Consider the following 121,896-nt stretch of genomic DNA (forward strand, 5'->3'; position numbering starts at 1 on the left):
TGGTCACACCATCATCGCCCGCTTATCGTGTGGGACCTTTCATAAATAGAAGGGCAATTTGTTGGATTCGCCATTTTCAGGTATTTGGGTCCATAACCAAACCAGGGGTACAGACTCTACAAGTATCACGCAAATGAAGGTTCTGGTTCTAGCGTCCTCCACTGAAATTGGTTCCATGAATTAATTGGTCCTGAAGCTGAAGGTGCCCTCCCTCCCTTAGACAATAGACAATTGATGACGACAAAGCACAAGCACGCCCCGCCCCAAAACAGACCGCCAATTACGGAAAGGGGCACACCAGTGACCAGTCTACACTCCACTACCGAAAAAGAGAACCAAGCTTAAGCTATGAACACTGGATATTACCTCCTCACCCGCAAGGTACACAAGTGGTTCGACTATCAAAACAAAAGCTAGTCTATAAGTAGTTGTTCATTGAGATCCAACGGTTGCAACACTAACGCCTAGTTTCTGTCGAGTCATTTTCTCCAGATCAAATCATGAGTAGCAATGGCCTTATGGAGCATGGCCTTCCAACGCCAAATACGGCAAAAACTTTTTGGTTCACCATCCCTAGTGTACAGAAGGAGAGGAGAGGAGGCTGTGTTTGGTTTGAAGGAAAAGGTAGGGAGGGAACTAAGGAACCTTCTAGATGAAGGAAAGGTACCATCGCGTTAATTTCAAGTAATTAATAACTGTTTCTTTTCATTTTAAAATTACTTGAAAAAATAAAGCAGGAAAAGAAATGAAAGAGGAGAGAAACAACATTTTTTCGGTTAACAATTTGCTGCTATAGGCAAGACAGTGATCTATCTTTAATCTACAAACACATATTATAAATTTATAATAGAGATAATACATAATTGTTCGACTAAGTTAATCCATACCAAGAATTAAGATATATCGGAGAAATCCATTTAGAACACTTATATAACTGCAGTATCAAAACCCGAATGCCTCAGATTAGAGAGAGAAATTCATACACATTTTATATTATAAGAGTTTCTCTAACTACATAAAACGCTAAACATTCAGAAAATCGCCCATCTGAAGCAGATTCAAAGGATTTACTCCAGAATGCTTTCATCACAAATCTCCGATCCGCAGCAGAAAAACGATCCGAACAATGCAGCAAGGAAAAGGCGACATACGTACACCACAAACCACAGGAAACGGAGAAATCTAAAAGACGCAACTGTATACGATAGGAAACCTCTGAAAGTCAGAGATTGAGAGAGAAAGATAGATCTCCGTACTTGTATCTTCAACGGAACAGGGATCCAAAGCAAAAGGCCACGAAGGAGACGAGAAAAGCAGCGGCGAAGGAGGGAGAGACAGCACCGGCCACTGAGGTGGGGCTGGGAGCCGGAGCATCAGTAGCATGAACATATCCGACGGTAGAAAAGATGGCAAGGAGGAGTGCCATTACAGCAACGAAAGAGGCTCTGCAACCGAAGCCCTCCATATCTCTTTGCTTAGGGTAATGGCTTCGTGAATCCTTTCCGGGAAGGCGGAAGGCGAGAGCTAGAGAGGCTTCTGTGCTTTCACGCCGGAGAGATTCTGATCACCTTGCGAGGGATAAACAGAGGGTGAACAGGAATATTTATAGAGTGAGAATGGGAGAATAATTTGGAGAAAGGAAACTGATTGGACGGGCAGTCGGGCAGGCTGCCCCCTCCAGACAGCCTGGTTTCTAGGTAGACTGACAACTGGCTACAATGGGCCCATCGGTTGCGTCAAAGGGTCTCCTTCGCTTCGCTTGCGTTCACTCGCTTCCCACCACGCGCTCAGGTCAGGACTCACTCGATTTTTCTTCTTCGTTCGTTGTGAGAATCGCTGCGATTGTTCGGTTTTTCTTTTCTTTTTCCTCTCGAAAGGCCGAAACATGAATGTGGTCTCTGGAATCTTCTTCTTCTTCTTCTCGCTTTGTTCGACTTTTCTTTTTTTATTTTACGCAAATGAGTCATTATTGATTAATTTTTTATTAATTAATAGCAAATAACGACGTGGATGACTGGATGCGTTGCCTTATGAAGTTGAATCAAACGTGCGAACACTCGAATAGTCGAATAGATAGGAAGAAAACAAGAAATTCTGTGGAGGATAGAATGGGAATATAATTATATGTCTTCATTTGATGATCAAGTTCACGACTCACGAGGTCGCGTTTTGAGCTTTGACGTGGGGATGGGGCATGGAGGGGAGAGAGAGAGAGTATTTTCCGTTTGATAAGTAGGGGTGCAATTCGGCGGGCAGGTTGGATCGGGTTGAAGGTCACGTCAATCTCAACCTTCAAGCCGATCGCCCAATCCAAGCCCCTCTCTGAGAGTCTGAGTCTCTCTCCATTCCCACGTCAAAGCTCAAAACGCGAGTTCAAGAACGTGATAATCAACAAATATCCAAGGCCAATCTTAGTTTAGGCCAAAAAGGCTGGTCCAACCTTGAAATCGGGTTAGGTCCACCCAAGTTGTTTTGTTTTTTTTCTTAATTTTTTTATACAAGGTATATTCGTTATTTTAAGAAAGAAAAAGAGAAAAAAAAAAGTTGGGACTTGAACGTAAAGTGAGGGGTGGGAAAGGAGGTTGGCATATTTCTTTAAGGTATTGACCAAACGAGTAGTCTTCTTCGCAAAACAACTTTAATATGTGAGTGTTTCGGCTTCTTAGAAATTGTCATATCTTACTTGTTCTACTGTTTGGAAATTGGAAATTAAATAAAGCTTCTAACCGAAGACATGATGATGCCCACCAAGAATGTTTACCATCATGGTTCATTGATCGTTGTTCGTTTTATAATTTTTTTGGTTTATTTTCAGAATACAACTGAGTATTGGGTAAGAATCTACAATCAACAATGTTGAAGAGTTTCTGAATAAACCTTTTATGAGATTGTAGTAGATCGAATTGAGAGAAACATGAGTGATTTCGAAAAACTTATATTCATTTGTTTGATTCACACTCCTTAAATAATTTTTGAAGAGTCATTGGGTAGATGAAGGTATTGGTTCAGAAAAGACATCTTGAACAATCACAATTTCAAACCTTATGATTATTAAAAAGACAGTTAATGACTGTTAATTTTAAATAGTGTCCATTGATCACACCCAATCAAATCATAATCATTGATGTTTCAACGATAAGCAAAGTGCACCTCTAAAACATCTCATTGCATCATACACACATGCGCGTTGATGTTTTAACAGCGAGCAAAGTGGGCTTCTAAAGCATCCCATTGCATCGTACACACGTGTACATTGATGTTTCAACGGCAAACAAAGTGCGTCTCTAAAGCGCCGCACACACATGCACGCGCGTTTCGTGGTAGCAAGCCTCTATACTCTTCTCTTATATTTCTAATGAATATAAATAAGCTCTAATTTAAAAACTCAAAACAATTTTAGTAATTTTCCAATGTGGGGCAAGTTCAAAATTAGTTTTACTAAGAGAAAAAACCATTTTCCAAAATATGTGTGCAAGTGTATTTTTCATGTAATTGATCAATCAAACCCCATTAGATTTAATCTCTAATGAGATTAAGATTAGAGATTAAGATCCAACAATTCCCCATTTTGATTGATCAATTACATAGGTCTCTCTCAATCTAAACTACTATGACATAGTTATGCATACAAAAGATGTTTTATAACTTAAATATTCTATTAGTACAAATATCTTAGAGCCTTGTCAAAATTATTAGTAGAAAGACCTTAAACCAATTACTCAAGCTTTCATGAGAAGCAACACTACTTCTATATTCACATAAGTGAAGTTCCACTATATGTTCCATTACTTTACACATTTCAGAATTTTATTAAGAGTTTAACTCAATCTCTCATCATAACGGACAACACTGTTTATGTTGCGATAAGAAATTTTTCAATGCTAGTGCTAACAGTAACATTGCAGTAATTTATTGTTACTCATTAAACCCAATAATGATGTTTTTAGTTTAGGTCAGGTTATCATTACCGATGACTAAGTAAAATATTTTAATTTCATTTCTTTAATTGTTCTTATCAATTCTTTGGGCAAATCTTTGGTAAGAGGATCAATCAAGTTTTTACTTGACTTTACATAAGTTATAGTGATGATTCCATCTTGAATCAGTTACTTAACAAAATCATGTCTCATACTTGTATGTCTAGACTTACCATGATAGATACTACTATAGGCTCTCGACAAAATTGTTTCACTATTATTGTATATGAAAATTGAAGGCATAGGATTAGGCCAAAGTTTTATATCCAATAATAAATTCTTAATACATTCAGTCTCTTTTCCAACAGTCGTCAAAGCTATGAATTCATATTCCATGGTCGAGTGAGATATATAAGTTTGTCTCTTAAATGCCCAAGAGATCGCAACCCCACCAAAGACGAAAATCCATTCAGAAATGAACTTGTTATCTTCATTACCGATAAACCAATTAGCATCAATGTACCATTTTAGTACAGTTGGATAATTACAATAAAATAAGCTAAGTTTTAAGGTCCTTTTGAAGTACTCAAGAACTCTCCCAACAGCCTTTCAATGCTCTGCATCAGAATTATTTGTAAACCGACTAAATTTACTTACTGCATATGCAATATCAAGTCTAGTACAAAGCATAACATACATTAGACATCCTATTGCACTAGCATACTCAAATTGTGCAATTGCTCTACCAAAATTTCCTATTAGCTTTATACTAGAATCATATTGTACGTTATATTTTTTAAATCTTAAATGCTTAAATTCTTTTAGTATTCTCTCAATAATATGTGATTAGATTAATGTATAACCCTTATTATGCTTTTTAACTTTTATTCCCAAGAACATATCTGTTTCTCCTAAATCTTTCATTTTGAAAGCAAATGATAAGTAGTTTTTAGTTTCATTTATATCAACCATATTAATACCCACAATAAGCATCTCATCAACATAAAGACATACAATCATACTATAATTTTCAATAAACTTTGAGTAAATGTATCTATTAGCACTGTTGTGTTTAAAACTAAAAGTTAGAATGCAAGAATCAAATTTTTCATGTTATTGTTTGGGTGCTTGTTTTAAATCATAGTGATATAACTAGTTTACAAACTTTCTTCTCATTTTCAGGAAGAACAAATCCCTCTAATTGTTCATATATAAACTTTTTCATTTAGATCATTATTTAAGAAAGTAGTTTTAACATCCATTTGATGAATAGATAAGTGATATAAGGGTGCTAGTGAATACATTATAAGTATTCTAATAGAAGTTGTTCTGACCACTGGTACATAGGTGTCAAAGTAGTTAATCCCTTCCTTTTAACTGAATCATTTGGCTACAATCTAGCTTTAAAAGTTTGTACAGTTCTATCAGTGTTGTATTTTCTTCTAAACGCCAATTTACATTTGATTGGTTTTGATCCTAAAGTCAAGTCTACTAGTACCCATGTGCTATTTGACATTATTGAATCTATTTCATCATTTATAGTTTTCTTCCAAAAGGTAGCATCTCTAGAGGTCAAGTCCTCATTGTAGGTTTTTGGGCCATTTTCAATGTTCAATACAATGGGTATTTTATTTAAAACTTTTTATCTATTAGACTCCACTAAGAAAACAAATGATTGGGTAAAGAAAAAATCAGAACCTAAGTGTTTTTTTGTTTTGTCTTTGACTTATTCTAGGTTCTACTGTAGGTATTACAATTGTGTTATTTCTTCTTTCAGTCTCATTGTTACTAATAGGTATTCAGATTTGAATTTCTCTTCTTGATTTTTTTTATGGATTCAAAATATAGTTTATTTTCAAAAAATTCAACATCTTTAGATTCAATTCTTATAGTGGATTCCAAATCTAAAAGCTTATAGGCCTTTTTATATTCTACATATCCAACAAGCATGCTTCTTTTTGCTATAAGTCCTAACTTTGTTATCTAGAACTCTCTAATATATTAAATACTCCCACACTTTTAGGTATGCTAAGTTAGGTTTTCTTCTTGTCCATAATTCATATGGACACTTATTATTAACTTTAGAAACAATCCTAATATGTAAATGGAAGATTGTTAGGAGTGCTTCCCCCTACAAGTTTAAGGGTGCATTAGCTTTCATTAGCATACAGTTTATCATTTCTATAAGTGTTCTGTTTTTCCTTTTGGTCAAACCATTCTATTAAAGGGTATAGGGAGCAAAGCATTGATATACTATTCCAAATTCTTCACAGAAGGAATTAAACTCATTCTTAAAGTACCTAGTACCCATATCACTCCTAAGTATTTTAATTTTTTTTCCAATTGATTTTCAACTTCATTTTTGTATTGTTTAAACATGTCAAATGCTTCATCCTTAGTTCTCATAAGGTAGACATAAGTGCATATTGAAAAATCAATAAAAGTTATGAAATATCTCTTACCTCCTCTAATTAATACATCATTTAATTCACATATGTCAGAATGAATTATTTCTAGAAGTTGAGAATTTCTCTCAATACTTGGTAAATGTTTCTTAGCCATTTTAGATTTTACATATGTCTCACATTTGTCATTTAATTCGTTACTATAAATAATTAAACCAAGTTTACTCATGTTCTTTATGGATATAAATTCAAGTGTGCTAATCTATCATGCCATAAAGAGAAAAAATCAACAATATAAGAACATTTTCCTTCATTAATATTCAATTTGAACATATTATTACAACCATATTCATTTCCAACAAACATCTCATTCTTGCACAGGATTAGTTTGTCGGATTTAAAGGCCCCTCTTGCAAACAATGTTTACTGAAACCAAGTTCTTCCTAATGTCAAGAACATGGAGAACATTTAGGAGAGTTAGTATATTTCCGGAGGTGAAGTTCAATTCCATGCTGCCTCTTCTAATAACTCTGGCACATATTTGGTTTCTCATCTGTACTTCTTGACCATCGGCCACTTCTTCATATGTTTTGAACAAAGACTTGTCGTTGCAGACATTAACTGTGGCGCCTAAATCAAACCATCATCTAGAAGATGATTCTGCCATATTCACTTCAATGATCATGGCCATTAGATTGTCTTCCACCATATTTGCGGACTTGGTTTCACCTTTCCGATGTCGGTAGACTCGAGCATAGTGCCTATTTTTTCCACAAATATAGCAGGATCCTTTCTTATAGTTGCTCTTTTTGAAGTTCACATCATTCTTCTTGTAATGCACGATTAGTCTTCTTCGATCCGTTTTCCACAAAGCTTACCTTAGAATTCAGCATACTTGCTAGGGTCTTATCCCTACTATCTCTAATCCGAGACTCTTCTTTAATACGAATGTATTGAATTTGCTCCAAGGTAAGTTCTTCTGCCTTGTGCAGAAGTTTCTTCTTGTAATACTTTCAAGAGGGTGGAAGTTTGGAAATTATTGCTCCCACTTGGAAAGATTCAGGAAGGATGAAACTCAAAATAATTTTAGTAATTTTCCAATGTGGGACAAATTGAAAATTGGTTTTAATAAGAGAAAAAACTATTTTCTAAAATATGTGTGCAGGTATATTTTTTATGTAATCGATCAATCAAACCCCATTGAATTTAATCTCTAATGAGATTAAAATCCAACAGTAGATTGCAGGGTTATGTTAAACCAAATACCCCATAGTTTAGTGCAGTACATTAAAAGATCTAAGAACCTTGTGGTGCACTTACTAGCCAAAAAAGCACTATCTCTCGCATCAATATTTACCTGGTCCGATGTTCCAGGCTTTTTGCTTCAAGCTTTCCTAAATGATTATACACTGAACAACTCAAGTTTATTCTCATGCCATTCGACGTCCTGTTCACGGGTTGGTTTGATTTAGTTGCATTTAGTTTTATCAACCAAACCAAAATAATCGGATTGGATTTCAGATCAACCGAAACCAACTAACAAACAGTGTAACCAACCCCATTTTTCATTTTGTTTTACATTGGTTTAATCGGTTTAAATTAAACCGAACCGAAATAATGCTTTTATAACATAAAATGTCAATCTGCCCATCTACCTATACTCCTACAATTGCAATCCGCCTGCTGTTGTAGTGTCAAACTTCATTAATTATGTTATCTCCTCATCTCAAAAAGTTTGTCGGTTACTTTTTTAAAGACAAAAGCACGTAATAGTATGAATGTCATGTTTGTGTATAGCGGTTCGGGTCGGTTTAAACTGAAACCGACCGAATCATTTTAGAAACCAACCATATCGTGTCAAATCGGTTTGGTTTGGTCAATTTGACCGGTTTACAATAGTTTGTAAACAGCCCTAGATATAGGTTCTTAGTTTTTAAGAACAGCTAAACTGATGGAACTGAAGGGGCTGAACTAAATGAATGGTTGGGATGATTACTGCAGCCCTTAATAGTTTGTTAAAGTAAGGCATTCAGTTCACTGTTCACCGCATGTCATATAGACACTACTAAATGTTGATGCCCCTCTCTCTCTCTGTTCACGAGTCATGAGTCATAAGTCATGGCCATGACCGTGATCTAACATGTTCTAAGATATTCTGATTCAAAGTGTTCAACCGGTCATAAATTCATAATTAATTAATATGCGCATGACATGGGTAATTAAGTAGCCGTCCATGCATTAAATGACCATCCATCTAAGCTGGGCCCATGTCACAAGCCCTCCAAATTGGAACAAAAGCGAAGTTACATCCAACACACACCTCACAAGTCACAACTCTTACTATGACCTAAGATTTGTTTAAATTCAAAGTTAATTAAGCTTAATAAAATAAGGTTCTTTTAAATTGCTTTTCGTTTAAGATATTCCCCTACCCCACCCCATTATAATCCTTATTCTCTGCTTTATTTCACCTTTAAATGAGAAGCTTTCCTCCACTATTTCAAGTAGGGAAAATTGTCTTCTTTTCTCTATTACGGACGAAAGAGTTGGCTTAACGGCTGGAAAGCGGAAAAAACTATCCAATATCCAGCACCTACTCGAAAGATTGTTTAAGACAGTGTGGGCCTAATGTCCTACACTTTTCCCACTGGGACCAGAAGAGAATAACGCAACTCATCCACGCTTCTCTACCACACAAATATATGGATCGTGGTTGCTTACAACAGCAATATCCAGTTCAAATTATGAAGAAATGCAGGCTCTCTGCAAGCCTCGGACACGGCAACATGAATCACAGCAAATCACATCATAGGAATTAGGAAATAGGATGGTCTCTGGCTTCAAGGAAAAAAAGCCCAATTGTGCAAGTGCAATTGCGAAGAATGATGCCTTATTTGGATGCCGCACGAAGCGAACTGATTGCGCTGTGGTTTTCCATTACATTTCGGACGTCAGAACAATAATTCACAATTTAAGATGGACCAACCCCCTTCCAGGTCTTTTAAACATTTCCAGGTGGCAACCTGAAACTAATGCATTTCAACTTTCAAGTGACGGTAGCTCAATTGAAATACTGTTAAAATAAAACCAAGAACAAAATGCTATAGAACTGAAGATTGTAAGAAAAGGAACAAGAAAACCACCGGAGGGAGATCTGCACTCGTCAAGTTATCATAACATACGCAGCTAAAAAAAAAAACATGAAAAGATTGAAACTCCAAAAAAAAATGAATACTATTAACTCGGTTAACAGATGTAGGGTGTGAAACCCAAGTCTGTCTCCTGTCTTTCTGTACATCCAAAAAATGCTTCTATGAACCATGTATAAAGAGTGCAACCACATATATCCATTAGAGAGGATATTTTCAGACCTAATCTCAACGTTTACACCAACGTCATATCACCTAAAGCATTTTATAAAGGATCCCAGATAGTGTTAAGTCATAAAAAGGATCCAACCTCCAGATTCTGTGCAAACCCAAGCTCCCACTGCCAGACAGGCACCACTTCAGTGCAGCAGCAAGAAACATTCTAAAGTGGTTTTGTTCAATATCCAAAATACTTTGGTGCCAAAAAGAACAAAGGCTCTAATGCACTTGGAGCAAATTTCCTCGCAAAGAGATAACATACAGAAGAAGGCTGGTTATTGTAAAGACAGCTATGACCTTCGAGAATCCTCTTCACGAAATCCTCTGTAATATCAGCTCTCCCAAATGTAGCTGGGTGAGCACCACCCCTTGACCAGTCCACCCAAGTTATGCTCCTATTTGCCAAGAGCTGTGCTGCCTGAATAGTCAGCATCGTTGGGAAATAATGCTCATCCACATAACAATTTGGTTTACAGAACTCTTCAAACTTTGGGTAGAATATGACATCCCCTACTATATTGATTGCAAGCTTCCTATTAATCTCAAACCACTGAGATCCTTTACGCCATTGAGTGATGTTGACCTCAGGTGCCATGTTCTCATTATAACGTCCTCTACCATATGGCCCCGGATCATCAAATGCACCAATAAAACTATACCTGGATCTTGCTATGTAGTTGTAGATAATGCTGAAATTGTAGAGAGGAATGCATGATTCAGACACAAGAACAAACCATTCATTGGAAATATCAAGTAATGCATTTGCTAGGAGTCTTCTTTCAGCATCACACATGCTCATCTTCCCCCATTCAGACACCTGCACACAGTGAAGCCACAGAATTTAGAAACTCATGGCTAGAGAGCACAAAAAGACCCGTTCTATTCAAACATGCACAAAAAATTTTTCCAGGTATCAATAAACAGCCATGGGTTCTGAAACAGATTAGACAGTCTACTATACTGAAATTTAGCATATTTGTCTCTGGAGTCACTAATATCCCTAAACTGAGTGCAGGCAACACCATACACGCACACACTTCAACGCAAACACAACTCAAAAAGAATGTCCTATTGCCAGCCCTCAAAAGTAGAAAAAGCATACTAAGAATAAGTAACCAAAAAATCCAGTAATAATGCAGAAAAAACAAACCCAGCATTAGATGCTTAAACAACATAAACCAACAATTATAATGAACTCTTGGTTCAATTACAAACAATGTGTTGCTATGTTACAAACAGATTTCCATGAAACAGCTTATTTTGTTTATGCTCAATTTTTAATGTCTACAAGATGGCCTTTCTCACTGCCAGTGGTTGTTATCAACAGAATTGAGCAACTTCTCTGTCAGTTCACATGGATTGGCAAAGACATCAATAAGAATTGCCGTTGGGTTATCAAAGAGCATGTATACATTTAAAAAAGTGAAGTGGTCCAGGGAGCTTTTACCTAGCCTTCTATAAACCATTTCCCCTACTTCTGCTCCTAACCTCAAGATCTGTACTTTCGTACTTCACACAGAGAAGAAACAAGCATATAATCTTACAGCTTAACAATCTACTAAAGATGGCAGAAAACTAATATAATTAAGAAAGTGAACCTGCATTACACATACAAATACAAAGCAGGATTCTTTATCCTTACCAATTCTAAACAAAACAAAATGCTGCAACAGTCAGTTTGCCATTTACTCCACATGACTAACCAAAATACCAAACCACTTCCAGGGACATGCTGACCAGGCAAAATCAATGTTTTAAAATGCAGAGGCGTGATGTGAGGCATTCCACTACCAAGAAGCATGAGGCATAGTTCAGAACGGAAGAGGCATAAACCTCCCGAACACAAGGAGGCATAAGCCTGCCGAAGAGAAGCTCTTTTTCCTTTGTTTTCTTTCTTCCTTTCTGCATGAGGCGTAGACCTCAGTGCCATCCACGCCTCCAGCATACGCCTCATGGTGTTTTGAGTACGCCTCAAACACCTTTAAAAACATAGGGTTAAATATCAGCCCTTCTTTTGTACTTGGGTTGAAACATTTTAAACCAAAAATCCAATGTCAGAACACTTTATCACTAATAGCAGTCCAAACTCCAATCATCACTACCAATGCTATACATGTAGCAGCATCCAGGTTATTGGTACCTAGTTCACCATAGTAGCCAACTGCCAACCACCTCCTCAGTATGAATAATCAAAGCTCTGTGAGGGACAATTTGATAAGACCAATCATGTGGAGTTGTATCAGCATCCAACTCCATGTTTTGGATGATCTATAATACACAAAACATACTCTTTTATCATATTGCAGAGCATGCATTGCCAAGTGAAACATTTCACTAATAATCAAGATTCAATGTATCGATACAATATGTCCAATACCTTGAAATGGCTGGTGGGCATGGTGGTTTTAATGTTTTGTAATTTTGTGTAAGGCTGAATTCTGGTTAGAGTTTTCCTATTTGTTGGGTGATTTCTCATCACCAATTTGATGTAATCTTTGATGTGCCTTTTTTTCATTTAATAAAATTTTCTTTTTTAGTTACTACCAAAAAATACGATATGTCCACCCATACACTAAAATAGAGGCATTAGGTGATTTCACTGTCTATTCTCTTCCATCATTCTGTACTTTTCAGTACCATATCCATTGTTAAAATTGTGGGCCTTTAAATCATTTCCCACTACTTCAACCCATGTCCTTTTAGGCCTGCCCCTATCTCTTCTAGACCCTTCAACTCACTAACTCCATATGTGCTCACTCCTGCCACCTGTACCATTACCCATTTTTGCTTTCACATAGTAATTGCCAATCCATACAAAAAGCTATTACAACTCATATTCGAATTGCTTTTGCTCTACCTATCAACTTTTGATGTAGTTAAAAAAATAAAATAGGGTCAAATGTATCTTCCATCAGAAAGAATTCATTAACCAATATGAACACAAATTTGAAAAAGATAACAAGTGGCATAAGAATTCCAGAAAAGAGACACCTACTCACATGGTAAAATCAGCATCCCTTTAGATAACAGATGTATCAAACAAGATAGATGTGCTCTAAGAAAGCAAAGAACTTCATCCTTGTCTCTGCACCTGTACCACACAAGTGCTTCTCTCACAAGTACACCAAAATTAGGACCATCCATCATCTTTGGTATTTCACACCAACATTAGGGCTGTACATCAATACAATCTAGTCATACAGCTATTACTGTCATTAGTAGTCAGGGATGCTGACTGAAGAGGCCATTATGGTAACAAACACAGACTTTACATGAGGGATTCACCAAGTAATACACTCCTTTTTCCAGAAGGAAAACAGACCTTGATGTTGGAAGCTGACCAATCAACCCTGCTCAGCCTAATGACGCATTAAGTAGCTATTAGCAGTTGGTGATGAGATGTTCAGAGCAAGGTTCAAAATTTCAAAGGTGTATTGTATCATATCTTTCCAATACTGGTACACCCATCTAAAGGTTTTTTAAGTAATTATTGTTTTTAATAATTAAAACATATAATAATATGCCCAAAACTCAAATTTTGAAAAAAAAAAAGAAAACAAAGGTCAAAGTATCAATACACCCCTTCTGCCGCATCAGAGTGTATTTGAATCTTGTTTCAGGGAATGGGGGAGAAAGACCATTGACACTGTCAAAGATGTCCAATTAAAGAGAAGGTACATGCTTTACAATGACTGCCTTCATTTTGAGCTTCCTGACTTGTCTTCAAGTGAAAATAAAGAATTTCCTGGAACTATGTCAATATGACATTTCCTGGGCAATTTGTATACATTGTTGAATCAGGTTACATCATGTATGTACATAATTTAGTTGCTTTTGATGACTCACCAAAAGAACAAAACTAGAGTCAGCTAATGCTCTCCAAGAAAACTGTAAAACTAACATGATGGAACAGATGCATGTGCTAGTGTACTAGCAAGAAGCAGCTTTAAGCCAGATTACTTGCTTAGCTCAGAATCATGTATGGGAACTCTAGCACACTCCAGCTACATACAAATTTCTAGGGAGGCCTATGCCTAGAGTATATCTGGGGCACTGGGGAATGCAAGTAGGGGTGTCAATCGGACTGGATTTGGTCCAGTCCAATCCGATCCAACATTGGTCCATTTACAAATGGACTGGACCAAATCCAATCCAAATCTATACAAACTGGATTGGATCCAGTCCATTTGAAATGCAAATGGATTGAATTGGGTCAACCCGGTCCAAACTAAATGAAAATTCAAAAAATACTTGAAAACCCAGAAAATGTGAAAAGGTCACAGAAATGGTTTCTTGAAACAAATAGTTGGCCTTTGGACACATCTTGTGTGCGCAAGCCAAGCATTCTACTTAGTTCTAGTAGTGATTGAGGTGAAAATCTCAATCTCAAAGCATAGGAGTATAGAAGCAAACGAGCAATAAGTCCCCATTCTATTTGAAATTTTTAATAGCTGGAGGGTCCCACCACCTGTTCCAAAATTCCAATCTAAAGGCTATCAAATGCATTGCCTTGGCTGTGCTTTGGGACAGCAGATCATCCCACTGAGACATAAGAGTCTAACTAAGGCACCGATCATCCTGATCATAAAGGTACATCAGTGTTGCCACCAAAGCATTTTGTTCTTTCAAACTGTAGAGAACAGTGATGTGGGCCCCACAGCTGTGGTCCCACTCTGTCCGTAGGGTAGAATGTATCTAGTCACAGCTGTGGTTATTTTGCTGTTCTGTTATTTCTAGTTTCAGTTTTATATTGTTTGTTATTTGTTAGCAGTTATGATGTAAACACCAAGGGCAGATATGTCCTTTCATGTAACTAGCATAACCTATATATATTAACTTAAAGTGGCAGCGGCAGAATATTGACATTCTGTTCTTCTCCTCAAAATCTGTGTTCTATTGCTCTTCCATCACTCTTTCTTCTACATCTTCACTTTCTCTTCTCATCGAACCTGAAATCTCTTAGTGATCAAGACTGAATAGCAGTCTTGAAAACCTACATGGTATCAGAGCCAAGTTAGGGCTTTTCATGTGAGTCTAATACCAGCCGACCACATGAGAATCTCCTAGGACTGAAAGCTGAAAAGGAGGAGTTCGCAGACTGATTCTTGGAGATCGCCAGAGGTACTAGCAGCTGTTGGAAACTTGCTAGGGTTGCAGAGTGTTGGTGGTCAGGAAGGATCAGAGAAGACTAGGGTTCAGGTAACCCTAGAAGGCAGCGAACTATTTTTTCCTTGTAAGTTGTTACTTTTTTAATAGAAGTTCTTTCAGAGAAGATAGGTTGGACCTATCTGGAGGGGAAGGCCGAACCATTCTAGCTCTTTCTCTCTTCGATTTCCTAGGGTTTTACAGCAAACCCTGGACCGAACTGTGTTTCTCTCTACTCTAGGGTTTGAAAGTGATTTGCGGCAAGCCCTAGTGGTTGACTGAACCCTGTGATCTACCTAGAGCTACTCTTAAGTTGATTGGTAGGTCCGATCAGATTCTAGGGTTTCTTATCAACCCTACTGCAAGCTCATCTATACAGTTTGGACTGTGCGACTGAATTGCTTCCTTTCAAGACTGATTAAAACCCTAACTTTCCCTAGCATATCAATTTTGTTTTAAAGCTGTTCTCAGAGTTCTAAGGGGGTTAGAGATCTACGGACAGCTACTGTTGTGTTGGCTAGTTGGTTTCAGATCAGAATTACTTCGGTTTTGTGCACATACACTGAGAATACAGATCAGGCCTATACTGTTTTGATTGTGATTGGTGATTCAAGTACTGTTTTGAGACTTGACAGAAATGGAAATTCAGGCAGAAGGCAGTCTTGGGAACATCAGTTATGGTGGTATTTCTGAGATGGGTGGTCAAATTACGACCGTAAAGTTTGATGGATCAAACTATTTGGAATGGGCCCAATTAGCCACGATGGCTATTGGTGGAAGAGGTAAATTAGGGTACCTCTTGGGAGATATGAAAGAACCTTCCAAGGGAGACCCGACATATACCAAGTGGATGCAAGAAAACTACTTGGTTATGACATGGCTGTGTAATTCTATGCAGCCTCATATTAGCCGGAATTATTTGTGGGCAAAGACAGCTAAGGAGATATGGGATGTTATGAAAGAAACTTACTCCCAACCCCTTAATGTTGCCAGAGCATATGAATTGAAAGGTGAAGTGAACACCCTTAAACAAGGAGAGAAACCAGTATCAGTCTACTTCTCTACCTTGAAGTCCCTGTGGCATGAGATTGATCACTTAGAGACTCTTGAGTGGGAGAGTCCCAAAGATGCTCAGACCCATAGAAAGCACATCGAGACAGAGTGTTTGAGTTCCTGGCGGGACTGAACCCAGAATATGATATTGTGAGGCAGCAAATTTTGACTAGAGACAGTGTGACTCTCTCTCAGGCTTACTCATTTGTACACAGTGAAGAAACTAGACGGAAGGTTATGATGCAACCCATATCAGCCTTTGTAGCGGCTACACCCAAATCAGGGGGTGATTCAGAGAAGGACAGGAGGAAGGAAGACAAGAAGGATGTAGTATGTGAACATTGTAAGAAACCCAAACATACAAAAGAGACATGTTGGAAACTGCATCCCCACTTGGTTCCTGCGAAGTTAAGAAACAAGAAGGGCACTGCTCATGTAGCCATGAACACTGATTCAGCCTCCTCATCTGGCACAAAAGGAACATCTTTGGAGACCTTAGCTGCAGTTCGGGCTGCCCTAATACAGCTAGAAAAGGAGGTTGGAAATTCAGCTCAGCCACCGCAGCCTCCATCAGCCCCTGTCACATCTGCCTTTGCCCATTCAGGTACTCGAGCTTCAGCCTATCATGCCTCAGCTCCAGGTACTACTGAACCTTGTTGGGTAATAGACTCGGGTGCATCTGATCACATGACTAGCTTGCCTTCACTATTTACTACCTACCATTTGTCTTCTGGTAGAGATAAGGTATCTATTGCTGATGGCTCCCTGGTTCCTATTTCTGGGAAGGGTGACATCAAGCTTTCAGATACTATGTCCCTATCATCTGTTTTGCATGTGCCTAAGCTTGATACTAACCTTCTTTCAGTTAGTAGTATTACCAAGCATATGAACTGCTCAGTAACCTTCTTCCCTGACCGATGTGTTTTTCAGGACTTGGAGACGCAGAAGGTGATTGGGACTGGCCGTGAGACGAATGGGATCTATCTGCTCGGGGAGCGGTTCCGTCAAGGAGAGTCAGTAGAGAAGTTGTCTTTTGTTTCTCAGAGTGTGAGTCAGGTTATGCTTTGGCATAACCGATTAGGTCATTTGTCTTTTCGATCTTTACAGAGTCTGTTTCCTACTTTATTTGAGTCTATTGAGTTGTCTCAGCTACAGTGTGAAAGTTGTGAGTTTGCTAAGCATTGTAGAAAGCCTTATTTATTGAGTAATAAAAAGAGTGATAATTCTTTTGATATTGTGCATACTGACGTTTGGGGGCCTTATCATATCCCTTCCATGGGTGGGTACAGATATTTTTTGTTATTTGTTGATGACCATACCCGCTTTTCTTGGGTTTATCTCATGCGTTCACGAGATGAGGTACCTTCCCTGACCCAAAATTTTCACCAAATGATCATAACCCAGTTTGATGCCAAGATCAAAGTTCTCCGATCTGATAACGCAAAGGAATACTTTGCTAAATCATTGACATCTTATCTTCTTCATCATGGGGTTATCCACCAGAGCTCTTGCCCTCATACACCTCAGCAGAATGAAATTGCCGAGAAGAAGAATAGGCACATTTTGGAAGTGGCTAGAAGCCTCATGTTTACTTCCAATGTCCCTATTCGCTTATGGGGGGATGCTATCCTCACGGAGGTATACCTTATTAATCGGGTCCCTTCCAGGGTCCTTGATATGCGATCTCCTTTTTCGCTTCTACACCCACGTGACGACTTGTTTTCTATTCCCCTTAAGACATTCGGTTGCACTTGCTTTGTTCAGCTTCTCGGACCCCATCCCTCCAAGTTCGAACCCAAAGCCTCCAAATGCATTTTCCTTGGTTATGCACAAACTCAAAAGGGTTATTGCTGTTATGATCTTGTCTCCGAGAGGAAGTTTGTCTCCATGGATGTCACTTTCTTTGAGGGGACACCCTATTATCCTCGGGTTGCCCCTCAGGGGGAGAGTAGTGAGAGTGGGGGTTTGAATTCTTGTCTTCAGGGGGAGAGTAGTGAGAGTGGGGCAGTTCCTTTACCTATTCCATTGGGTGATGAGAACTGCAAAGGTGAGGGTGGTCAGAGGGATCAAGAGTTGAGGGAAAGCTACAATGGTGAGGGTGGTCAGAGGGATCAGGAGTTGAGGGTTTATCACAGGTGGTGCAGGCAGGTTGATCCTGATCATCAGCAGTCCAGATCAGCTCCAATCTCATATGCAGCTCCAGGTCCAGATACTTCAGTCCCAGAGCCCATAGAGACTTCCCCTACAGATGATTTTGACCTTCCAATTGCAGTCCGTAAAGGGAAACGACATTGTACCACATCCACAACCCACTGTATTTCCCATTTTTTATCCTATGATCGCCTATCTCCTACCTACAGGTCCTACCTTAGCTCCATTTCCAATGTCCCTATTCCAAGAACAGTGCAAGAAGCTCTATCCGTCCCTGAATGGAAAGATGCAATGCAAGTTGAGATGGATGCTCTGTTGAAGAACAACACCTGGGAGGTAGTTGATTTGCCAAAAGGAAAGAAACCAGTTTGATGCAGATGGGTATTTACGGTGAAGCATAATGCAGATGGATCTATTGAGAGGTATAAAGCTCGGTTAGTTGCAAGAGGGTTTACACAGACTTATGGCATAGATTACTTGGAGACATTTGCACCGGTAGCCAAGATGACTACTATTTGAGTTCTCTTGTCCCTTGCAGCAAATCACACCTGGCCTTTATACCAAATGGACGTGAAAAATGCCTTTCTGAATGAAGATCTGCAGGAAGAAGTTTACATGCGTTTGCCTCCTGGATTCTATGATGCAGAAGTAGGTAAGAAGGTCTGCTGGCTCAACAAGGCTTTGTATGGTTTGAAAAAGTCACCTAGGGCTTGGTTCGATAGATTCAGACTAGCACTTGTGAAGTTTGGATATGTACAGGCCCAGTCAGATCATACCCTATTCATCAAGAGGGTGGAGTCCTCTTTGACACTGTTGGCAGTATATGTTGATGATATTGTGGTCACAGGGAATGATAGCCATGAGATTGAGTCTCTTAAACAGCTTCTTCACCAAGAATTTGAGGTGAAGGACCTTGGTGTACTCCGGTATTTTTTGGGTATTGAGGTTGCTAGATCCAAACAGAGATCTTTATATCTCAGAGGAAATATGTCCTAGACCTGTTGGCAGAAACTGGAAAGTTAGGTGTCAAGCCTACAGATACACCAATTGAACAGAATCACAAGATTAGTGCCGAGAGTGGGGAGCTTCTTGAAGACAAAGTTATGTTCCAACAACTGGTAGGAAAACTCCTATATCTCTGCCTCACTCGGCCAGATATTACTTATGCTGTTAGTGTTGTCAGCCAGTACATGCATTCTCCTAGAACCACACATCTTCTTGCGGCAGAAAGAATCTTAGCTTACTTGAAGAGATGCCCAGGTAGGGGTTTACTTTTCAAGAACAACAATCACATGAAGGTGGAGGTTTATACTGATGCAGATTGGGCTGGGAGTGTTGATGACAGAAGGTCTACCTCGGGATATTGTGCCCTTGTGGGAGGAAACCTTGTCTCCTGGAGAAGTAAGAAACAAAGTGTTGTCTCCCGGTCAAGTGCTGAAGCAGAATACAAGTCCATGGCCAATGGAGTGGCTGAAATCCTATGGCTAAGATCTCTACTTGAGGAGTTGGGTATTGAGTATGAGAAGCCCCTGATGTCGTACTGTGATAATCAAGCCGCCATTAATATAGCACATAATCCAGTACAGCATGACAGAACCAAACACATTGAAGTTGACCGCCATTTTGTGCGAGAGAGGGTCTCATCTCAAGAAGTATGCCTCCCTTACATCACATCCAGTATGCAACTAGCAGACATTCTTACTAAAGCCGTATCAAGAAAGAAGCAAGAGGCGGATCTATCCAAGTTGGGAATGATGAACATATACTCCCAACTTGAGGGGGAGTGTAGAGAACAGTGATGTGGGCCCCACAGCTGTGATCCCACTCTGTCCGTAGGGTAGAATGTATCTAGTCACAGCTGTGGTTATTTTGCTGTTCTGTTATTTCTAGTTTCAGTTTTATATTGTTTGTTATTTGTTAGCAGTTATGATGTAAACACCAAGGGCAGATATGTCCTTTCATGTAACTAGCATAACCTATATATATTAACTTAAAGTGGCGGCGGCAGAATATTGACATTCTGTTCTTCTCCTCAAAATCTGTGTTCTATTGCTCTTCCATCACCCTTTCTTCTACATCTTCTTCACTTTCTCTTCTCATCGAACCTGAAATCTCTTAGTGATCAAGACTAAATAGCAGTCTTGAAAACCTACACAAACCTCTAAAACATACTCTGAAAACCTTGTTTGCTTAAAAAGTATTGCAGCTAAAAGCCTGATTCCTGTAAGGCGATCATCAAGTAAATTCTATGTAAGGGATATCAGTACAACACCTCAATAATGGAGGCATGAATGTTATCATGGTTCAGTTTCTCTGTAACAAAATTTCGCAGAGCTAAATTCCAAAATTTCACCGCAACACCTTCCCTCTTCCACCCTGATTTGTGATTTGTGAAACAAATTCTGCTGTAAAATTGAAGCCCTCGAACATTCAAATTCTTATGTATGAGCCTGTGCATTGGTTGTAGATGCTGCTCATTCAAATAATTCTCTAATCTCCCAAATTCATCAATGGAGGAGAAGGCCGCTGCATATTATGATGAGCTCACGCGGAAAGGCGAAGGTGCTGCTAGATTCAAACAAGGCCTTGGATTCTCCTCACAGTCTTCAAATACCACTAACGATGCCGTTAGAGGTTCTGCTCTCCCATCTTCGTATTCCTTTCTCAGCAATTTCGTTAGGGTTTCCAGTCCCGGTAAAGCTGTACAGCTCCAAAGACGAGCGCAGCTCGAAAGTATCTTCAAATACCATTAATGGTTTCGATTTTGGCTTTGAGTCAAACTGTAGGGTTTGGCGAGATGGTGATTCAACTATTGGGTTTTGGTTTTAGACCGACTCAAACCAATAATAATACGGACGGTTTTATTTTGGGTTAGCTCAACCCAATAAGTATAATGGATTGTCCAAAACCGATTTGATAAGATTTGAATCAGTTTGGATCCAACCCAAAACCGTCCAATTGACAGCCCTAAATGCAAGGAAGCAGGGAAAGAGCCCATAAAAATGGAAAACAGTTCTCACAGGATTTCTCATTGAGTGACAATTTTGTAACTTTTTAGGTGTATCAGATTTTTTTTTCATATTTTTAAATTATTTTATGGTTTTTCAGAGTAAGAAGAATAAGGTTAGTCCTTTTTTTTAATAAATTTAGTTTATAGAGTCATATTAGAGGGGTTTTGGAACTTTTAAAAGTTGAAGATGCAATCACATCATTTTTCTTTCATTCTACTTTTCAAGGGTCAAAACTTTTCTGTTTTACAAATTTTGGTGTCATTAGTTAGGTATTTCAGTTATATATTGAATGAGACCAAGATCTTGTAAATCTAATGTGTCCTGCAGAAGTTATGATCAGTCTAGTGATAGGGGTCAATCAGTAATGGAAATTAGTTTTTTTTATTTGTTTGGGTATCTCTTGGTCTTTCTGCTTGCCTAGTTTTAGTAGGATTAATAATGGATATTTGGAGTTATTTAGGAATTGGAGTTTTAAAAAGTGTCTCTATGGGTTATCTATTGGGTTGCCTTAGTTTCTGTAGTGATACAGTGCACCAGACCTAACATTTTCTTGTGGTCCCATTCATCATGTTATTCAGTTATTTATTCCATTATCTCTATCTTTATTTGCTGATTATTGTACTGTTATAGGTTGCAAGGTACTTCCGTCTTTCTACATTATGCTATGTTGGCACATGTAAATAATATTGTTTGGGGAAGCAGGAGCATAACATTCTGCCCCCTTTCTTTTCTATTTTTCTATTCTCCTTTCTTCTTCTCTTCTATTTTTTCTCCTCTCTTTCTTTCTTTCTTTTGTGGACTAATTACATCCTAAACCTAGTTCTCTTAACAGCTGTAAATTCAAGTGCTTTAGAAGTTGCTTTTGGTCAGCTTTTTGACTTTAAATTGGAACCTGTAAAGAGAGATTTAAGCCCTTATGTTATAGTTTTGCATAATCATTGTAATTGTGTTTTTTTTTTTTTTTTGAGAAAAGGTGGTGTTGTAAAACAGTATATACAACCTCTACATATCAGCAGAACAAAGAGCTGTGCACCTCAAAAGACCTGCACACCAATTTGCTCTTTGCTAATTACAAAAATAGAATAATATTTTGGCAAAACAGGGAACTCAGAGAAAATCTTTTTGGGGCTGTACTGTAAACTTTGGGTCAACACTCATGCTGTGAGTGATTGGCATTGTACTACTCCTTTACTAAATTCAATAAAAGTTACTGTTTCCAATCAAAAAAATTACAAAAATAGAGTATCATAAGCACAAAAATAACTATAGTGAATGTTCCCAAAACATTTGTGCACTGCAACCCAGGAGTAGACTCTAACCTCAAAGAGCCTTTACAATATCTTCTTCCAACTTTCCTCCTTAAAACATTCAGGCATTTCTTTCCAGACACAGTCCACACTAGGGCTAAAGGAATGACTCTACAAATCACCCTTCCTTTCCTACTTGGCCCAGGTAAGTGTTGTCAACCTTTCGGAGTATCCACCAGAATCTCTGGAAAGCACCACTGAACCCCAAAAATGCCAAACAGCTTTGCCCATGATACCAAAACTACAATGCAAAAAGATATGATTCACCATTTCCAAATTCCTGATACAAAAAGTGCAGTTAAAATTGTCTACATAGCAACCCCTCTTCATGATGATGATGATGATTCATCCCAACTGTATGGGGTCGGCTACATGAATCTTGGTTGAGAGGATGAAGGTTTTCAATGCAAGCCTGGTTGATAGGTTTGTTGGAACCAATTTGGAGGAGAATGTGGAAGCCTGGGCGACCTTCAAATGGAGAAAGGAGAGAGTCTTGGGAGTGCGAAAGTTGAATGGTGGCTCGTTATTCTTCATGTTCCACAAAATAGAAGATCCTATGATCTTAGATTATGCCAGTGGTTTCCAGCACCAAGTCTGATTCAATAAGGTTGGAGAATAAGAGCAATTTGGATTGAGGTTTTGGAGATTCACCTGCATGCATGGTGCATATGCTCTTTTAAACTCTTTTAAAATGATTGGGGAGTACTGTGTTAAGTTTCTGAGCTCTAATGACGAGAACAGAAGGTGCAAGAAAATTGATGTTGCAAGAATCTTAGTGGAGGTAGAGAAGATTTCTGCTATTCAACTTCATTAGTCATTCTATTTGTAGAAGAATATGAGCTAAGGATCTATGTAGAGGGAGAGGACCACACGTTTTTTAGGGCAGTGCACAGTAGCAAGAGAGGAGATGATGGTAGGGGAGAGAAGAGAGTTGACAGAGGGTGAAGTCTTAGGTTCTCAAACCTGGAAAGTTGGGGGAAGTGAATCATCGCTTGAAGGTTGAGGATGATGGAAAGGAAAGGTCAGGGGGTAAAGAGGTAATTTTGAGAGGGATTGAGGTGTTAAGTATGAGACATCTGGATGAAGATGGTGAGGAAGGTTCAGTTGACTGTGTTTTGGAAGATGGGAGATTAAAAGAGGCTTTTGATGGTTGCAGTCGATATTAGGTGAAAAAGGCATCCGGAGTGGGGTCCACTTACGTTTTTGAAAAAAAGGGTTTTAAAGAATGACACCATAGTTTTTAAGGTGCCAAGGCAAGGCTAGGCGACAGGGGGGTGCCTTGTCGCCTAGGCGATGGATTTTTTTTCAAGTAAAACCATATATCCTAGGGTAGTTCCCTAGGTTCCATAACCATCTTTCCTTAATAATTATCCATAATTTTCATAAGAGAAGTATAAATTTCATGTTTTAAGTTTAGAAAATCAACATTTTATGAGAAGAAAAGGAACAATGGAAAGAAAATTCAAAAAATATAGGGACTGAACCCCTACTTTTGTTATAGGAAAAGAAGAAAAGGTGGAAGAAGAAGAAGATCTGTAAGAAGAAAACATGTTGATTAGACAAAATTTTAAGTTCTTCCCTTGCTTATTGGTTCAGGTTCTGAAATCTTTGAGGATTCGATCAATGATCAAAACTTCGATATGATATGCCCCGTATCGGGTGTATTGTATTGTATCTTTGGCGCCCCAACACACATGTTTACATGTGTTTTCGGGAACCCACTTTTTAAAATAATATATATATATATATAAATGAAATTGAAAACCAAAGGAATAAAAAAATAAGGGAGTATCGTTATAACTATCGATACACAGAGGTGTATCGATACTTTGAACCATGGGTTCAATACAGCAGTTAGCAATGCTTGTGTTGATTAAACCCTAACAAATAAGAAAATAATAAAAAGAAATTAGTACATAAACATATAAAATGAGTATTCTAGTTTAATAATGCCCATTTTATAATTATAATGTCAAGAAATTAAAAATTTAAAAGTATTTTATAACATAGTGCACAAAACTACTTGGCGACTGGGCGAGGCGAGCCTCCAAGGGCGCCTTGACAACTATGAATGACACTTGTCTTAAAAAATTAAAGATCATTAAAGGGAGAGGCTTCAAGTCTAAGCCTTTAGTCCCAAGGAGAAGAAGACAAGGCGGTTTGAAAATTCGAGAAGGGGAGGTTGAAAACTGGGTTTGGGTGGTGGTGAGATATGAAAGTAGTGGAAAGAAGAGCATGGTTTCGAAGATAATAGCAAATCGAGATGGCCCTGAGAAGCTTCAAAGATCCAATTGTCATGAATATGACTCAGGTAAACAGTGAGAGGAGAATTGTGAGAAGGAAAGGGCAGAATCCGATTGGAAGGAAGATAAAGTTATTTATTTTAAGTCCTTCTTGGTTGAGATTCAAAAGGAAGTAGTACAGGAGGGGTACTCGACTTTGAAAGGCCAGGTTTTTGTAAGGTTAAAGGGGAGGGAGGAGGAGACAGAACTGGGACATTAAGAAGGGAAGGGGAGGAGGGGAGTTCATTGAATGGGGTAAAGACAAAATCTCGGAAGTCATTGTCTGTTCAAACGATATGAGCATGGAGGATGAGAATGGCTCATCAAAAGGTTGTGTTGAGTTCCTAAAAGCCAAAGTTTCAACTAGTAGACTCAGAGTGGATGTGAGTAGGAAGAGAAAAGTTGCAATTAAGGAGACAATGGTGGCTTGGAGGCATTAAAAAAGGCCCGAGGCACAAGTAAGTCTCATGTAATCCATGTTACTAAAATTCTTTCAAGGTTGGGAGAAGGCTTGGTTAAGGATGATCTATATAAGAGAATTTATAAAATGGTTAAAAGATCAAGGTTTCGAAGAGGGAGAGGTTGAAGGGAAAGGGCTTGAATCTCAAGCTTCAATTTGGGATAAAGATTCAGCTATCGACTTCACTTGAAGAGAGAACGAAAAAGACCATGGTTGGGGAAGGAGAGGTTTGGTACGAGGATAGAGACGGATGGGAAGAGATTTTCAAGGGAGATTATTAACAATGCTATCAAGAAGGGGGTTGTGGTTGTTTTTCTTGTCCTGTGCTTTGTCTTTATTGATTTCTGTCGTTTTGTGTTTGCTGATTGAGTGCTATCTTGACACCCTGGAGATGATTGTAATCATCTTGTTCCATCTTTTTTTTTTAATAAATTTCTTTTATACTTACAATAGAAAAGCACTTTTCTCCATATAGAATAGCTGGCCTTACAACTATTTTATAGAATTTTCCTTTTAATATAAGTGGTATTCACCTATCACATAAAAGTCCAGATGCACCCCTCCATTTTGCCCATCCTATTCTAATTCTTTGATTGGCATCCTCCATATAGAATAGTTGTATATCCTTATTTGTACTCGTATTATCACTAAAAGTGCATGCCATTTCTATAGCATTTGTTAATAAGCTTAACTTTGCATTTAAGCCTTCATTAGTTTCATCAATTAAAATGATGACATCCACAAACAACATGCACCATGGAACTTCCTCTTGAATATGTTTAGTCAATTCATCTATGATCAATGCAAATAGATAAGGGCTAAGTGCTAAACCTTGGTGAAGACTCATCATAAATGTAAAATCTGAAGTTCCTGTTACGATGTTCTAACATTGGTTGTTGCCATTGCCATTTCAAATATATCCTTAATTAGATCTATATACCTATTTTGAATCCCTTTCTTTTCCAAGACTCACCATATTATCTCTTTAGATACTCTATCATATGCCTTTTCTAGATCAATGAACATCATATGAAGATATTTGTTCTTCTCTCTGAACTTTTATATCAATCGTCTCAAAAGAATTATAGCTTCTAATGGATGATCTCCTTGGCATAAAGTGAAAATTGTTCTTTGATCCACTTGTTTCAAGTTGTAATCTTTGTTTAGTTATTCTCTCCCTAAGTTTCATAGGTAGCTCATGAGTTTAATCTCCCAATAGTTATTACAACTTTATACATCACCTTTGTTCTTAAATATAGGCACCATACCATTGTTTCTCCAATCATCAGGCATCTTCATTTCTTTTTTATGAACAAACAGAAACTTTTATTAAACTTTAAGATAAGACTTTACAAGCATCCCTTAGAGAGGCATGATATGCTACCTAACTGAGCCCAAAACAAATTATCCCTATTCACCCCTTGCTTAACCAATGCACCTGCCATCCCGCTTGTTGATCTCCTCACCCATTGTATCCTGAGATTCATGTTTCTAGTAAGCCACTTAAACTTCTTCTTTTCATTCTTGTAGCACCACATTATAGAGTTTGGGTCATTTAGCCACCCCACCACCACTTTTGAATCCCCTTCTAGTACCACATTTGCTAGTTGTAGCTCATTTGCAATATGCACTCCTTGTACTACTACAAGAAATTCTGCTTTGAGAGAGTCACCCAAACCCACGGGGCCTAAGAATAGAGCCACAGTTTGACCTTCTGAATCTCCCAATACCTGAGGGGCTTGGATTACCTTGACTGCTCCCATCAAAGTTCAGTTTCACAAAACCTTCAATTGGAGGTATCCAATGCATCTCCACACTTTCCTTTCTAGAGGAGCTTTTGGTAATTGCTTCTCAATTCCTCCAGACACCATCAAAGGAGAATTGGGAGAACAATTCTAGAGTCTTGATCCAATGAATCACCCTTACCATTACACAATCCCTCGCAGCTTCTTTACTCCTCTCTTTTTCTAAAAAAATAAAATAAAATAAAAAAATAATTCTAGTGTTCCTCTCTTCCCAGATAGTCCACACCAAGGCTGCTCTAACACATCTCCACATTGTCCTTCCCCTTTTTTTGGTAGCGTAAACATGGAAGGATAGAAGAGCATGTTGACCTCCGATGGTGAAGTCCACCTACACCCAAACAAAAAGAAAAACCAAAACCAAATCTCTGCAACAAAGGGACAAGAGATCAGTAAGTGGTAGCAACTTTCAGCATTGGGTTTACATTATTACATAAGATACACCAGTTAGGAGAGAGACAAGAATTAGGCCTTCTCTTTTGTAACATATCCAATGTGTTGATCTTCCCAAGCACTACTTCCCAACACAAAGCTCTTCCTTTGGGTGGAATGGGTCTACACCAGAACTCTTTAAAGGGAAAAGAAGGACGACCCGACGGAATGCAAAGAGTCTTGAACAAAGAGGCATAGGAGAATAGACCCTTAGGGTGGGGAGCCCAAATACGCTTATCAAACTTCTCAGGGTCCAAACTAACATTTTGAAGGATTTGTAACAGATCTGAGTAAGTTGAGATTTCACTATCTCTTAGACCTCTGCGGAAACCAAAATCCCAATTGAGAGGCCCACAAGGTGTACTGGAGTGGAGGAACAATAAAATTTGACAAACACTTATTTTTATACAAGGAAACCGAATATAAAGCAGGAAAAAGATCTTTCAACAGACAAGAGCTGATCCATGTATCCTCCCAAAATTTAACAGAGATCCCAGAGCAAACATCAAACCTGATAGACAGAAGTAATAGAGGCAAAGTGCAGTGGATAGCTTTCCACAGAGAGGTCAGTGTAGCCCTGTTAGATACTCCTGCATCCCAACTGTTTCCCAACCTCCCATGTATGCTAGCAATGACTTCGTGCCAAAGACTATCCCTTTCCTCCAACATCTTCATTTCTTTCACTATCTTATTAAATAGCTTAGTTAGCCATAACAAACCTACCTCTCCCAAAGTTGTCAAGGCATTGCCTAGGCGGCCTAGGCGACGAAAAGCCCCTTGGGATTTCGAAATAATTGATCCCATAACTCTCTTCATCATTGTAGCCAACACCTAGGCAATGATTTTATATGCACTACCAATTAGACCGATTGGCTTGAAGTCTTTCAGCTGTACAGCACCCTTTTACTGGGAATCGAAGTGATAAAAGTGGATTCAAGACCTCTCTCGTCTCTCCAGAGCCCCATTACAATGAAATTCTGAAAATCTTCATTAAATCCACCTTTAGAAAACCCCAACATCTATTGTAGATAATCATTGTAAAACCACCTGGTCCAGACACCTTGTCCCCCTCCAATTCCCCAAGAACTTGAATGGCCTCCTCCATGAATGGTTTTTCTAAGTCTCTAGCATCTTCTAAGGAAAACCAGTAAACTCCAAGCCATCCAACTTGGGTCTATGAGGCCAACCTTCCATGAACAGACTAGCATAGAACTCGATGATAACCTCCCTAATTCTTCCTTCTTCCTCAATGACTTTCCCACGCACCTTCAGTTTTCTAATGTAACTATCTCACAGCGAGATATCCTTCTCCACTTTACATCATCTTAGTATGCCATCCTGTCAAATTCCATTTCAGCCTTCAACCTTTTGTCCCTATCCGTCCCAGAAATTGGTCCCTCCCTACTCCTCAAACCTATCAACTTCATCAATAATTTCCAAACACTTCTTCCTCTTTACCTCAAGCCCTTTACAAACCTCCTTCCTCCAAAATTTCAGTTTATCTGATAAAGGCCTCAGTAAAGCGTCTTGACTCAAATTAGGGAACCTATCCTCCCACTATGGGAAACAATAAACCTATCTAGTTTGACCAAAATTGGATCCCCTTGAATGAATAAAATTTCTAGTGTATGACAGTAGCATTCAAGACCTAAGGTTACATGACTTTCAATTCCAGTTGAGGTATACATCATAAGTAAGGACAAAGCCTCCATCCCTTCCTGCTCCCTAGAGAGGAGTTAGACTGTTATGAATTCAAGAACTCCAAGATACCTTGGCACCATCCCTCCCCTACCTAGAAGCACTGGAAAAAAAAAAAGAAAGAAAGAAAAACACTTATAGTGTAAATGGATTGGTAACCTTAATCAGAAACAACATAGTTTGCATTTATTTATCAATTGATGTAAAAATGTCATTGAACCCACAGGCAAATATCAAACATTGAAGGGCACAAATGTCATGATATGGGACCAAGATCTAAGAACAGGGAAGTCAAACCCATATTTTTTCTCCTGATCTATTTGGGCCTTCATCTATCTATCACAATGATAAAGCAATTAAATTTTCACAAATCCATGTGAACAAAACCTAATTCCATGGGCCAAAAATGTTGCAGCACTAAACCTAAGTAGCCCTTTCTATTTACTTAACTAAATAGAAAACTCTATTTCAGATCATCTTTACCCACTTGTTACCTCTGCATCCCTTTGTTTTCTTGATTTTTCCAACTTTTTTATATTCTGTCCACTGTCCATCCAATTTTGTTGAGAACACCTAGTTAAGCGTCAACAAAAACAAGATTAAGGCCTTGTAGTCTGTTTCCAGCTTGATTTAGATCCTTCGGGCCACTATTATTGCATATTGTTTGGGTGATTCAGCATCATGTTGCCTTGGAAATCGACATGGTTGTTTAACCAACCAAACTTAGGGAATATGCTGCTTAGAATGAATTTGCCCAAGGGCACCTAGGCAACTAGGTCAGCACTACAAAGAATTAGAGTTTCATACAAGAGAAATATCATTGGAATGCCACCTTGATTAGCTTCCCACCTTCCCCATCAAAGCTTTTCAAACAAAAATAACTTAAGCCTTTGCTGGCTTATCCTCCAGACAGGCTATTTAATGGTATCTTCTTTTCATGGAAAAACCAAGAAGCATTCTATTTAAAAGCATCAGGAAACTTGTAAGCATGAATTTTTGCAAAGACAAAGGTCATTTCATGTCTTCATCTGAAGCTAGGAGTTTATTTTATAAAAAGCTAAGATTAAGCACTTAGCTGGGATTGGGGGCACCAGACACAGGCATGGACTTGTAAAATTGGAATGTATTTGTTGTACTTTTATTTTTTGAATATCAGTTTTTGGCTGTTTGTACTGATCCCCTTCAATTTTAATTTGGAAAAGGTAATTTACTGTGAGTTCAGTTTTACTGCCTCAGTTCAGAAGATAATTGCAACTGGAAACAAAGTTAGAACACTAAAATTGATTCTTAATTCTTACACAGACCACATGTGCATAAAAAAATTAAAAAAAAAACTTATAAATCAAAAAAATGTCCTTTTTAGAGTCATAAAAGGGAAAAAAACATTTTTTTTCCAAAAATATAGACTATGCTAGACAAGAAGTAGCATTCTACTTCCTGGGATCTAAACATAAGGAGTATATAAACCAGCAAAGGATATTCTGGTTTGGATAATGTCAGTTACAAAACTTCGGAAATTCCAAAACCAAAGGGGAAAAAATAACTCCGAAGAACATTGGCATACAAAGCACATATAGGAGAGAACAGAATCTATATTGTTTCTTCACTAAAAGAGAAAGGAAGAAGGAAAAAACAAAAAGAAACAACTATACCACCATATCCCTAACAAAATTGGAAAAAAAAAAAAGAAAAAAAATAATAGGGGAAATACATCCTAAAAGACAAGAAAATTTGAAACTTGGAAAATTTTCACTCACAAGAAGGATAATCAGCATTATGCGTAATTCCATGATAAAACGCATAAAAAATAAATAACAAAAAGAAAGAAGAAACATAGGGGTGGTTCATACCTGGCTCGGAATCTGTCTCCGGTAGAAGACTGATGTAGGTGGAAATTTGGCATCGTAAGATGGCAATGAATGAATGTAGATGGAATAAAGTCCTGCATGACCCTTGAGGAACCTCTCCCAAAGAGGAGCAAGCGGCAAAGGACCCCTCGTCAGGAACAGGAAAGCAATCTTAGGAACTCGCCTAAATGGATACTTCTTTACTCGAGGAACGAAAGAAGCACGCCAGAAGAGCTCCTGGTCACTCATCTTGTGTATCAGACTGGAGGGAGGCCTGATCCAACGCTCTAGACTATTCGGCTCTTCGAGGCACGGCTGGAAACTGGACCGTGCCGTGGTGACAACATTCTGAACTGAGAAATACCGGATCATGTACATGCTAAGGACAGAAAACCCAATACCCAAAACCAGAAATAGCACAAAGAATTGCAATATTCTCAGTGGTAAAACCCTAGACTGGGTAGTTCTGGTTGTGGCGGGCAAGTCCTTCCCTTCCTCTACATTTAGAGCCCTTGGTTGCATCTTAAAATGGAAGGTTCCTAATGAAATAACCTTCTGGGTAATGTGTTTGCAGGGATAGCGAATTCAACAACACACCTTTGGCATTGGATCTGAGAGTATCCTACTACAGTCGACTCCAGTAGCTCTGATGGCAAAAGCAGTATCCTAGAAAGCATCTTAGAACAAAGTTTGCGGAAAAGGTTGGATGTTTACCATATGCGTAGAAGGGTAGAGAAGGTTCTTGTCAACAACCGACACTGTCGTATTGGCATCATCAGGAACTCAACTAGATCTGAAGAATCCCAAGTGGAATCGGATTGCTTTGTAGAACTTAGAACCAAAAACGGATGATAAGCAAACGCGGAAGACGAAAAAAAAATTATCACCAGGATGTAAGCATCGGGAAGTCAACAAAACTCGAGGAGAACAAAGCAGAGAAATAAAGATGGCATGTAATAAAAGAAAAATTACGATAGTCGAATCTTTACCAGATGGCAATCGAGAATTATGAGTTATTGAGAAATCAATGAAGAATAAAAGACGTAATTGCACAGAATCGATTCGTTCATCAGTTCATGCTTTTGTTCGCTACCTAAATTACGCCAGCTTTGCGTGTATACAATGAGGAGGGTTTTAAGATTCCGCCCAGGATTTGAATGGAAAACCGGAGATGAACAGAAGTCGTGGGTCAAGGAGAAAAAAGGTTAGGTGAGTAAAGAATGATCAGTTGCTTAGATAGAGAGAGAAAGAGAAAGAGGTCCGAGAGATTGGGAAGTAATTACTCAAGGAATCATCGACATCAGGATTGGAGAGAGAGAGAGCAGAGAGTGTGTGGGGTTTCGTGGACTATAAAACTGGGAGAAAAATCTATGAGGGCATGTTAGTGGATTCTCTCTGTGTTGTGCTGAGAATGTGTTGCTCTTAGTACCAATGTCCCGGCCGGCCCGACTGCGTTTGTCCGGTTGGTGAAACGGTTACCGGTTCACCATATTATCTCTTTAGATACTCTATCATATGCCTTTTCTAGATCAATGAACATCATATGAAGATATTTGTTCTTCTCTCTGAACTTTTATATCAATCGTCTCAAAAGAATTATAGCTTCTAATGGATGATCTCCTTGGCATAAAGTGAAAATTGTTCTTTGATCCACTTGTTTCAAGTTGTAATCTTTGTTTAGTTATTCTCTCCCTAAGTTTCATAGGTAGCTCATGAGTTTAATCTCCCAATAGTTATTACAACTTTATACATCACCTTTGTTCTTAAATATAGGCACCATACCATTGTTTCTCCAATCATCAGGCATCTTCATTTCTTTTTTATGAACAAACAGAAACTTTTATTAAACTTTAAGATAAGACTTTACAAGCATCCCTTAGAGAGGCATGATATGCTACCTAACTGAGCCCAAAACAAATTATCCCTATTCACCCCTTGCTTAACCAATGCACCTGCCATCCCGCTTGTTGATCTCCTCACCCATTGTATCCTGAGATTCATGTTTCTAGTAAGCCACTTAAACTTCTTCTTTTCATTCTTGTAGCACCACATTATAGAGTTTGGGTCATTTAGCCACCCCACCACCACTTTTGAATCCCCTTCTAGTACCACATTTGCTAGTTGTAGCTCATTTGCAATATGCACTCCTTGTACTACTACAAGAAATTCTGCTTTGAGAGAGTCACCCAAACCCACGGGGCCTAAGAATAGAGCCACAGTTTGACCTTCTGAATCTCCCAATACCTGAGGGGCTTGGATTACCTTGACTGCTCCCATCAAAGTTCAGTTTCACAAAACCTTCAATTGGAGGTATCCAATGCATCTCCACACTTTCCTTTCTAGAGGAGCTTTTGGTAATTGCTTCTCAATTCCTCCAGACACCATCAAAGGAGAATTGGGAGAACAATTCTAGAGTCTTGATCCAATGAATCACCCTTACCATTACACAATCCCTCGCAGCTTCTTTACTCCTCTCTTTTTCTAAAAAAATAAAATAAAATAAAAAAATAATTCTAGTGTTCCTCTCTTCCCAGATAGTCCACACCAAGGCTGCTCTAACACATCTCCACATTGTCCTTCCCCTTTTTTTGGTAGCGTAAACATGGAAGGATAGAAGAGCATGTTGACCTCCGATGGTGAAGTCCACCTACACCCAAACAAAAAGAAAAACCAAAACCAAATCTCTGCAACAAAGGGACAAGAGATCAGTAAGTGGTAGCAACTTTCAGCATTGGGTTTACATTATTACATAAGATACACCAGTTAGGAGAGAGACAAGAATTAGGCCTTCTCTTTTGTAACATATCCAATGTGTTGATCTTCCCAAGCACTACTTCCCAACACAAAGCTCTTCCTTTGGGTGGAATGGGTCTACACCAGAACTCTTTAAAGGGAAAAGAAGGACGACCCGACGGAATGCAAAGAGTCTTGAACAAAGAGGCATAGGAGAATAGACCCTTAGGGTGGGGAGCCCAAATACGCTTATCAAACTTCTCAGGGTCCAAACTAACATTTTGAAGGATTTGTAACAGATCTGAGTAAGTTGAGATTTCACTATCTCTTAGACCTCTGCGGAAACCAAAATCCCAATTGAGAGGCCCACAAGGTGTACTGGAGTGGAGGAACAATAAAATTTGACAAACACTTATTTTTATACAAGGAAACCGAATATAAAGCAGGAAAAAGATCTTTCAACAGACAAGAGCTGATCCATGTATCCTCCCAAAATTTAACAGAGATCCCAGAGCAAACATCAAACCTGATAGACAGAAGTAATAGAGGCAAAGTGCAGTGGATAGCTTTCCACAGAGAGGTCAGTGTAGCCCTGTTAGATACTCCTGCATCCCAACTGTTTCCCAACCTCCCATGTATGCTAGCAATGACTTCGTGCCAAAGACTATCCCTTTCCTCCAACATCTTCATTTCTTTCACTATCTTATTAAATAGCTTAGTTAGCCATAACAAACCTACCTCTCCCAAAGTTGTCAAGGCATTGCCTAGGCGGCCTAGGCGACGAAAAGCCCCTTGGGATTTCGAAATAATTGATCCCATAACTCTCTTCATCATTGTAGCCAACACCTAGGCAATGATTTTATATGCACTACCAATTAGACCGATTGGCTTGAAGTCTTTCAGCTGTACAGCACCCTTTTACTGGGAATCGAAGTGATAAAAGTGGATTCAAGACCTCTCTCGTCTCTCCAGAGCCCCATTACAATGAAATTCTGAAAATCTTCATTAAATCCACCTTTAGAAAACCCCAACATCTATTGTAGATAATCATTGTAAAACCACCTGGTCCAGACACCTTGTCCCCCTCCAATTCCCCAAGAACTTGAATGGCCTCCTCCATGAATGGTTTTTCTAAGTCTCTAGCATCTTCTAAGGAAAACCAGTAAACTCCAAGCCATCCAACTTGGGTCTATGAGGCCAACCTTCCATGAACAGACTAGCATAGAACTCGATGATAACCTCCCTAATTCTTCCTTCTTCCTCAATGACTTTCCCACGCACCTTCAGTTTTCTAATGTAACTATCTCACAGCGAGATATCCTTCTCCACTTTACATCATCTTAGTATGCCATCCTGTCAAATTCCATTTCAGCCTTCAACCTTTTGTCCCTATCCGTCCCAGAAATTGGTCCCTCCCTACTCCTCAAACCTATCAACTTCATCAATAATTTCCAAACACTTCTTCCTCTTTACCTCAAGCCCTTTACAAACCTCCTTCCTCCAAAATTTCAGTTTATCTGATAAAGGCCTCAGTAAAGCGTCTTGACTCAAATTAGGGAACCTATCCTCCCACTATGGGAAACAATAAACCTATCTAGTTTGACCAAAATTGGATCCCCTTGAATGAATAAAATTTCTAGTGTATGACAGTAGCATTCAAGACCTAAGGTTACATGACTTTCAATTCCAGTTGAGGTATACATCATAAGTAAGGACAAAGCCTCCATCCCTTCCTGCTCCCTAGAGAGGAGTTAGACTGTTATGAATTCAAGAACTCCAAGATACCTTGGCACCATCCCTCCCCTACCTAGAAGCACTGGAAAAAAAAAAAGAAAGAAAGAAAAACACTTATAGTGTAAATGGATTGGTAACCTTAATCAGAAACAACATAGTTTGCATTTATTTATCAATTGATGTAAAAATGTCATTGAACCCACAGGCAAATATCAAACATTGAAGGGCACAAATGTCATGATATGGGACCAAGATCTAAGAACAGGGAAGTCAAACCCATATTTTTTCTCCTGATCTATTTGGGCCTTCATCTATCTATCACAATGATAAAGCAATTAAATTTTCACAAATCCATGTGAACAAAACCTAATTCCATGGGCCAAAAATGTTGCAGCACTAAACCTAAGTAGCCCTTTCTATTTACTTAACTAAATAGAAAACTCTATTTCAGATCATCTTTACCCACTTGTTACCTCTGCATCCCTTTGTTTTCTTGATTTTTCCAACTTTTTTATATTCTGTCCACTGTCCATCCAATTTTGTTGAGAACACCTAGTTAAGCGTCAACAAAAACAAGATTAAGGCCTTGTAGTCTGTTTCCAGCTTGATTTAGATCCTTCGGGCCACTATTATTGCATATTGTTTGGGTGATTCAGCATCATGTTGCCTTGGAAATCGACATGGTTGTTTAACCAACCAAACTTAGGGAATATGCTGCTTAGAATGAATTTGCCCAAGGGCACCTAGGCAACTAGGTCAGCACTACAAAGAATTAGAGTTTCATACAAGAGAAATATCATTGGAATGCCACCTTGATTAGCTTCCCACCTTCCCCATCAAAGCTTTTCAAACAAAAATAACTTAAGCCTTTGCTGGCTTATCCTCCAGACAGGCTATTTAATGGTATCTTCTTTTCATGGAAAAACCAAGAAGCATTCTATTTAAAAGCATCAGGAAACTTGTAAGCATGAATTTTTGCAAAGACAAAGGTCATTTCATGTCTTCATCTGAAGCTAGGAGTTTATTTTATAAAAAGCTAAGATTAAGCACTTAGCTGGGATTGGGGGCACCAGACACAGGCATGGACTTGTAAAATTGGAATGTATTTGTTGTACTTTTATTTTTTGAATATCAGTTTTTGGCTGTTTGTACTGATCCCCTTCAATTTTAATTTGGAAAAGGTAATTTACTGTGAGTTCAGTTTTACTGCCTCAGTTCAGAAGATAATTGCAACTGGAAACAAAGTTAGAACACTAAAATTGATTCTTAATTCTTACACAGACCACATGTGCATAAAAAAATTAAAAAAAAAACTTATAAATCAAAAAAATGTCCTTTTTAGAGTCATAAAAGGGAAAAAAACATTTTTTTTCCAAAAATATAGACTATGCTAGACAAGAAGTAGCATTCTACTTCCTGGGATCTAAACATAAGGAGTATATAAACCAGCAAAGGATATTCTGGTTTGGATAATGTCAGTTACAAAACTTCGGAAATTCCAAAACCAAAGGGGAAAAAATAACTCCGAAGAACATTGGCATACAAAGCACATATAGGAGAGAACAGAATCTATATTGTTTCTTCACTAAAAGAGAAAGGAAGAAGGAAAAAACAAAAAGAAACAACTATACCACCATATCCCTAACAAAATTGGAAAAAAAAAAAAGAAAAAAAATAATAGGGGAAATACATCCTAAAAGACAAGAAAATTTGAAACTTGGAAAATTTTCACTCACAAGAAGGATAATCAGCATTATGCGTAATTCCATGATAAAACGCATAAAAAATAAATAACAAAAAGAAAGAAGAAACATAGGGGTGGTTCATACCTGGCTCGGAATCTGTCTCCGGTAGAAGACTGATGTAGGTGGAAATTTGGCATCGTAAGATGGCAATGAATGAATGTAGATGGAATAAAGTCCTGCATGACCCTTGAGGAACCTCTCCCAAAGAGGAGCAAGCGGCAAAGGACCCCTCGTCAGGAACAGGAAAGCAATCTTAGGAACTCGCCTAAATGGATACTTCTTTACTCGAGGAACGAAAGAAGCACGCCAGAAGAGCTCCTGGTCACTCATCTTGTGTATCAGACTGGAGGGAGGCCTGATCCAACGCTCTAGACTATTCGGCTCTTCGAGGCACGGCTGGAAACTGGACCGTGCCGTGGTGACAACATTCTGAACTGAGAAATACCGGATCATGTACATGCTAAGGACAGAAAACCCAATACCCAAAACCAGAAATAGCACAAAGAATTGCAATATTCTCAGTGGTAAAACCCTAGACTGGGTAGTTCTGGTTGTGGCGGGCAAGTCCTTCCCTTCCTCTACATTTAGAGCCCTTGGTTGCATCTTAAAATGGAAGGTTCCTAATGAAATAACCTTCTGGGTAATGTGTTTGCAGGGATAGCGAATTCAACAACACACCTTTGGCATTGGATCTGAGAGTATCCTACTACAGTCGACTCCAGTAGCTCTGATGGCAAAAGCAGTATCCTAGAAAGCATCTTAGAACAAAGTTTGCGGAAAAGGTTGGATGTTTACCATATGCGTAGAAGGGTAGAGAAGGTTCTTGTCAACAACCGACACTGTCGTATTGGCATCATCAGGAACTCAACTAGATCTGAAGAATCCCAAGTGGAATCGGATTGCTTTGTAGAACTTAGAACCAAAAACGGATGATAAGCAAACGCGGAAGACGAAAAAAAAATTATCACCAGGATGTAAGCATCGGGAAGTCAACAAAACTCGAGGAGAACAAAGCAGAGAAATAAAGATGGCATGTAATAAAAGAAAAATTACGATAGTCGAATCTTTACCAGATGGCAATCGAGAATTATGAGTTATTGAGAAATCAATGAAGAATAAAAGACGTAATTGCACAGAATCGATTCGTTCATCAGTTCATGCTTTTGTTCGCTACCTAAATTACGCCAGCTTTGCGTGTATACAATGAGGAGGGTTTTAAGATTCCGCCCAGGATTTGAATGGAAAACCGGAGATGAACAGAAGTCGTGGGTCAAGGAGAAAAAAGGTTAGGTGAGTAAAGAATGATCAGTTGCTTAGATAGAGAGAGAAAGAGAAAGAGGTCCGAGAGATTGGGAAGTAATTACTCAAGGAATCATCGACATCAGGATTGGAGAGAGAGAGAGCAGAGAGTGTGTGGGGTTTCGTGGACTATAAAACTGGGAGAAAAATCTATGAGGGCATGTTAGTGGATTCTCTCTGTGTTGTGCTGAGAATGTGTTGCTCTTAGTACCAATGTCCCGGCCGGCCCGACTGCGTTTGTCCGGTTGGTGAAACGGTTACCGGTTCACACCAAACCAAGAGATTGCACCACGTCCACGTGGTCTTGCAAAAACCAAAAAGTGGGTCTACCTAACGAAGTACATGATTATTCATTCTTGACCGTCTGATCGTTTTTTTATTTTCTTTTGAATCTTCCTTTGTTTATATATTTGAGGTATGAGTAATGAACGACAATGGCATACGAGTTGTGATCCCGACCTTTGACCTTTCCCCTGAATCAATGTCCCAGACTTGTGTACTGACTCCTTTCATTTTTTGTTTATTTATTTATTTTTCTCGGTTGCCTATTTTCCAGAGCGATCAGAAGATTGCTTGAAGGTTGAAAAGGTTAAAGTTGAAGAGTTTAAACTTCCATCAGTTCCATTCCATGTTAATGGGTTAATAGTATTCTGGTGTCAACTTAAAACTGAGCTTTAGTTATTGAGTTGTTGACTTTTTGGGCAGTAATTGATTGGCTGCCATTATTCCCTGTGGTCCGTATTGCAGCGTTGCAGTTTAATCGAACAGGTACTTCGTCCATGCAGATTAATCGAATTTTGTGTCGCATTTAGAAGCTGCTGCAACTGTAATGAAATCGTTTCATTCTAGCTCGAGTTTATTATCTAAAATAGTTGAAGGAACAATAGAAATTCTGACAAACGCAGCGATGAGGCCCTTGTTCTAATTTTTAAGCATTGAAATTCATATCTTTCTTTTTCATATTTGGATTAGTTGACGACTCCTTTGAGTGTTCAAATGCCAAGATCTTATTTTTGTTTTTTCTTCAATTTCACTTTGTCTCAGAGGTTTGTTGCAGGCTGATGTTGTTTTTCCGGTTTCACTATGAAAGCAGGAAAGTTCGACAAATTTGCTTTTCCGGCAATTCTGTTACAAATTCATGACGATGGACGTTAAGTCGCGTTGTTGTACGAAGTAATGTTGAAATTGAATTCATAGCTTTCTATATTTTCAATTTCTTCTTCTGGATATTTACTATTTTGAAAAGGATTCGACTATGACTTGGGAAAGATATGATATCTAAAATTTTTTTACCAATTAGTATCATAAACGTGATTTCTCTTTTGAAAATTTAAAAAGTAATTAGGAATAAAAGAGTTTTTTTTTTTTTTTTTGCTAATTTAACCGTAAAACTTATCAAATATAAAATCTACGGTATTGGAAAGAAATGGTACCGGAAAAGTAATTAAAGTATTCCCATGAATATTGATTTTTTTAATAACACCTGATTCGTCACCTATTTTATTATATCAGTTGATTCCTTATAAACTTTTCCAATTTCATATATATCAGGTATCATAGTCCAATCCCTTGATATCTCTGTGTACTTTAAATAATTTTCTCTTTTTATATAATCTATAATACTTTAAACAGCATGAATAGCTTTAACAATATTTTTAGAATTTTTTAGGACAAAATTTATTCTTTTATATTTAAATTTATTGATAAAAAATGAGCACAAAAGGATAATCAATTATTAATATTAAATGAGTTAAAAAAAGACAATTATAAGATATTCAATGCATACAATTTCTTCTCATTAAATCCAACACTTTAAGGCATTAATTTGTATTCACCTTCATTGAACCATATATTTAAGGTGTTTTTATTTCTTCTCATTAAATTCATACATAATAAATTAATAATTCTAATAATATAAAAATATACTTTTAAAATCTACCTGAAAAAAAAAAATTAGTGTTTTCATCTAGGTAGTGGTAGGATATTAAACCATTTCAGGTCAAACGGGCCAATCCATGTTGTCACAATTAAATAATAAAATGCAAAAAATATAGAAATTAAAAAAAAATTGGGAACATTCTTAACATCATATATTCGACACATGAAACAATAATAAGTATGATAAATAATAAATGTTTTTATTAATGATGGAAATAGAATGTAAAATTTAAAAACAATTAGAAATAAAACTATTTCTCCTAATCTCTCTCATTAAATCTCATATTAACGTATATTCTCTTATTAAATCCACAAAATTAATTTTAACATTATAAAATTAAATATTTTGAAAATAATTTAAAAACAAAACTATTTTCTTCTCTTCCAATGGTGGCTAAACAATTCAACCATTTTGGATCAAATGGGTTAATAAATAGTTATAATTAAATAATAAAAAATTAAAATGTATAAAATATATAACACAAAAAATAAATGAACATATCTCTAATATTGCATATTCATTATGCTAAATAAAAGTACATATAAAATGTAAGAAGTAATTTTTATTAATGATGAAAATGGAAAGCCAAAGTTAAAATCAACCTATAAATGAAATGATGTCATAGTCAAATAATACATTTTTCTAAAAATAGAAAATATAAATAATAATAAAATTAAAATAGAAATATAAAATATTTGGGCACATATCTAATGTTATATATTCATAAAAATAAATATTGGGTATATTTCTAATATTATACATTCATTATCAATGACGAAAATATAATATAAAATTTAATGTCAACCTATAAATCAAATTATTTTCCTTTTTGAGTTGTAGATTAGTGGTTTAGGTCAAATAGATTAACCAATTATATGATAGTTAAATAATAAATTTTTAAAAAATAAAAAAATACAAATAATCAAAAGAATATATAAAAAAATTATATATTAATTATGCCAAACGAAAATTAAATATGATAAGTAAAAATTATATAATGTAGATGATATATAATTTAAAACAAATCTGAAAGTAAAGTTATTTTCTTATTTAGATGGTAGATCAATGATCCAACTTTTCAAAAAAACTCATGATGTCATAATTGAATAATAAATATTTTAAAAAAATAGAACACAAATAATTAAAAAGTACAAAATTCTATCGCATTTGGGAACATTTATAATGTTATATATTCATCATAATAAATAAAAATAATTTTTTTTATTTATGGAAAAAATGGAATACAAAATTTAATAATAATGATAATAATAATAATAATAATAATAATAATTGTTATTGTAATATAAAATTTCCACATGCAATACACGTGCACATTTACTACAATCATTTGAATTTGTTTTTAATCATATTGTTACTTTTGTTAATTTTCAATTTTTATATTAATTATGATATATCTAAAGTTCAAGTAATTAATATGAAAAAAAAATTCTCACGTGCAATGCATGTGCTTAATTACTAGTTAATAAAAAAGACTTAACAACCCAAATTGGACATTTTCATGCATCAAAAAACCGAACTCATTGAAGGCAAAACATCATATTTCATTTAACAAAGAAACGTGTATGAATACAAAGTAGTGGTCACATTACCAACTGGAACGGTAACCACCTGGAATTGTAATCTCCATATTTGTTATCATTGGAATTGGAACTATAAGTGATGGTGAAGTAAAATAAGAAAACAATCACCAGCGATGAAATTCAAGGTAGCGATTAAGGCCACCGCCCAACATTCCGCCTCCTGTACTAAAATCCCTGCAAAACAAAAAAAAACAAAATAAAAAATAAGAAAAAAAAAGGAGAAAAAACGAAAGAGAGTGGATGATTGGACCAAGTTAATCAAGAAGAAGAGAGAGGAGTAAGGGAAAGGGAGAAGGGAAGAAGAAAATGGAGAAGAAAGGGAGAGAGTAGGAAGAAAATGAACAACTGAAATGGAAAGAAGAGAAGAACCTGAGATGAAAACTCTCTCAAAGAAAAGAGATAGGGAACCTCTAAAAACCCTAAAAAAAAGATACTCTCTTGAAATCACTTAGTTTTTGGTTAACTTAAAAAAAAAAAAATAGTGGTTAATCGAATCAACCACTTTATATATAGGTATTAAGTATATAAATGAATATATATAATCATCTATTTGTAATATATAATATATTATATATACTTATAACATATATTATAAATATAACAAAATCAAAAGATTAAAGAACTTACTCGATCAAAAATCAAAATCAATCAACCGGTTAACTAGTAATGCCAATTCAACTTTGATTCAAGAAATTGCAAAAAATAATAGAATTAATTCGATTTTAACAAAGAAACTACAGTTCGATTAACCAAATCATGAATACCCCTACCATCAACCCAACATGAACTCCATCTACGATTTCTCATCTCGGATTCCGATCCGAGTAGATGGGAACTTGAGACCAGCAAACCGAGCCTGAATCAGAGAAAGGGGAATGGACAGCATGAAACCAAGGACCTTGAAATGGGTGGGTGCTTGACCCGAAATCCGCTCATCTTGCTTGATAGAAAATGGATATGGACTAGCAATTAGCAAGGTGGGCCTGTCAAAGAGAAGGTCCATTCATTTTGGCGTAACTTTTTTTTTTGGTACTTACATTTTGGCGTAACTTATGTTCCCATGCCTTGTATTGCATTTTATAGGACTGGAATCCAAATGTGGTATATGCTAGAAGGTCCTCCCCACCCCCGCGAAAGAGAGAGCATAACTAATCGCGGAATGCGTAAGAACTAAGAAGATGGGTGAGTCGCTGATTCCTGATTCCTTGACTGTTTCATTTGTACGTTTAGTTTGCTTTGGATGCACTATATTATTATTAGGATGCTTTGGTTGCAGTGGTATAAATGGATGGGAGTGTGTTGAATCCCGCTGTTACCTACAACTTACGTTGAAAAGTTAAATGTGTTGTGTTTAAGAAATATTTTAAAAAACGATCGAGAATTAGAATCGTTCTGGCCATGGCTTTTGGGTCAATGGTTCAATCATTCAGTTTGAACGGATGGCTCGTAATGATAATAAATAAAAATTAAAAAAACAATAATTAAAATAGAAAATAGTCAATAAATGTTGAGCGGGTCGAATGCCTGGGTCAATGGGCTATTGACCAATTCAATGGTTTTGACTAAAGACCAGGTTTAGGGTAAAATGGAACTAGTTGCCTGGATGGTTCTCGGGCTGAATGATCCGACTGTGTGGATTAATGGCAGTTCAAAAACATTAGTGTTAAGTACCAAAAATGCATGAGAGTGTAAAAAGAGTGAGTGTAATTTTTTATTTTGGGCTATATTTGATTTGAAGGAAAAGATAGGGAAAGGAAGGGAAAGATAGGGAAACCTATACAAGGTTTGTAAAGGTTTCCCTACTTTTTCTTTCAAACCAACTACAACTCTAGTGATTTACTCTTTGCTTTTGATTTGACTTTGTCTTATTTACTTGTGAAAAATAAACTAGAATATAAAATGAAGTGTGTTATCTTCCCTTTAAACGAGAGAGAATGGAGGTATGAGAGTTAGAAAAGTGGTGTAAAATTTGTACTAGTTTTTAGATGCAAAATTTGCACTGCCAATAAATATAAGGCTGAGTTTGGAAGGAGTACAAATACAAATATGTAGAGTGCAAAACCTTGTATTTTACATTATTTTGTATGTATTTATACTATACATATTTGCATTTGTATTCTTTCCAAACTCAGCCTAAAAAACAATATATATATATATATATATATATATAAATTATAATTACAAATAAACAAAACAAAACTGAACCAAATATAAATTTTGCACCCAGTCAAGATTTACAGGGCAACCAAACACAGTCTTACATAAAATTAGACCATCCTCATTCTTCAATATCTACTAAACACCTATCAACTGTTGCTCACTATAGACTGCATTGAGATAAAGCCTAGCAGGTAGCAGCCAGTTCAATGGGTCGTTTAAATCTCTATTGAACCTAAGGCTCAGTTTGGAAAGAATGTAAATACAAATATATACAATACAAGATAATACAAAATACAAGATTTTACACTCTACATATTTGCATTTGTACTTTTTTCAAACTGAGACTAAGGCCTTGGGTAGCAAAACTTTGGTCTATTGTTATATATCACTATACTCATTATTTTTTATTTTAAGCATTAAAATATGTCAATCATCATCCCAAAGTTTTAAAACTTGTAGAATTTATTTGTATTAATGTATCCATGCGTACTTGATGCTATAAACACGGGCTATCATTCTCATCTGTCATCCACCCTCCAATTTTTGTTATTAGTCGGGGGCATTAAATTTGTGTTAGAGAAGTTTATAATTGTCCTTGGTATTTTGCTATTAGTCAGGGGCATTCAGTTTGTGTTAGGGAAGCATAAATGTAGGTAGTCTGCATAGAAGGAAAGAAGAAAAAAGTAGTCTCCATAGAAATGACACCCTTTTACTTTTAGCCATTATATTGGATCGTAATGACACTTAGATGTAAGGGTATGGACTGGAGTAGATTTAATCCACTCCGATCTGGTCCAATATGAGTCCATTAAAGATGGATCAAATCTAATCCAATATCATTTTGGATCAGTCCAATTCAATGTCAATGTTTGGACTGCTCAATCTGTTCAAGTTGATTTTTAATTTAGATTAATTCTAATCTAAACCTAGTCCATTTACACCCATATTCTTATCAATGAATTAGATATTGGTTCATTGCAACCCAATTCAATATAAATTCATTATAGATGTACCAGGTCCAATCCAATAAATACTTTGTGATGAGAAGTAATTTGGCCCACCAATCATGAAGCCTCATGTGGCAATTCTAAACTGTTTGATTACACCTCAATGCCACATGGGGGGCAGGACGAGTAGAGCTAGAACGACCTAGGCCGACCTACCTGGCTTACATCCCAACTTAAGAGAGGCACATATCACCTTGGGAAGACAAGCCAATGACCTCGCAGGCCAGCATGACCTCCTCGATCCAGGCAGACAAAGACTTGAATAGCTAACATACTTTTGGGGGTACCAACCCTCCTACCTACATAACAGGATGTCCTTATCCAGAGTGGTGTGTCTATCAATTCCAAGTTAGCGGCAGCATGTTGCCTACCTAGCTGGAGAGTCTGGATGAGGATCATCACCAACGTGGGATGAACATGCCCCAAAGATAGTAGACCAATAAGGCTCATCATTCCCAGATATCTCGGGAACAAAACATGGACCCCAACACTTATAAAAGGACCTCGTTATTCCTTCAAAAGATATGTGCAATCTGTGCAATCAATTCACTCTCTTTTCTCTCAAGTTCTCTACTCTCAACACTCTCATCGCTAACTTAAACATCAGAGTGCCCAGCCCGGTTTCATCACCCGGGTACTCTGATATTCTGTCTTCTTACAGTTTGGTGGACTGACCTCATCAGACTAATCGTCCGAGTTGTCCTCTACAAGGAGTTTGGCAAATCTGTGCAACATCACTTTGAACCATTAAGTCTGGATTGATCCAATTCAATATGTCTTGTTGGTCCATCCAATCCATCCAAATTGATTTTGATTTGAACATATCCAATCCAAAACCAGTCCATTGACACCCTTACCTACATGCCTATAAATGATGGATTGAGTAAGCAGAAGATTCCATATTGATGACAAAAAAAAAAAAAAACAATTAAGCTGTGTAGGTCCCAATAGCATTCATGTCAACAAGTAAATAAATGTTTTTATATAACATTATTGAGTGCAACCTAAATACTATCATCATTGTCATCATCATCTAAGTCTTATCCCGACCATATGGGATTGGTTATATAAAAGTTTTTTTCACCATTTTATTCTGTTTAGTGCCATATTCATTGTCAAAATTATAAGCACTTAGATAAATGAAAAGACAAATCAAGATCTATGGTTACAAGAGATTGACAAAAAATTAAGTGATAAGCTGATATATAATTGCTAACTTGTGACACAACCATGCTTCTTTATCCAAGGTTGGGAGCGGCAGTGCAAGATAAATTCAGCTTAAATGTTTCATCAACCCATTCATAAGTCCACCTTGAAAACCTGGTCAATGAGAGAGACATGGAATTTGGAGCATACAAATAGGTTAATCATGCATTATAACTAATTCATTCAAATGTGAATATGGCTTTTTAGCTCAACATTTTGACAATTATTAAACAAATTTAACTTTTATAACCTGTACTAAAATCAAGATAAGTATTCATTTTATAATAGAATTAATAATTTGAAAAATTTTATAATGTATCCGTCATCATGCAGTAAAAGTCGTGGACCCATGATATCCTTGGTTGGTGGTTAAATGTCGAAGTACATCATGTTAAATGTGAAAATCGGCTATTGTGAAAGGTAAATCAACGGAAAAATAAAACCTATTTAACTTGATTGATTGAAATCTAGATTTAAATATTCAATATTAATAAGAGCCCGTATGATATACGGAAAAGGCTGTTATACAGAGCCAGAGGGGGTTAAAATTGAAGCAAAAAGAGCAATCTAATTATCGCTTTTGTAGAATAACCTTGTGAGTTGTGACATTTCCAATTGGGTTATTCTGGTCCAAGTTAATGAATGCAATAATTTTGGAAGTGACCTAAAAATAGCCCTACAAACTTATTTAGAATAACAGTTGTATCTTCCAAAATTGTATTCGATCCCATCTCACATCTCATAGTTGTGTATGATTTCAATGGTAAGAACCGAGCCATGAGATCCGGTTAAAATTGTAACTTCTGCCACAGATCTGCTTTAAGCCTATAATTAGAGCCACTGCATCAGCGTCCTTATCTTTTTAACCACCTCCCATCCTAACTTAACGTATCCTCTTCCCTATAAATACAGGCCTCATACCCACGCTTCAAAACCACGAGTTCTCTCTTCCTCTTTTATATTTCTCTCTCTCTCTCACCCTCTCCCTCTCCGGCCGACATCGGTTTTTGTAGACAAAATAAGAGAGATGGAAGGTTTCAATTGCAGAGTTTCATCTATCGCTCTATTTGTTGTCATCCTTTCCGCCTTCTGCTTCATCGAAGGTGTTTGGGCCACTGATGCTCCAGCTCCAAGCCCCAGTGCCGGTGGTGCTCATTCTGCTGGAGAGATGGTCGCACCAGCACCCATCATGGCTTGTCTCGTTTCATTCCTGGTTTTTCTGTTCTTTTCACACTTGCATTAAAGATGGGATGCTTTCTCGGTAACTTTTCGACCACAGCTGGAGTCGTGCAACTTCTAAGAGGTGGTGATAATGAATTTTCTTCAGCATTATTGTCTAATACCGTCTTCCTGACATCAATTGTAATTTGATATGTTTCTTAATTTGACAATAAATCCTCCACTGTATTTCTTTTTTTTTATTAAGAAATCCTTCATTATATATAATTTGTAACTTATAAAGTGCATTGGATCAATATATGATTTAATTATATCTAAGATACAATAGTTAAGCAAGACGGTGTGGACTTCGATCTTCAAATTGTACGCAAATGCTTTGTTTTTTCTTGATTGCTGCCATTGAATAATTCTGAGGATATAAATTAACACAAAAGATGCTCTTCTGATAATTGCTCTTGTATCCTGACCATTTAATGGTATAACTTAAGTACTTAACCAAAACAGTCAAGGTTCCTTCCGGAAATTTTGGCTGTCTAACCAAAATTGGTTTGATATATAGAACCATAGAAACTAAGGCCATGTTTGGGAGTGTTTTATGTTAAAAATAAGTGTTTATCCAAATAAGTACTTATTTGTATTTGGCATTCAGCTTTTTCAAATGCTTATTTTAAAAAATAAGCAATTTTTTCATCTTGGACGTTTGGTGGTCTTTTTCTCCAATAAGCAGTTAAATACTTTGATAGAAGTATTTCATAAAAGTGCTTTTATAAACATAAAAGTGTTTTTATAAAAGTACTTTCATAAAAGTACTTTTATAAAACTACATTCATGTAAAAATGCTTTCATAAAAGTACTTTTCATAAAATTACTTTTATAAAAGTGCCTTTGTAAAATTGCTTTTGTAAAAGGATATAATTGGTATTCTAAAAATTTATCATGGATCATTTTGGGAGTAAAATTTTGAATAAGTGCTTATTGTATGATAACTTAATAAAAAAGCTAGAAATTTGGGCTTAAAAAATAAGCACTTATTTCCCAAACACCAATAAGTGCTTAATGGTGTGGTCCCTACCCAAATAAACACTTATTTTTAAGCACTCCCAAACATGGCCTAAGAGAGAATCATAAAGTTGAGGGAAAATAGAATGACTAAAAACTTGGGTTGTTCTTTTCATGGTTGTGAATGGTCTCAAAACATGGGGTGACCTTGATTAACTAGGCTTATTGTGGATTGGGATTTTGTTTAAGTTACTGAATTTCATTCATGCCAACATCTTACATGGTTTTTATCATTAGGGATGCAACAGATCGGATTGGATCCAATCTGACATTGTTCATGTTGGATCCGATCCGATCCGAAAATCCAATCAAATCTAATAGGACTCAAATTGAATTCGAATCCTATCAGTAAGTCAGATTTTCAAATCTGATTTGATTCGACTTGTTTTCTTTAAAAATTAATAAATTATTAAAAGAAAAATAAAATATACTAATTTAAATAAAGTAAAAACAAAAAATACAAGTATTTTTTAATTATTTTCATCATATATATACATGTTTTTATAAAAAAAAATAATATAACAAATTTATAAAAATATATTTATAAATAAATAACATATATATGTATTATATATTTATATTTATATCAGATCGGATCTTCTCGGATTAGATAGGGGTGATCTGAATTCGACCAAATAGGATAAGATCGGATCATGATCCAATCCATTTGCACCCCTATGTAACATGCAAGCATACACGGCTAGCTAATTTTTAAAATGGTTGTTATGTCGGCATTTCAGCGTAAGGTTGTATTTGAATATGGTGTAAATATTGAACCAGAGGAGTTCTGCACCATGGAGCTCTGCACTCATTGGTTTAAAAAATGTGGCGATTATCAATGTAAAGACTTACATTGTTTTTATGAAAGATAAATCTCCTTCGATTATCAATGTAAAACTAAACCTGCGAGGAGTTTTACATCAATTTTCAATTATCATTTATGTTTCATCTAAATGGCTACAAAACTGGACTGAAATATAAAACTCCTCCAATCAACTCCAACATGGCTACTTTTTAATATGGCTCAAATGCAAATAAACACCATGATGCCAAATACTATCTTAGACATTGACCAACTTAACCATTAATACAAGGGCTAGATACTTAGCTGGGTTTTCTGAAGTTGATTAATTGTATTTCATATGGCCAAAACTGACCACTAGTTAGAAACCACCAAGTGGCAACATGATGGGGGCCAAAGTTGTCAATTGACGAGATGACCTAGTCCTAATGAGATACGAGCTGACCTGGTCCTGACGAGCTACAAGATGATCTGGTCCTAACAAATTGATCTGACACCAACTCATAACATGCATAAGCAACACGTGGCTGAATTGATTAGAACATCAATGCCAGCGCACTTCATGTAGGTCCACTGCCTACTACATGCACACAACGTGTCAACTGAAGACGCAACAAGTGGACTGAGCTCCAACCACGTATGAGAGACATGTCAGTTCTTGGATGAAGCCCTCTCCTATAAATAGGTGAGTACCCCATTCATTTGGGCACAATTGAACATGGTAGTACGCTATTATGAACAAAGCCCGTCGAACACCTTGGCACATGGAGCTCTCCAGCTCATCCATACGAGCTTTCCAGCTCATCACATGGAGTTCACCAACTCCCCCTATGAGCTCTTCAGCTCTCCTTACGAGCTCACTAGCTCTCCTCACGAGATCTCACCTCATTTCACTAAGCTCTCCAGCTCACCTTATTTTCCCTTGGCATTACTAACTTAACCGTTGGAGTCTGCACCTCTGGGATCACCGGGGCCTCTGACATCTCTTATGGTTGTAGGCCTCTCTTAATGATCAAGGTGCTGAGCCGAGGTGACACTCCGAGACCAGGTGACACCCTAGTCCAACAACTTTCCATCCTTGCCCTTGTGGTCAATTTTGATCTTCATCAATATCCATAATGTTTGAAAAATGAATTTTAGTACCTCAAGTTCTCTCACAATAGATTAAATACCTCCCATCCACTAATTTTTCATTACATTCCCTTCACATGTAACTATTATAATATTTTGAAAACCCAACTTTACAAAATCAACTTCAGTGCTCACAAGACCGTGTTCACAACTTTTTACAGCCTTGCATTGGAAATATCTCTCCATGAAAAAAAAGTATATAAGTACAAAAGTATTCTCAATGCAAAGGCTGTGCGAACACAAACAGTGTGAGCACAATCTTGTGAGCACTGAAGTCGATCTCCAACCTTACCCTCAATATCTTCTTCACCATCATCAACCACCAAAATTCTTCTCTATTATCACCAACATTCGTTTATTCTCCAGCAATGAATAATAAGAACATAATTTTTTTTTTCATATGGAAAAACCTATTTGATATTGTTGTTCCACCGTGTCTGGTTAGTGTTTTTGCTTCTGTTTTCTCTGTAGTCCAGTTGTCTTGGTCTTAGTTTTGTTATAATAATACTAAAAAAAACTATTTGATATAGGGTAAAACCTAATAACATTTCCGAAGACCATTAAGTGTTAACAAATAACATTTTATTATTTGCATTTTGTTTAAAGATTTTCAAAGATGAGATAGGATCATAGGATCAATTGCATCGAGGGCAGCAATTAAACACCACCACCGTCCGTTGACACCGTTCCAATTCCAAGTTGTTTAGTTCTTCTTCTTCTTCTTCTTCTTCTCTCTCTCCATAACCTTTTATTCTCCTCCCTCCTTTCCCTTCTTCCATTTCACCTTTCATGGTCTCGGTTCCACCTTCTCATCACCGCCCCCTGTTTTTGGCTAACATTGCAGCAAATGTAGAGTCGTTTCAGTTTGTCATCATCAAACCCGAATCCCTTGTGTTGGGTGTCTCAAGGGCACCATTGACCCCTGTAGCTGAGATCGGATTCAGTGCACACAAGACCGTGCCTACACCATTCTTAATGCCTTTACAGGCTTGCACTGGAAATATCTCTGCACTCGTATGTTTTTTCATGGAGAGATATTCCCAATGCAAGGCTGCTTTTCCCAATGGCCGTACTCACAAGTTTGATTGAGAATGTCATTGGCTACAGCCCTATTTGAACTAGGGAGGAATAATGGTTCACCCAGGGTCAGAATTTTTAGGCCCGAAGTAATTGGGGTAAGTGCCAGCTCGGAATCAATGCCAATTCATGGGCTGTGTATATAGTGGGGGGGTTTGACATTTTGAATATTTATAGATCTGCAAGGTATATATAGTGGGGGGTTTTGACATTTTGAATATTTGAACCCACTCTATCAAAGAATCAAACCTAACCTGTCATAATTCCCTCCCTCACTTCTGGTAATTGTCTGTATCTATAAGGAGAATGTTGTGATGCCTCCATGAGTTAGACTGGTTGGACGTCCTTTTGTCCTGGTAATAGCTTTACTTATAATATCATATTTGGGATTCAAGGCAACATAAAAAGGGGAGTTTCCTCCATGTTTTTCCAGGGTTAGCTAGTGCTACCACGTCAGAGGTGACCATGGGTTGATGTTTTGATCAATGTTTGGTTTTTTCAGATGAATGCCATATGGGGTTATTTACTAATCTGATTCAACTCGCTTGGTATACAGCAAAACAGATGATGTTCATGCTGTGCGTAATCATGGTTGTTCCTTTTGCTCTAGGCAGCATTCAAAAGCATGAACATTTAACACTCCTTTATCTTCAACTCAAACCCAAGCCATGGGCATTCAAACGCATTTAATAAAAAAATCATTCATCTCTCTCCGGCAGCTAGTTCTTCCTGGGACGATACACCGGGGGTGAGGAGGTAGCCAACCCCCCAAACCACACATTGTGGAGGACGGATTGAATTCCAAGTCTCCGCTACAACCAATTCTAGACCTTATCAATAGACATCTCAATCATTCCTTGATAGTTCCTATTTTAAGACTTGGGGTCCTTAAGTCATCTTTCAAACATTAGAGGTTCAATTAGTTAAAAGTTATAACCCCAGGGTAAAGTATTTAACCCTTAATAAAAACAATCCAATGTCAAGTGTGGTAGGAAACTGGGCTGCAAAATTATCTGCTTTCTGTGAAGAGAGATAAAAGGAAATTTTGAAAGCCTTCTCCAGCTCTGCTTCATCTAAACAGAAACCAAAATGCAAAATTATCTGCTTTCTGTGAAGAGAGATGATCACCAATACTAGAAGTGTCCCTGCAATGCATAAACCAGCCCAACAGCCCTTGGCTTCCAGATGCCCAGGATATTAGATTGAGTCTGGAAAGTTTGGCATTGGTGAATAAAATTGTGGCTCAATACAACAATGGAACAATGCCATGCCTTACCAGCAAGGCACTAGAACACTAGCCCAATACAAGAAGCCCAAGATAGGAATTATAAACTTCACTCATGTTCTGAAATGCCACTGAATTGAACTGAACCTGTATCGTAATGCTCTATAGATGAATTTCAAGCTGAAAATTTCACTTATAGCAAGAGGTTAAACATAGACAACTTCTCAAAAAAAATCCCTACATAGCACAGTAAGCATAAATCTAAGAAGATCCCACATCAAAATGCCAGCAACTGTAGTGGCTTCCAGTATCCAAAAACAAAATAAAATGGCTGAAAAAAATCACAACTAGAACAATCATCCTACTCCTAACAAACTCCCCACGCTTCAAGTTTACTTCTCTGATGAGTTTGGCCCCCTCTTCTTTCCAAAACCGACAACTGCAAACAAGAAAAAACAAGCATGGATTCAGATCTTCGAGATAGAATTATAACTTTAATCCCAAATTCCAAAAATAAATGCATTGAATTCCCAGATGGGGTAGGTCTCTGCCTGCGTTCCTTAACAAATTACTTCTAGAACTGTCAACCGTTCATGTCTCTTGAATTAAGATACAATTCTGATGAAGTACATTACTGATTTTTTCTAATAGCATGTGCATCAAGTGTCTACCTTGTCCACTGGGAAAGATTATACCAATGTAATGATGTATTAACAAAATAAACTAACATGAAGGCACATATGAATGCTAGCGTGCTAGCACAGCATCCTCTCAACTAAAGATAATCGCTTCGAAGAACTAGTGGCATAAATCACGGAACATCTACTAATTGCAAATTGTTCCATATGTGCGCTATATATCTAACGAAAAAAGTCTAATCGATCATGAGGCGGGGGAGGGAAAAGGGGAGAACTTACCGGCGGTAACGAATCGCCGGTTGTACTGCATGCGCTTGTAAGACCTGCCTCTGGGCTTTTTCTTCTTGTCTTGCTTTGCCACCTTGGGCGTTTGGCCTCTCACTTTACCAGCACGAGCCAGAGATCCGTGAACCTTACCTGCAAAATACCCTCAAAACTCTTAGCCAGTTTATCGGATTCAATAAAAGACGGGGGAGTAAACGCAGAAATAGAATCACAAAGGGGGATTCTTCAATGGTTTGGAATGATAATCAGAATGAGATCTGGAGAAGAGACATAGCGCTCACCCATGTTGGATTGTTAGGATTTCTGGTTGCTTCTCTCCCTCCTCCAAGCTGGATCGGCGAAATAGTTGAAGAGACCACTGAGGGAATGGAGTTTTTAGGGTTAGGGTTTTGTAGAGTTTATATTGACGTGATTTCCATGGCTCCCTCGTGTTTTATATACGAAAATAACGGTTCGCTATCGTCTATGATTGCAGAGGTAGACCCATCACTGGGCCGGGTCTATCCGGTAGAACCGAACCATACCAATTATACCGGTCTTAGATGCTTTTTATATACCAATCATAATTGGATCTGTCCTGGTTTTCATTTCCGTCTCAATTGCAATTATACTTTGATCGGCACCAATCACTTGGTGTGATATGGGTGATTGGGTGTTGCCCGGAAATTTCCGGGCTTCGGTCTCTCTCACACACACACACACACATATATATATATATATATATATATATATATATAAAATTCAGTCCAAGCAGGCCCATGGTCACTATCATGATAGGATATTTGACTCATTGTAGCAAAGACCTAGGATCAAATCCATGGTTTTCAAAATTGGACCGAACTGGATGGTTGGACTGGAAAAACTAGGAACCGGTCATTTGATCGGTTCCATTTTTCCCCTAAATCGCTTTTTTCCCCAAAATCATTGATTTTGGTCAGTAAATCGCTGAACCGACCGATTAATCGTTCAAACGGTTTTGACCGTTTTTCAATTTTTCAATTTTTTAATTTTTTAATTTTTTTTTATTTTTATCAAAATGAGCCAAATCAACCCATTTGACCCGATAATTGGACCCCTGACTGATTCGATCACCTGGTCGGTTTTAAAAACCATGATCAAATCAAATGCACTTGGGAGGTGTTAAGGGGATGGGCTACCATAAACCAACTTGATTAAGATCTGAACGCATTATGTACCCAACGAGATGAAAGTGGAAGGGTATATAGGAAATCAAGGTCATTGGAGAAAAAACACTGAAGCCTTTTATGGAGTCTAAATGTAGATCCCATAATAAAATATTTCGTATGGAAGTTGATGGAGCACGAACTGGATGCTCCCTTCTAGAGGATGACCTGGAGCTTCATTGTGTGACGAGCTGGTTGTCTTGCAAAACAGTGAACTCAGAGAACCCGGGATGGCTAAACCGGCGAGGTCGTTTCGATGCTTAAGTTAGTATTCTTGTGGTATATTGCAAGCTAAAAATGAGCTAGATTGCTAGTGTGCATATGATATTATGCGTACCTCCCCGTGTCATTTGGGTTGGTGCCTTTATATAAGCTTTGTTTGGCGTGGGCTTCACGCACCGTATCCAAGATTTCCGGGAGGTCACCTAACCGGTCTAAGATCCCCGGAGGTAACCGCAATGCACGTTGACCATCCTCTGGAACACTCAGTACATGGGCCAACTTTTGAGAAACTTGGGAGTGTCGGGATATGCATACCGAATTTGTCGTCACCTCTTGGACCTCAGTCAGGTCGGCAAGCCCTCGAGGGAGATCGCTCCTCGTGTTAAAAGTCACATCGACCAGTGACGAGGTGCTACAGGTCAGCCCTAGATGAGGTGCTCCTAGCCGACCTAAGTTGTGGTTGAAGTCGCTAGGTCGGAGCCAAGATGAACTGCGATCTAGGACTCCAAATCATCGCTTAGGTGGTGTCCATGTGTCATAGTTCCAAGATGCCATGTGTCACGATGTGACTGGAGGGCCAAATCCGCCCTCATCAATTTCCCCCCACTCCTAAGCTGAGGGCAGCTCGGCGAAGGGAGTAGATCGTTCCTTTTCGCCCGAAATGACTATTTAATGAGGTCGTAGTCTTAAGCGTCGGTCCAATTTGCTTATCGGGTCGAAAGAGTTCAAGTGTTTGCGGCCTTACGCAAGACCTCGCGTCTTGATTTTCGGGGCACGAGAGCAGACTCATCCGCTCGAGGAGAGGTGAAGCAAGTACCCCGAGGACATCTACTTTATTAGGGATGCAACCATTAAGGGGTTTTGCAATCCGACCTATTACCTCAAGAGCGGATCTCCTCATGTCGTCCTCAAGAAGGGGTTCTAACCGCATGATTGCTTTATTAGGTCATTCCACCTAGGTAGATTTCGACGCAGTGTCACTCGAACTGGTTCTCAAAAGAGTAGCTAGGGAGTTCAACGCAGAGCCTGAAACCGAAGTGAAGAGATCAGCCTAGTTTGCATCCGCCATGGTGCTGAGAGTGAACTAGTATTTCCTTTGTTCTCTTTCTCGTGCTTAATGCGAACTGCTTTTTATTTCGCCCATGCAAAAGAGATGACTGGGTCTTATGTGGTGCCGAGGTCTTTTATCAATTCGGAACCTTAGCCCTTAGGCTCTGGGAGCGACTCACGATCCACTCTCCTTATCCTTGATCTTGCCCATGCCAAATAGGCGACTGGGTCTCATGTGGTGCCGAGGTCTTTTATAAGCTCGGCACTTTAGCCCTTAGGCTCTGGGAGCGACTTGTAGTCCACTCTCTTTATCCTTGATCTTGCCCATGCCGAAGAGGCAACTGGGTCTCATGTGGTGTTGAGGTCTTTTATCAGCTCGACACCTTAGCCCTTAGGCTCTGGGAGCGACTTGCAATCCACTCTCCTTAACATTATTTAGCCGACGTGCGGCCTAACCTTTCTGCCTAAACAGGTGGTCATTCTATAGTAACTTCTCATATGACTACTTCTACGTCATCCCATGGGATTATCTTTCTGGGCAAGTGCTTGCGAAACTGTTTTATACGTGTTCTGCCCCCCCCCCCCTGCGAGGGTTGTTGATACATAATGTTGTTGTCGATGTGAGTTGACAGTTCAGGGCCACGACTGCACTACATCAGCCTCGTTGTGACACCGGTCATCCATTCCTACAAGAGGCCACTGGGAGCTCAACCTACGGGGGCAGCACTATTGACTCTAGGTCACCAACTCGCACGGGAGCCTTAGAGGGCTCGACCTACAAGGGCGTCCATGCAATCCGCTTGCCGCCGACTACCGCAAGAGCTACGAAGGGCTTGACCTATAGAAGCGACCTCGTGAAACTAAGCTGTTGAGGCTTCATCCGGGCTTACTGTTGTTGAGTATAAACATAGAATGAGTTGAGGTCAGTGGGGATTCTTTACAGTCTATTGGCTGTCAAACCTGCGGGAACCATGGAGGGCTCGACCTGTGGAGGCGGCCTCACTTCGAGGTGCTTGTCGCTAGACTGTTGGTTGTCGAAGTTGTTATATTGCTATTTACATCGGGCTTCTCCCATGCTCAGATTTGGAAATTCATGCTTCATCTCATAGAACTGCCACGCTTCAATCTCGACGGGAACCGCTAATGGCTCTACCGCAGGGAGAGGGGCGTTCACATGCCGTAGCGGTGTGTTTACCTAAGATACTGGGAGTGCTGAGTTCGGCGTGGTTGCTATTGATTGTAATAGGGGGTTCTCAAGGTTCATCATGGATGCCCTTGCCCCCCAGTAATTGATTATTGGTTCATGATGTTGGTACTGCTTAAAAATGCCTTTGACTTCATAAAAAATGGAAATTAGATAGAGAACTTAAATTTTTAAAAGGTGAGATCTTAACTTTCTAGAAGATGAGGACTTAGCTTTCTAGAAGGTGGGAACTTAGCTTTTTGTAGCGTATTCCCACAAACGGCGCCAATTGATGGTGCACGAATTGGATGCTCCCTTCTGCAAGATGACTTGGAGATTCGCTGTGTGACGAGTTGGTTGCCCTACAAAACAGTGAGCTCAGAGAATCCGGGGTGGCTAACCCATCGAGGTCACTCTGATGCTTAAGTTAGTATTCTTGCAGTCGATTGCGAACTTAAATGAGCTAGAGTGCTAGTGTGCAGATGATATTATGTGTACCTGCCCGTGTCATTTGGGTTGGTGCCTTTATATAGGCTTTGTTTGGCGTGGGATTCACGCACTACATCGGAGATTTTTGGGAGGTCGCCTAACTGGTTCGAGATCCCCGGAGGTAATCGCCATGCACATTGACCATCCTTCGGAACACTTAGTACGTGGGCCAACTTCCGAGAAACTTGGGAGTGTCGGGATATGCATATCGAATTTGTTGGCAAGCACAACTCACAGGTCGCCTCCTGGACCTCAGTCAAGTCGGAAAGCCCTCGAGGGAGGTCACTCCTCGCGTCAAGGTCACATCAGCCAGTAACGAGGTGCTACAGGTCGGCCCTAGACGAGGTGCTCCTAGCCGACCTAAGTTGTGGTCGAAGTCGCTAGGTCGGAGCCAAGACAAACTGCGATCTAGGACTCCAAATCATCGCTTAGGTGGTGCCCATGTGTCATCCATCTGTTCCAAGATGCCATGTATCACGATGTGACTGGAGGGCCAAACCCGCCCTCATTAGAAGTGTTGTTGGGAAGCATTAGCAATCAAAGAAAATTTATTAAAAAGGAAAGTAACAGATTATGGGGTATGTCCAATATGTCAGGTTGATTTAGAATCAACCATCCATGCTCTCTTCTTCCTATGTCACCATGTGAAGGCCACATGGTTTGCAAGTCCGCTAAGTTTAAATTGTTCATCTTTCAGCTTTTTTCAGAGACTTCAAATCTTGGTTTCTTTACTGGGTTGATGAGTGTAACAAATGGGGGGATAGGAAGATCGAAAATCTGATTCTGTTTTTCTACTTAATGTTTGGCAAATTTGGAGAAATAGAAATATAATGGTTTCATTTTTAATAATGAACCTCCTAATCCTTGTAGATTTGTTGATGTGGCTTGCAGGATAGTGAGGCAGAAGAGCCAAATTTTCCAACAAGACTAGCAGCTTTCTTCCCAAACAATTGATTGAAGAAGTCTCAAAGTTTTTTTTGTCTCCCCCAAAGATTGGTGTGCTTAAAGTGAACACATATTGGAGTTTTTTAAATCAAGGCATGGCAGGTTATGGAGTGGTGATCAAAGATCATTTTGGGAAGATAATAGCAGTGAAATTTGGAAAATCCTCAGTCTCATCTCCAATTCAGGCTGAAGCGGTCGCAGTTAAAAAAAGTTTGGAGGTGTTGCATTAGCTTCATAATCAAAAAGCAATTATCGAAAGTGAATGCACAAACTTAGTCAGGGCCATTGTCCAGAATGAATGTGATGTGGCCAGAGATATTGTCTTTTTGTGCAAGGATATTTTAGCTTCTGTTAAGGTCTTTGATGTGTCTTTTCTTAGTGTGAATTGATCTAGTAATTCTCTAGCTCATGAGTTAGCAAAAAAAAGGTTGTTTGAGTCAAGTTTTTTTTTGAACAATTGCCTGATTTGGATTTAGGACCTGGCCGCCCAAGATGTGTTGCCTTCAAGGGCTGCTTTGTAATTGTTTGCTTTTTCTTTGTTTATGAAATTTGTTTCTTTAGGCTCCGTTTGTTTGCGATACAAACGCCAAACTGGGGTACTTATGTACCCCGATTCATGTTTGCGAGCATTTGTTTGATATGTAGAAAAGTAATGATTACCATATCAAAAATGTATTTTCTGACACTTTTGTACTCTAAAAGAGAGCATTATTATACTTATTTTTTGGATACAATTTTGTATTCTTTTGATAATTAACTTTTTGACCAAAGTTAAGGCATTTGAGCATAAGATAGTTGGAGCATTTAATGATGGGCCCACATTTTGCACCAATTTCAAACAAACAAGATGAGTGCAAAAATAGTTTAAAATGTGAACCATGTTTGCATTCATGAACTGAAAAAAGGATAAACAAGCAATGTACATATTTGCGTTAGCATTGCTACCAAACTTAGCCTAAACACATTGTGTACCTACTAATATGAGTATGATACCACAAAAGCATGATATCTACAAAAATCAACTATCAAAACCAACAGATATCATAAAAATGGTAACCAATCATCTAGTATTCATCAAATTTCATGGGATTAGGTTATGCTTGATCAAAATCCTTCAACTATGATACCCTTACTACATCATTTTTTCATAATACTAGTAGAATGGCCCATGCGATGCACGAGATATTTGAACCATAGATAGATAAATGGATAGTCTATCATTCAAGGGATTTCTAACAAGGGGCTGACAAGGCATATTCAAAAGGAACCACCACTTGTTTAAAATGAGGGAAGAGGTTCATCTCCAGAACATTGGATAATCCATTTTTTTCAACATTTGACAAGTGATAGAATTCAATCCTCCACATGCATTGCAAAAAGACTACATAATTTCAGTGCATCAGTCCTAAAACACAAAACATAAAAAAGGGCCATTACCTAATGTTGATCCCATTTATCTGAGGTCTTAGAAGGGTGGATTGGATATGGAACTAACATTTGGCAATTTTTCCCACAAAAAGTGGCCACTCTCAGACTCAAACAACATTTTCATGCTTGTTAGATTGGTTTTTAAAGAAAAAAATTCCATCCAATAGCTTACCAAATGTTGGTTCCATCTAAGGTCTTGGGAGGGTGGATAAAAAAGACACCTATATTGGATTACAAACTGATCCAGAAAGCCTATCCACCAATTTTCAAATAAGAGATTTCATTCCCCCGCTTAGGGGCCATTCAACAACAGTTGAAGTGGTTAAACTGAAAAACTTATAGCTATGCCTTTTAGTGAATAAGATTTTCAGGAGATCAACAACTTCAACTGTTATCAAACAGCTCCTTAGACACCATAGACACCATAGATATAGTTTATCTAAATTTCATCAAGCATGTTAATCATCCATTACCAATTTTTGCACTACACATAATAAAGCTCGAGTTCAAAACCTTTAAAATGATTTTACAATTGTGTTTCTCATCATTATAAGGTACAGAAGCAGTATATGGAGACCTTTCATTGGTTACATTGTTAGAAAAGGTCTTCAAGGACCTTGAGCATATATTCTTTTCATTAGGAAAGAAAAATATACATATAATGAGGCAATGGCAAGTAATTGACCTTGAAGTAGCAACATGCAACATCTTTGTCGTGTGAGCTAGTGAGTGGCAATTTCCCTAATAAGATCCAAGAAAAAATATTCTCATGGAAACCTCTTAAAAAATAATTAATTAACCAGAATCCAGAAATTCTATTTACTACAAGAAGAGAAAAATTCTATAATGAAATATTATAACAAAATAGGCATACAATAATATATCAAGCATACAAGAATCTAATAAGTGAAAGAGTAAGTTTGAAAACAATCTCATAATTATACATGCAAAACATATTCTTTTTTCCCTTTAGCTCAACACAATAGGAAGTAAAGCAATTAAATTTGGTAACACAAGAGGTTGAACACTTCAACTCATCTCTAATTAGAAAAGACTATTGTTGTATGGAACAAGTTTCGATTGTTTTGGTATGTTCCACTTAAAACAATTTGCATTATATTTTCACTATCATATAAAATAAAGAGAAAACAACTAGCAGTAAATTAAAATAATAAAAGAAAACAAAAATGACAAAAAAATTTAAAGTAACTATTGCCATTTCTTTTGGTCCCAATGAAATATTTTCAAACACCACTAAAGGGTCAATAGATTCTTCTAAGCTGACCAAACTTCATATTTGTAGGTTTTAAGACCCCAAAATAAAACCAAAAGAATCCCATCAAATCATTCCACCAATAGAAAGTAATCATGCAAAACTGAATAAAAAGAAAAGAGAAAATTTTTCAAGTGAGCACCTCAAGAACGTGGAAACGATCCCACACTATCTCTATAAAGAAAATTGTATAAAATTAGTAATTGAGTCCCCACATAACCTACTCAATCCAGTAATAATGGTCAATTTTAACCTGAATTAAGTGTCCATGACATAATAACTTAAAATTAAGAAATCTAACCATGAATTTTCCAACAAAACAATATATTTAAAAATAGACACAACTGCGGATTATCACGGAACAATAAGCCAATAGGACTCCCATCATTTCCAACTTTGAGAAAACAACAATTAAATTTTTATCTAAACAAAATAGCGAAATTACTCAAATAGCATTCAAAATAACATGTGAAAACCTTCTTTGGTCGTGTTCTCGATAGAAATTCCTCCAATGAGAGCTGAAATCCACGAAGACTCCCTGTACAATATGGTCTCAAAATTGGATTTAGAACGAACAACTGTGAATTGGGGTGATTCAATTCCATTACGTTGAAGACGAGAAAACACAAGAAGCTAGCAAAGAAGAGCACCAGGGGAAGCTTCTCCATCTTCCTTATCACAAAAGGCCCCATAGTCGTCTTCTTTATATAGACAAGTGTCGAACTAAGATTTAACAATCTCAATGGTCTTTGATTTGTCTTATGGGATGTATTCTCCAACAACGAGAACATGAGGACGTGAGAGAGAATAGGGTTTTTTTTTATAGAAAACCAAATTCGTTTGATTACTCTGAGCATTTCCCATCCTCTCATTGTCATTGAACTCAAACCAGATGAACACTTTGCACTTCATCTCTACCAAGTGTCAAAAAATACAAAGATTTTTCTACTAGATCAGTCTACAAAACCCCTTTCCACTCCGGATCCAGTACATTTGGACTCGAAGGGATTTTCTCTTTGAGTTCAATCATATTTCGACACGTCATTAGGTTCTGAGTTGGAGTAAACCTGCAATCAGCTGAATGAATACCCATTTTCTATGAAAAAATATACATTCAAAAGAAGAAAAAACAAATAGAACAAGGGCAACCAGAGCAACCTCAAAATTACTACTTTGGAGCAATCTCAATGGTCTTTGATTTGTCTTATGGGATGTATTCTCCAACAACGAGAACATGAGGACGTGAGAGAGAATAGGGTTTTTTTTTATAGAAAACCAAATTCGTTTGATTACTCTGAGCATTTCCCATCCTCTCATTGTCATTGAACTCAAACCAGATGAACACTTTGCACTTCATCTCTACCAAGTGTCAAAAAATACAAAGATTTTTCTACTAGATCAGTCTACAAAACCCCTTTCCACTCCGGATCCAGTACATTTGGACTTGAAGGGATTTTCTCTTTGAGTTCAATCATATTTCGACACGTCATTAGGTTCTGAGTTGGAGTAAACCTGCAATCAGCTGAATGAATACCCATTTTCTATGAAAAAATATACATTCAAAAGAAGAAAAAACAAATAGAACAAGGGCAACCAGAGCAACCTCAAAATTGCTACTTTGGAGCAACAATGTTGCACACCATCCTCATCCTGGATTCCAGAGTGATTATAATGAGGGAAACTGGAGTTGGATTCTTCCTCCTTCCCGATGGCTTAAGGCCAACTACAATTTGTGCTATAGTAATACATTAGAGCTCTTGCCATGGCTTGAGTTGTTCGTGAGTTGTGTTCATAACAGGAAGTTGGTCAATATGGTAAGTAACCATAACAGGAACTTGGGTGAAATCTGATGCCAAACTTTCCATTGGAACCATTTTCCAAATGGAGTAGACATTGTTCATCCTTTTCTTTGTTATCGGCATGAAGTGTTTGATCAGAACCAGCCATTTCAAAGACTTGACTTTCCTTCATTCCCAAGAAGGTTCAACAACACAGCTCATGAGGTGACATGCAAAACGAAAGCGGACATTTTCCTTTTAAACGAGTCTAGCTCATAGCTTCCCCCTTAATATCTCTGACTATGTAATGGACAATCCCCTTGAAGTGATTAATGCATTTCAACTTGATCTTTAACAAAAAATAAAAATTAAAAAAAAGGAGAAAACAGAACATGAAAATAAAAGTTAAATTACCCTCAAACTTTGTATAACTTCGTCGACACCTGCATAGGAATGACAAACTTAACCAAGAAGAACCAGCATATGAGCTTTATTATTGCAGAATCTAATGATATTTGTAAAGAGCATTGAGTGTTCTTCATCGTTAGCACTTCAATTTTTAAACGCCATTTTCAAGGGGGTTTTTACTGTATTTTCCTCAGAAAACCACGGCCACTGGGGCATTTGTCCATCCTAACAAATTCTTAGTGACTATTTCTACAAAGAGAGATCAGATTTGAGGAAAGGGTTGAGACGGAAGCCAAAATGTTTTCGAACTCCAGGTTAAAAGCTTTACCTTTATGGTTATTTTTTTAAGAATAAAAAATTAGAGAATTTTCATTTTAGCAGGTTGTAGGTTTACTCCAACTCAGCACCCGGTAACATGTCGAAATATGATTGGACTCAAACCTGAAATATAAGTGTACACACTTCCTAATACAAAGGGCAGTTGACAAGGCATGTGAGGGGCGTTTTCAAAAAGGGCAAACCTAGAAATATAAAATCAAGATGTCTTGACAATTTTAGCCATTTTAAGAGGGTAATCTTGGAAATACAAAATCAGGGTGTGTTGACGATTCATCCGTTTCTTCATTTTTATAAATGGGTAAGAAATTGATTTCATTCAATAGCACAACCAACAACACGATGAACAATAGAGAATAAAAAATAGGAAATAGACACACCAAAACTACAACATATATAAATTACAAAGTAGTCAAAAAAGATAACTTGACTGGAATAGATCCTTCCAACAAAAGAACAAAGTGAACACCTGTTTTAGCTAATTCATGGGTAGTTGTATTTGCACTTTCGGGGGCACCATAAAAATTTGACTTCCAACTCATCACATGGAGAAACCAAATCTTCATTGACGAAAACTAGTTCCTTAGGATAGTAAGGAGAGGGATTATTTAGATGAGTAACTATGGATTGATAGTTCAATTCAAAAACCACCTGAACCAAGCCTTTTTTTTTTGCTGCTTTCATTGCTTCCTCAAGAGCCAAAGCTTCTGCTAGTGGAGGGGAATCAATTGAGAGAGGACCACAATAAGCCCAACATCAACAACCAACAAAATCTCTCACCACAAAACCAAAGGAAGCCTTATTTCGAGCTTGAAAACCTCCATCAACATTCAATTTCACAAAAACCATCCGAGGGATGACACCAACAAAAAGAAGAAGGGCCAATACGACCCTCAGCTGAAGAGTTTTCTGATTTCTATTGTAAAAGCATAAATGTCTATGCTATCAACCTGTTCATGGCATTAATGACTGACAAATGATTTGTAAAAGAATTTTCAAAATAAAAATTGTTCCTATCTTTCTAATTTTACCATAAACCAACAACTAAGCAGATAATTGAGTCCACATGGTTATGAGAAAAAAAAACTTGAGAATTGATGAAGGGTGAATTGGCCCGACCTAGCGAAAAGGGGACACGTGGATACGACCTGACCAAGAGATGACAACTCAGCCTGGCAAGTTTAGTTCGCAACAATTGAGCTCGGGTATTCAGCCACCTCGGCATAAGGCTCACCTCGGCTTCAAGGCACCTTGGTATTCAATCCAATTCGGAACTAAAAGACCGAAGTACCAGCTCGGGGCCAACAACTCGAACCGCCACGTAACTGACTCCCGCATAACCAACTCCAAAGGTCTCTCCAACGGATCCCGAATCTCTTGAGATCACGATGAGCTAACAGATCCCGACTTTTCTGAGATTACGATGAGGATTCATCCTGACTCCGCTGGAGTCGGAAGTGGAACGATAAGCCTTACCTGTATACTGCTCCTTCGGAAGTGGAACGAACTCTATCTCCACACCCTGGATATCCCGGAGCTCTTTCGTGAGCTCCATGACTACTTCAGTATATAAAGGCACCAACCTCAATGGTGCAAGGTACGCGTGATTTTTCTACTCTCTAGCTCTCTAGCTCTCAAAGCTTTTCAGCTCGCATCAGTTTACTGACTTAAGCATCAGAGCGACCTCATCGGGTTAGCCACCCCCGATTCTCTGATCCTTTCTTGCAGATTCACCTAGCTCGCCACCCGACTGGAAGTCAGATCATCCTCCAACAGGGAGTAGTCAGGTCGCACTACATCAAGAACTTTAGCAAACCACACAACAAAATGGATTAGATGGCTTACTCTAAAACCCAGGCCTGATCTAAACCACATACACTTACTTCTTTTTCACACAACAGGAGAGCATGCATTATGGATTCTTTTTTTTTTCACACCTAAGACACATGGGGGATTGCAAAATCTTCCTTTTATGAAGGTTTTCATTCACTACGAGGTTGTTACTACAACATCTCCAAAGAAAATGTTTTAATTTTGGTTACACTGGGAGGTGCCAAAATAACCTTCAGAATGACTTCTCCTCAACAAAGTTACATCCAAAAGAGCTTAACTCACTCAGCTATTGGGAGGCAATATAATTGGCATATATGATTGAGAACTGGTCCAACTCAGTTCCTATCCAGATAGTTTATCTTCCCATGAGATCATGGGTAATCTGATTTAAATGATTTTCTTACAACATCATCAAGAAAAAAGTGCTTAATTGCTTGGGGGTTCCAAGATCTATTATTACAGTTAATTAGAGAAGAAACACATTGATTTTGAGTTGTTCTTAGAGCATGTCCCATTGGCTTGAGACCATCAATTCCTAGAACCCAATGATCATCCCATATGTTTATGAGATTTCCAGAACCAACTTTCCACAGGATACCTCTTTCAATCACTTTTCTTCATTCTCAAAATACATGTCCATCCCCAAGATTGCCCACACCTAGAACTAGCTTCAAGGAAGTGAGAGTTTTGGAAAATATTACACTTTCATCACCCTTTCCCATAAACTTTGGGAATCATGGCATAATCTTTGAGCATGCTTTGTTAGGAGTGCCATATTGAGAGTATGAGGATATCTAAAACCCAATTAACCTTTTTTTTTTCCATTACACTTTCCCTTCATAATTTCCTTTGAATTTTGGAGATGTCCTTACAAACCTTCATTGGAAACATAAAGTTGGACATGCGGTAAGAAGGAGTAGCTATTAGGACTGATTTTATCATAACCTCCTTTCTTGATTGAGAAAGGATTAAGTCTTTATAGCCAGTAGGTTTGAGGCTACTCTCTCAGTGATATAGTTAAAGAGTTGACATTTCCTCTTACCTATCAATGGAAAAGTCCCCATATAAATAGAAGGATTGCTCACTCTTTTGAAGTCAAGAGCTTTTCGAGATTAGCTTCTTAAACTTTTCATGTGCATTGGAACTAAAGAAAATCTCTAATTTTTCATAATTCACCTTTTGGCCAGAGGCTGCTTCATAGTCTAAAAGTGCTTCCAAAAGCTTCCCTCCTTCTCCGAGGTTTGCTGTTGTAAAATGAAACTATCATTTGTAAAGACAAGATGAGAGATCACTGGGGCTTGTCTATACACTTTGACACCTGAAATTGAATAATCCAGAACTAGCTCATTCAATAAAGAGGAAAACACATCAGAACAAATCTATACTATATATAAAAGTGGGAATGCAATGAGAAACTTTTTTGGATTAAAATTACCCTTTATTTCTTTGTTTGAGAAAGGGAATAAATGTCATTTTGTTACAGTTTTAATGCCAGTTTTTATGGCTACTAAAATGCCCATAATTGTGGGTTGAAAATGTAACTTCAATTATTACTTCCCACCTTATTTAATCATCTCTCATTAAATCTTATACTTAAATTATTAACTCTCATTTTCTCTTATTAAATCTTATATTTAAGTTATTTTTTACTAATAAATGCTACTAATTAGATTTATGTCAATATTTTTAACAACATAAACATGTATATTTTAAAACCGACTAAAAAAACCATTCTTTGTACAAGTGGTGGCTAAGAAATTCAACCATCCAAATCAAGTTGATCAACCTATGAAGTCATATTTAGGTAATAAAATTTTTAAAATAGGAATAAATATCAAAAATTACAAAAAATGTAGAAAAAATTAGACACAATTATGATATTTTTATTAATCAAATTAAAACAGTAAGGATTAATCAAATATAAAAATACAAAAATGAAAAAAATACATAAATTTTGCAAAAAGAAAAAACATGCAGACACATGTATAATATCATATAATTATCATATTAAAAAAAGTGAGTGTGACATATCAAAATTATTTTTACACACAGAAATACAAAAAAAAAAACACATCTATGATTCTATATTTGCACTACTATTAAAAATATGAATAAGACTATGGAATTTTCTTTTGACTAAAATGCTCATTTTTGGATTTAGTCCCTATTTAATTGTGACGTTTAAATTGTAAATTAAACAATTACTATTCATATAATTCCCTTCTATTTAAATCTTACATTTTTTTTGATAAATGAAGAAAAAAATATACACCAAAAAGATAAAGCATTACAAACTTCACAAACCAAGGGTAAGCACATTTACCTAGGTAAATGACTTCTCGAAAAATGAGCATGGCCTAAATTGTAAATATGTAAAGTTGGATCATGGACTAATAATGGACATGTGATATTATTTAGGTTGCTTATGGATCATGTTCTGTTTTCTTTGAGATTGAATGACTATATGAATTGAAAATACGGAATGTTTATCTTTTGAAAAACATATCTTATGGATAGACATTGGAACCACTAAGTAGGGGTGAGCATAATTCAGTTAAAACTGAAAAATTCAGTTTTGTTTTGTTTTGGTTAATTCGGTTCGATTAATTCGATTTTTGAATATTTGATTTCGACTTCGGTTTTTAGAATTAGAAATTTGATTAACTGAATAAATCAAATTAACCGAACTTTGGTATATAATATGTAATATATAATATAATATGTAACACATAATGCATAATATATTATATTATTTATATATTAAAATATAATATAATGGAATTTTCTTTCATAATACATATTATATATATATTATGTTATAATATATATAACATAGTATATATTATTAAAATTTAGTTTTAACTGAAATAATAAAAAACCAAATAAAAATTTTGGTTTCGATTATTTTGGCTTTTCTATAATTCAGTTTTAGTTCAATTTTTATTTTTTAAATTTGATTTAAAACATTTCAATTTATTCGGTTCATTTTTTAACTGAATAAATCAAATGCTCACTCCTATGCTAAAGCTAAAATTGACCTTACAACTAATCTTGATAGGCCAGGCTGAGGTTCCAACTTCCAAATAAGCTAGTTTGAGAAACAAAGCTGTGTTTAGTTGCAATGTAAATAGATTTGCACTGATGCAAAACTATGGCAGTGCAATTGATTTAAGTGTAAATTTTGACCTATTTTTGTTTCAAATTTTAGTTTATTTGGTTTGATTGAAGTACAAATGAAATAATTAAGATATAAAACAGAATAAAATAAAACCTAAAAGAAAATTAAATGAGAATTTGCATTCCCATGCATTTATAGTAGTGCAAATAAAATTGCACTTCAACCAAACACAGCCAAACAGATTTTTAACTTTTTTTTTCCACTTTTCTTGATGAGTAGAAGCAAACGGACTAATGCCTGAGTGTGAATGTTTCTTTGCGTTGTTATGCTTTTTACGGGGAAGGAAATGGAGGCATGAGAGGGATTTTTCATTTTTCTTTAACGTAACAGAAAAAAAAAAAAAAAAAAAATATATATATATATATATTTTCCGGCGGTAGAAGCGATCAAATGACCAAACTACCCTCTATCCCCAATCAAAAACAGAAATTTCTCCTCCAGGCTCCAAGCCTCCAACTTTGTACCACCTCCCCTTGGATACAGAGTATGGCAACAATTCACTACTGCGGCTTTCGTCGCCTGAACACGCGGCCATGGCTTCTGACAGTCTCTTCTTCTTCTTCTTCTTCTTCTTCCCCGTCACTCGCTCCTTTTGCTTCTCATTATCTACATTCCTCTTCGCTTGACGAGTCAGAAGGTCAGCAATCTCCTCCTCTTCCTACCACGACCACTACTTCTACTACTACAAGAAAACCGCCACATCAGTCTCAACCGTTCTTTCCAAAGCGAGGTCAGACGCTGGAGCTGGTCTGCGAATCTCTAGCCTTCAAAGGCAGGGGCGTATGCAAAGTCGCTGACACAGGCTTCGTCCTAATGTGCGATCGAGCTCTCCCCGGCGAACGCTTTATCGGCCGCGTTACCCGCAAAAAGGATAACTACGCTGAGGTGCGTACATTGCTTCCGGTAAACTCTTCCTGTAATATGGGCCTTAACAATTCAGGATTGTTGTCATGTATGTACCAGGTACAAAAGATAGAGACGATTTCTCCACATTGGGACTTTGTTACTGCTCCATGCGAGTACGCTTCAGATTGTGGAGGTTGTAAAACACAGAACCTATTGTATGAAGCTCAGGTTAGAGCGAAAGAACAACAAGTTCACGAGTTGATGATACATGTGGGCAAGTTTTCCGATAAGGACCCAGAATTTGCTGCCTTCATGAAGCCTATTGTTCCGTGCGATATTCAATTTCATTACCGAAATAAGGTGTGTGCTACTCTTCGTCTTCGACCTTGTTGGACATTATCACTTCATAACTTGAAACCAAAACCATGGAGTATTTAACATTTGAAAATTTTGTTTTATTCTGAAGCATGTATCTTTGTTGAGAATTATAATATAAAGATGCTAATCAATCCTGGCTTATTGAATCTATTGTTTAGTTACCAACTTTCTAAATCCCAAGGGTGAAAAACTGACTAACGAAATGTAATATGTAGTATTAGTCTTTTAAAAAAGGTGAAAGGTAACTGTTGCATCCTAAAGAGTCTATGTGTACCATGTAAAAATACACCATATGCTTTATACGAATATAAACTGGAAAAAAAAGGTGGAACAAACTTGGAAAAAGAAGTCCTTTGCTAGTACTGACCATCCATTGTAGTTGGGCATCACTAATTCAATCTTATATTCGTGACTTATAATTGAAATGAGATAATTCAGCTTTGCTTTTTGAGAGACTCAATTGTTGGGATTAAGGTCGAGTTGAGTTGAGTTCTAGATAAAATAACATTTTAGAATTGAAAATAGAACTTTCTTTTATTTGTTTAGCATTGATAAGGGTAGAGGAAATTTGTTCATATTTAGTATCATTTTTTCCATACGCTTCAGAAATCAGGATAGGTTTGATACCCACATTCCAGGAACCCATGTTATTCTTCCCCAAACCCTAACTTACATAGGTCTGGATTTCTCTAAAATTCTTCAACCTATTAACTTCCTAGTTAAAGTGGCATTTGCATGTCTGAGACAACCTAAGCATGGCTACTGAAGTTGATTGCTGTCCAATAATAACAAGTTCATTTAGAACAGGTAAGCTCAGCCTTGTTACTAATGACATTCTTAATTATTACAGTTCAGAAAATATGCTTTACCTGAATGCATAATATTCTTATGTCAGACATTCCTTCCTTTTCACCTAATGATGCATATTCTAAACTACTTAACTAGAGATGCAGATGGAGTTTTCATTTAGTAGTCAAAAGTGGCTACCTAGAGAGGCACTTCATGGGGAACGGGATGGTTCAAATGGTTATGCATTGGGGCTGCATGCTCCAGGATTTTTTGACAAGGTCCTCAATGTTGAGAAGTGCTTATTACAAAGTGAGTCTGCAAATAAGGTATGTTGCTTCATCATTCCAAAAACTGGATATATGCAGCGGGTATTGCAAATTTATAGCTCCCTCATCTAGTAAAATAAGAAGTGCCGTTTTTTTCCACTGTTTTAAGGTAGACCTTAACCTTACTGTTCTCAGTGTTCCTCACAACCTAAAATCCCATTTCTCAATGGATATAAGCTACAAATGCAGAAGAATAGAAGGAATAATATATCCGTGGTCCAATTACCCAGTTCTTTTATGAGCATTTTATTTACATGATATGTTTTGCCTTTTTTGCTAATGATGTGAGTTATGTTTATAAATTACAATTATAGGTTCTCCAAGTGGTTCAAGATGGTTGGAGAGATCCACAGCTAGGGCTTTCTCCATATGATACTCATACTCATGCTGGATTTCTGAAGCATCTAATGCTAAGAACCGGAAGGTAGAATCTCATTCATCCTGTTTATGTTTCCTTTAGTTATCACATAACAAAAATTGTGATATCAACAGGAACACTCTTATGTCATGACTCATGACACACCCGCCCACTCAAACAATATCCTTTATTTTCATCTGGCTAATTGATGCTAAAACCTGAATAAGTTGTGACATCTGGGAAATGTGGGGGAGAACAAAGACAATGGACAAGGACAAGAAAAAATGTCTGATAATGGAAAGAAATAATTTTTAGAAGATAAGCAATGAAGTGGTTGATTGATTCACCTACATATATGCAGCAAGATTTCAATTTCTATTCATTAATATGGATTCCAGTCTATACCATGATTTTGTTGGGTGACCACCTTCTGTGATTCTGTCCTCTTTATTTAAGTTAAACAGCAAAGTGAAAGAACAGAACTTGAGTTTTTTTTTTTTGGCGTTGCATATATTTACTGTGAAAATTGAGCACATTCTATGTAATATTTTTATGCTCACACAGAGACAATATCGGGCATTTAGAAAAAAATGAAATTGGTATCTGATAACTTTATTTTATAGTAATGTAGTAATGTGCCCTGCTTACTGTTTCTTTTCAAATATCTATAATTATCTTTTAGCCATAATAATCCTGTCAGTTCATGGGCATGAGGCTCTGTTGCTTTATTTCCTATCTTTTAAATACTGTTTTCATTGTGGTGGAAGATTCAATATTTATCCCGATTGGGTTGTAAGTCCACTAGACATTCATAGACAATATTTTTTTTTTTATCCTAGATGCCTCTACGTTATGCATGAAGCACATATTACTGCATTTTAGATCTCATATATTTCTTCTTTCTATATGGTGTTCAGCATTTGTTCCTTTTTTATTGGTTTTTAAGTCATTGAAAGTTTCATTTTAAATGCTTGAGTTCCTCTTTTTTGAGGGTTTTTTATGGCATCATTAAATCTTAATAATAAACCACTAAAATGGATTTCATTTTTGTCTCAGAGATGTAACAACTGGTCTACCAGAGCTGATGGTTAATTTTGTGACTTCATCTTACAAGCCAGAGTTGCTGAAGGTTCTTGTTGAGAAGATCTCAGCTATTCCTGAAGTGGTTTGTATTCTATGCCCTTCATTTTCACTTAGGCTATGTTTGGTTTGAAGGAAAAGGTAGGGAAAAGAAGGGAAAGGTAGAGAAACCTATACAAGGTTTGTAAAGGTTTTCCTAACTTTCCCTTCCTTTCCCTACTTTTTCCTTCAAACCAAACACAGCCTTAAGGTTTCATAAAGAACTAATGGTTTCCTCTTTTTTTTTTTTGAAAGTTGCAAATTTCTGCAAAGAATATTGTCGGCATTGCTTCCATTAGATTTTTGCAGGATAATTTCATGGTTACCTTGAAGGTTCAAGTCAACCTATAGAATGTGTAGTAAGATTATGGATAAATTATTCATTGCTGTTTCTCCAGATCTACTGGTCTTAGGAATGCTGTTGTGGTGAACTTGGTCCTCTTTTTTTCTCAAAGAGGCTGACTGCTATCTTCTTTTAAATAGTGATCCACTGAAATATAATCTCTTTCTTTTGTCCTTCTAAAGTATGTGGCATTAGATGCAATTGTGTCCCATGTATACCTCCAATTTTAACCAAAATTGTTATTGTACTTAAAAGAACAACTGTAGCAATTTTAACAATGTGCAAACAGAATTAAGTTTTTTCCTGGTCAGCAGTAGAATTGTGTATTTGATTTTGTGAACCTTTTTGTTATCGGAATTATAAAATGTGTTACCTAATTAGGTTATTTCTACTGTTCTCTAGCATAATAGAATCTCCTTAACATGATATTTTAGCTACCAGGGTGTGTTTGGGTCGGAGTGGATTTGTATTTGGCAGTGGAATTGGAATTGTGAAAGCTGTGAATCTCTGAATCCCACTGCTTGGATTCACTTCTAGGCATCATGTAATTCACTAGAACCATTTTTTTTTTTGAGAAAAGGAAACTTTCATTAAAGAAGGGAAGGATAGGAAGATCAAACAAAAAGAAACAAAAAGCCTTCCCTAAACATTAAACAGGAAGCTTTATATTGCTGTACAACATCCCTGCCCACCCCAGATTTCGCAAGAGCATCTGCTACTGAATTCAGATTCCTTGGAATCCACCTGAAGACACAATGAATCTGAGATTGAATATCCCTGATTTCATTGATCTGGTGGGAAAATCTCCAAGGACCCTCCTGTTTATTTAGCATCCAGCTCATGACCACCTTTGAATCACTTTCCACCACAACTAAAGGGATGTTCAAGGATTTGACACATCTCAGCCCCGTTAGCAAGGCCTGAATCTCAGCTTCGACTGCTTTTGCCTCTCCAATGGGACCACTGAAGGCCCAAACTTGAGTTCCTAGAGCCGAGAATATTCTGCCACCTATACCTGCCTGACCTCTGTGATTTAAACTTCTGTAGCAACTGCCATCAAACTGGAGGATGAATTCTGTAGGATGTCTGGGGTTCACAGGAGAGGTGAGACCTCTTCCAGAACTTGAATAGCTTGAAGAGCTCAGGACCGGCCCCGAATTCCTTTCTAGGTCTCCCATTGAGATGCTTCTGAACAATCTACTAACCTTCATCCAAGAACTAATTTGAAAGAGCACCCTTCCTTTTAACTCATCGAGGGAAGAGTATTTATCTTCAAATATTCTTTTGTTGTGTTCCTTCCAAATGCACCAGCAAATTGCATGGATGATCGCCTTTCCAAAGAGGGCACCTCTTTTGCCAGAGGTACATCCAGGCCATTGTAAGATAAAGTCAGACACAGTATTTGGAGGGGTCCAATGAAAACTACCTCTATAAAAGGTGTCCAAAAAGAATTGCCATAGACTTCTGGCTACTTCACAGTTAATAAGGAGATGACTACATGACTCCCCATCTTTCTTGCACATAACACAGGCATGAGGGGCAATGTAAAGGTTTCCTTTCCTCTTTCTTAGCATCATATCACAAGTATCGATACTGCCACAATAAGCCTCCCATACAAAGAAGCACACTTTTAGAGGGACAGCAGAAAGCCAAATCTTTCTATGCAAGGAGGGAAAGTTAGTTGTCCCAGAAGTCAGCACACTAAAGAAGGATTTTGTGGAAGACAAGCCATCCGAAGAGGGCCCCCAGATTCTTTTGTCCTGAATCAAGTGGGAGGGGAAGACAACTGAAAGAGAGGACAGAAGGGAAGAGATATCTTGAGTTTCAGGATCTGTTAAGGCTCTCCAGAAGTTAAAATTGAAAGAGAGACCAGTGTCTCCTCTGAGGATAACTGAAGAGACAGAAGCCTGTTTGTCATGGGTGAGACTAAAAAGGAGAGGGTGGGAAAAACAGAGAGGTTGTTGACTTAACCAAAGATCAGTCCAGAACTTGATACTAGAGCCATTGCCCAGTCTAAATCTCAAAAAAGGAGAGAACAGATCAAGAAGGGAAGAGATGCCTTTCCAGGGGCTGCGATGGGAGTATCGAGAAGAGACCAGATTGGAGTCCCGACAATTCCTACTCCTTTCGTACTTGCTTCTAATAACAGTATCCCAGAGAGAAGACTGTTCCAAGGGGAATCTCCACAGCCACTTCCCCAAGAGAGCATAATTTCTTTCCAGAATATGACCTAGCCCCAATCCCCCTTCCTTTTTTTTAACCTTCACATTCCGCATTTTAACATTATCTAAGTGATGCGAAGGGAGTGGTCATTTCATTTTGGCAGAATTAGGCAGGAAAGTAATTCACTTCTAGGCATCATGTAATTCACTAGAACCAGGGTTTTTAGCCTTCACATTCTGCATTTTGACATTATCTAAGTGATGCGAAGGGAGTGGTCATTTCATTTTGGCAGAATTGAGGCAGGAAAGTAATTCAAGTCCAATTGTGCTTCTGGAATCCAAATGCAGCTTTGTACAATAGTCTGAACATAGGGATTCTGGATTATTTCTACATCAACTGTTTTGATTTGGTCTGATTAGCAATACTGCTTACCTAGCTTTGGCTCACATTGCTGGTCATGGAAGGAATTAAATACTATTAGATGTGAGGCCAACTGTGTCTTCAACACAGTTACCTACTAAAAGGGTCAAAAAAGGGCAACTGGTTGCACATTGCTGTTTGTGCTATTTTTTGTTTTGTAAGCCTGTGATCAGTTGTGTCTCCAACACACAACTGGTCACACTTGCCTACCAAAAAGGACAAAAATAGCAAAGAGGGAAACTGAATGACTGGGTACATGACTCAACCCCACCCATATTATAATTTTAGGACCTCATCTATAACCAGACACTTGGATGAACTGTTCCTGTTGGCAACAAGAATATTACTGAACACATGCACTCAAAATTTATGTATCATGTATGCCATACTAGAATAAGTATCTACCATGTTAAGATATTAATAATTTCTTAAGCCTCTTAATGGCCAATCATATATTCATAGCATGTCATGTCTTGTTAGATATTTCATGTTGTTGGGTAATGTTTGAACCATCATTTTCTACACAGTTGGCTGTTATTTGTTGATGACCAATAGGTAAGCATCATAAATAATGTGAATAGATCTATCGGCAACACATCTGCTGGGGAGGAAGAATATGTTTTATATGGTAAATCTACCATCACAGAGACCTTAAGGGGACTTACTTTTCAGATCTCAGCGAACTCTTTCTTCCAGACAAACACACACCAGGTATGCTGTATAGGGAATTGAAGTGCATTACTTTTCATAATCTTGATTTAGCATTTGTCAGATCAGATCCTTTAGACTGTGTTTGGTTTGATAATAAGAGAAATAGAAGGTTGAGTTTAAGTTCTTAAGAAATTTCACAAAATTTGTTAAGAACTTCCCCTCAACTTTCTTTTTTTTCCCTTATTTTCTATCAAACAAAACATAGCCTTAACGTCATGTTATATTGTCTGTGCGTTTATTTATGTGCATGATTTCCAAATTTATTAAATATCGTAGATCCATCTTGTCCAGGCAGAGGTTCTATATAAGATTATAGAAGATTGTGCTGCTATAAGAGGAGATGGCTCCGAAATTGTACTTGACCTCTTTTGTGGAACTGGAACCATTGGTCTGACACTTGCCAGAAGGTAGACTCTCTTCTTTTGGTTCAATTTTTGAATTTTTAGTCTTTGAAAATATGGGATCATGACCTTTACCTTGATTTCTTCCTATCAGGGTCAAACATGTTTATGGCTATGAAGTAGTCAGTCAAGCCATTGCTGATGCTCGTCGAAATGCTGAGCAGAATGGTATACATAATGCTACATTTGTCCAAGGGGATCTCAATAAAATTGGTGACACTTTTGGTGATGGGTTTCCTAAGCCTGACATTGTCATTTCAGGTTATCTTCCTTTTGAATATGCTCTCTCCTATGCCCAGCTTCCTCCTTGATATAATAACTTCCCTAATTTTAGTGCTGCTATTTGGAGAAGGGGGTTTTGTACGGTCTATATTTTTAACTATTTTGGCAAACAAAAAGAGCAGGAAAAAGATATAAATAGAACTTTGAAGGAGGAAAGGAAATTCAAATGAAAAGGAGCTATAACCTGCGTAGGACTGATGAGAAGTTTTACACCTAAGGGCTTTTCTCATTGTGATTCTGATGGGACTTTTATTTAAATTTTATTTTTTTTGTATAGCCAACCCTAAATAGTTGGTATTTGAGATTAGGGCTGTGTTGACTTCAGTCAGTTACTATTATTCAATTAATTTTGATTATTTGAATATCCCCTATAAAGAACCAAAATGCTCTTCTGATAGACCTGTATCTTTAAAACTGTGATTGATCATGAATTAGCAGTATTTTCACTACAAATCAAGACTCTTAGCCTCTTAGACTAAAATTTGTATTTTTTTATGGCTCCAATATTTTTTTTTGATGAAGTTTTTATTGCTCTAATAGAAAAAATGAAAAATGTAGCGATATCTGGTTTAATCATCACTTTATATGACTACACAGAATTTGATGAATTGCATAATTTTTACTCATTGCTCATAAAACTGCTGCAGATCCTAACCGTCCTGGCATGCATATGAAGTTGATTAAATTTCTATTGAAGCTACGAGCACCACGCATTATTTATGTTTCCTGCAATCCTGCTACATGTGCGCGTGACCTTGATTACCTCTGCCATGGTGTGGTATGTGGTGGAATCATAAATATCAGTTTTCTGTTTTTGTGTTTATGGAAATTGACTATTGAAAAGTGCATGCAGGTGGAGCAGAATATAAAAGGTTGTTACAAGCTAAGAAGACTGCAGCCAGTAGACATGTTCCCTCATACACCTCATATTGAATGTGTTTGCTTGCTAGAGCTTGTTTAACTCCTTGTTTTGATCTTTCACTGCCCAGATTGGCAACTTCCTTGTCTCTTATTTCTGAAGCTTTTTTCTCTTTTTGCTATCTTTGATTGTTGTACAACAATCAGTTTATTATCCTCCTTTACTTGTTATGACTCTTAGCAGGAGAATGTGGGTTTAGAAAATGGTGAAGAAAGAAAAAAATAAAAAAAACAAGGAAAAGTTAGGGGGGGAGGGGGTTCTGAGAGGACATGGAGAGTGTTCTTTCTTTTGAGGATTTCCATACGATTACATCTACAAACGTAATGATTTGTACAGGGAACATTTCCGAGTAGAATTGTACAAGGAGTTATTACCAACTTATGTAGTTATGCCTGCAAAATGTAATCTGTAAACAGCGTTGATTAAGAAAGAATGTCTCTGTACTAAGTAAAGAAATCACATTCTCTTATTTATAAATTGTTATGTGCCTTGGGAAAACTCACCCCTAAAAGCTAGGTGTTAGAGGGAGTGAACTCAAAACACATATATATTCCACAACAGCATCCTATACCATCGATGTGGGATACCTCACTCACATTAGTATCCCATATTACCAACATGGGACAAATGGATTGTAATATAAACAGTTTCCATTCTCTCATTGTTTTGTTCTTTTATTTTCTTTATTTCTCTCTCTTTATATATATATATATATATATATATATATATATATATTTGTCTATCGTTGTGTTTTTCAAAGCTGGGAAGACAGTTTTCTTCTACCCTTTTCCTTTTGTAGAGCATTTTAATTATACACTTGTAAGACATTTTGCGGTTATCATGGGTAAGGATTTAATTCGGGCTGGTAGGTTGGGCTGAGGATTAACTCAAGCGAAGATACAAACCTTACCAACCCAAACCCAATCTGGCCCGTTGAGGGGGGAGTAGAAACATGATGACTTCAGCATTCTGCCAGACAGCTTATATGCTAATTTTGATGAAAATTCGGAGAGCCCAAAATATTAAGACCTTTTAAGTAAAGATAAAAAAGAAAAACGTGTAGTCATTCTTGCCTTTTTTGTACAAAATATTAAAGTACCTTCATCTTTCAAATTACTAAAATATATAGTCAGTGGAGAAAAAGAGAATCAGCGATCACATTTTGGACTGCAACATGTATACAAACTATGGTACCAAACAAAAGAAAAGGTTCAAACCATGGTCTATGGGTGATCGAACCGAATTATGTAAATAGGAGATGTGGAACATTAGAAGGGGTAGTGGCTTTAAAGTATGTGTTTGGTTCTGTTTACGTTTTTTTATATTTGTTTGCAAAACCAAAAAAGATAATAATTACAATCGTTTATAAAAAGTAGGTGCCACATCAGCATAACAGTAAAAAAATGCCTGTTTGTGAAAATTGTAAAAAATAACTTCCCCAAACAGCAAATATGCACAAAAACTGAAATCCACTTTTGCCATTTTAGTTGTGTATAAAAGAGTAAGAGAGAAAAACTGCTGAAATGGCACTAAGTGGCCGCGTTTATTGAATAAACACCCACGAAATCAAACACCCGAAAGAATCAACATTCAAAAGAATCGACCTGTCACAATGGGAGGAGAGGCAAAGAGAAAACGGTAGAAGGGCAGACAGAGCACCTACTTTTGCTAATAAAACTGATATAACGTTGATCTCTTATTTACATTTCCTAGTAACAATTCTGATCTCATATGCTCGGTGCTACACTTTCTGTAATTCGTCAAGATGCAGTGAAATTCGTCCTTTTTCGTTTTTATTTCCTATGAAAATTTGTTTCCTCAACATTCAACAAACACGTCCCTAGTGTAAAATGTAAACAGAAGTCAAAGCATCATCCCCTTTATATTCCAGTGAAAATACACTAAAAGGTATTGGTAAGTAAAACCACCGATCATATCATATGCAAGACAGTAGTGATTTCTACTTCACCACAACAAACTCGGCATGGAGGTTGGATATGACAACTGGACACTCTCCCTTCTCATCATAGTCTGCAAACTCTCCCTCTGACAGGTTGATGCCCGTGAATTCAGTTCCCTCTATCTATACAAACGAAAAATATATGCAAGTTAGTTGAATTTGGACATTCATTAGTTCATTACCAAAGAGACTGTCATAACACAAAATATGCTACGAATGATATATCATAGCAAGCAGAATATCACTTTCACTCAAAACATATTTTGCAACCACAAGACTTGAAACAAAATATACTTTATATCAGTTTGATCCACAATGTTTAGCATAGAAACAGTTACTTCACAATTTCAGAACCAAATAACTTAAGAAAATTATAAACAAAGGAACAATATTACCTGATCAAAGATATGAAAAAACAGAGTTCGTAAGACTAGTCATCTAAAGAAGAAACTTAACAAATGTTATGTCTCGAATTAACGATTCTTCAGAGTTTACTAGGGAATGTTTCCAAATTGGAAAGCATTTCCTTACAACCAGCAAGGTCCATGAGAGAGCTTAACCCAACACGTGAGCTTCAACAATCATTTCTCTCTCTCCAAGTAAGATGACCGACCATGAAAGACATGGACAGGGCTGTATTTTTGCAAATACCAATGAGATCATAAATAAGAACTTTTTTAGCCTTTAAAGAACTGTTTTTTATAAAGGGCAATTTTGCATCAATCAAATTTAACCTTCATTTTGTTCATTTTTTTAGTAGTAACTCATCAAAACATTTTCTAAAGAAATTGATGTGAGATTTAGCTATGATACCAAGCTAATGCAGGAAGGGCATGCACAATCAGGGATGGAAAGAGAACACCCCAGGAAGGGCATGCACAATTAGTAGTAACTCATCAAAACATCTTGAAGAATTGGCACAATTAAGAAAATAAGAACTAATCATCATCGTCATCATCCTAGCTTTATCCCAACTATATGGGCTTGGCTACATGATGGATTATTTCACCATTCCATTCTATTTAGTGGCAGAGCATGAGCACAAAAAGACAATTCAAGAAAATAAGAACTAGTCTGCTTAGGAAATCTACTTATGATAAATAATCATAAAAATGTAACTTCTAAAAATCTATGACTATCCCTAACTTCCAAGACATAGAAATTTAGAAAATTCCAGATATGCCTTATTGGTTTCTATATCAGAAAAAAGGCCTGAGTTCTCCAATCTATTTGGAACCCTCTCCCTCTATTTAACTCAACTTAACAGTACTTCAACTAATCTTTTTCCCTTTTTTCTCAGATGCCCCATTTTAGCTAATCTTTATGTTTGAAAGCACTTGGCAAATAAGGAAAAACAGCATTCTCTTGAAGCAAAAATAAAATAGCATCTCTACTGAGCAAAGAACTGTCATGTCTTGCTCCAATAATCTCTCACCATAGAGAAACTGTACTGAAATGATTCAGAACCAATAAGATGTTTTACCTAATAGGAACTATGTCAAATTCTATCCCTGAATCTTCTCAAGCACAATATTACTTCAATTTATTTTGGTTCCAACTTCAGTCTCCACCTGAACCCATCTAAAATAATATGGGAAATCACCACATAGCCTCCAAAACAATAGATGCATTGAACCTCTACAGTAACGTAATTCATATTGCCTCAAAAGCTAGATAGTTTGAAGGACATCAATAATAGAAAAAGACAGAACCAAGGAGAAGTATGGATCACAAAGGAGATCCATATTCTCTAGTTTAGTTCAACAGGAAAGCTATAAAGCATTAGTGCATGCCAAATGAAACACTGAAGATCCTTTCACATATAGGTAGAACCTTCTAATGCATTTATGTTGCTGAGAGATGTAATGACATAAATGCATAATCCACCTTTAATGTGAAAAATATGAGCAAATCTCTTCCTTGCCACAATTTCTGTTGTCAATCATCCCTTCACAATTCCATCTCCCTTAACAATAAATATGTCATTTGTGCCTATGCTTTCCTCAATCAGGCAATTCTTTTTTATTATGGTCTTGCATATATTCCACAAGCACTCACTCAAGATATCTTGTTTACAGGAATATTCAGGAATGAATTCCTTTTAAAAAAAGTATTAGTAATAAAACCTAATAACAGATAAGTTTTATTGATAAATAGAATAAGTATGCATTTACAAAGATGTACAGTCTTTATACACAATATAGCATCTATATAGGAAACAGACCGATGCTGCTCCCCCACAATTTCAGAATGACCCTAAAGTGCCAATATTTATGCTAGGTCATTACCCCACAGGTATTCAACCCACATTAGTCTGTCACCTAACTCCCTACAGGCCAAAGAATCAGAAAAAGATTTTACCGAGGAATCCAGAATAGTTTAGCTTCCAACATAAGAGTTAGGTTTCTTGCTTCCCTAATCTGTTGTCTGATGTTCCATTTCTCCTTTCAACCAAAGAATTATAGTCTTGCAGCCACATAAAGGCTGCAATTTTGGGAGTGTGTTTCCCCCACAGCCAACCAGCTTCAAATGAAGACTTCAATATGCACAGGAAGTACTTAGTTTTGTAAAAAAAGAATATATAAACAAATCAATCATCATAAAAACAAGGAACATATGAAAATTAAATAACTTTAACACCTATAAGTACTTAATGTAAACTAAAGCCTGATGTAAATATGACATTTTGTGCGGTACGTACATATGCATACTTGTGTTGTTTTTTCTCATTTCATTTCATTTCTTTTTTACCAAACACATATGCATGCATGCATAGATATCTGAAACTTAAAATGGAATTTAAATAAGATTTTCTTTAATTTATGATAACTATTCTTCCAATTAATATATGATGCAAATGTTCTTAACCTAAGGCATCTCGAGGTGTAACACAACTGCCTCAATTCTTGCAGGCATAAGCCAGAAGGCAGATCCTCATTCTACAGGATGTTTTCTTTTAGCCTCATCTCAAGGTGAGAGTCACGCATGCCTTCTCAAACACTGGTCTCAACCATCACATATGTCGAGTCTGAATAATTTGAAAACATTAAACAATCATTTCAGAGAATAAGGAGGTGCTATTTTGAGGAAACTTAGCATCCGTAAATGTTTTACCTAGAGAATGCAGAGACTCATAGATGGCAGAATACTATCTACTTTACCGGTATGTGTGATGCTATAAGCTGTGGTTTGAACTTGCATTTAACTCGAATTTATAAACATCATAACGACTGATATTCTGGTATGATCTCATAACTTCACATAAAAATGATACTTATAAAGAAAAACAAACTTTAAACAAAAAAGGACCAAGGTTCTAAGAACAACCATGCACAAGAGAGCTATGAATTTCTGGAAAGAAAACTATGATATTTTATAATTTATACCATAGTAATTTCAGATAAAACAGACTGATTCAACTGAAAGCTGCACGAAGTATCTTGGGATCCAAGATCAAATTCAAATTATAATTGATACTTCATGAAAGCTGAAAAATAATGGTATATAAAAAAGGTTGTCCATAGCACACAGAAACAACATGAAAATGAAATTGACTCTTACCACGTAGATGTCAATAAGCCAATAACTACATTATATGCTGCAAACTGTGGGAAAAGAATGCAAGAATAGCACGATAACTTACGGATTCCGCTTTCCATCCATCTCCAAAAGCAAAATCCACAGGCTCAAGACCCCTGCATTCAAACACCATAAGTGGAGTCTGTTTCCCAGCTTGAGAAACTTCGGTCGTCAATGGACGGCCACGACCCGTAATCATCAGCACAGTTCCCTCCCTTCCACAAAATTTACACTGGAGAAAGAGAAATCTAGAAAGTATAAGCCAAGTGCCAGAAGTTGATTCACCAATAGTAACCTTCTGATCAAAGAAGAAAAACCTAGAAAATGTAAACCAAATAATGTTTTCCCCGACAATAAGAAGAGAAGAGGATAATTAGTTTGGTATTCAGAATGTAAAATCCCTCTAAAGCTCAGACTTGCTGATATAGAATAATTTTGGAGAAAAGGATAGAGTAACCTTCTGAACAAGATTAGTAGTTCCCCTGCCATTGGGGAGAGGAACTGTTTCGCTTAAGCTCACACAAGTCCTTTTCTGGCTCACTTCACCACAGTTTCCGCATTTCAACTGCAAAACGAAGGATAGAAAAGAAGAACCTCGTAAAGTCAACAAACTGTAAACCTCGATTGTAGACAGCACAAAGAAAAGACTACGAAAAGAACACGACATTGAAGAACAAAAATACATATAAGATTAGTAAACCCTAAACATTTTCAAAGCGGCTTGAAAGATCGCAAAGAAGAAAAATGGAAAGAGACAGAGATGGACCCTGAAGTAGTATGTGAAGCTTGGATCATCGCATCCTCCCTGAGGCTGAAGGTTGGTGAGGTTCTCGAGCTCAGCCGTAATGGTTAACATGAAATTCACCATTTTTGGAAAGGCGAAATATTGTTCAAACTTCAGATGAACGATTCTGCAGATAATGGAAAAGAGGAAGAAGAAGAAGAAGGCTGTCACGAATGCGTAGATTTAGAAGTAGTGCCCTTGGGGCGTAAATTAGAGTAGATAGCAATGGATGAGACTTGAGAGGGAAGCTCTTCCCCGCGTTTGTCTTTTCACCCTCCATATGCCACGTAACCAACCAAGCAATGGAATGGAATCGACTATCGAGACGATTCTCTTGCTTCAGTGTAGCCTGGTTCATATTCGTTTCTCGTGGTACGTAATCGTGGTGCGGAATCGTGTCGGGTGAAAGAGGAATGTGACTTGACCCGCCCCAATCGAATCGATGATCCACCAACAAGTGTCCTGGACTACTAGTGTTCCCAATTTCCACTTGCCATCACAGACGGAGATGCTCCCAAATTATGGTAGGATGTGCGTTTGAGGCGTGTGTGAGGCGCCCTATGTGAGGAGGAGATCCGGTCTCTTTCAAAGCCATCGATACAGGCGTGGGGCCCACGTAGACTGGCACATTCTCCTGTACGGTGACGGGGGGCTGGTCAAACCAGAATTCGAATGCGGATGCTTGAGCACCGTAGATCATGGGCACTTAAGTGTGCCGTGTCGTAAATTAACCGTCGGATTGGTGCCCAACAAGGATTTAGCATTTAGGGCAAAAAAGAGAAGCGGCCTTGTCATCGGTTTCCAAACGTTCTAATTCTCTCTTCTCTCTCTCTGACGAACAGTGCGCCGCCTGCTTTCCCAGAACTTGGGAGCCAATGTCAGACGACGCCACGCCGCCGATTCATGAAATGGCCGCCGCAACACTAACAGACAACTCTGGTTGTCGGGTGCAGTGGGCCCAGTTCTCGCGTCGCGTCTTGATTCGCACCATAGTGTGCCGCCCCGACGGCGGGGTGGGACTTGCCGGCCAGAAGGTGGCCGTCGGCGGCTGGGTCAAGACAGGGCGAGAGCAAGGCAAGGGAACCTTCGCCTTTCTCGAACTCAACGATGGTTCTTGCCCTGCCAACCTACAGGTCATAGTTGACGCCTCCGTCGCTCCTCTCGTACAGCTCGTCCCTACCGGTACGTGCGTATTTGTTGAGGGTGAGCTGAAGAAACCCCCCGAAGGGACTAAGCAGAATGTCGAGCTTCGGGTGGAGAAGGTCATCGACGTTGGTTCCGTTGATCCTGCCAAGTACCCGTTACCGAAGACTAAACTCACACTTGAGTTTCTCAGAGATTTTGTGCATCTTCGACCAAGAACCAATACGGTAATCTTTCATTCATTTTTCTCTCTCTCTACTTGCTCTCCATTGTTTTTCTTCCCTCACAATATCATTTTGGAAAATTGGCATGCTACACCTAAAACCATGAATTATTAGTGCATAATACTCTGGTGAAAACATTCATAAAGACAATAGTTTCCCCTAAACTGGTCTTGGCAGTTCACAGAAAATTCTTCGCTCTCCTCTTTCCCAGACTATTGTTTCAACAAGAAACTAATTTATGATGGAAAACTTGAAACTTGGTAAACCTGCATATTTTGTAGTTGATCCATTTTTAGTCAATTCTGTTGGTAAAGTTCTAGAGGCTGTCTTACTCAACTGTTCGACTGGCTAACTGATAAAGAACTGCACAAGAAACATTTTACGAGGGAATTGTGTTAAGATATTGATGCAATCTCATGATAAGTAAATGAATATTACAATTATGCAAGAAAAGAAGGGTATCGAACATTTGGTTTACGCTCTAAACCAAATGACAGCCTTTGTTAAAGAAGAGTGCAAGCTTGACTATTAGATGTGACCCTTGATTTTGGCAACTTCAATCAATTAACCATTGATTGGAAGAAAACTTAAAAGGACTCCTTCACTGCCTTCTTTTATGTAATGATTTTTTTTTTCTATTTTATATACCAATCATCTAATCATATTCATCACAATTATTTAAAGCAACATAATGAATATAACATGCAAACAGATTCTATATATTTCAAATAATAAAATATATAAACAAACAAATAAAGCTTTAAAATAATTTTGTGGTTCACTAGTTTTTTTGATGAATAATAATAAGTTTATTGATTCAGAAGCAACTTTAGAGTGAGTTCATACATCATTCAACCAACTAAATTTCTTCATTTCATTTTTGTATCGCCACATAGCCTCTTCAGAATTTTTTAACCAACCCACCACCACTTTGGAATCTCCCTCGATTATTAGGTGTTGTACCCCCAGCTGGTTTGCAAATTGCACCCCTTGTACAACAGCTAAGAGTTCTGCCCTGATGGAGTTCCCAATTCCCAAGGGACCTGAGTAGAGCAACAAAATCTCTCCCTTCTCATTTCTCAAAGCACCCCCACTCCAGATAATCCTGGATTACCCATGCTGCTTCCATCAAAGTTCAACTTTATTGAGCCTTCGGGTGGAGGAGACCAACTTGTAATTGATTTGTCCTTTAAAGATGAACACCTTGCTACTGCTGACCAATTTCTCCAAAGGTCATTAAAGGAGAATTGATGGAAGATTTTCAAGGTCTTCAGCCAATGTATTGCCCTGTTTAACACACAGTCTTTCAAATCTTGGTTGTTCCTTTCCTTGTCTTGAAAAATTCTGAGATTCCTTTCTTCCCAAAGAGTCCAAGTCAAAGCAGCACGAGCACATCTCCACATAATTCTCCCTATTTTTGTAGGCCAATAAAAGGTAGAATGGTTGAAGAGCATGTGAACTTCTGCTGGTAGACTCCAACTACCCCCAAACAACGAAAGTAGCCAAGCCCAAAGGTCTGCAGAAAAGGAACAAGATACTAGTAGATGGTAACAATCCTCACCGTGAGCTCTACAGAGGATACACCAATTAGGAGAAATACAGAGAAAAGGTCTTCTCTTTTGTAGGTTGTCTAAAGTGTTTACTTTCCCATGGAATACTTCCCAACAAAAAGCCATAATTTTTGAGGGGACTGGCTTGCACCAAATTTCTTTAGACGGAAAGGGTTGGTGAGAAGAAAGTTGAGAGATGGACTTGAAGAAAGAAGCACAAGAGAATGTTCCAATGGGTCTAGGAGTCCAAACTCTCTTATCTGGCTTGGAGGGATCCAAACAAACCTGATTAAGACAACCAAGCAAAATAGAAAGAGACTCAATTTCAGCATCCCTAAGTCCTCTACGAAACCCAAAATCCCAAGTAGGATCTAAGGGTGTTCCCAAAGGTGAAACAAATTTTGAGACCACCTCTTTTTTGTACAAAGAAATAGAAAAAAGCGAAGGGAACAAGTCCTTTAACGGTGAGTATCAACCAACTTGTGGTTCACTAGTTGTTAATTAACTAGTTGACTTGGTTGATTCTTAGTCATTTAGGTGATCGCATCATGAGTATCAACCAACTAGTTAGTGCTGCAGTTGGTCTGGCTCTTAATTGACTAATTGGTTGACTAGTTGATGCTTTGATGACACTAGATGTAATGTATGAGACCTGATTGAGAAAACAAGAAATCCACAATAACTAAGAACACCTTGATAAAAGTTAGGCCTAGTTCCTGGAAAACCATCACATGAAAATCAACATGGTCTGCAAATACACCCTTGCATTCTCTACATGATTTCTTTCATCTATCGTTCCCTATTACCTTCTCTCTCTCTCTGATGCAGGATAGAACCTAAGGGAGATAGACATTTATTGATTTTGGGGAGTTAAAGAGAGGGTAATTCAACTAGAACCACTCTAGTAGTGTTCTAGTCATCAAGAGGGGTTGGGGCCTTGGGGGAGATATCCTCACACGACGGTTCAAGGAATCACTCCTAGAGGAAGAAAGCATCACACCTTCTAAAATATTTGAGAGAAATCTAACTCAAATTAAACAGAAATTAATTTCATTTCCCTTTTAAAAAGAGCATAGTACATAGGTATACATAGACATGGAGTCAGAAATTCCTTTATAAGTAACTCCCATCAGCTACGTGTAACCAGCTGCTTATTGTCTCTTTCTATTATACCTTGTGCTTGTCACCTACTTGTCACCTGTTTGTCACCTATTTGTTACTTGGAGATCAAAACATACACATTCACCTCATCTTTCCCTACTTATCATCTACCTTGGTTGATCCTTGATGTACTATTGTTTTGTTTCCCTCGTGGAGTTGTGTGTAACTTTGTTTCAGGTGCTATCACCCCTCGCTTTCTGTAATCTCCTTTTTATTTTAATAAATATTTTTATTTACTATAAAAAAGAGTATAGGATTTAAAGATCCTGAACTCTAACAAATCTAAGGAATAACTTCTTTTCATATCCAAACAGTCCCACTCAAAAGCCAAAATTGCAGACTACTCCTATGATACAACTCGACAAAGCTCAAAGTAAATAACTAAATCACCAGAATAGATAGTCAAATTAATCTAATCATACCTTTGAAACTTCACTTAACTACAATGCATCTATCAGAGGTCATGAGTATCAAGAGGAGCCATTTGCGCCTTATGCCCAAATATAAAAAATTATCTTTGCTTCTTGTCCTTTTGTTGGCTTTTTGTCCTTTGGAGTTATGCTGTTTGATATTGATGACTGGAATTATGTTCCTAACTCTACTACTTTATTCTACATTGCCTGCATCATATGAATAGTGATATTTGAATTTCGTTTCCCATTTTCAGATATCAGCAGTTGCTAGGATCAGAAATGCATTGGCTTATGCAACACACACTTTCTTTCAGAAGAATGGATTTCTTTATGTACATACTCCCATCATCACAACTAGTGATTGTGAGGGTGCAGGCGAAATGTTTCAAGTTACAACATTGTTTAGTGATGCAGAAAAGGTGGAGAAGGAGTTCAAGCAGAACCCTCCACCATCAGAAGCTGAAATTGAAGCTGCCAAACTTCTAGTCAAGGAGAAAGGAGAGGATGTTTCACAATTAAAATCTGCTAAGGCAAGCAAAGAGGTTATTACTGCTTCTGTGGGTGAACTTACAAAGGCCAAGGAGAGTCTTGCCAAACTGGAAGAGAGATCTAAGCTTAAACCTGGACTTCCCCAAAAGGATGGGAAAATTGATTACTCCCACGACTTTTTTGCTCGTCAAGCTTTTTTGACTGTGTCAGGCCAACTCCAGGTTGAGGGTTTTGCATGTGCCCTTAGCAGCGTTTATACATTTGGACCAACTTTTCGAGCTGAGCATTCTCACACATCAAGGCATCTGGCAGAGTTTTGGATGGTGGAACCTGAGATAGCATTTGCAGATTTGGAGGTACCTGAATATGAATTTATATATATTTTTCAACAGTAAACCAATATTTGAGAAATTTGATTGGAATTGGCAATTGTTCAAGTTAAGTACATATTGGATTTCACTATAGCCAACTCAGTTTTTTAAACCAAATACAATGCAGTCTAAGACTATTGAATATTGTCTGCTGAAGCTTACACTTGTTGCTATAAATCCATTTCTGAAAGTTGCTGATGTGATTGATGGTTTCTTTTTGGTTGATTTTGTTTGTGGAAATGGAGTTTCTCTAGACCCCCCCCCCCCCAAAAAAAAAAAAAAAAAAACATCATGATATTTTTAATTCTACAATTTTCATTCTTGGTCGAGTTGCAACACAACACACATTATCTTGTCTCAAACTGACTTTTTTTTTTTTTTTTCTAATTGTGCTATTGACTTGGTTGATCTTAAATGAAATTCTTTTGTTTCGGAACTATAAGATATAATATGATGCATTTCCTTGCTAGAATTGGTGTAGCTCTTTCTTCCTTATTTTTTTTATCATCAATCAAAGGAGGAAAAGTACAGTCTTTTGTTTATAATGGGGTTAATGCTTGCATATTTGTGAAATACATGTACATTCCATATAAAGTTAAAAGGTTTTCCATGCATTTTGTAGGATGATATGAACTGTGCTGAAGCATATGTGAAATTCCTCTGTTGTTGGTTGCTTGACAACTGCCTAGATGATATGCAATTCATGATTAAGAATTTTGACAAATCAGCAATAGATCGTCTGAAAATGGTTTTATCGACCCCCTTTGAGCGGATCTCATACACAGAAGCAGTGGAACTTCTAGAAAAAGTTACAGAAAAGAAGTTTGAGAATAAGGTGGAATGGGGAATGGATCTAGCATCTGAACATGAAAGGTGCTTGGATATTCGATGGTATAAATGTTAGCTTGATTTTCGTTCTATTTGAATTGTTTGCACTGAATTGATGGTTTCTCATTATAATGCAGATATTTGACAGAGGTAATATTTAAAAAGCCTGTTATTGTGTATAACTATCCAAAAGGAATTAAAGCTTTTTACATGAGACTCAATGACGATATGAAGACAGTGGCTGCTATGGATGTGCTTGTACCCAAGGTGTGTTTATATCCTCTGTCTTGATATCATAGTGTCTTTCAGAGGATTTTCATTTGCTTCATGACTAGGTTAATTGGTTTTATGACTGTTGGTTGGTTACCTTTATTGTACAGTTATTTACCAATTAGCATCAGTTCTTATTACCATGGGCCTGAATTTCCATGATATGTATAACACACTGCTCTGCAAGCAATTGAACTTCCTAAGGTTCTTTTGTTCTATTTTCAGGTGGGAGAATTGATAGGTGGAAGCCAAAGGGAGGAACGCTATGAGGTCATTGAGAAAAGGTATTGAAAAGGTCATTTATTTTTTATCCTTTAATGTCTCATGCTGTCTTGAAATGTTGACTCCATTATAATTTGCATTAAAGTACAATGCAATGGATTTAAGTAGTTCTTAAATTTCTCCTTTTACTGACATGTTTAAAGAACCATTGGGAGATTAAAATTTACACTTCATTAGCCCACAAAATTAATAGTATTAGTGTTGAGATAGGAAAGCCCCATTAAGGTTATATGGAATTGTAAGGGGAAGAGGGCAGGAAACCAACCTCACTAAATGAATGCTGGACATTTATGTGATCAAGCCATTCTTTCATACTTAATAAAATAAATTTTACTTTTGATGATTAAATACAAGATCTTATTGGGGGGGGGGGGGGGGAATACTGCAGGGGACCCCAAGATTGATTCAACAAAGAAAGTGAAATACATCAAGCTAAAAAAGAAGTAAAAGGAAGCGCAGGGCCCAAAATTTCTTAAGATTAACTTGTTTATCAAAATTCGTAACCCTAATTTGTTTGGGTTATTCCAAGGTGGAAAATCTCTAGGTATGACATTAGAGGTATGGTGATTAATTGAGCCGAACCATTCCAAGCTCAGAAAACTGTCTTCAGTTAATTGAGGGGAAGCTTTAGCTGTTGAGCTGTTAAGTGCTCAGTAGCTTTTGATGAATTGGGTTTATATTTCCATCTTGCACCAAGAACACATGATAGTAATGCTTCTATTTCATTAGTGTTTAAAATCTCCAACCATGTGAAATCCCATATAATTTGGATTTTGGAGATTAAAGCTTCTATTGCCAAAGTCCCAAGAATCTGGTTGTAGATAAATTGTAGAATTTGGAGAGCCTGTATAGTCTGCATGCAGAATGACTTAAATGCCTCAGATTTTCTTAATAAAATCTGATTCAAAGCAGAGTCCAGATGCTTGTATGTGCCATCCAAATGGCAAGATGGGATGCATAAGTGCCTTGTACAGAGTGGTATTGTGTTGATTGTATTCTTTCATCCTGTAAGGGGGGTAAGTTAATTAAGATAATTGTGTTTAAAATCTAACACCCCCCCCCCACCAAAAAAAAAAAAAAAGTCATCATCTAATTCAGAAACTGTGGCTGATTACAAGAAACCATATTATGGTACCAAATAGTAAACATGTTTGGATCAGTTGTGATTCAGTTTGTTTAGCTCTTTTAGTAGTGTTCCAGTTTATCAGTTGCTTAATATGTATGCATCCTTTGGTTTTGGGATCTTAGACGATGATGTGTATGTGAAGTTCTGATTTGATTCTATTTGGAGACAACTTTAATGATTGGAGTGGGGCTGGATTTTGATCATTTCAGGATACTAGAAACGGGCCTGCCACTTGAGCCATACGATTGGTATCTTGATCTGCGACGTTATGGGACTGTGAAACATAGTGGGTTTGGTTTAGGCTTCGAGAGAATGGTGCTTTTTGCCACGGGAATTGATAACATTAGAGATGTGATTCCCTTCCCCAGGTATCCTGGGAGGGCAGATCTTTAATATATTCCTTACACAGATAACTAAATGCTTTGCTTTAACATTTATCTTTTTTTTTTTTTTTTATGTGTCACGCATTTAGAGTTGTAATTCTAGAATTTTAATACGCCTAAAGAAATCAAAGCATAGACACTCTCAAGTGATATCTTCCTGTACCGTGTTAAATATGTTAATTTCAGTATTTGCAGTCTCTTTTGATGATCCAATAATTCTGTTTCAGCTAATATGTTTTCACTTCCTAATCTAGCTGGACTATAATTTCAATAGCATCTAGTGCATCCTTTCAAATTTGACTGTACCTTTCTCATTTTACTAAATATTCTTGAGAGGCGGACACCGAGTGTTTCAAATTTGCAGTGTTAATGAATACAAATGAGACAAAAAAGTGCAAATTTTGCATTAGGTAAGAGTGCAAATCACGGTCAATTAATCACAAGCAACCGGATGCAAAACTGAACTAATTGCAAAATTTTTATCTAGTTCAGATTTGATTGAAAACAATCGAAGTGACTTTTCCAAGTAAACAAACCTGGATTTTTGACAAGATAAGGTTCTAGGATACTGGTGATTCTAGTTCAGATTTGAACTTCACATAGTTGTATTTGTACTCTTTACAGTGTTGCAGGACAAAGAAAGCGGCAACTGGTGATTCCAACCAAGTATAAGCTTCTAGGATACTGGCCTAGCCCCATCTTACACGTTTAGTAGTTTAGCTGATAGTGCTATTCAAGTTGATCAAGTATTTCAGAAAGCGCAGAATCAGTACGCTCAATGCCTTCTCCTACTAAGATCAAAATAATACAAATACAAAAGAATAGAAATACAAAAATGTAGGGTGCAAATACATACAAAATAATACAAATTACAAGGTTCAGTTCCCATAAATAACTGCTCCACTTGATGCAAAACTTGGCATCACACTTCGTAATTGTACCAAAAACTTACGTGCGTAGCTGTGTTCTCAGCAGATCCGGAGTGTACCTTTGATCACTCGTGTCTGCAGGTACCCTTGATCCGAAGCCCTTAGCTATGATATATATATATATATAATTCTAACTCCGTAAAGAAAGTGACGTCTTTAAAACCTATAACTCAACTTCCTACTTAAATTAATGGCTTTCAGGTTCTAGAAAATACAATTAAAAGGCTACAGGTTGGAACAAGTTGGTATTGGATTGAACCCTATTGGGGTGGATTAGCTTTTGGTTGAGGCATATCCATATTGAAGCAAACTCGTTGACATCCCTAGCTACAAGCAATCCATCTTGGTTAATTAATTAATTAAGTGGTTAATTAATTGATAATTACCCATGAAACATAAAATAAAATAATAGAAAACATTATTAATTAATTAAATACTAATGAATAATTAATTCATTAATAATTGTTATTGAGGTTGATTTAACCATTATTTTCTCATTTGTAACCAAACCATATGAATATGAAAATTTGTTACCCAATTAATGTATAAATACTATATTTAGTAATTTAAACTATAACTTTTGGTTAATTAATTAATTAAGTAATGAAAATTTCTCATTACTATAACTTTTTAAGTAATTTAAACTAAACGCAATTAATGTATAAGTACTATATTATAATTAACTATGACATGGAAAAATATAAATTCAACCCCTTTAAACATTCAAAGTAATTTTAATTAAAAATGAGAGTAAATTAAATATTTGAATGAAAATTTGTAAGATTAATGAATAAACTATTAAAATTAAATAACTAATTATTTTAAAATATTAGTGTTGGGGACATGGCTGAGCTGGCCATGAGGCCCCTAGCCATCTGTCATAGTTCGGCCACATCGGCACAGTCCGACTGGGCTACGACATTGCCATGATCCCGCCGACCACGTCAGCTACGCCCCTCACGGATAAGCCTGCCTAACGGATAGGGATGGGAAGACAACTCCGTTGAGGAATAGGACTCTACCCCTGCAACCACGGTGGGGAACTCTGCCCCGATTTCCCTAGAAACCTACTCTGATTAGGATACGGATCCTCTGGCTATAAAAGGTACTCTATGCTTGAGGTAAGGGGCTTTTTGATTTCGAACACCCACAGTGCTAATTAGCCCGGACCATCAGCTCAGCCCGGCCATCCACCACCTCCTATCGACTTGAGCGTCCGAGTACTTACCCGGGGTTAATTCCTCGGGCCTCTGACTTCTTCCTTGACCACAGATCTTGAAACGCGGCCTCATCCTTGAAGCTTGGCCTGATCTGCCAACGAGGACTATCTGATTGCCCTCCTCAGTTCGTGCACTACCTTGGATTGAACAACATCAATTAGTTATATAAATAAAATTTAAAAAATAGTCAATAAAAATTAAAATTCTCACTTACTAAAAAATACTTGTATAATTAATTTCAAATTAGCTACAAGTTAATTTCAAAATTAATTAAAAATTTTAAAACTTGAATAACAACAACAACATTGTCAAAATATGCACTAAAGAACTTTTGGCGGTGTTTTCCAACTATGATATGGGAAAAACAAATGACCAATAAACTAGAATTATAAACGTGATAATGATTAAGGTATTATTTATCAAAATTCATGAATGGATCTTGATTGGTCAAAACACTTTCCCTACCATATCTTTCCCGTATCATAGATTTTCCCTTAATATAAACATCAACCACTTCAATTGTCGCGAAAAGTATTTGGCACGAAAGGTGGCAGTGGTGGGAAAGGATTTTCAATGATGTTTGACCTAAACGTTACTAAAACCTGAACAAAAGTGCTGCAAAAAATTGACATTTGGCAACAGCTATTAATAACCATCAAAACAGTCATTTGTGACATTTTTTATTAACGTCACGATAGGTTGATTATTTATGACATTTTATATAAATGTTGCAAAAAATGCCACGAAAAGTTAACATTTGGCAATAATTATTAATAAACATTGCCAAAAGTTTATCATTTGCGATATTTTTCATTAACATCATGAAAAGTTAAACTATTTGTGACGTTTTATATAAACATCACAAAAGAAACGCCACCAAAAGCCCTATTCTTTGTAGTGGCAACTGATGGTACTGAAAAAGAAATTGGAGGTTTCTTAACCTTTCAAGATATCTTATTTTTCACATGTATCTGCTGTCATTATGAGATAGCCTTTCAACCCAACGTTTCCTTCCTTATTTTGAGGTGGGAATTTAACAAACTTGAAGGTTTGGGGGAAAGGCCAATTCAATGCCTCACCAGAAATTGAGATAAGTGTCTCATTGACCAAGGATCTAACCACTTGGTCATCCCACTTAGACCAAGTTAAATGGGTAGCTATTGACCCAGTAAGAACTGGAACTAAGATCTAGAGTAATCCAATAATATTGGTATCTCTATGCATAAAATATTTCTAAATAAACAATCAAATAATTTTATTTTTTAGAAAATAAATAAATAGATAATAATTTTAGAAAAAAAAAAGAAATGAATGACTGTATGCGAAAGTATTGCATAGAGATAAAGCATGAAGCAATCATCTTCCATCAACATGGAGATCACATCACCGCCCCACAATGACCCACAGCACATCCCCACCGTGTATTGGGAACATCTCTTGATGATGACATCATCGATTCTGATACTTTCATCGGGAGATGTTCCCAATACACGGCGGGGATTTGCTGTGGGGTAGAGATGTGAACTCATCAACATGTGGCTTGTCACATGACCATTGGATACTCCAACATGTTGAGAATCAAATGAGGGCCTATGGCCACTCTACCATACCACGGAGTCTTGCATTCATTCAGAGGTTGATCACCGTCTAAGCTTTCTCTTGCAACTCTGTTTCTTCGGGGTTAGTTTCTCTACTCTTGTTGGGCTAACAGTTTTGCATTCAAGCTGTGCTGATTACAAGCTCGATACTTATTTGCTAATGCTTTGCTTTTGGGGCCTATTGCGCAGGTAGGCGGAAGACAGGCAAAGAGATCTGCATCAAATGGGCAAAAGGTTTTGGACGAAAAATGGGTTGGGATACAATGATAAAGTAATCCTCTTGGCAATGGTTTTTATGATTTTAATGGATGGAGTAGTAGATGGTGAATCCCTGATTAAGCAGAAATTGTTGGAAGTTAACAAGAGGTTAAAGCTTCTTAACAGGCCAGCAGTCAAGAGTATTCAGGTTTGCAGATTTCTATTCCACGTCAAGGAACTGCTTAGAAACTGCGTATCCATTAATTGTTAAATTTATGAGCCCTCCGATCATCTCTTACCCTTTCCCTTCAACTTCTGACAGATCATTTGTTCTTTATATCTATTTCAATGGGAGAAGTAGTATTTTTAATGGGATTGGATTTTGTATCTATACATCACAAAATCTACACATTACACATTGTTTGAAGCCTTTGGAGAAATGGATTCAAATTTTGAGATATGTTTTAGGCGATAGAAAGACAAAGTTGAACTTTGCGATTCACATGCATCTGTTTGTGAACTGAAACTTCGGTGTCTGTCTGGGAGGGTTTTGCATGGACTGAGAAACCTGGAATGCAATGAAGCTGTTGTATTTGATAAAAATCTAGAAAGCTGAAAACAGGCTTACATGAAATAGACTTTCCTGTGAAGCTCTCTCAATTCTCAAGTTTCCAAAGCAGTAGGGATCTCCTGAACACAATAACCCTACCCACAAATCATCAAGCTGCACATCAAGAACATCTCCCCGTGAATGTCAAGGTGATATTTTCAATGTGCGGCTGTACTGTCCTGTGACTGTGAGTAGGATTCTTGTGAGGAGAAGTGGCTCAGTCCATGCAGCTCAATCAACGCAGAAGCCCTCCCAAACAGGGCGTGAAGCTGCCATACACACTCCCCACTTCTTGGGCATTATGGCATGAAATGGAGTGGGTCAACCCAAAATATAACCCTGAGCCATACCTCGCAATATGATCCGGATATACGAAATGGACAGGCCCGATATGTACATCACAGGGTCCGCCTAACATGGATCTGGATCCAACCCACTTCATCCCCTGCCTGATTGTGAGTTGCTGCTTAATCTCTTTATTGTAGTGTAGTGGCTACGTTGGTTTCTAGTTTGTTTCTCTACCAAATTTACTGGATGCCTCTAACTACGTTTCTATTTGGTTTTGTAGAGCGAAGATGGAGAAATCATAGATTGCATTGATCTTTTCAAGCAACCTGCTTTTGATCACCCTATGTTGAAAAACCACACGATCCAGGTCGGGTCGGGTTTGATATTATCTTCTTTTTTTCTGTCCATTTTTGTTTTGTTTATCATCAAACAACAAATGTCACCATTTACTGGTTTGATTTCACTTGATTCCTGAAATTTCACTGCGTCATAGATGAAACCCACATATGATCCACCGACGATGAGAACCACGAAGCAAGAGTCTTCTACTAAGCTAGTATCACAGGTTTGGCGAAGAAGTGGAAGTTGTCCACAAGGAACAATTCCTATTCGTAGGATCCGAAAGATTAATATACTGAAGGCCAATTCTCTTGAAGATTATGGAAGAAAGAGATCACCAGCCTCTTCTCGTGCCTCTAGCAGTACGAGAACAATGCGTGGCGCTAGTCAAACTAATCACTTCAACCAAAAAGCCAATCAGTCGGTATCCCCTTTAATTTCTCCTTCTCCATTAGGATATGGGTTGGGCCTGATCTAGACAAATCTGATGGTAGGACAGGATGTGCTTGTGGCCACTGTTTTAAAAACCGACCCAAGAGGCCAAACCGTTTTTGCCTCTGGGTTGTAGGTCACCACCGGTTTGATCGTCTGGATCAGACCGTGCTACATCAGCATTTATATATTTTAAGTGTATATATATAAATATATATTTTATCAATAAATAATATATAAATATGTTTTAGATATGATATATGTATTATTTTTTATTTAATTTATATTTTTTAAATCAGTTTTTATTTTTTTTTATTTATACAAATATTAAAAATTATGATTTGAAGCTAAAAAGGGTTTTTTTTTCACAAAAATAGTGGGGCAAAAGAAGGGATTTGAGGCCCTTGGTATGCATAAATTTTAAAAAGTTACCCAAAATAAAAATAAAAAATTACTTTAATCAGGCATACAAAGTTATGGCCTCCCGAAATTTGAATACACTATTAATATACAACCTGTGATCTAACCACCGAGTCAACTGGATCAACTGTCCAATCAGCTAGATCAGATGATTTTTTACCAAATCAACAGGTTTTAACTTTTCTCTAGATTTTACTCAAACTCGACCCAAAATCTTAATTGAGTGATGATTCAAATGATTCAACCAACCAAATCGGATCAACGGCGGGTTAAAAATACTGCTTGTGCCCCATGGAATAAGGCCTTTAGATTAGCCTAGAAATATCAGTAGACTGGATGGGTTCATAACATTTTATGGGCATATATTTCTTGGCCCGGCCCAGTCCTGACCAACCCATTTTGAGGTGTGAAAGTGATATTATTATTTGTTGCTTTTCATCTTAGATTGATAGAAAGATTGATGGATTAATTCTTGACTCCATGTTATAAATGTGGACATGCTTGGAATGATCAGGTGGCGATACTTCTTACTGAAGGGTACAATTACATAGGAGCAAAAGGAGATATAAACGTTTGGAATCCTTATGTGGAATCAGATGATGAATACACCACAGCTCAAATATGTATTAAGGATGGTCCCTATTATGATTTTGAGAGCATTGAATCAGGATGGACGGTTAGTATCATTTTAATTTCTAAATAACAACATAAATCTTATATTATTCTCAAAATTTGTAACTCAATATTTGAGCATCTTATCTTATCTTATATATATCTATTAAAGGGATAGGGGTGTTCTCCCCTTTCGCCAAATGGCAGATATATATATATATATATATATGCCACTGGTTTCGGGTTGATGGTTTGACTGTTCGGTTTAAATGAATAGTCGGTTCTGACAATAAAAATTACAAGTAAAAAGTTATGAAACTGTTCTAGTCACCAGTTTTTGGGTCGATGGTTCGACTGTCTGGTTCAAACGAACTGACAATAAAAAATACAGGGAAAAAATTGAGTGTGTGAGGTCTATTAAGCAGTATCATACATGTAATGTTATTCGATTGTGTGACTCATACGACCTAAAAATGGAACCGTTCTAGCCATCAATTTTTGGATTGACGGTTCAGTCATTTGGTTTGAATGGACGGATGGCCCGTTTTGACAACAAAAATTAAAAAAAAAAATAAAAAATGGGCAAAAACCATTGAACGAGTCAACGGTTCGACCGCTCGGGCCAATGGGTCATTGACTGATTCAACAGTTTTTGGCTAAGGACTAGGATTAGGGTAAAACGGAACCAGTTGCTTGGACAGTTCTCAATTAAAAAAAATAAAAAAACAACGGTTCGACCATCCGGTTCGATGGATGGCCCGTTCTGACAACAAAAATTACAAGCAAAATATTGAGTGTGTGAGGTCCATTAAGTAGTATCATATGTGTTATGTCATTCAAGTGTGTGATATGACCCGAAAATGGAACCGTTCTAGCCACTGGTTTTTAGGTCGACGGTTTAACCGTCCAGTTCAAATGGATGGCCCATTCTAACAACAAAAATTAAAAAAATAAAAAATGGCCAAAAACTATTGAATGGGTCAACGGGTCAAAGGTTCAACTGCCCGGGTCAATGGGTCATTGACCGATTCAATGGTTTTTGGCCAAGGACTGAGATTGGGAAAAAATGGAACTGGCTGCCTAGACGGTTCCCAATTAAAAAAATAAAAAAAATGGTCAAAAACTATTGAACGGGTCAACGGGTCGATAGTTCGACCGGTTGGATCAATGGGATGCTGATTGATTCAACGGTTTTTGGCCAGGGACTGGGATTGGGGTAAAACAAAACCGGTTGCCTAGATGGTTCCCGGGCCGAAATGTCCGTCCATCCGGGTCAATGGCGGTTCGAAAACCATGGTTTTTTGTGCTTTTGGATTTTCACTATTCAAAGGTTTCTTCTACTGTTGGCTTTTTTTTAGTGTGTGCGATATGTTTTTTTTTTTTCATTTTCTGCTTTTGTTTTTTTTTTTTTGTTTGGTGTTCTTCAAGATCCTCCAAAACGGTCTAGGGTTTGACACCATTTTATTTCTTCCCTTTTGTTTTTTCTCTTGTGCAATATTTTTTTATTTTCTTACAAGACGATCTGCTTTGTCTCTTTCTTTGATTGCATGTATGTTTAGCTCCGTTTCAAAGCAGAACTTTGGATTCGATTTTTTGATTTTTTTTTCTTTGGGTTTTTCAATTTGATGGATTTATTGCCAATTTTTTCTATGTTTAAGGTCACTTTGGATTTATCTTTTAAGGTTTTGAAATCCCTTGCAATGTCCACCCTTCTCATGGTTATGACTACAAAGTTATTTCGTCTAATTGTTAACATTTAGAAAAAATGACCCGGTAACGGAACTGTTCTGGCCACCAGTTCGAACACATGGCCCATTCTAAAAATAAAAATTTTAAAAATAAAAAAATTGCCAAAAACCATTGAACGGGTCGACCGCCCGGGTCAATGGGTCGTTGATTGATTCAACGATTTTTTGCTAAGGATTAGGTTTGGGGTAGAACAGAACTGGTTGCCTGGACGGTTCTCGGGCCGAACGGTCCTACTGTGTAGGTCAACTGGGAGTTCTCGATGTGAAACAAAGGACATGTATGATCATATTAATTGTTTTATATGAGACGCTTTGTTGAAACAATATTTAAAAAACAAACACATGATGATCTCTTTTAAGTCTTTATATGAGCTTCAATACTTAGGTACGTATAACTGCAAATTTCTTATTAAAAAACCATTATCTTTTTTCATATAGCAAATAGCAATATTGCAATTCCAGCCCCCGCGAAGCAGGGCCCTCCTCTATTACTTTTCCATTAAAATGTTAATCGTCTTCAGCATCTTATTATAATGTTTATTTTTTCTTCATTTAGGTAAACCCAGGTGTCTATGGAGACAGGCGGACTCGGTTCTTTTCTTATTGGACTGTAAGTTTCTAGTTCTTCCTGGTGCATGTTATATAAATAGGTTGGTGTTCCTGGAATGGTCTAGACCCAGTTGTGTCAACTTGACTAGTTTTCTATGTATTAGTATTTTACCCTTTGGTCCTTGTTGGCTTTTTGGTAAGTTATTTATTCAGATAAATATACATATCCAGGAAACATTTATTCTGATAAGTGTATTTATTCATATTTTTCTAATTTTTTAGATAAAGAAGACAATGACCATTTTAACTATAAAGTGATAATTTGTCCTATTTAAGTGTTGGCCACTTCTCCCATATTGGAAAAATTGGTATCACTTACCTAAGCATTAGGTGATATTTAAAAAAAAAAACAAATCTTCTGTAGACCCTATATAAATCTGAAAAGAGAATATGGGTTTCTTGGTCTCTCTCTCAAAACCTAAAAAAGGAGGGATCCTTGAAGTGCAAGTAGATTGATTGCTTAGCTAGCTAGTTATTGGGATTTGTAAGTAGAAGATGATTTTCCTTTGTTCTCCTTGTGTTGTAAGCGGATGCTTCAAAGAAGACAGGTTGCTTCGACCTCCTTTGCCCTGGTTTTGTTCAAACCAGCAATGAAATAGCCCTTGGTTCCGCCATTGAACCTATTTCAGTTACTGCTGGTCCCCAATATCATATTGCACTCACCATCTTCAAGGTAAGATGTTGTTTGTTATTTGATATAAGGGGTGCATCTTTTTCTTTTTCTTCAAATCTGGACCACCCAGTTGGTGGGGGCCCAAACAACTCTCACAGGCTAATTTATTGGGTGGTCGAGATTTGCAAGATTTGATCTTTCTGATGATTTCTTCTTTTTCTAGATTTTTTCTAGCTCACATGATCTGATCTTACTCTGCAACATTCTTGTGATGTAGGATCCATACACTAGGAACTGGTGGTTGCAAATGGGAAATGATATCAAAATAGGATACTGGCCACCAGACATATTCAGTGGATTAAGTCATATTGCATCATCTGTTGAATGGGGAGGCCAAGTCTACAGCACCAACGTAAGGAAAATTCCTCACACAAGCACAGCCATGGGGAGTGGAGAATTCCCTGCATTTATGTATGGGTCTGCGTGTTACATTGGGCACATTCGGATCCTTGACTACTCTCTCACCTGGAAGTACCCTTCATGGGTCTATCCTTTGGCAGATGAATATAATTGTTATAATGCATTTAGCTGGATTGAAGATACTGAACCCACACTCTACTTTGGTGGGCCTGGTCGAAGCTTTAAATGTCCATGACTATGTATTTGGGGTTATTGGCCCATTACTTTTATTGATGATCTCTCAACTCAACTCTCTAGTCTCTAGCAAGGTTGGGCTCACTGCTTCTTTTCTTGTAAACCCACACCACATCAGTGTAGAGGTTCTTAGGCTGTATTTCATGGCTGGAGGTGTGAATGGGCCTGTCCTGTTTGTAAATAAGCATCCTCTAACAGCTGAAACCCCCACTTTTCTAACTCCATAATTCTGCCCCATGAAGGAAAAGGAGAATCTCCATAGCTCTGACCCACATTCATGATTCAACTACATTTATACGCAAGGTTTCCTAAGAGGTTCAATCTGCGAAGGTACCTAAATAGTTCAACCAGTTTCTGTCGATGTTAAGGGATTTTTCCTGTTCCAATTGGCTCACAAGCATCATTTTGGCCTTCTCAGCTCAATAAATATTTATATGGGTACAATCAAACACGGTTCGTTGATATCATTGACTGTAAGTTAGAGAATGATACAGTTGCACACACAACTACATAACGTCCATTATTACTTGTAATTCTTTAATGTTTTATTGGTTGATAAAAATACACATCGACTATGAAGCATTTCCTTCACAAATGAACTCAAAATTAGGCTTGATTCCCTTGTACACATTACCATACCTGGGTAGTTGGCCATCATTGGATCTTGGTGGTCATTTCTCAGCTAATGGTCACAATATCAGCTATATGACATACTAAGAGGGACTGTTAAGTGAAAGCTAAATAATAGAAACATATAAGAATATATAATTGTTTTATATTTTAATTTTTTAAATAATTAATAATTATTTATATTTTATATATTATTTTTAATAATATTTTTACAATACAAAAAAAAAGAATAATTAATTTCAGTAGGGTTGCTCATCAAACCGATGAAATAGATCAACTCGACTTGAGTTGGTTAGTTTCTAGTATTTTTTATTGGCTTTAGTTCAACAATTTCTCAACCCGACCAAGTTGGATCAGTTTCAGTTTGGCCATTTGTAAACTGGCCAAAACCAAACTAACTGATTAAATACTTTTTTTTTAATACAAGAAAGTGGGAAAATTCCCATATTCCTTATTCTAAAATATTCCATATCATAAATTTATTTTATAATAATACCACTATAATTTGTAAATTTAAATTTAATTTTTAAGTTTAAATCTTTTAAACCAATCAACCAAACTAAAAATCGATCCAAACCAATACAACCCGAGTTGGCCGGTTTTTACTAATAGTCAGTCAATTTCGGGTAACCAACTCCCCAACTTGATCAAGTTGATTTGGTTGGCCAAACAACCTACAATTGAACCGAACCAACCCGTGAACATTCCTAATTTCAGCGAAATTAATAGTCTAATCTCTAATAAATAACAATAGTTTAATCTCCAATAATTATTGAAAATTAATAGCAAAAATACACAATTATTGAAAACAAATTTATAATGAAAATACAATAAATACTAAAAATATATTAAATTAGTAAATAAATAGTGTAACCTCATAATAGTTTAATCTCTAATAAATATTAATCAACAAATTATAACAAAAATACATAATTACTAAAATTAAATTTATAAAAAATACAATAAATTGAATTTAAAAAGTTAAATAGCAATAGTTTAATCTCCCATAATTATTGAAAATTTTCTGTTAAATAACAAAGCAAAAATATATTTATACTTAATTATTGAAAATATATTTATCACAAAAAATAATAAATAATCACTGAAAATACAATAAATATTAATTTCAGTATATATAAATGTATAATAAATATAGATTAATATTTTAAAATTATTATTAATAAAGTTTTTGAAAGTTATTTAAATATAAGTGAAATTAGTTTACTATATTATTTAGTTATTTAAATAATATCATTATTTAAAATTTTAAAATATTATTTATATATTGAATTTAATAATTCATGAAATTATAATTTATAATTTTATACTATTATTACCTGATTTTGTTATTTTAACTATTTAAATTTTAGTTATGTCAAATATTTCGTTATTTAAAATATTTAGTAATTTAAATATTTGAATAATAAGTAAAATATTTAAAATTCTTTGCTATTTGACTTTTCTTTATTTTAAAGTTATTAAATAATTATAAATATTTTGTTATATATTTATTTAGCTATTCCTAACATTTTGTTATTTAAGATATTTAGTTATTGAAATATTCAAATGATATTTTATTTTTTAATGTTAAATTTTTACCATTTGTATAACATTTAAATTGAATAATCCATAAAGTTATAATTTATATCGTTAGTGCATAATTTTTTGATGAATTTTGTAAAAATATGAAATTATTAATAATATGAATATTATTAAATATATTATAATCTTTGTTGTGTTTTTAATAAATATTTTGAAGTTATTATATAATTTCTTTATAACGTTTAAATAATTCTTAAATTTGTTAATTCAAACTTTCTTTAGATAGATATAGATAAAAAGTGGGGGAGAGAATAAATATGAATTAGAAATAATTTAGAAAAAAGTGGGGGATAGTGGTGCTACTTGAAAAAGTGGGGGAAGAGATAAATAAGAATTAGAGATAATTTAGGAGAAAGTGGAGGATAGTAGTGCCACTTGGCTAGACATTAGAAAAGCAAATCTCTCTTTCATTGACTATTAGTGGTTAGGTATAATTTAATCTATGCCATTTCCTTATTGGTTTAATGAGCAATTATGTAGAATTAAAAAAAAAAAAACAGAAAATTAGGAAAGGATTTGGAGCAAGGAGAGACATGATGACAGGGACAACCTTGCTTTATGTATATAGATAAATGTGAAAACCTTAAACTTGATTTATAAGTACACCCTGTGGGATGCAAGCCAATGAAAAATAAGTAAACTATGTAAAGTTCTTATTATTCTTTTGATTTATTGTGCAGGTTTTACCAGCTAGGGTGGAGAGCAATGCGAGGTAACCATCACAATTATTTTTTAGGCCCCGTTCATTTTCCATTAAAAATTGTGTGTGTGGGGGGGGGGGGGGGGATATCCAGGTAATACAAACCGAATGAAACCTTAGGATAATACAAAGTTTCCATTCATGTACAAGCAAAAAATTTGATCTTTAAGAAAGTGATAAAACCAAACATATTCCAGGTTTAGTTACTAACCATCTTTCATGTGGGATGAGGTAGGATTGCAAATCACAAAATAATCTAAGAACCTACTACTCTATGACTACTCTACCAGCTCCATTTTAACAGTCACCAATTCACCATTACCAAAAGAAGAAGGGTGAACCAAACAACTGCCCCTAGGCGGTCTGTGGAATCAATTAACACCCAGCTTCAGATCAATGCAATCTTGCCTCATTATCCTGTCGTTGGTGTTGCAGAAGAAAGTGGGAAGTGGTGGATCCAAACAAAAGATAAGCTTCTAGGATACGGGCTCAGCTCCATCCACACTGGTTTAGCAGTTTAGCTGACAGTGCTACTCAGGTTGATCAAGTACCGAAGACACAAAACCAGTATAGTCATCAAGTACGTAAAAAAATTCTCCTCTAATGGCATTGACAAGATGGCTACAGTATGAAAGATCAAGAAATATGCCCCACCACTCCAATAAATGGGAACTTGTATACTAATTAACTGTAAAGAACTTCACCTGTAAACCCGTCTCTGCTATTGCATCCGGGCTAATAATTTCCCTATAAGCCATGTTTCTGTGGCAGCACCAAAACAAATTTCCCTCTAACCCTGTTTTTGTTGCTGTAGTAACGCTGAGCAACAAAATATATATAAATCAAATAGGAACACAAAGGGTAAAAGGCCATACAAAACCAAAAGAAAAAGAGAAACGCAACCAGAACTTTATCTCCGATTAAGAGCAAGCCCAGGAAGAACTGCTGGCCTCTCATAAATAATTGTTCCACTTGGTGCAAAACTTGGCTTCATCTTGTAGTTATTGTACCAAAAACTTATGAATTGAAAAGGAATAAAAACATACAGTATCAATTTTCTTTTTCCTGTCATCTTCGATAAATATATTTACATGTACATAGCATATAGTAAACTACGGAACACCCAAGTAAAAAATGTAGGACAAAGCACAAAATGCAAGTTCTGATGATTCCCAGATCATTTGCCACCCACCAATCAGCAGTGGAGTTTATGGTGAAGATCATCAGACTACAAGTCAAACTGAATCATATTGCTGCCTTTCTTTTTGTATGGACTGGAAAATGCGTACTGCTGACTCAGTTGCAGATCTACGATTGTGAGGCACAACCTTGATCACTCGTGTCTGTTGGCCACTACTGTGGCTCTTGGGTACTTGGTCCTGGACCTGCACTGCTGGAGCCATAGGAAAAAGAGGAAGTGCATCTCTTCCTTCAGCAACATTACCTGACCCAGAACCCTGACTCCTCTCACAGGGACTGCTTGCAGTACTCCCTTGGAGTTCACTATCTTTCGATGTCTGAAATTTCCAAATATGGCATGAGATAGTTTCACTCTTCTGGTTTGAATTGTTATACGAGCTCTGATAGTGCATCTTGAAGTTCGCATCCCCTGTTGATAACCTTTCAGAATGTCCATTTGGATGTGAACCAGCCATTGGGTTTCTCTGCTCCACAGCTGAGGCAGAGATACCAGGGCTCAGGACTGGCACACCATATGGGGGAAAGTATGTTTGACCAACTGGAGGTGCACCAGGAATAACACCAATCCCTTGTTGATGAGAGGCTGGTACACCATAGGCTGTATTCATAAAGTCTCCTGCCATTGGGGGTAGACTCAGAGGCCCACGGCCTCCATAAACTGGTGCCATGAAGCCTGCAGTTGGTGGACAAGGTCCCACATACGGTTTGTAAATTAGTCCTTCAGAAGGTGACATTATTGGAACCAACCATTGATTTCCTGGCGGTGGATGAAAACACCAAGGACCTGATGATGGATTTCCAGAATGAGGTCCATGGCTAGAATTTTGACTAACAAGTCCCTTGTTGACACCAGTGCTTAGAGATGGAAGAGTGGGCTCCCCAACTGTATTCTCAGCAGCACATTCAGCATCCTGCTTTGGCTTCTGAGCATCAGTTTTGTGCTTAACACCACCTGGTGGTGATTTTAAAGCATACTCAGAAGTCAGATTCTTTGCAGGGGATACTTTTAAAGAAGGCTTGCCTAGATAAGGATTATTGTCAAACAATAGATGTGGTGATCCAGCAATCAATCTTTGAACCTGTTTGAATACAAGGGTTTTACTGTACTTAATTGAAAACAGAGAAAATATAATTGACTTCAAATCTCAGTTCATAAAAGTGATACCTTTTTAACCAGGTCTCTACTAACTTACCTTTATCAATCTATGCAATTCAAATACTTGCACCGCAAACACCTTTTGTTGGCTGCAAGGATAAACAAGAAAGGATTAATAATCTAGATCAAAGTTGATATAATGAATTCCATGCACTTGTACCCATCAAGTTAGATAGGATGAGAAGTGAAACTCATATGACCCGTATACAATAAGAATAACCTCTAAGTGTAAAGTGGAGAAATTAACAAGCACATTGCCTTTTCTAGTGCAAAGGATTTTTTTTAATCATTAACAATTATTTAATTGCATAATATAAGGAGAATATACAGGTATCCTACTATTCAAAAAATTAGGATGATACATAAGCCAGTACTAGTTGCAGTAACATCAAATAGCACTCTCCACCTAGTCTTCTAGATACATCAACATAAATAAGCATTTCTTTAGTCAATTACACAATAGACTACATCTTTGGTGGAAACTTCCATAAACTGAGTGCAATACCATTCCTAGAGCTTGATGAAAAACTTGTATCTATGAAATCCAGGCAGAAAACAGTCTCATTCCAAGGTGAATCATACAATTAACAGTCAAAGTGATGAATAACTACTATGGTAAAATGACTTTGAAAATAGACCCCAGCACATTAAGCACTCAAGAGACAAGGTGATATTAAGGTTCTTAAAACTGCCTGGATACCCCTCACCACAAACATAAAGGAAAAAACACAGTAATTCCAGGTATAACGTCACTTATGAGTTCATGGTTACAGGAAACTAAGTTGTTACATTTGGTCTATGCAAACAAAGAAATTGAAAAGAACAAGTTTCATGCCCAGAGTACCCATCTTCAAGTGTCTGAGCATCGCTCTTATATCTTTTAGCTTTTCACCCACCATAGTTTGTACTTGGCAACTCAAGATATGTGTGAACTGTGGACCAAATCCAAGCTCCATATGATAATTTAAAATGCGGATATCTTGTTTCAGACATCTGCTGGAGTATGAAAAAGTGATCCACCAACCACAAACAATAGATACCCTAACCTTAAGGATGAATAAGAATCAGCTTCATAGATTTCAAAAGGATTAAAAACTTAAGAGCATTTTGTCAGAGTCTAACTGGAAGGTTGCGAGGTGGCAAAGTTCCAACATTTTGATAGTTCAAAAAGGGATTCATCTTAGATAGAGAAATCGCCTAAGACAGGTAAATAATGTTGAGCACAAAAAAAAGCACTGCACCAATAACTCAGGGTCCCAGCACATGAAACTTAGGCTCCAAAGTAAACAATCTAGAATTGACCATGATGCATTAAACCCAAAGAAAAACAGAAAAGAAAATTAAAGGTTAATAATCCATACAACTACACCTTATTTGATTCACTTGCTCGCACAGAATCACCTCACCTACACCATAGCCTCTTTCTTCACTGGTTTTGATAAATACATAGCATACTACATCATACTACTACAGTTTTTAATCTAAATTCTGTGACAGATACCCCATCAGAACCATGTCCTTGCTGTACCATTTAACATAGCTAGGCACCATCATGAAAGAGGTAATTGGCAAAGGGCTCTGTTTATCAAAAAACAAAAAGGCAAAGAGCTCTCACCCCCAAGAACATCAAAATCACATGCTCCCAATCAACTCTCACAAGCCACATAATAAGCCTTTGATTCTTTGGGAACCACCTTTTCCCCATAAAATTACATACATCCTAGGACGGCAATTTTCCCCATAAAACTGGGGCAACACCCCGCCCTGCCCTGAACGGGGCAGGTTTTCCTCGATCTTAAATGGTGACTGGGTGGGGATGGGGTTTGCATATAATTCCCCGAACCCAGTGGCAAATTATTAAAATATTCCTAGGTTTTATATTAATTTTTAAAATACCCTTTAATTCCCCCAAATTCAAAAAAACCAAGGATCCCATAATCACATTTCTAAAATACCCCCAAATTTCCATAACCCTATTTCTAAAATACCCCTCAAATTTGATGTATTTTTAGGTAGTTTCATTGGGGGCAAGAGAAATTCAGGGATTCCTTGCCCCTAATGGGGAAGAATGCCTTGCCCCAAACCTGCCTTGCCACCAAGGATGGGATGGGAACTAGGTAGGGGATTTTGGCTATGGAGCGGGGATGGAGAGGGGGTGCCACACCCCATTGCCATTCCTACCTAGACCTGGCTGGTTAGACTAGTCAACCCATCACTTGGCTAGGATTCCAGGTCCACTTTACCCCAAACCATAAATAGTAAAAGAATGTTTATTTTAGAAAGGTTTAAAATTTTGATACATGTCGGGCTGTATCGTCCAGTACGTATCGTATCAATGGCCTCCAGATACACCCCTACAGGGGGTGTTTCAGGGTCCGACCTGGTTCAGGGGGTAGACGGGCCTCTCTGAACCAGTTTGAAAAAAAAAAAGTGAGCCAAGATACAGCCAATACGCCTATTGGTATTTTGAACCTTGGGTTTTAGTCAAAATCCATTGACCTGGACAATTAACCGGCAAACTGTTCAAACCATTTAGGGTCTGCACATACAGGGAGGCTATTTCCAAGATTTGAACCCTGGTCACCCTTACAGCATGAAAGAGAGAAACATTTATTGTGACATCTACGACAATGGTAACATTCTTCTTTATTCCTATGATATCTAAGGGCTGAGGACCAAATGTAAACTGGTATTCCTATCTAAAGATAAACCTCACTTTCATGGTTTGACCCATTCAATTTGAATGGTCAAACTGGTGAACCATTCACCAAAACAAAAAATGAGGTCAACCTCGGGATTGGCTTTTAAAATATTGGTCTAATCTTCATATACCCATCCTACATCTGGTTGAACACTCTATTTACAGCAACCACAGATAGATGGATTGTCTAGTCAAGCCGGCTAGGAAAAGAACTGACCAAGCCAGCAGCATTGTCCTCAGGCAAGCCAACCTTGAAGCAAGGATCAAAATATCAATACAGGCCAATATGCCAGATGGGGTGTATCGGCCTGTATCTTTAGCTGCCTTTTACTTTTTTTTTTAGTGCAGGGATGTATCGGAGGGTCAAGGGAGAGAAGCATCTCTAGGTGCCTCCTTGTGTCCTAAAACACCCTCCCACACCCCATATAAGAAAAAGGATAAAAAGATATAGGGGTAAATTCATTTGGAATCATGCTTGAATAGGGGCCTTTGTAGGCCCGATCCTTGTAGATCAATGGAATATAAGAGGAGCGGTCAGCGGTGTTAGCAACAAGAATCACCACATCTGACATTCCAATTGCACATGTACACACAAATTAGAATGTTTTGTGCACTAATGGGTCCTTGACAAGCAGTCAAAAAGAGGTTTATGTCAAAAATAAAATAGGGACTTATTAGGGAGAAGGGGGTGGTGATAATTGTTGTCTAAGTAGAAAGAAGGATGTTGCTTATTCTGGTAAGAAAGAGGCGGGAGAAGTAAAAGGGAGTGCTAGTGGTAGTGGTCAAAATAATGCCATGGATTCTTCCTTTTTTCTTCACAAGTAATAGAAAACTTATTAAAATTATTAAAGGACAGAACAAGTATAAATAAACACTGAGAGGTGTGGAGCACACCCTCCCAGGAAACTGAGAAAGATTACAAGTGAGCCCAAAACAAAAGTTTCTTGTTAACGCCTTGTTTAGCTAAAGCATCAGCTAATCCATTGGTTGATCTTCTTTCCACTGTACTCTAATGTTCTCAGGAACTGATTGTGGGAAATGTTTCCAAAAATATCAAAGTATAGAATGCAGCTTGATATGAGTTTATGGATGTTTCAATTATAGATTGCATAGAGGAAGAGGATAGAGTGGTGAAGGAGACAATGGAGATTGGAGATGATATTAAACTAATTGGAGTGTTTGAGGTAGATAGGAAATTAGATCTGAACAGGGTTATTCAAAAAGAAATAGAGGTGATGAGAAATTGGGGGTGTCCTTAGGAGGTGAAAAGAATACCATCAAAATATTTATGAAGCTAGAAGAGGAGAGAAGTAACTAGTCCCAAATCCAATATGTAGTCCAGGAAAAACTTCTATAAGAAGGTGAGGAGTGTAAATTGGAATTTTAAGAAATATTAAGGAAGGTAAGTGGTTATTTTGTGATTTTAGCAAGTTGAATGGTAAAGGGATGGGAGAGAAGGGGTTTTCTTAGCTTTGTATCAAAGGTAGGTAGATCAGGGTATTTATATATGATTTTATCTTCTTCTATTTTCTTTTTATGAATTTTTATAATCATCTTGAATCCCTAAAGGGGCACCACCAACTGCAGATACATACCAACTACATAAGCAAAATCTATCTATCACAACAAAACACCAACTCTCCCAATTAAAGTCTCTTGGCAATCAACCTGAGGATCAAGTCCATGTGCATAGTACCCTTTTATCACATGTCGTGAAAGGGCATCCAAAGATCTCCATATTCTTGAGATCTCTAGCACCGTACCCCCTCTAAATATGGACTCTGAATTCAGAGCCATGCAATCACACGGGACCCACCTGTCAAAGCAATTGAAGCCATTTCAATTCTGCACCTCTTCTCTGCATTCACACAAAGAAAGTGAAGCATTGATCATCAACTATTCACCAACAAAAGGAACTTCCTCTGATGGCAACAAGAAGCCTTCTCCGTTAAAGCCTATACCCAGCAACTTGGGTATCCAATTGATATGCCTGGATCTCACAAAATATGAGTTGCATCAATGGCACCTCTCTGATGCCTAGAATTGGAAGTAATATAACCACCAATAGCACGCCAAATTGCCAATAACCTCAAACAAAGCCAAGTACCAAAGATTAAGAGAGAAAAGAAGGATTCTTAACCACCAAAATGAAGAGTTGGATGTTTCACTAGGTTAGCACATTTTCTCCCAAACTAGCCCACTTATGCTAATACACTCACTAAAGTTCTACCATTTTAAGGAAATTGTGTATTTCAGACCTTAACATTGGCAGCTAGTAGCTTAGCAACTGTTTTCTTGTACCATTTATACTCTCTTTTCCCTTTTCTTTTGATTGGTAACCAAAAATTTTATTAATCATATCAAGAGAATGGATTACAAAAGAAAATGCCAAACACTCCCTGTTTTAATATTAGGCTAGACTACCTAACCTTAGATACCTCCTTGCTTACTACATTCAACTCCTACTCTCCTATTATAATTCTGTTCACTCCCTGCCTAGCTAATGTATCACCTAGACTATTGGTTGATCTTTGTGTCCATGCAATTCCCTAGACAATTGTCTTCTTTCTCTTGAGAGCTTTATCCAATCTCAAGCCATGCAAAACTGCTAGTAGTACAGAAAAGATAGCCTAAATATTTCCATGGCTTTTCCTGAAAACACCATCTTTGCTTAAAGGGCTTGGATTGCCTAAACTACATCCATCAGCAATTAACTTGATCTAATTAGGAGCCAAATGGATACATAAGGAGCGTGATTTGTGATCCTAGCTGAAGAAGTACAAGCAACAACCTGCCAACCTTTAATAATGCCATCTGTAGAAAAAGACTCGAGTCATGCTGATATGGCACTCTTTGCACAAGCAACCGAATGCCAAATACCATTCTTGATAATCTTTTTTCTGTTTCAGCCAGTTAAATAGTAAAGATTGGAAATCAGATAATTAAATGTCAAGATTAACATACAATTCGATGCCCATTACTCTGAATGATTAGAAGATGATAATAAATAGTCAAGATGCAATGTGAACTTGGCTTGTGATCACACACAAGAACATACAAAGAGACAGGAAACCATAATTTTGATACTGCTAATATATATGGAAAGTTCTAACAACTGATGGCTAACATCTATCCAAAAAAAAAGACAGGCAACAAGTACTTACTTGACAATTGCCCTCCTTGCTTTCCAGAAATGTTTCGGCCCTATTACTCCTACAACATCATCAGGAGATATGTCCAAGCCTGATATAGAATCTACCATGGAGGTTTCAGAGGCATCATCGTTTTTGTCTGCATCTCCCACCTGCAATGATTCGTGTGCCATATCTTCATGGTAGTCCCTATCATTTTCAGCCCTCTTAGGGCTTCTATCGCTATTTCCAGGTGATGCTCTGGAGAATGGTACAGCTTTCTCCCTTGAAATGTTTCCCTTTTCCACCCCGACAAGCTCAACTAAAACAGCATCACCACTGACACAGTTTTCAGGCAACAAAATAGATCTTTGTTCTTCATATGCCCTTGAAACATTATTGTTTGATCTCCTGAAATCATCTGCCTGACTACTTTCGAGTATTTGATTTTCAGATGCAATGGCACGGTTTAAGAACTTGGCATTTTTTTCTCCTGTTGATGAATGGATTGCATCCTTTTCTGCACTGTCTCTACTTGTCACACACTCTTTCAGGTTCTCTTCATTTTGGTTTCGTACATGTACTCTTGACTTCATATCTCTTGTGCTAGTTTTCTGTTGTTTGTCACACGTGCTCTGTGGTTGCATCGATGAGCTTCCAGTAGCTGCTAAAGCTTTCAGTGGTCTGTTCCCTGGTGCAAGTTTAGAAGGGCTTGGATGAGTTGGACTCAATGGAGTACATCTTTCCCCATTTGGGTTAGGAAGATCCTTATTAGAGCAAGAAGCAACTCCTGAGTGAATGTAGGTAGGAACCCTAAGATCATCCTCATCTTCAAGCTTGTCTCCACAATAGTTCTTCAAGTTGGAGAAGTCAGGTCGGTGACATGAATTGCAGTCATTAGTTGATAACAAATTTCTAGTAGCATTTGAAATTCGATAATTTGCATTCTTTGTGGATTTTCGATCACATTCTGCCACTGTCCCATTCAAGTTTGCTCCATCAGAAGAACGCGAATGAGGTGTGGGAGGAGAAACGTAAATTTGAGAAAACACACTTCTTTCATGAGCCCCGCCCTATATCCAAAAATCACATGGTAAAATACACATTAAATAATATGAAAGATTCAGGGTCATCTAGGGAAGCTCTCTAAGTTCATATAACAAATTTCCCTCAAGGTAAATAGCACATTAAATAATACTACTCTTAATGTTTTCTCATCCTTCCCTTTAAATTTTAAAAACTTCACCCTTCTGTTACACATTTTATAGTGGATAACTATGATGTAATTTATAAAGTTTCAAAAGACAAAAAGGTTATGATGCTAAAATATAGGAAAAGTTTTCCACACAAGGGACCCACCGGATTGGCCACATTTTAATCCCATAATAAGTATAAGCTATATATCCCGCTTTTGTATTAGTAGTTTTCGTAACTCATATTAGCCATTCAATGTTTTGCTATTCTAAATATAAAGCATACCAATAAATGAGGGCTTACTTTGCACATACAGCAAGGTTTTTTTGGGCCCAAATTGTTTTTTTTTGGGGGGGGTTAATATTGGACCCAAATTGTTTTCGTGTATGGGTGGGGAAAGGAAATTAAAGATTCATTTTGAGCACCAAGATAATTTGCCAAATGAAAGATTTCTAGGTCATTAAGCGAAGCTCACTAGATGAGCTAACATAACTGAATGGAAAGGTTCTCTATTTTAAGTGATCAAAATAAGAATCCGCTAAATAGAATAACGACTGCAAGCTAAAGACCTGTGAAGCTTTATGGGCAGCAACATATCAAGAACGTCTGGACAGGATAAATACATTACTGTATCTAACTGAAAAGCCCTCTTCTATTTGAAAACCAACGCTAAAGAGGGAGGAACAAATGAAGGAAATGTCGAACCTAAACCCAAGAACTTTTTAATTTTTCCAAAACCAAGTGTTCAAGAATGTCAGGTAATTCAAATCGAAATCAATTAGATGAACACTTTTCTTCAAAAAACGACACGTATAAATAATACATTCAATAAAAAAGGAGGGAAAGGAAGGAAAATGAACTGAATCATGTATATTGAGGAGGTAATTGTGATCAAAATCTAATGTGGACATCAAATCACAACACAATAATAAAAAAATGGCATTTTACTCACGAAACCAGTGAAGCAATCGAACATTATATCCCTCAATTATCCCCAGAGACAAAAACAAGAAAAAAAAAAGGAAAAGAAAAGGCTTCAGCACTTCATAACAAACTTGAACATAATTCCCAAACTGACCTGGCTCGACGAGGTCGAAGGAACCAAATTGCTGGCGTTGTTAGGCGGAAGAGGTAAGGTCGGCGCCAATCCAGAATTGAACCTCTGAGAAGGGATACTGAGTTGTTCATAGAGGGCCATCTTATTCCTTGGCGGTGCCCTTGGACCTCCTTTATCTGCATCGTTAACATGGAGCCTAGGAAACAAGGGGCCCATGATCTTCTCCTCATCTTTCCCCCCTTTCATCCTCCTTCAACCTCTACTCCTTCAACTCAAAATCCACTCGAAAGACCAAAATTTGAGATCAAGATGACAACGAAAACCCATGTAGCAAACCTAGAACCCGCCCCCCCCCCCAAAAAAAAAAAAAAAACCAAATCGCCAAAACCGAAAATCTCACAGACCAAGACAGCAAAGTCGAGTCTTTTAGTTGAAAAGTCGAGAGTTTCACAAGAACCCCAAATCAACCAACCTGAACAAAGCTAGTATTTTCCCTGCAACTGGAAGATAAAACAACTAAACAAGAAGAACGCACGGAGTTCCACAGAAACCGAGGAGATCATAAACAGTAAATATCTAGGCACAGAGGAAACAAGCGAAAAGAGGGTTCGTAAAGATAGATTCGGGCAGTGAAGAGGTTCGAATTGGGATTCCATGGAGGACCCTCATCTACAAAAAGGGATAGGAAAAAGTGCAGGTTTCGTGGGGCCCAAACGGATAGAACTAGAAGATGTGAAGGGATAATGACAGAACTGGGTCTCCAAACTAATCAAAATGACAAAGATTTAGGCCTGGCAAAAAGGGTTATTACATTAACGTCACAGGAATCATGGATGATTTTGCCCATCACACCAACTATTATATATTTGAAGTATTGAACTTTTTAATGAATGAATCCGTCAAGCAAAATCCATATAAAATCATCGCATTCAAACTTCAAAAGTGCACAAACACTGATCTGGTCATCTGGGACGTCTGTTTTGGTCTTGGAACGCATATTGGATAGATTAAAACACGACTAGAGACACTTTTTTGGTAAAACCGTGAAAGTGTGAAACCACGACTGGAGACTCGTGGATTCGCCATTGTCGTTTGATCTAAAATGGGCAATCCTTAAAACTATTCCTTCTTCTGTGGGGGAAGGGGAACCATATTAATTGAAATTGGAAATACATGAAAAAAGATGGAATATCGTTATCGAGCTCGAAAAGAAGGCATCTCACATTTGTTTACAGCGAGGCCTTGTTATCGTAAATTTGTTCTTGTAGCCAAAGCCAACTGTATAGATATGGACTTGGGGGGTTGTAATCTCCGAATAAGTGGGGGAAATGGCTTGGGTGGACACATTATGGTCCGGACTCAGAACCGGTCACATCTCTTTGCTCTTTGCCGCCCATCATCCACATGCTTAGTTTTTGGAATTCTCCTGAATCCTGATCACAATTTTCAGTAAGAATTCGTTAAAAGATGGTAGTGAATACTGAATAAACGCCCCATCAAAAGAAAAAACCATAAAAAAAAAATATATATATATATATATATATATATATATATATATATATATATATATATATATATACTGAGTAAATGAGAGATTAAGGACGTGCATGAGAAGTTAAACAACTTTAGTTTTTGTTGTCGGTTGGTGTTTTTCTTTTCAGTTGTGTGGGTGTCATCTTCTTCTTTGTTTGTGTTTGCGTTGTAGTGGTGTGTCATTCGGCAATCTGGCATGAAACCAGAGGAGGCATCTCGCTGATGAATATTTTGGAGTGGACTAGCAAATTTGGCAATTGGCACGCAGAACCGGGTTAGTCATCTATTTAGATTTCTGGGATCCGGAGAAAATTCATTCATTCCCCGTGCTGGACCCTTTCTTCTTCTTTTAGTAATTTTCCCGAATAGTTGGTATTTGATAGTCCTGCATGTATACAACCGTCAATTGTAATTTATCTATCACTTTTTTCGGGAGAATGACCAATCAGCTCAGATCAGAATTTTATAGCCATAAAGTAAAAGGGAAATGCATCTTGACCGTGAATTAATGTCAAATTCACGGACAGGATATAGAGAGAGGACTAGTAGTAGAGGGGGCTGGAATTCAGAATTCTCCATCGTGTGTATCTGTACTTCTCCGCTTTTTTTCTCAATCATCCTCATCGCCACCGTTTAAGTGTGTTACTGTACTTTGTCCATTATTTACCACATTAAGCCACACCACCATCACTTCCCTGATACTCTTTTAAAGTATAAAACTATAAATAGCTCCGAAGTTTTATTCGTATGAGCTTTACGTAATCATCTGCCGAAATAAAAGAAAAAAGAAAAAATTTAAGTAATCATCTAATACCTCCTTTTTGTCCCTTAACTATTTATTAAGAAAGAATTTTTTGTTCAATGAAATGTTGTCTCCCCAGAAATAAAACCACAATGACTGATTTATGTATTTAACCACCCACCGGACCACAGAGCGCATCCCACATGCACATCCCTTCTTATCATTGAGAGATGTTCCCAATGCATGATTGGGATAAATAAACACTTCATCGTGTCATAAGTGTCGTTCAATGTCTTGGGTGGGATAATATATGTGTTTTGATTTTTCTACGAGGGGAAATTCAATCGCATTATGCATTATTTTAATTACTAATATCATTTTTCAGAATTATAATGTATCCTTCTCTCATTCCCCTAAAACTTAAACTATTTTATGAAGGGAGGTAGATAGTTGATGGTGCCAATACCTTATAAAAGTTTAGCACAAGGTCCTTTCAATATAAACTTTTGTTTTTATAGTTGTCATCATTTAATGCAATATAAAGTGTCTTTTAACTAATTTGTGTGTCATCTTATTATCTTTTTTTGTCTTATTGTTTGTCACTTAAGCTTACTCGACACATTTGGCTGCCACATGGAGCCCTAACAACTAGCCCTGTAATAGTTGGTATTAAAGCAAGAACTCCTCCACCCATTGGACCCTATCAATAGACCCACATTCAGTACAAACAATGAAGAACAACCGTGACATCACCAATGACATACTACACGGGTTGTCTCATGCCCACGACACTAACAAGGCACCAATCGACGAACCCTCCAAAAATCAAGCCTAGAAGAGCCACACAACCAATACAAGCAAGTGGGACAAGTCCATTGATCAACTGACAAACATGGACATGCGTGTCTTGCATTGCAAGGCAACCATAGGTGAGACCCGAGACCTGGTTGATGAACTCAACCTCAACATGGAGGCTATTGAAAATGTTGTTGTGGAGCTAGAAAGCCACTTCAATGGAGCCCTCAAAGGGATCCACGACACCTTGTAACATTCACAATGCAGCCCTCAAAAAGATCCAACTCCTCCCAAATCAGCCTTCAAGGCATCGTGGACATTTTCCAAGCACAATTGAATGAGATGAGGGATGTCTTGACACTCGTAAAAATGGCAATGGCCAGTTCTGCTAGCGCCTCATCTACTCCAACCACACACATCAATATGCGACAACTGACACCATATTCGGGTGCTTGGGATGTTTGAGAGCTTGGAAACTTCTTGTGGCAACTTGACCAATATTTCTCCGTGATTGGCATCCATGATGACCAAACTCGGGTATGTATGACCGTCATGCATTTAAATGATATTGCAATGTTATGATGGCGTAGGTGTTGTCAAGACATTGAACAGGGCACACATACCCTCAACACTTAGGTCGACTTCAAGCGAGAGATCAAGCGATAGTTCTACCCCAAGAATGTTGAGTACCCTGCTTGAAGAAATATGAACAACTTGAAGCACAATGACTAGTTGCACGACTACGACTAAGAATTCTTAGCCTTAACACTTGAAATCTTTGGCATGTCTAACAATGACCTCTTGTTCAACTTCATAGACAGTCTCAACTTCAAGAATATGACCGGGCCTTGGAATAAATGAAGTTCATGAAGCAATTGAAGAATCTTCCTTCATCAACAACAAATCGAAGTAGTAAGCAAAAGTTTGTTTTCGAGGACAAAGACCAAGTTGAATGGGGGAGACTGTCACAAGTGAACACTTCACCATGCCATCAAGTGCCATGCATCGTGCCTACGACATGTCGACCACGTGTAATTGTCTATGCCTTGGGTGGGGCAATACATGTATTTTGATTTTTGTATGAGGGGAATGCCAATGACATTATTGTAATTACTAGTATGATTTTTCACAACTATGATGTATCCTTCCATCACTCCCCCAAAAGCTTAAGCTACTCTTTGAGGGGATGTAGGTAGTTGAGTGGTGCCAATACCATGTAAATGTTAAGCATAAGGTTGTCTTGACACAAACTTGTGTGCTTGTATTTGCCATCATTTAATGCAATACAAAGTGTTTTTTGACTAATTCATATGCCATCTTGTTGTCTTTTATTGTGTTGTTACTTGCCACTTAGGCTTATTTAATGCATTCAGGTGCTACACGGAGCCCCAACGATTAGCCCCATGACAGTGGGGCATTTGTGAGGTGCAGACAACATTGTTTTATGACTACTGACTCTCTTTTGATTGTTAAAGGAACTCTTTTTTAAGGATAAATAACACTTAGTCCCTTCGTTTGTAACATACTGACATAAAACAACCTTTAACTCTTAAATTTCAATACTTTGCCCTAACAGGCTTAACGTTAAAGCATAATTTCTCTTGTTGTATTATTAGTTTTCTAGTCATTTATAGTGTTTTATGTAATTTTTTTTCCTTTTCTTTGTTACATTTTTTATGTTTTCTTGTTTCTTTCTGCATTTTCCTCTTTTTCTTCTTTTATATTGTATTTATTGTATTTTCTAGATTTTTATCCTTATTTTCTGTTTTTTTTGTTGTATTTGATCAATTATTTTGTAAAATAATCTCATAAAATGATATAAGTACTATGGGGCTTTAAAAATATCTAAACATGCACATAATAGTCATATAAGAATATTTTTTCTGAAATTAATTAAGTGATGCAATACTAACCATGGAATCTAAGTGCTTGAATATAAAGAATTTAGGGTGTATCATTATGGCAAAACAAAGTTCAAGGACTAATTTTCATTGCACCCAAAGTGCAAGGTGTAATTTACCCCCTTTTGTTATTTTGGTTAATGCCGTTATTCTGAGCAAATATTAATGTAGTTACCTATTTTGATAAAAATTAGTTGCTTCCTAATTTGCTCAAGAAAATTTCCCTTTCATTTTAGTAATATTCTTATTGAATTTTCCAATTACTCTTTTTTGAAAAAAAAAAACGCATCAAATACCACCTTAATTACCTTATGTAGTGATGTAACAACCAATCCTTTTCACAAATTTGCATTGCAATCTTGCTTTCAGAGTAAATATCACATGTAATGTTGTTACTTGTAACATTTCCCCATCTCTCTCTTCTCTTGTCTTTCTGGTATTAAACTCCATCCATTTTTTCGTTTGTTGACTTTAGAAGAGATTAATTATCATGTGATTCTTGGTTCTTAATACATTATTATGAAAATGTAGGGAGGCTTGGAGAATGTGGAAAAGCACAAATACAATAAAAAGTATAACAAAAATTGGTATAAAGAAAACCTAAGAAATTGTAGGAAATGTAAGGAATATGACAATAAATAAAGAGGAAAGTATAGAAAAC

The 121,896-nt window shown here is 37.2% G+C and overlaps 8 protein-coding genes across 9 annotated transcripts; 3 read left to right on the forward strand and 5 right to left on the reverse strand.

Moving 5' to 3' along the window:
* Positions 1 to 9,531: 9,531 nt before the first annotated feature.
* On the reverse strand, positions 9,532 to 35,422 carry LOC104588211 (glycosyltransferase BC10). Of its 2 annotated transcripts, XM_088893474.1 has the most exons (3): positions 31,868 to 32,358; positions 30,882 to 31,709; positions 9,532 to 10,507 (listed from the first exon to the last, which is right to left on the reverse strand). In XM_088893474.1, exons 2-3 carry the CDS (start codon positions 31,398 to 31,400, stop codon positions 9,869 to 9,871), a joined length of 1,158 nt encoding a protein of 385 aa, XP_088749600.1. In that variant the 5' UTR covers positions 31,401 to 31,709; positions 31,868 to 32,358; the 3' UTR covers positions 9,532 to 9,868. The 2 variants fall into 2 exon arrangements, with proteins under 2 accessions (XP_088749600.1, XP_088749599.1); XM_088893473.1 differs by having other exon boundaries at positions 30,882 to 35,422.
* Positions 35,423 to 37,168: 1,746 nt separating this feature from the next.
* LOC148789588 (uncharacterized) lies at positions 37,169 to 37,693 on the reverse strand. The gene has a single exon (XM_088893013.1). The coding sequence runs from the start codon at positions 37,691 to 37,693 to the stop codon at positions 37,169 to 37,171; it is 525 nt and encodes a 174-aa protein (XP_088749139.1).
* Positions 37,694 to 52,944: 15,251 nt separating this feature from the next.
* LOC104588212 (small ribosomal subunit protein eS30z/eS30y/eS30x-like) lies at positions 52,945 to 54,118 on the reverse strand. The gene is made up of 3 exons (XM_010246057.3): positions 53,980 to 54,118; positions 53,693 to 53,830; positions 52,945 to 53,214 (listed from the first exon to the last, which is right to left on the reverse strand). The coding sequence occupies exons 1-3, from the start codon at positions 53,981 to 53,983 to the stop codon at positions 53,168 to 53,170; spliced, it is 189 nt and encodes a 62-aa protein (XP_010244359.1). The 5' UTR covers positions 53,984 to 54,118; the 3' UTR covers positions 52,945 to 53,167.
* Positions 54,119 to 69,435: 15,317 nt separating this feature from the next.
* Positions 69,436 to 78,537, forward strand: LOC104588214 (RNA methyltransferase family protein). The gene is made up of 10 exons (XM_010246058.3): positions 69,436 to 69,890; positions 69,969 to 70,211; positions 71,183 to 71,344; positions 71,659 to 71,768; positions 72,759 to 72,867; positions 76,303 to 76,458; positions 76,750 to 76,865; positions 76,954 to 77,120; positions 77,789 to 77,919; positions 77,995 to 78,537. Exons 1-10 carry the CDS (start codon positions 69,492 to 69,494, stop codon positions 78,100 to 78,102), a joined length of 1,701 nt encoding a protein of 566 aa, XP_010244360.1. The 5' UTR covers positions 69,436 to 69,491; the 3' UTR covers positions 78,103 to 78,537.
* Positions 78,538 to 79,826: 1,289 nt separating this feature from the next.
* Positions 79,827 to 84,609, reverse strand: LOC104588215 (uncharacterized). Its single transcript, XM_010246059.3, has 4 exons — positions 84,366 to 84,609; positions 84,057 to 84,164; positions 83,664 to 83,831; positions 79,827 to 80,143 (listed from the first exon to the last, which is right to left on the reverse strand). The coding sequence occupies exons 1-4, from the start codon at positions 84,465 to 84,467 to the stop codon at positions 80,021 to 80,023; spliced, it is 501 nt and encodes a 166-aa protein (XP_010244361.1). The 5' UTR covers positions 84,468 to 84,609; the 3' UTR covers positions 79,827 to 80,020.
* Positions 84,610 to 85,160: 551 nt separating this feature from the next.
* Positions 85,161 to 92,836, forward strand: LOC104588216 (asparagine--tRNA ligase, cytoplasmic 1-like). Its single transcript, XM_010246060.3, has 6 exons — positions 85,161 to 85,753; positions 89,129 to 89,719; positions 90,357 to 90,607; positions 90,700 to 90,829; positions 91,058 to 91,116; positions 92,450 to 92,836. Exons 1-6 carry the CDS (start codon positions 85,259 to 85,261, stop codon positions 92,631 to 92,633), a joined length of 1,710 nt encoding a protein of 569 aa, XP_010244362.1. The 5' UTR covers positions 85,161 to 85,258; the 3' UTR covers positions 92,634 to 92,836.
* A 3,747-nt stretch (positions 92,837 to 96,583) lies between these two features.
* LOC104588257 (protein neprosin-like) lies at positions 96,584 to 102,894 on the forward strand. The gene is made up of 7 exons (XM_088893016.1): positions 96,584 to 96,776; positions 97,747 to 97,833; positions 97,960 to 98,229; positions 99,172 to 99,333; positions 101,574 to 101,627; positions 102,153 to 102,299; positions 102,517 to 102,894. Exons 1-7 carry the CDS (start codon positions 96,594 to 96,596, stop codon positions 102,892 to 102,894), a joined length of 1,281 nt encoding a protein of 426 aa, XP_088749142.1. The 5' UTR covers positions 96,584 to 96,593.
* A 3,823-nt stretch (positions 102,895 to 106,717) lies between these two features.
* On the reverse strand, positions 106,718 to 117,033 carry LOC104588217 (ELF3-like protein 2). Its single transcript, XM_010246062.3, has 4 exons — positions 116,286 to 117,033; positions 114,047 to 115,086; positions 108,219 to 108,270; positions 106,718 to 108,104 (listed from the first exon to the last, which is right to left on the reverse strand). Exons 1-4 carry the CDS (start codon positions 116,508 to 116,510, stop codon positions 107,061 to 107,063), a joined length of 2,361 nt encoding a protein of 786 aa, XP_010244364.1. The 5' UTR covers positions 116,511 to 117,033; the 3' UTR covers positions 106,718 to 107,060.
* Positions 117,034 to 121,896: the final 4,863 nt, after the last annotated feature.

This window comes from Nelumbo nucifera, chromosome 8, assembly GCF_055504915.1.
Source record: "Nelumbo nucifera cultivar China Antique chromosome 8, China Antique-T2T, whole genome shotgun sequence".
Classification (NCBI taxonomy): Eukaryota; Viridiplantae; Streptophyta; class Magnoliopsida; order Proteales; family Nelumbonaceae; genus Nelumbo; species Nelumbo nucifera.

Coding starts and splice junctions, on each gene's coding strand:
- LOC104588211 (XM_088893473.1), bottom strand. CDS start 31,400: ATGCAACCAAGGGCTCTAAATGTAGAGGAAGGGAAGGACTTGCCCGCC. Junction 10,508..30,881: donor GGAGACAGATTCCGAGCCAG/GTATGAACCACC, acceptor CACTGTGTGCAG/GTGTCTGAATGGGGGAAGAT.
- LOC104588212 (XM_010246057.3), bottom strand. Junction 53,215..53,692: donor CCGGCGATTCGTTACCGCCG/GTAAGTTCTCCC, acceptor TCTTGTTTGCAG/TTGTCGGTTTTGGAAAGAAG.
- LOC104588215 (XM_010246059.3), bottom strand. CDS start 84,467: ATGGTGAATTTCATGTTAACCATTACGGCTGAGCTCGAGAACCTCACC. Junction 84,165..84,365: donor GCTTCACATACTACTTCAGG/GTCCATCTCTGT, acceptor TTCGTTTTGCAG/TTGAAATGCGGAAACTGTGG. Junction 83,832..84,056: donor CTACTAATCTTGTTCAGAAG/GTTACTCTATCC, acceptor CTCTTTCTCCAG/TGTAAATTTTGTGGAAGGGA.
- LOC104588257 (XM_088893016.1), top strand. CDS start 96,594: ATGGGCAAAAGGTTTTGGACGAAAAATGGGTTGGGATACAATGATAAA. Junction 97,834..97,959: donor TGAAAAACCACACGATCCAG/GTCGGGTCGGGT, acceptor ACTGCGTCATAG/ATGAAACCCACATATGATCC. Junction 101,628..102,152: donor GGTTCTTTTCTTATTGGACT/GTAAGTTTCTAG, acceptor CTTGTGTTGTAA/GCGGATGCTTCAAAGAAGAC.
- LOC148789588 (XM_088893013.1), bottom strand. CDS start 37,693: ATGCAACCAAGGGCTCTAAATGTAGAGGAAGGGAAGGACTTGCCCGCC.
- LOC104588216 (XM_010246060.3), top strand. CDS start 85,259: ATGTCAGACGACGCCACGCCGCCGATTCATGAAATGGCCGCCGCAACA. Junction 85,754..89,128: donor TTCGACCAAGAACCAATACG/GTAATCTTTCAT, acceptor TCCCATTTTCAG/ATATCAGCAGTTGCTAGGAT. Junction 90,830..91,057: donor TGGATGTGCTTGTACCCAAG/GTGTGTTTATAT, acceptor TTCTATTTTCAG/GTGGGAGAATTGATAGGTGG.
- LOC104588214 (XM_010246058.3), top strand. CDS start 69,492: ATGGCAACAATTCACTACTGCGGCTTTCGTCGCCTGAACACGCGGCCA. Junction 70,212..71,182: donor AATTTCATTACCGAAATAAG/GTGTGTGCTACT, acceptor CTAGAGATGCAG/ATGGAGTTTTCATTTAGTAG. Junction 77,920..77,994: donor ATTACCTCTGCCATGGTGTG/GTATGTGGTGGA, acceptor AAGTGCATGCAG/GTGGAGCAGAATATAAAAGG.
- LOC104588217 (XM_010246062.3), bottom strand. CDS start 116,510: ATGAAAGGGGGGAAAGATGAGGAGAAGATCATGGGCCCCTTGTTTCCT. Junction 115,087..116,285: donor CTTCGACCTCGTCGAGCCAG/GTCAGTTTGGGA, acceptor TTTTGGATATAG/GGCGGGGCTCATGAAAGAAG. Junction 108,271..114,046: donor GCAAGGAGGGCAATTGTCAA/GTAAGTACTTGT, acceptor TTATCCTTGCAG/CCAACAAAAGGTGTTTGCGG.